Source organism: Anser anser (genome assembly GCF_964211835.1).
Source record: "Anser anser genome assembly, chromosome: 2".
Lineage (NCBI taxonomy): Eukaryota > Metazoa > Chordata > Aves > Anseriformes > Anatidae > Anser > Anser anser.
This window is the reverse complement of record NC_139721.1, coordinates 55,148,067-55,292,245: the sequence shown is the minus strand read 5'-3', so window position 1 is coordinate 55,292,245 and position 144,179 is coordinate 55,148,067. Positions and strand designations below refer to the sequence as shown.

The window sequence follows — 144,179 nt, the reverse complement described above, 5'->3', positions numbered from 1 at the left end:
GCTACAGTCCAATGTAAAATCCCTGAAATACGTAAAGAGTAGATGTTGGGTCCTCAGCACCAGCTGTTTCACCTTACAGATCTGCTTCTGTTATGTTGTGCTGCTTGCTTATATCTGAGATTTCCTCGGTGTTCAAAAGTTTGAAAGGAGCTGCTACTAAGCTGGTCTATTGTATGAGTCACTTTCTGAGTTTTGGAGTAATTGGGAAGAGAACAGAGAGAAATTGAACAGATTGAATCAATCTGCACAGACTGCCTGCTTTCTCAACAAAAGGGACTGCTTCTAGGTACTTCCTATAGATATGCACCAACACCTCTCTTTAGAGTAGATAAAGATATTGTAGCCAACATGTTAATTAGTTAAGTGTTAAATATATTAGAAGATTAGTGACAATCATATAACTCTCGGTATTGTATCTCTTTCCTCTTTTTTTTTTTTCCTTTTTTTCTTTTTTTTTTCCCCCCCTTTATTATCTACTTTCTGAAATAAATTCAAAAGGTATTTTCCAATTTAGCTTGGAAGAACTGTGAGGTATGAGTTTAACAGCTTGCTCAGCCTTGTATTTCTTTTGCGATTTGATTCTTCATCTGTGAAATAAAAATGTTACCTTACAAAGGTATCATGAAGGTAAATTTAGTAAATGTATTGTGAAGCTCTCAGATGCGCCAATAAAACCCCTGGCTAAGTAGTTCCACTCCTCTCTCTCTCCACTATCAGATTTGCTTTTTTATCCATTTCCCCTCACTAATATTAAACAGCCACCTTTCCTGTTTGTAATACTGACAGCTTATAGTAATCCTAATAATTTAAAATACTGTTTATTTAGTGTTTGTCAGATGGCCTTGTCTATCTTGTACTATTTCATTCTATGTGGATATCGCTTTAGCAAGTCTCTGTTGTCTCTGCTGTCTGCCTGAATTTCTTTTGTGAAATGACGTATCTGACATATCTGACACTTCGTCCTTGACTGATCAATGAATTTGAGGACTAGAAATCATTTTAAAATGTATTAAGAACTGGATTTTCAAACTGAGGTTCTCACTTTGCATCCAAGTTTGTTTCTGAAGCCTTCGTGTAATTTAAACTACACAGGTACAGACTTTTCCTAGTCTCACTTTTAATTGGGCTCATTGATCTGATTAGAGCCTACCTCTGCAGACAGTTGAATCAGCAAAACTGGAAGTGCAGAAACTGCATAGATCTTGAGCTAGTTTTTCCACCAGAGAAATCATAAAGTACTATTGTATCTCTTGTCAGATTGACAGTTTAAAAACTGTATTCAGAGTATTCTAGGGCTGAGACCTGGTGTGTACACTAATTTGTTTGTCTCGCTTCAACAGTCTGAAAGAAACTTCAGATTGCCTTTGGGTTAAAAAAAAAAAAAAAAAAAGTCTGTCTGTGGAGGAAGATTCTGCGTGGCCAACAGAAAGTGACAGGATATGGGCAAGGTGAAAGTGTAAAGCAATTTCAAGTGGATAACTAACACCCTTAAGGAACCTTAGTAGGGGTTCCTACTCTGGTGTAAAATGGACATTGTGTCAGAAGTCTGTGAAGACCGAGAACTGGAATAAAAACCTCTCCTTTCCTCTCAAATGAGATGCAGAAACAAAACAATTCCTCTTGTATTTAATGTTAAGGCTTCACTGAATGTGTATTTGGTAACTTCATTTTATTTTTGACACCTATTTTTAACACCTATTAAGTCCCACTTAATCCCTTGGCATTAACAAGGTATGTTGCAAATAAGCAAGATATTTACTAATAGGATCCCAATTTAATCACTGTTTATTAAGTTAATTGAAAAAAAAAATCTTATGTAGAAAAATTAAAGATATTTATTTGGAAGATTAATTTGAAAATATTACATGTATTTAGAGCCATATATGTATGCTAGAGTTCTAACTCTATGCTTCTCTCATGGCATTTTGGGAATGTTCTGTGGTTGTGTATCTGCCTCTACAATGGAGGTTCTGGGACTTCAGTTGTCCCCTAGAGTTATGCAAGTGTCTGTGCAAGAGCTTCTCTTGATTTGCAATGAATAGTACAATGAATCACTCCACAGTGTATGCTTCAGCAATCTGAAGGCTTAAACCCCAAAATCAGATCCTAGAAGCTCTGAGGTTGGCCCATTTTTTTCATAAAGAAAGATTGTACTCTGCTCTGTTGTCTTTTCAGTAACTTAACTCTCTCATACGTCTGCAAGCACACAGCTGCCTTTGACTGCCAGGACTGCCCTGTTGCCTGCTGGGTTTGCCATGGTTTGTTCTGACATCCTGGAAGTGAAAATCCGTGTTTTTTTCAAGTATGCCATCTGTCTGCCTGAGACATCTTGCAGAGCGTTGGTGGATGCTGGAAAGGACTCAGTTCACCAAGGGTGGACCCCACTCTGGACTAATAAAACTGAGAAGATACATTAGAGCATAACAAGAGGGAGTCTTGCAGCGAATATCTCCCTCCCCGTTGTTTTTTTTCTTTTTTTTTTTTTTAATGTCTCTGTTAAGCTGTGCCCTCTGCGTGTGAGATAGGCTTGTCTCCTAGTTGTCTCAGTAAATGAAACTCTCCTACATTTAAATCTTCCATGTTAACCTTCCTGTTAACCAGCACTGACCCTTATGTGAGCTCTGAGACCACAACTTAATTCAGTTTCTTGCATTTTTGGAACATGCTCTGTAAGGTTTTCGAGGAATGAAGCAGCTCTGTGGGATCTTGCCTTATATTCTAGGCTGGGACAAACCTGTTCAGAAACTCCTGCTTTCGGCCTCCCTGTAGGCAGGCTGGATGCTAAAGGCAGAACTGAAGACCTACATAATTCCTTAAAGGAAAAGAGAGGCAAAGGAAGGAAAGAAGCTGCCCATAACTGCTGGTGTCTTTCACTGCCTCGTTTACTGAAGAAGTGTGGGGATGCTCAGATGTGAAGGTGGGGGAGCTCTGATGACTCCTTGCAGCAGCCCTGGCAGTTTGGTCTATCTTCAATGTAAGTGAGCATGACAGGCTGTTGATGAGCCGGGGCTCACCCAGCCTTGGGGAGGATAGATTTTGTAAGAGGTCGTCACAAAGCTGGCCCCAGATCCAACCAAACATGCATCATACTCTGGAAGAGATCTCAAGAGCTGGCAACACTCAACATATGCAAAGTCTTCGGCAGAGGCCTTCAGGGAAAAGGTTGCCTCTTCTGCTGCTGGGAAGCCAAACAGTAGCTTCTGATGAACAAATGTCACAAAAGATGAGCATCTGCAAGCAGGAGGTTTTGTCCTTCACCTACTAAAGGAAAATGAGGTCTTATGGAAGGTAAATCAACTATATATCAAAATATTTTCACAGCACACTCATTTTCATTTGTGTGACTGTATAGACACATCTTGCAGTTGTGTTCTTCTCTCCTCAGTGTTTTACCAGGTTCGGAGTAATGGTTGTTACTTGGACTGTGGGAAAATGGCAGTCTAAAGTAGAAACCTCTATATTGTCCTCTACATCAAGAAGTTGGACTCGATGATCATTGTTGGTCACTTCCAACTCAGGATATTCTATGATTCTATATGGGATGAAGTTGAAACTGTGGGATTATAACACTCCATTTATGTTGTCCAGGTAGACAGACTCAGAGCATGCAGCTTTGCTTACATAAATTAAATGGAAAATGACACCTATGTCATTTCATACCAAAGAGGGTTACGTTAGAAGTACGTTTAAGTTCTGTAGTCTACCACACAAACAGAAAAACTTTTTTTTTTTTCCTGATTTCTGGTGCTTTTACTACTTCAGTTCATTATGCTGTAGCAGTGGCAAGCTTTACTTCCAGAAGACCATAATAGGCAAGATCTCTGAAATAGAATATTGTGCCTAGTGAAACTGCAGTTTGTTATAACTTTCATTTAATACAAGTGACTGACAATATGGCCACAGTAAGAGAAAAAGGCTGTAATAATTCACTTTGTGTATTCTAGAGTGACTTGTACTTTTCCAGTATTAAATATAAACTCCTGATTTCAAATATTTTTTAATGATAAGAAGGCATAAAGATCTTGCTGGGCTGGCCAGGAAGAAACTTTATTCCCAGAGAATGCTTAGCTTTTTATACAAAAATCAAATAGAGAACAAATCTCTATTTATCTTATCCTCTAGAACGTAAAACATGACCAACATTCCCAAAGAAAGAGAAAGGTAGCAATAAAAGAAGAGAGCAAAGAATATTGTGCATTGATTATTTCATGTTTACTTCTGCTTTCAGCCATGTTCAAACTGTGTTGACTGTTAAAGTCATAAACTGATATGTGAAAATTCCCATTGTTATGCATGAAAAAAAAATAAAGAGCTCTTTCACTTACAGTATTTTAAATAAGTTTTAAAAGCAATAGGTCTTTTCAGTATTGACATTAAGAATTTTGTTTTTAAAGAGGTTTCCCCAAAGAACTGTGAAACTCTCACTGTAACTTACCTTCCATAAAGCTTTAAATATTCTTTTCTCAGGCATACACTTTCTACTGGCGAGTTCTTGTGGTTTAGCAGAGGCATAGTCAGGCATCTGGGATGTTTTTTGGCTTTTCTTAGCTAAGATTTTAAAGATATAGGGAATTAACTATTCCGCCATTCATACTTCTGCTTTATGAAAGAGCTGTATCTCTGAAACACAGTAACATCTACTGTCCTCTTCTTAATATTTTTTCATAAGTCAGATGCCGTTCATCATGAATACTTTTTAGCCTTAATAATTGAAACTTCAAACCCACAGATTCTGTACTAGAAAAATTGTTTTACCTGAAGCAGTAAAATGAATATAATTCCTACAGAGAAGATAAATCAACATCCACATAAAAGTGTTAGGACAGTTTAAAGGCTTTTGTTTGTTAATAAAATACCCAATGGTCAATGTTGTCTTCTTAGTACATGGGTTACCAGGGAAAATTATTCATAGTATATCTCCTGTTTCTTCTCAGCTCTGTGCCTTCCTAGTTTCTCCAGTGAGAGACTGGTATTTCAGCAGGACTGAAGAAATTATGTTTATTCCTGTGCTGGCAAAATTTAGTGTTGTACATACACAAACAGTACGATGTACTACTCTATTTATAAAAGGTTATTTTATGTAACCTTTGTCAAATTTCTTTGTTTCCAGCTTTTAAAGCCCTCCCCCCCCCCCCCTTTTTTTTTCAGATAAGACCAAATCACATGGTTCCCTTATCCATTTAAAGTTCCTTTAAACCTGCTAGTATTTTGGACAACGAGGATAATGTTTGCCACAATTTCAGCTGGTATTAACTGTGTTCTACCTGCCTCATTTTTCCATGCACAGTATGTGTAAGAATTATTCTTGGTTGGCATCTTATAAACTTCGTGTGATTGCTGATACACAATTCTCTTCTATATACTCATACATTACTTCCTGTTGGATCAAGCCGTACAAATAAAAGTGTATGGTTGCATTATAGATACTTGCTGTAAGCAAAATCTCTTTTTAGAATTGGAGTTTGAAAGAATCAGCTTCTCTTTCTTCCCCAGTCCCTCAGCTTCACCTGTACACTTTTTAGGCATAAAACATTGAAAAATGAAATTTTAATTAATTAAGGAATTTTTTATGTGCTGGAGGAAACACAAGACAAAATATACTCCATTCTAGAGACAGCTGATTTTCTAGAATGAGGAAGTTAATGTTGTACAGCAAGGTATCCTGAAAGATATGACATGCTATATGAATAAGACTTTTAATGCAAATAAGCAATGCAGGAAGAATGGAGCATGTTTACTTGCTCCTGATTGTGGAAGGCACAACAAATTCCATTAAAATAAATAGAGAAGAGATTATTAGATTATTTGGAATGCTAATGGTTGCTGTAGAGAGATAATATTTAAATTATATTCTCCTAGCTAATTATCCTTTGTATACATTTCCTTTACAAGATACTTAAGCTCCTACTGATATAAGAAATTATAGCATCATTAATTGTTGTGGAGAGGGCTGCTAAATCAAGACGTAGAATATAAAATTCATAGGAAATCACAGCAGGTTTATGTGGTTCACAGATCCAACATCTGTGATAAAACTCTGATGGCTTTTACTACTATTTAGTAAGTTTTAAATTCTGCAACCTCACATTTGTATTGCTATACTCTCAACAACTTCCTTGAAGGCAAATCAGCCATAGGGCTGTGTCAAAATTGCTGCCTTGGAGTCACAAGTCTCTTATCCTATAGCTGGCAGGTTAGATAAATCTTCGTTCCTCTCTAGTCCCCCTTAACAACACATCTTCCATTAAAATTAATTTTTGGTAATACCTTATCTTTTGGAGAGAATAAGGTTTTATTTCAAATCTCCTTGGGAAAAAATAAAAAATAAAAAAATTGCTTCAGTTTTAAGATTTGACCTGACATGAAAATCTTGCTTAGGAATGGCGAACACGCTCAAAGGAAATTCTGGCAGTTCCTCAAGTGAACAGTGCAAATACAATAGTTTAAAAGAGTTTCATGAAAGAACTTGGAAGCATTTAGATGTTTCTGTAAGTACCTTGTCACCCCAATTTTCTTCGTTAAATAGCAAGCTTGCACTTTTAAGTGAATGAATAGTCAAGACACAAAAATTCCTGGTCCCTCTTTTACCTCTATACCTCCATTATACCAATCACTGCTGACTTTTAACTTTCAAGAGCCATCCTTTAACTTTCAGGAGTAACTGCAGTGTTGTGAGAGGCTGTCTGGTCAAAGTGTTCTTTAATTTTAATGGGAACAGAGTGGCTTTTAGGAAGAGGATTAAGAGGATTTTTTAAAAAAACTGTTAAATGTTTAACAGATTTCGGCAAGACTGCAGTCCTTCCACTGTATGGGAGCCATGTGTGTTGTCAGTGGATGTCAGACTCATTCCCGCTAAGCATTTATTTGACATCTGTCATTACCGCTGACAGAATGTGTCATCTTAACTGAATGCAGTCTCTTATTCAGTTTTTCCCAATGTCGGTTAAAAACTGAAATGATACATGCTCCTAGGCTGAAAGCTTCCTAGGTAGTGTGGGTTCATTGTTCATAGTTGGGGCATTTTCATTCAAACGTCATTCAAATGTTTCTTCAGCCTTGTCTTTTCTAAAACCGTTCTCTTGCAACTTATCCTACGGGCATAACTAATCTGAGAAGCAAATATTCAGACTACTAAATACATTAGACTTAAGAAGGTAAAACAAGCTTAAACCTACTCTCTAAACGCTGGGCTGAGTTACAGCCCCCCCCAGACAGCAGCAGGTTTGCAGAGGATGTTCATTTCTGTAGCATTTGGCAGTGTTGCTATGAAAAACACACTTTACATATCACTCTCTATTTCAGATTTTTCAACACTGAACAGTGAAGGAGTTTATACTGTTTCTGCAGCATATCCAAGGTTAAACCAAATACATTAAAGAATCGTCCATGGCATGCTGCTGGGTTGATGAGCCTAGCTTAAGCTTTGGAATTTATGATTTGATTGGCATGATTCATGGGCATGCTTGATATTATATTGATAAAACAAACATTTGGTTCTTCCACATTACCATTATGCACTTAAATATTGAGGCATTATTGAATGCTTTCAGGTTTCCCCTCAGTGGCCCAGCAAATCGAAAGGCTGACAGCATAATGATTCAAAACATTTATAGATGCCTCTTAATGCAGTTTAAAATGTCAATGGTGAAATACAGTGAAGGGGATTACAGTTTTAAACCATTTCTGGTGCTGCACACATGGTGGGGCAGCTCAGGCACTCAAGCAGCTGCAGGGATGTGGCTGGGCTCCCTGTGGTGTCCTTTCACAGCATCCTTCCCTCCAGCCCTGTTACTGCTTCACATCGATAGGTAGCTCAGCTCCACCACACCGCTCTCTCACTCCCCCTCCTCAAAAGAGAAGGGGGGGGGGGGGAGGCATACGATGAAAAAAGGCTCAAGGGTTGAGATGAGGACAGGGAGATCACTCACCAATTATCGTCACAGGCAAAACAGACTCAGCATAGAGAGATTAATGTAATGTATTACCTATTGCTGACAGACTAGAGTAGTGAGAACTAAAAGCAAACTAAAATCACCTTCACCTCCCCCCCAACCCTCTTCTACTTCCTTCCCCCACGCAGCACAAGGGAACTTCATCTCTGCTGCTTCTTCACGGTCACTCTCTGCCCCAGGATGCCGTCCTTCCCAAACTGATCCTGCAGGGGCTGCCCACAGGCAGCAGCTCTTCAAGAACTGCTCCCACACGGCTCCGTACCACGGGGTCCATCCCCCAGCAGCAAACTGCTCCAGCACGGGTCCCCCACGGGCGGCAGCTCCCCCCAGACCCCCTGCTCCTGCGTGGGCTCCTCTCCACGGGCTGCAGCTCCGGCCCGGGGCCTGCTCCTGCGGGGGCTCTCCATGGGCCGCAGCCTCCTCCAGGCCACATCCACCTGCTCCACCGGGGGCTCCTCCACGGGCTGCAACATGAAACCCTGCTCCACTGTGGTACACCATGGGCTGCGGGGGGACAGCCTGCTCCACCAGGGGCCTCTCCACAGGCTGCAAGGGAACTGCTGCTGCGTGCCTGGAGCACCTCCTGCCCTCCTCCTGCACCAACCTTGGGATTTGCAGGGCTGCTTCTCTCACAGTTTCTCACTCCTCTCTCCCAGCTGCTGTTGTGCAGCCATTTTTAAAAATTTATTTATTTGTTTTGTTTTGTTTCCTTTCCTAAATCCGCTCTCCCAGAGGCCCACCCAGCATCGCTCCCTGGCTCAGCTCTGGCCAGCAGCAGGTCCCTTTTGGAGACACCTGGAGCTGGCTCTGATCTGACATGGGGCAGCTGCTGGGCTCTGCTCACAGAGGCCACTCCTGCAGCTCCTCTGCTACTAAACCCCTGCCATGTGAACCGAATACAAGCCTGCAGCCTCTGTGCACATCTTATGCTCAAGGCTTTCTCAGCTCATTTCCTGCTTCTTTATTTTCTAATTATGCAATTAGATGTGCACATACAAGATGTGGTGTGTAAAACATCTGCTAAACACTATAAACGACTAGGGGTATAGACCACTAAATGAATGGGTGAGGTCGCCTTGGCTCCTCCAAGGCTGCAGGGGAAATTGTGCCTGCAGGACCTCCTTCTCCTGTCCATTTGGTGTTTACTAGGCTGTTTCTCGAACATTTTTCCCTCAGTCCTCACAGCTGTGCAGTGTTTTGTCCTCTCTTCCCCAGGCAGTCCCTGATGTGCCACCATCTCGGCTGCAGGGTCCAGCTGTGCCCTGCAGTGGGGCCACTGGAGCCATCTGGAAGCAGCTGGGGCTGGCATGGGGCAGCCCTGGCATCACCTCATGGAGGAGCCCTGCAGCCACCTGACAGTGCTTGGGTGCCTGCACCCGGTACAGAAGGGGAAAACAGCAAAAGAACCCCACACAAAACGGTGACTGAAGACATCATCCCCATGACCGTGCTGTTGAACCATCCTGACAACCTTAGCAGTTGTTGAGTACTTGCCCAGTAATTTTGTGTGGTCTCACCGACTGTGAGTTCACTCTGACATGGGTGATGGAAAAAGGAAATAAAGGATGGAGTTTTAGCAGCAATACCACTGCAGCAAATATGCTTTACCATAAGAAAGGACCTTTAAAATACTGCATGATTTCACCTTTCCGTTAAGGAATAAATACTGACTTTTTATATTGTTGTACCTGGTACACACAAAACCAGGGTTTTGCATGTAGAAAGCTACTGGTTTGCTCTTGTCTGGTATGAGCTGAATTGCACTGGCACATGGCACAGTGCTGTGTTCTGCTGGGTACGGGTCTTTTTTCTCATCAGTGGCACTGACTATCCAGCAGGTTTCTTCAGCAGACAGACAGTAAATACAGCATGTCCACATAGTCCTACAGTGAGAAGCCTAAAACGAACTAGGAAAAGGCTAATTGTTACAACTCTGACTATATCCACAGGGTGTGCTTATTGGTGCAGAAGCAATTGCTCAGCAGTGGCTGGCATTGTTATATCATTCCTTTAGTTTTAAATCATCATTGCTGATGCTGTAATATTTAGGGATGGGTGAGCTGGCTAACACCAGATAAGCATCTAACCTAAACATTCGGGGTTTGAAGTTTTTTGGTTAGCTTCCCAGCTCCACTCCCAGTTTTCATGCGCTTCAACACTTCCCTGTTGGGACAAATCCAGGTGGGGAAATATCAAAATACCATAAAAGAGGCTGTTCTCTGAGAGTTGGTGGCTCCATGCCAGTGACCTGTTATCCTAGCAGCCAGATGATCTGTGGTCATAGGTAATGCATCAGTATAATTCACAATGCACTCCTTGTTTTATGGCTTTGTCTGTTTTTTCTTTGGTGTTTGACAGCTGGGACTCAGGGGTGAGGCTTGACTTAACTTGGAAAATACTCCTGAAATCTCAAATAGCAAAATGTGTAATTAAAAGTAATAGGTGTAATATTGATTATTATTGGAAAGTCCAGAGTTGAAAACTAGAGGGAATGAAAGTTATCACTCACAACGCAAATATGTCTGTCTGAGTCAAACACCTGATGTGACAAGTAAATCTCATTCTTCACAATGAGTCACCTTTTAATAAAGAAACACGAGATTCAGGCATTGTCTTGTATGCTTTGGACCACTGATGAACACAGATGCGATAGAGACTGTTGTCCAGTAATTACTGATAAAACAAATTCACAAATTAGCATTGGAACAAAGAGCATTCTCAGAAGAATAGTTTATTTTATACATTAAAAAGTAGAATGACACTTTGCTTAATCCTGGATTTAGAAAAAGTAAGGTAACTTTCATAACTGTGTACTTTGTACTTGTGTTAAGAAGTTATCTATATTCGTGTATGTCTATCTATCTCTGTATACATATTTACCTAGAAATTTGGAGAACATCAGCTGCTCAAGAAAATGTTATAAGACTGTAAAGAACAAGTGGTGAACATCACAGTTTTGATGCCCTTGAGACACCAGGTAGTGCTTTGTTACTATTTTTTTTAATGAATGTCATTTCCCACTGTGGTAGTAAACAGGTTACTCCACTGAAATCTTGCTTAAGGACAGATCAGATAGTAAACCCAATAAATTCCTTTGCTGTAGTCTTCAGGACTGCATGAAAGATTATTTATTTTTTTCTCGATAAAAAGTCTCTGGATTTTCTAGTAAAGCTTGTCCTCGTCCGCTTGCCTGATTTTGTGCGTGGTATAGCTGTTTATCAGCTAGACCGGGTATAACAAAAGGGGTGAGTAACTCTTCTAACAGCCACATGTCAGAGCAACAGCTGCAGTTTCCTAACACAGAGGTGAGAAACTGTAGGATTTTTATACTACCCTCATTAACGAAGAGTTGGAGAAGTTCCTGCAGCATCCTAAGAGATACAGCTCAGACTTCTCTCTTGTGGCAGTTATATCTCTCATTCTTGACTCTAGCCTTGTTTGTTTTGTGAGCACCTCTCTTTTGATTGTTCTAAAATGTATGTATTGTTTTGCTAGAGAGGGCATGTGTATAAAATGCATGCCTTTCATGTGGATGGAAGGTTTGTGATGAGCCTCAGTTCTGTAGATAAAATACTAGTGGCTATTGCTGCTTGCTGGCAGTACAGGGTCATGAATGACCACACCTCAGGTCCCCAGAGAAGAGGGTGGGAGCTGGGAGCAGCGTGACTCTGCAGACGGAGTGAGGAATAGGAGAGGAAAAATGAAGATGAGGAATGCGCCGCATACATGCACCTTTGTCTTCAGTATACCTCAGGGCAGAAAAGAGTGCTTCTAGAAGTCAGACACTTAAAAACTGAAAACCGTGCTTGTGTTTTCATTGCATATGCTAAGCAGAACTCAGAAACCCTGATGCTATTTATTGCACGGTCTAAGGCTGATATTTTCTAACCACACGTGTCTAAAATAGAGCATTTAAATGTATGAGTAAGTAACAGATTTAAGTTATAGTTGCAAGTACTCATCAATTGCACAGATTCTTTTGGAAAGAACATAAATAGAAGAAGTAGACATTCAGCTTGTGGAAAAAGAATAATTTTGAACAGGTCTAACATAGGTCCAAATTCCATCCTTGCTCTTTTACCCTGTCCTCACAAGAAGGTCTCTTACCTGAGAGGTGGGAATGGTTGTGATTACTTTCTACTTTTTTATTTTTTTCCTGAATTCTCTTTCATAACTAAGAAATCATTGTGCCTTGTCACTTCTGTTTATGCTTTCCAGTCCACCTGAAATTAAATATCCAACTGCAGGTGAAAGCCAAAATACAAACTGTCTTAACACTCTTATTTTTTCTTTTCCTTTCATCTGCTCTTTGTGTCTCCATGTGCTATAATGAATTTTACAAATACTTATATGAGGTCATCTGTCAATTATTATCCTTGCTCCTGTACTGCAGGCCTCACATTTGATTTAAAGTCATTGCTTGGTTCATGACAAAGCTTGTTGTTTGCTGTGAAAAAAATAAATACTGAGGCTGTGGTTATAGGATTTTCATTACTTTATGGGGGTGCATATTAGGAACAGATGTGAATGGGCAGTCAGCCAGGTCTTGTCATCTGAGACATGGCACATGGACATTTTTAATATAACCCCTTCTAAATGTAAAACAATCCTGGCAACAAAACAGATTGACCCATGTTGCAAAACGACTTTTAAAAAAGACTCCTGTCCATTACAAAGCTATACCATTGCTGTGGGTTATAAGAAACAAAGCAAAGCACCACACAGCCACTCGCCCAATTTTCCACTGCCTCAGTGGGACAGGGGAAGAGGAGAGGAAGACTAAAAGCAAGAAAACTTGTGGATTGAGATAAAGATTGGTTATTAAGCAGAGGAGAAATGGAAAATGAAAGAAATAAAAGAAAATAAGTGATGCACAGGCAGTGACTCACCATCTCCCCTTGGACAGAATGATGCCCAACTGCTTCCTAAGCAAAAGACAGCTGACCTCTGTAAAGCTGCTCATCTCTGTTTTATTGCTCAGCACAATGTCATAAGGTGTGGGACACCCCTTTGGCCAGTCTGGGTCATCTGTCCTGGCTCTGCCCCCTCCCAGCTTCTGGTGCACCCCCAGCCTGCCCACAGGCAGGGCAGTGTGAGAAATAGAGAGGGCTGTAACGCCATTGAGCAGCAGCTAAAATGCTGATCGACACTGTTTCCATCACAAATCCAAATCACAATATTTAAGATATTTCATGCTGTAGTCCTGCTTCTTTGTTCACTATATGTCAAAATACATGCTGGAATTACTGCTTATTTTCAATATTGGCATCTTTAACATTCAGTCTAGGTTGGTAGCCATTTTAGTGTATATGCATTTTACCTTCCATTCATTTTTGGGAGCACTTTCATGATCTTGTTTTCCAGTGCCTATGTGTAATTTAGAAGCTTTTCTGAGTTACCCACTTTTTCTATTTATTTCACTGTAACATAAAATGAACAAGGAGTCTGATTTAGAAAAAACCAATTTTGTGTGTCTGCACAGGTACATTTCGCAGGGGTACAGACAGATTTGAAAGAATTTTATCAATTCCATGCTAGGTCTACATTTAGATTTTACATTTAAAACCACACCATATAATCCAACAACAACAAAAAAAGGTAAAATTTTGAGAGTGACAGAAGTATTTGCATTCTCCATTATGAGAATTGTAACAGAAAGATTTTTGCTGAGCAAACATTTCAGTGCTGAGAGCTCTGATGGACAGCATGGACAACCAGAAAGCAGAACTGAGTGCATACTGAAGGAAGGGAGTTATTTCATCATGCAAGTTCTTAGAAATGTCAGAAGTAAGCAAACAATATAAGAAATAAAAAGTATACTGAAAGTTTAAGAGTGGGCTTTTAAGTTCCCTGAACTGATCTCTTTCACTAGCTGAATATGAAGTACGTTAGTTGTTTTGATGATTGTAAGTAGTGAGCCCCCATATTCTGATTTGATTTTACTCACCATTTATAAAGAAACTCAGCTCTCAGACCTTCAGGTTTTTGCAGTTTTGACTATTCTTGAGTAAGACTTTCAAGAATGCAATTTCCAATTAATCTTGAAGCTAATTTGCTGGGAACATTCTCAACATTTTCATGTCAATTCTTCTGTCAGCTCCTACAAGCCTCCTACAGGACATCTGCTGGAGTTTTATCTAACCTACTTTTCTTATCCAAAGGGAGGAGGCTGAATCACCAATAAATTCATTCCTATTCAACCCCGCTTTCCTTTTTGTTCATACCTTCTCATAGTTGCTCTGTGTTTGCTTAATAATTATGCTGTTCTGTTTCCTTGGTATCGCGCTGCTTCTTCAGTTAAAGTCATGAAAATGGAGATATATTCAGTATTTTCTTCTTAGTTTTGGTACTCTTACCTGTTGTACCCATAAAAATCCCTATGCATGGTTCATGATGTAGTTGTCTTTGCTGTTTATCACCAGGTCTTTTTTTTTACATTTTCACAGAACAAAGGTATTTTTCTTTCTAGTCCCTTTCTTTAAGGTACATGTTCTTGAACATTTAAATGGAGTTATGTCTTCCTCTCTTTTTCCTCACATTTGTATGGGACTTACCCATCTGCCGTTAATTGCAATGGGGATTGCATGACTGAAGGTGCTGTAGAATTGCTGGGGTTAATGACAATCAGGCTGTGAGAAGATGCCTTTAGCCAAGCATGACATTATAAAAATCCAGGTTCCCCTACTGTAGCATTATGAATAAGCATTAACACAAAACAAACTTGTTTAAATCAGTTCAGCAACTGGAAAAACTTAGCACTTGGCACACCAGCCGTGTTTGTCTCAGTGCTCTGGTGCCAGGGTGCTCGTGTACCAGCACCTCTCCTTGCTCGGGCTGCGTGCAGCTCCCGTCCGACCCTGGGGGCCTTGGCTGCCTCAGATGGCACCAAGTGCCTGCAGATGTTAACGGGAGCAGGTCTGTCCAGCTACAAGAGACTAGAACGCTCTGGCGTTGCCCCTTCCTGGTTGTGCCTTTTTTTTTTTTTCCTTTGCCTTTTTTACATGGTAGGCTGCAGCCTGGATGCCAGCCAACTTGTACTTCAAATAAAAAGTTGACTCAGAAGTGCTGCCTGCCATAAATGCTGTAGAGGTTTGCTTAAAATGAAAGATAAATGCAAAAGAAAAATAAATGCAAAGGCCCTACTGCATTACCTAATTCACAGTAAATTCCAATTTGCATGCAAGTTTATATTGAAGAAGACATGACTTACAGTGTGAGCTTATAAAACATTTTGCCTTAAAATTAGAGAAGAGGAATGATCTTGCTAACTGCTTGACCAGAGATATTTTCCTAAAAAGTGCAATTCATTGACTGTTAGTAATTAAATGCCATTGTGATGTAGGGTTGTACAGGCTTGTATGCCAAATAAAACCTTAATGATCAGCTCAGCTAAATCTTAGATGTCATGTGGTGAAGTGACAGTTTGCTCTGTGTGAGACTGACGGTCTGATAATGTGGCCAGGATTTAGGGTTCATATGAATATATTAGAATAACTTTTTTGTTGTTGTTGTTATACAAATTAAATTGGAGATAAAATGAGTGCTAAATTTTGGCAATAAGAACAAAGTCTTCATAGCATATCAAAGCATTCATTTGATAGGACAAGAGGCAGCGGGCACAGCTCTGAGCACCGGGCCGCACTTGTGTGCTGTGCGGGTGGCCGAGCACTGGCACAGGCTGCCCAGAGAGGCCGTGGGGTCTCCTCATGGAGACCTTCAGAAGCCGCCTGGACGTGGTGCTGGGCACCCTGCTCTGGGTGGCCCTGCTGGGGCAGGGGGCTGGGGCAGGGGGCCTCCAGAGGGACCTGACAGCCTCAGCCGTGCTGGGATCCTGTGGTAAGGAATACAGAGCTAAAAACAGTAGCACAGTCTACTGTACATATAGCCTACACGTAGTCCTGGCATGTATGTTGATGCATCCCAGCCTCAAAGCATAGTCTCTTCTAATGTGGAGTAATAAATAATTATTTAATCACATTGAGCACATGCTAGTTTATTTGTCTTTTTAGAGAATATATCCACCCTTGTTTTATGTACGTGTTTCTGAATACATTTTTTCATTTGGAAGCCTCTTCAGCTTTTCATGTAGTTTAGAGGAGAGTGACTATGTGATGGTTCAAGAGAAGAAATGCTTGAGAGACTGAAATTTAACACAGAAGGATGATAAAATATTCAGTTCGTTACTGTGTAGATTAGATGTAGTACTAGGATTTGGATCCCTCTTGTACTAGCTTTGGCATGGTAATGTACGTTTAGCATTACTGCCAACGTGGCAGTGCCATTGCCTCACAGGACCCTCCATCTGTCCTGTGTTTGCTGTGGATTATTATGACCCTCAGGGTTGAAGGTTTTTTTGGCTTCTCCCCTGGATGTGAAAGCACAAGATCTGCTGCATTAGGTGACAGACATTTTCAGTCCGAATTTGTGTTTTTTTTTTTTTTTTCTGATGTTGCAGTTTTTGCCTACACTTAAACAGAAGTTGCAGACACCGTGGCTATGCTAGTTATTTAAAAGTACTTCAGAAGTTAGCATACCATTACAAAGTCATTGCTATTCCCTGGCTTCTGTGCTTCCATTAGTTGCTTTGCAGACAGATGGCTGACTGAGTTCAAAGGATCAGTGATCCTTTGCGGGAGAGGACCATAGAGATGGCAAGCAGCAAACTTTCTTTGTAATTCTTGGAGAATTAACATTCACTGTTGTATTCAAGAAAATGATAATTTTCAGTTCACTCTTAACAGTTCATTAAAACGTACTCACTGGATTTGGGGGCAAAAATTAGACAGCTTCTGAAGTAGCCTGTAAGTAGTGGTCAGGTGAAAAAAAAATACATCCTAGTGGCAATAACAAATACTGTTTATAAGTAGGAAGCAGAGAAATTTCACAGAAATTTCCTAGTCTCACAAGAGTCACCCCACTCTAGAGTCACCTCCAGAGGCTGGTACAGCAGAACCAGCTTTAATTCAGTCTTTGGAACAGCTTTTCTTTGCTGATGGATTACAGAAGAAATCCAGAGAAAGCAGCACCCCGTGCCATTACATTGTTAATTGTAGCATAACACCTGACACCGACGTAGTTTACAATTAGTGTTTATAAGATATTTCCCCATAGGACATGTAATCATTTTATTTTACTTTTTCCTAAAGGATTAATCTAAGTGCAGAGAATAATGCTGCCATTTTCCTCCCACTCAGGCAACAAAGACCCTGTGCTGGGACCAAAATCTAATATTGTGTCATGTCCCAAATGGACATTAGGAAAAGCATTCTGGCTTTTATCACACTTGCTAATTCCCTTGTCTTATTCCATGTGCTGCTATAGAAGATGTTTAACTAATAGAATTCCTGGTTTGAGCACTTATTTACTTTTTATTCATGCAGTAGAAATGCTAAACCAGGGTTTGAGCACACCTTAGTTTTGCGACATGAAATCTGACAGCCCTGCCAGGGTAAATATGATGAGGTCAGTATTATTTTGACTCGATGTGTGAGAGAAATGGGCTTAAATGGGTGAGTGTAAATCTAAACAATCTCAAATACCCTCATTGCTGAACTGCCAGTAATCTTTTTGTTTGCTTGCATTGTGCTGTAGTGCTTTCAAAAACAATGTAATTACCAAATTCCCTCTCACTTTCCTTTAGTGGCTCCACCAGGGCGTGCAAGTTGCTTTTTCCTCCATGACTGACTTTATTATCACTGACTCTTTGAACTGTCAGCAAACCGATCATCTGCTAATTAAGGATCTAGAGTTTCCCTTGCAACAAACGTAAGACATTTTAATTTATTAGGTACTCACAAATCACAGCCCAACCCAAAGTGTACAGTAGATTCCCTTCAATCTGTCTCTGGGTGCAAAAATACTTGAGCTCGTGAGACCACCTAGAGTAGAAAATGGTTGTGTCAGCCAGTCGTCACATATGCAATGTAAACACACCTAGCGAGGCAGATTCTTTCATAAACCATAAGAGTTATCAGGCTCTGCCCAGACACCAGCCAGACTATGACCGAAATTTCAAGCAATACTTCTTTTATCGTTCTTTTGGGTGAAGTATTTCAGCAGGTTTGTGCCCTGAGCCAAAAAAGATTTTGTAGGGTAGTCCCACCTGCTATTCACTGGGAAAACTTATTTTTAAACTGTTTCCATGAAGTATGCCTGGTATGGGATCAGGCTTTACAAGCTGAATGAGGGTTCTGCTGGATACATATGCAGTACAGTGCCTCAGTGTATGCACCGGAAAAGGCTCAATGCTGGACTCACTCCCTCCACACCTCATTTTTAAACTGTTAACTATAAGCTCTCATGGTAGCAATGCTACATCTGTACTTCTGGGGCCACTTTCAGGTGCCAGTAACCTCCTTAAAAGTGCCCTTTGTGTACATTCCTTATGTAGAAGTTCACAGGCCAGAAGTGAGTCGTGTGGAAGGTTCCTGATGCTACTCTTCTAGACCACCTGCACTATGAAAGTGTTAAAATACTATGGAAACATTTTATAGAAAGTGAAATCCATCTTTTTGTGGTCAGGTCGCTTAACAATAATGTTTTAAGGATTTCCAATTTGTCTCTGACTTGTCAATAAAAATATGTCTTTTGACTTGCCAAACTGATGTGGTTTAAAAATCAACTATATTACAGCATGCAATCCTTTACAGAGAACATTTCTAACTTATGACCTGAATCAGAAAAGAACTGTGAAAACAAATATTTTTATTCACAGGGAAAATACTTGCAGGGTGCCACAATGACTTGTACAAAGGCTTCACCAATGGTTTCAGAAAAGTAAACACATCTTTGTTATCTTTCTACTTGTGTGACATCTTCACAATAAGGTGATGGACTAAGAAACCAGATGTCTAAATGGATCTTAAATTTCTATCTTTGTTAACTTTATTTCTGCTAATTTTTTTCTGCTGCAGTTTTGTACTGTTTGGTAGGAAATAATAGTTTTCTGATACAAATAATCCATTTTTTACAGAATAGTAGGAAATTTTCCCTGTATTCTGTTTATTTTACATTCCTTTTTTGGCTTTGATTTTCAGGGTGTGCTCCGTGACAGTACTTACAAAGTATATTGCCTTTACATGTTTCATATTGGGAAAATAATCCGCTAAGCAAGTAAATATGTGAAGTAATCTCTAGAACAGTAATCTAAATTGTGTAGGCTTCGTGTCTGCACTTTATGGAAAACAGCAACCGCGTTTTTTTAGACGATTTTATTAAGCAGTTTTGTATTTGCAGTTTTTGTTGTTGCTATTAATGCTATAGCCCAGCTTTCAAGGAGTACAGTAATGCTGGTGATGTCTGAAAGGCATGCAATGGAGTGAACTGTGTGTTTTATGTTTTCAAGTTTATTGCTTTACACTTTTAATGGCTTTTGTATTTTTATTAGTGAGAGATGCTAGTTAATGTTGGGGGGCTGTGAAATCTGTTCTGCTGTGATGGGACTTACAGAAGGAATATTTTTTGTTTGTTTAAAAACGAACAGAGAGATCCAGTCCAACTCCCTTCTGTATGTATCATTGGCATTTTTTTTTGGCGTGCCTTCACTATTATGCCTGCAAGCTGACATTGCCTGTTTGCAAAAGTATGAATTTCTCCTGGAGCTGTCATTTTTTTAGTATAGTTTGATGTTACTGTAAGGTCTGAGAGTTCACACTGATATCACACAGCTCAAAGAATGGTATTATTCAAGTGCTGAACCTGTTGCTTAAATTCTTGAAGTCTGAAAGCCTCCTCTCGTTCCAGGTGAAACGTGAAGGTGGTATCACAGCAGTTCAAACTTGGGTGGCCCTTAGGCTTTCAGATTGTATTGTTTGGGCCAATACTGAATGTACTGGGGCATATTCCAGAAGGCTCTGTGACATAAAATTTTAAGTGTCAGAAAAATGTAATGGAAAATTGTAATGTAATAAAGTGCTCATATGTATATCTGGAGTTTTGCATGTATACATCTGGAACTCTGCTCTCTGGAATAAACACAGCTGCATTTATTTGAATGTGTGAAACAGACATTTATATACCCAGGGGAATAAATTTTGCACTGCATGCTCGAATCCACTAGAGAACAAGATTTTACTTGGCTGTGTATCACTGTAGTGAATATACTTTCTCTTTTTTATTTTTATTTTTTATTTTTTTTTTAAGATTACATGAGAATTACTTAAAAATTGGTCCTCTGATTTTAAGTTCAGAATTTAAACAATCACAATCCAGGTAATTTAGCTATATATACTTCTCCAAACAATAGTTCTAGGCCACAGTGAATGGCACTGTCTTTATAAGATCCTAGAGATGAACAGCAGATATTCATAGATATAGCTGCTGTATATGTAAGGGAAAACACTGCAATGGGAAGGATCGACCTGGGATCTGAGTTTAAATACACTAAATATGACGATTCAGAGTGGCATGAATTTTAATCTTATATGATTAGAACTGAGCTGCAGGTATTGCACCTGCCTCTGTGCCCACCCACCCCATTACTAGTCTTGCAACCGTATTTCCAGGTGTAAACTTTTATCAGTTTATCATTACTTTGAAAGTGCAGCAGTGGGATTAGTTCTGTGTTACCAGGTCTTTCTCCTGAAAGACCACGTTGTGAAACTTGGGCACATTTTCTGCTGACTTCATATTTGCTGTGGGGCTGGATGGGTTTTAGGCTGCTGTGCTCTGTCCTTTCTTATATTTATTAGTTGTGTCCTTTCATGTTTCTAGAATTTTATTTGTAATGATAATTTTGTCCCTTTTACTACCTCATACCTAAGTTGACATCTTGCCACTTCCACTGCCGCTTTCAAAATATATTTTCATACTCCCAGACAAACAGGGAATGCTCAAAAATGGGATCCTGTTTCTCTTTTTGCTGTGTACCACGTGCAGCCCACTTGCCATTTCAAAAATAGTCACCTCCAAGCTGTCGTCAATATTTCTCCACAACATGCTTGAAGTGTGGCTGCCTCACCTCTGTACACATCTCTTCTGTGACTGCCAGAAAGTTTGCATCTCTACAGCTCCTTGTTCACATGTGGTGCCCAAATGGTAGCCACTCTTGCTCACTCCTGAAAACAAGCTGCTGGCAGGAGGATCTTCTTTCCTGACAGCTCTTCCTTCAGGGGTCATGACATTTTTCAGCCCTTCCACAAGGTGCTCTCTTATAGCTATTTAAGTTATCGGCAAATGAAACCATCTAGAGGATGACAGCCCTATATACTTCTGCTACAGTTACCCTCCAGGATTCACTGCCGGAGCTACTTTCCATCTGCTTAACAACTCTCCTTGATGCTTTCTTAACCAAGCCTCAGTACACCGCCAGCCTGCTGAAGCATGTCTAATGTCACCCAGCTCCAGCAGTTGTGTTTCCAGGTGCCTCTTTGTCCCACAGGCTGCTCTCCCATAACTGCCTTTCTCAGAGACTCTGCTATTCCACGTCATTTTGAAGCAACTCTGGCTTCACAGTGCCCCAAATGCTCTCCCAGAGCTTTACCAGTTGCCTTCAGTATCCCCCATCCAGAGCAGCCTCAGACACCTTGTCACAGGTCCAGGCCCACAGTGCCACTTCGTGCAGGATTGCAGGGGATTGCCTCTCACGGGGCCAGGTAGTCAGAGCTGGACTGATGCCAGGTATTTACTGTAGTTACAAAGCGCTGAAGCCCAGCCGTGCCTAGACTGACTGGCTCTATTTGAGATGAGTCTGCTAGATATAGGGGTCAGACAGCAGCCTGAAGAGCTCCTAGTTCTCGCACTTGTTCACATGGTTTCAGCTTCACTGGAAAACTACAGATGTAGCTGTGGTGTTAGCAGAAGGAATCCATCTCTCTGGCTGCAGTGGCGAAAATGTTATGGGAAAATGGAAATGCAGGATGCTGCCTGACACCAGCAGGGCTACTCTGCTGAGGCCTAGCAGATGAAAGGCCCAAGCAACACAGCTGCAGTAACTGCAGGCCACAGTGGGCAGACAAACGATTGCTTGGATCAAGAGTTTGTTTATAACTGAACTGCAAGGATCCGAAAAGCTCCAACCAAGAACTGATGTCCCTAGGCAGTGACATAAGTGGCTTGCTCAAAGGGAGCCTGTTTAATCTGAGGAAAGGGAGAGAGCTGGGAGAAAAATATTCTGGTATCAAGTCTGTATTAATTTTAATTAAAAAAATGCATTTGGGCTTCGTAGATCGACTCTTTTGCTCAGGAGTTTTCCTTTCCCACATATAAAAAAGAAGGGAGATAAAATGCTCCAAAGAACCGAAACTTCTGAAGTAGGGAGAGACACCATTCACAGAAAGAAGTAAGGTGGAGTTTTTGGCTTTCAAGAGCATAATGCTTTCTCTTGGACAGGCTGTCCTCCATAAAGCTAGTATTAGCTCTCTGGGACTTATTGGAAGCACTCAGGTACCGTATGTGCCATCAGGTCTGAGTTAATAGGGAGGAGATTCTGCAGAACAGCCTACAGAACCAGTGAGCAACGTCTTTAGTGGATCATGACTAATTGAAAAAAAAAAGAAAAAAAAAAAGTCAGATGTTCCAAATCCATACTTGCTGCAATTACTGGATGACTAAACTGGTATTCCACAGTCCATAGAGAAGGAAATTCCTCCATCTGTTAGGGAGTGTCTGTGACTTATCCAGCCTCATTTTCTCTGGTCCAAACTTCTTTATGTGACTGGAATATGAGCACTTCCTTGCTGTACTTGTCAGAGCAAAGCACTTCAGCTTCTCAGACTTGTCTTTTAGAGAAGTAGTTTGCAAGATGCCTTGATGATGATCCCTACTATTTCAGACTGGCTAGACTCTTCCAGACCAGTTTATAAACCACTACAGCACAAATGTAAAAGTCCTTTCTAATACTCATTTACTCATTGCTGTCATGCTGTGGTAGCGACTTTCTTCAGAAGTCCCTGTGTGTTTCTGCTGCCTGTGAGTAACAGCCTGTGCTAGCAGAGTCCTGAAGCTACTCAGTAATTAAAATCACATCTGCCACTCTATTCTTTTTGGACTTGTGGTACCGTATTACCATGGTATTTGAGGATCTCTAATAATAGATTTTGAGCACAATGTCTAATATGAACCAAATGAAGATATGATCATACTAAAACCCCTAGAAATCATTGTGTTGACTAGGTTTGGAATTAATTATTAGAGAACAATCTTTTTTTTTTTTTTCCCTGAAGTTTTTTTCCTCTTTCCTCCCCAGCAGGGATACCTATAGTAGCAAACTGTTTTGTATGTGGCAATTTAGAAACAAACTTTTTTTTTTTTTGGTAGTACTTGTATCTCTTTTATGCTTGCTACCTCAGGAAATTCTTGGCAAATGGGTAGTTGGCAGGAGAGCTGCCAAATCAGATTACTTTGTGGTACACTGTTTCTGTTAATTTCAGCTGAATACTTAAAATGTATTCTATTGGTTTCAATAGCATGGAAGAAATCCGTTAACTATCTTTGTACTGGTCACATTCATGTTCCAGTTATAAATGATGGCAACTGAGCCAAAATACTTGGGGTTACAGCAGCATTTTGCCTCATACGTGCACCAAAATGAACAAATAGTCTCTCTCCTTCTCATTAGCAATTGGCATTTCCTGGCTTTACAGACAATATATTTTCACTTCTTTTGTTATGTTTTTCTATGCCTCACAGTTTGGAAAAGAACAGATTAGCCACAGCTGCTTTCATGCTCAGCAGGCAAGTTCTATGGATGCTTTAGAAAAGTGATATATCCATCTTCATTGCTGAATGTCTGGCTTATTGTGTGATGCTCAGGAAACACAAATCTTCTAGGAGGCATTAGGGCAGGTTTCTTAGCTGGAAATACAGGGGATTATAGGGGATGCTACAGAAAGATCAGTCTGATCAGCTCGTACGCTAGTTGTAAAACCTCTCCAAATAAAGACATCTTTTATCCTCTCTGGTTTGAATTGCAGAATGCACAAAATCTGTGTGTGTCTATCACTCGCAGCTCCTCAAGGTGTCAGTGAAAATGGAGTTTCAAAATGGTGGACAGAGAAATGTAGTACAATTGGTGAAATGCTATTCTTTACAGAGCTTAGTAAGAGCAAGAGTAGGTCTGATGTACTCAGTTCTTCTGCAGGCGGGAAAGGTTGAAAGGTCCAGCCACTTTTCTCCTGTGCTTTTTCAGCCTTTCCACCTGAGGAAACAGAGGAATGTGCAATGCAGAGAGTCCCCAGGGGTGCAAAATGGATCGGCACTGGATGGAGGCCGTATAGGTTGGCTAGGTGAATGGAAACAAGCACTTAGCAACTACTCAGGGGATGGTGGAAAGCATCCCAACTCATCAGACAGCTTGACACAAGTGTGTACAGCCTCTTCCCAAGCTATTTTTGCAGGGGTATAACTCTATGCTGCTTCTTATACACCTATTATACAGCCATTCAGATCTAAAAACATTATATAGCAAGGAACGCCACAGGCTTTAGAGTACCTGAAAGTCATCAGGCCATTTTAACTAGGTCCTCTTTTAGTAATAGACTAAATGGTGTGCTGATAATTTTTAACTGCTTTGTCTGTAGGAAGCACAATCCACCAATGTATGTCTAGTGTGTTATTTCCTGGATACCAGAAGTAGCTTGATGTAGGATTCCCAGATATTTTAAAGCTAACACTGACACTTGATGACACTTCACATTTAGTAATAAAATGTGAAAGAGAAAAGATACTGAAATCAGCCACTCAATTTTCTTATTTGTTTTTACTTTTTTTTTTTGGGGGGGGGGGGGGGTGGGAAGTTATTTATGACTGTTAGGACAGTGCCTTTTGCATATAAACAGTGAGTTGCTAGTCCTTATGGCCTTTAAATTGCCTCTTAGTTCTCCACATTTCATGCTATCTTACTCTTTAGAAGCCTTAAAAACAGGTATTAAATAATCTGAATTTGGCTTTTATTACTGGATTTATATTGACCAAAAGGGCAAATAATAGAATTTCCTTTGACTGATGAATTGGCTGATGTTTTGACTTGAATGATTTGTAATATACCAAGAATTTTTCCTTGTGATGAAAAATACTGTTCATTAGAATGTATTTTTAATGACTAAACTGACCTGATAAATGCATTTTTGTGTTAATAGTTGTTTGAACAACAAGAGTGACAGTTAGTCAAACATAGCCACCCATCATACAAAGCACTTTTGAAGAAAAAGCAGAGATTGCAAGGGATTACTGCCCTGTTAGTTAGGCCTTTCTAATCTAGCTTTTATTTAAATAAATTACTTAGTCTATTTTTTTGTCTTTTTTAATAAAGCAGTTTTAAAAAAGCAGTTTTTATTAGAGATAAGCAGTATTCCTCAAGTGCATTCCTTAGATGCATGAAGAAAGAGGGAGTATCTCACTTGCTTTGCATTGTTTCTATAAATAGTTTTATCAGATTATTCACCTGAAGCAATAGGAACATATCTTTGCATGTACTAGGAAAGCAGATTTGATCTGAGTGTTGAAAATTTCAGAATATATGACAATTGTATAAAAGTCCTATTATAAAAATACTTCAAACTTGTTTTGACCCAAAAATATCAAAAATTTGATTTTCTCAAAGTATTTTAAAACCACACTACAGGTGGATAAAAATGATTCCTTTCATCAACAAGCTGTGTTTTCTAAAAATAGCTAGTGCTTTATCACTAATAAATATTATATGGAGCTTTCAAAGTTTCTACCAAAAGATGAGACAAAATGTCCTCTTCAATCTGAAACAAGCTGGTGTTGCCCCCAAGCCCACCTGATTTCCATGTAGAACTGTTTCAGAGGAAAATAAATGTGCTGTATACCATGGCATTGTTTCATGGCTTTTTAAGTGTCTGGAATTAATGTGACTGGAAGACTAAGGTTAACCTTTGTACAGGAGAAGAGGGGAACAGGGGAACAGAGACAACCATGCATATGTTAGGCTGGAAAGTTAATGTACCCCATGGTTAACATTGTGTATGTGTGTTTACATGGTATGTGAAATGGAGAAGGAAACTCACTGTCACTTTGATAATCTGACATAAAACAGTGAATGTAAATGCCTGAGCTAAAGATGCAAGAATTGCCTATGGGACTCAAAACCACACTGCATGCAGGGCTGGAGTGAAGCTGGTGGCAGCGGTGGTGAAGTGCCTGTAGATACAGCAATTTACCTACTCATAAAACATATTCTAGATTATGAGTGTGTCCCTCTGTCTTCTTTCCATTGGGTGGAGAGTGAAGTCTATTCACAGGGGCTGGTTGGAGGAAGAGTATAGATGAAGGAGATTTTCCTGTGCTTTTATACAAAGAAACTAAGACTGGACAGTGTGCATCACAGCAGAGCAGCATCATACAGCTTTATCACTCCTGAGCTTTAAAGAATTTGAATACCAAAAATCACTTTCTAAAGACTATTTCCCAAGACTGCATTTACAGTGTTAACCAGCGTGCATCTCCTTGCAAAGCAGCTTTTCAGAAACTTATTCCCACTGTTCGTTCTGCCCTACTGGGCACATAGTGGCATGCCAGGGCACATTGAAAGGGTGCAACTCAACAGTTGGTTCAGATTGGCCTTAAGGAAATGAGGTGTAATTCGGACTGTTACTTTTTAATCAAAATGGGGTATTGAGTTTCTAGATCCCTGGAGTTTTGAGCATGCCAGGCAGTGGAAGATCCAGAGTGGCACAACCATGAACAGCTCTGGTTCAGTGGGAGGTGGGATAGAGACAAGGAGGAGAGGAGTTGCTATTTCAGCTAAGAAACTGATGTTTAAATAACTTATCCAAAGACATGCTAGAAAACTGCATAACTGAATGCAGTTATCTTGCTTTCCAATCTGAATACTGTCCTTCCTCCAGTCACAATAAATCTTTCACTTGAAAATATGCTAATGGTTGTTTTCATAAAATGGAGTTGTTTTGCTTTTGCAATATTATTCCTGGTTGATTTGGTATTTTGAACATAAGCTATTTGGATAGTATTTTATCCAAATCTTTATTGCTCATGGTGTGGCGTGATGCTGAACAGGATTAGAATAAATTATATTTCATCAATGCACATATATTTGTAGCATAGATTGTGAGATAAACAGACAATAATTACTCAGCTTTGTTTTTCTCTCTGTTTAAAATTATGAAATAAAAAAGTCATTTTCGAACCCCTTTTCCTCTCCCTTTTTCTATCCCATTTTTTCTATCCCACTGAACCTGCTCCATTTATTAATATTTTCAATACGCAGACATTTTATGCACATAACTGGAAACTGGTAGCTCTTATACACGGGCTTACACTGTTACAAAATGGTGTTGAGAGCAACAGCTTAGCAGGAATCTGTGAATCCACCCCAGAAAATGAATGATTAGTGACAGCTGGTGAACTCAGTTAGCCAGCATAGTTGCTCTGTATTTGGAGCGAGGCACTTGATTTAACAGACCCACCTGATGGAAGAGCTCAGCTGGGCTGTAAGTGTGGCTAGGAAAGGCATGGGTAGGCCAGCAACCTAGGTCTTGTAGGACTCAAGCCAGGGCTGCTTTTTATTCTGTTACAAGTGGAAAAAAAGAAGTATGAAAGGAAAAGGAAGTCAAGTCTCCAAAAAGCTTAAGCTGAATTTTCATCTTCTTCTGACTCCATGGAGAAGGCTCCTGTGGAGAAATCCTTGGTCATGGGACACTGAAAGAAGAAATATTTTGGAAGAGGGGTTCAGATGTCGCACTGAGAAACAATGCTTAGCGTGGTAGTGTTTTAGACTCTGTGTGGTTTGGCCTCTGACGAACAATTTTCACTGTAAAAAGGGAAGTGCTAAATGAGTTGTGCTCAGGGTGCTGGCTTGCAGAAGAGCTGGGCTAAAGCCGGCAGCAGTGCTCATGGATGTCAGTCCTCTGTTGTCCTGACCTTAACCTGAGGACCTGTACCACTGAGTATGGTAGTGCTGGTATGGAAGGGCTTTGTTTTGCATCCCCAGCTGCTGTAGACTAATGTTATATGTAACAAAAATAATGGGTTGAGAGCGTAAGTCAGGCTGTAAATAATGGTATAGAGGTAGGACAAAACTTCTTTTGGGGTGGTGGTCTTCAAATATCATGGCCTGTGGAGTTTACTGCTTCCTCCAGAGTGTGGCACTGGTCATAGCTGGAGGGCAGTACTGGCATTGACTATTGATCTGATCCAGTTTAGCAGTTCACAGAATCATCTAGGTTGGAAGAGACCTCCAAGATCATCGAGTCCAACCTCTGACCTAACACTACCAAGTCCTCCACTAAACCATATCACTAAGCTCTACATCTAAATGTCTTTTGAAGACCTCCAGGGATGGTGACTCAACCACTTCCCTGGGTAGTCCATTCCAATGCCTAACAACCCTTTCGGTAAAGAAAATCTTCCTAATATCCAACCTAAATGGTTCTGTAGTCTTACTGAGAATAATCTGATGCACTATGAGCACTGCAGTGCAGTGTAGTTTTATAAGATTGAGGTGAGGGAGAGAGACAGTGCAGAGTTCCTTTAGGATTTCAGTAAGAAAGGCCCGACAACAAATGGCTTAGTAAGACAACTGCTTTAATAAGACAGAATAAGAAGAGGAATATAGATAGCAAGTAAATCTTATGTCCCTTTCAATGCTGGGCACCTTCCTTTCATTTCATTTTCATTTTGTTTAGGTCATTTGGAAGAGACCTACAAACATCATCGAGTCCAACTCTCTGACCACTTCAGGGTTAACCAAGAGTATTATAAAGGGCATTTTCCAAGTGTCCTCAGCCTCTCCTCACAGGACATGCCTTCCAGCCTTTTAACCAGCTTTGTTGCCCTCCTCTGAACATGTGCAAGCATCTTCCATTCATGCAGCATCAGATGGAGCCCGGATGGATTTTCGCAGAGCAGATCTGACCACGTCCCCTTGGTCCTTCTAGCTCACATGTACTTTTCACACAAGAAGACAACTCTATTCCTAAAGAATGTTCTCACCAGAGCTTCCTGCTTCTATTTTAGTTGAAGGCAAGGCCCTGCAGGTGGGGTAATTGCTGGTACTGAGTGGGAGCTGCCTGCAGGCCCTTCTGTTACACTCAGTGTGCTGAGCTGATCTTGTGGCTGAGGAATTTGTGCAACGCAGCACAGGCCTGAAAGGCGTTCTGTACATGCAGCATAGCACAGGCTTGTGCCTACTCAGGTTCACTGTTACAGGGATCACCAGCTCCTGAAAGCACAACAGTTTCTTTGTCAGGACCAATACAAAGATCTAGAGTGAGAATCCAGAAAGAGGTGTTTTATCTATTTTTTATTTTGTCGTTGTCAACTTCTCCGTGACTCAGCTCCTACATTAGTAAATTAGCAAAGCCAGCTTGTGCACTGGAACTGGCAGGTGAGAGCACTGGTGCCCAGTCATTCAGGGGCCTAGACCCCTTCAGCTGACTTTTCTGTCTCTAGGATGCAATATCATCTTCCCAATTTCTGTCCTTCTGATAACTGTGCAGGGGGGATTTGTCTCTGTTGTCCCCCTTTTGGTTTTCCCTATATTTCCATTTCTGGTTCTTCAGGAGGCTCTGAGTAGATCCTTAACTTTATCTTAGTCTTTAATTTCTGTAGCAAAACACTGCAGTGCAAGCCTCCACATTTTGCTTCATGCTTCAAGGAACCAAGACTTTTCTCAACAGATCAGCAGGATTATTCCTTGGAACATCATGGAAAAAGACTTGTCACATGGGGAATTTGGTGGTGCCTGTACCTACCTCAGCTCTAAGGGAGGCACTTCTGCCAAATGGTCACCACTTAACTCATCTGCTACAAACACATGGAGAAATATGGGTCAAACTGGGAGTTCTCACTGTGTACCTGGAAAGGTGACCGTACAGGAGTAACTGTGAGTGAACGCAGAACGTGAGGTTATCAACTGAGGGTGATCTGCAAGACTGCTCTTTTCCAGACAATTATTTCTAGTTCATGAAAGCACAGGGTGGCAGAAAGGGCTCTGCTTTATTTGCAGATAAGGGGATCTAGGAGCACTGTGGATAAGGTGAGATCACTTCTTTTCAGTAATGCAGAAAAGTTGAGGACTATCAAAGTATCATTGCCTGGCCAAGGTTACACATTCTTATGTTATTGAGGAGACAGTTATGTGATTCTGCCTACTTAGTCTTGACTGAAAATACCTTTAAATAGCAAATATGTCTGTGTTTCATGTGGTTTTGCATTTTTAGACTTGACATACAAACAATGAAATGAGAGGAGTATTCAGTATAACTGTTTGGAATGATCTGCTTATGCAAGAAACCACACCAAACTGTGAGGGAAGCAAGGAGAAAAAAAAAATCGTAAGTATTAGTGGGAAACAAATGTGCTTTGGGGTTGCCAGCCAAAGCATACAGGGGTAATAAAACAAAAGGGATTTTGGAAAGGGAAAAAAGGCAGATTTGAAACTGGGAGCCTACTCTCTTGTTTCCCTCACCTCTTATGGTAGGTGCAGAACAATATAACATTCATGTCTGAAATGCCTCACAGATGTTGTCCTGCTGGTGCGATCTGGGCCTGTGTCAAAAGCAAAGTCCACATCTTGTTTATGCTCTGACTGCTGTCCATCTGAACGGCTTTCTGAGGGCCTTAGGACAGCAACAAGACTTATCTCCAAGTTGGGTTCCTTCTAAAGTGTTTGTCAGCACACTGATGCCTAATTAGGAATGGAAGTGCCCTAAATCTGCTGGTTTCACTACAGCACACACAATCCATCACAAATATTTAGATAGCTATTGAGATCTCTTTCTCCCTCTTCCCTCTGCTGTGTACTTAGAAGTTGTAACATACCCTCTTTATAGCAAAATGTGGAGATACTGTAGGTTTTTTTCATCCTAAGTGCTCAGCTCTGTACTTAAGGGCCCTTCAACTAGGGGCAGCCTATGCCTAGGGATTGTGGGATCAGTCCTATGAGAGGTTTAAAACCCTTAACGAAATGTTACTGAGACTCTTTTCCCTATTGTGCTATGCAAAACTGAGCACCACAACACACAGGCAATGCAGGAAAAGGCAGCATGCTGTACCTGTGCAGTAGCCTCCAGTGGGTATTTTCCCAGCTGTCACCAAAGCTGCAGAGCCAAACAAGATTAACTGTGAAAAGTGGGAGAAGGTTACATGGTCCCAGCTGTCCTGTGATTATCTTCATGAGATAAGTGGTGATTATTTATTGTATAGGCCTGTGTGCCTTCCTTTTTACAATGATGTTGAAAAAGGGTCTTGCATTACAGAGTCATCATGCATTTGTTTATCTGCACTGAAAACTTCGGCGGGGCTTTCATGTGCTATGAGCAAACTTGCATGCAGGAACTCAGGTGTGAAAAGGTGCACGCAGGAGAGAGAAAACAGGTAATGGCTATTTCTCCTATTTTCTATATAAACAGCTAATATTCTTGCATTGTTAGTATTATCTGAATAATGAATAACCTACATCACTCTGGCTTTTAAGATATGATCTTCAAATTTCTGTTGTGTTGTGTGTGTGCAAACAGGCACACAAATCTACTGTGAATTTTTTTGAGATCTCCACCAGCCGAAAAGCATTATAGCTGCCACTGCTTTTAAGTATTCATTTAGCAGCATTTAATTGGTAGAAAACAATTTCTTTGATTACACTTTATAATAATGAAACCCTTATTGGAGTCCCTTTAATAACATTTTAAACAGGAAAACGCCACCACCCACACATCTTCTAATAAGGAGCATATTCTGAGTTAAATTAAATCACATAAATGAGAGTCTTATTGTTCCTAACCTACACAGCCTCCCCCTTCTTAAGTACCAGGAGAAAGGCTCCGTTTTAAAGAATCTCTTACAAGTTAATAGATCCAGCCTTTGATGACTGGAGTTGAGAATAGAGTCAGAGACTTTGAGACAAATTGTTCTGGCAGTAAATTATTTTCCTTCAGGTAGCTGTATAATGTGAGGCATGGTGAACTCATTTGGTTGCAGTCAATGAACCGTACCAGGAGCCCTACAGATAGCATTGAGGGTAAAGGTTATTTCATCTTTTTATTTTACTCCCTTTATTTTATGCTATGCTATTACTTCTGAGGGTGGATGTCTGCTGTCCCGTGCCACAGATGAGTGAAATGAGGTGTATGCAGAGATTCATGAAGGAAACAGGTAGATTGCCGTTGCACGTCAGTATTGAGTATCTGATTTATTTTTATCCCATGCTTCTGTAATGTTGGGAGAGGAATAATGAGGAATTTGTTTCCTTTGAGTGGTATGTATTGGAAAGAAGGTGAAAGAAAGTGATAAGAAAGTGAAAGAAGGTGATATGTGAGGTTTTTATGGTTTCTGAAAGCAGCTGGCATGTGAAGAATGAAATGGTTAGAGACACCCTTAGGATATATATCGCTACTCCAGGGCTTCATTCACTATTTTGCCTTTGCAGACCTGGACTAGATTGTTTTCCAGAAAAAGGGGCATAGGTTGGATCCCCGTTTTTCAGCCTTCTCAAGATCGGGTTTTTTGGTTGAGGCCTATCCTTTCTGGTACAATTCAGAGACATCTTTCTCTTTGTGGCCTTTTATCTGAGCTGTGTGGAAACCATGGTCATGCATTGATGCATGTATGCTATCTGGGAGAGAAATGTGGTTATTGGTCTTCATATTTTTCTTTTTCTGTGAGGATTTTTGTTTTCTGCTGATGATTTGAACTTTCTGAGCCAAACAATGATCTGTGCAGCTCGGTGTTACTGAAGAAATGTCCAAAGCGGACCTTATCATGTAAATTGCATAAAGGATTCAGAGTTGACAGATAACGAACATGGCTTTAGTCATGCTCTGCTATGACAAGAAACTGTAAGTAGCTGCTGAATTTCATGAGATTCCCATTGGCCTATTTCTCTTGTCTGTCAAGGTCCCTCTGAATGGCAGCAAAACCCTATGGTGTATCTATCAGCTACTTCTCCCAGCTTTGTATCATCTGCAAACTTATTGACGCATTTACTGGTGCATTCCATCCCATTGCCTAGGACATTAACAAAGAGGTTAAATAGTACTAGCCCCAGTGCTAATCCCTGGGGTACACCTCCGATGACTGGCCTCCTGTTGGACTTCATGTTGCTGATCACATCTCTTTGAATTTGGCAGTTCAGTTAGTTTTCTGTCCTTGTCACTGTCAAAAGTCTTTCTGAAGTCAGGGTGCAAAAAGTTGTTTGCTCTCCCCTCATCCACCAGAGTACTTGTCACATTGCAGAAAGCTATCAGGTGACTCAAGTGCAATTTACTGTTCATAAATCCATGCTGACTAGTTTCAATTGCCTTCTTTTCCTTAGCATATTTTGAAAATTTTCCAGGATTGTTTGTTCCATCACTTTTCTGGGTGCTGAGGTGATGCTGGCCAGCCTCTTGTTCCCCACATCCTGCAGCTTGGCTTTCCTGAAGACAGGAGAGGTGCTTGCTTTCTGCCAGTCCTCAGGAACCTCTCCCAGTTGCTGTGATCTCTCGAAGATAATTGAGAGCAGCCTCAATGTGGGGGAAGTACAAAAATGAGCCTAGCTTCTCTGCTTACGTGTTGTATATTTTCTTGCTTGCCTTGAACTTAAGTCAGTTATATCAAATGAACTTAGATTCTAAAGAGACACGGCTTTTGTGTGTAGTTCTCAATATATGTTATTCACTTGTGGTAAAACCGTAAGTGGTAGGGTTTGACTCTGCCTCTAAGATCAGATTCTTGCTGTTGCAGATCAGTGTTGTCTTTAATAGCATTGCAGAATTGAGAAAATGACACATGTGACTGCTATTTATTTAATTACTAACTATTCACTGTAGATGTTTTCAATTCTGTGGCAACATGCAAAACCAATAATCTGTTTCTTTCTGTGCAATTACATAAACACTGAGCATCTTGATCCTTCTTTGTGAGAATATCAATGTCATGAAAATAACCATCTGCAGTATTAATGCTCAGCAGCTGTGATCTCTTTACGCATAAATAAAAATCCATGGACCTACCTGTGATATCTCTGATATTTCTGATATTTGGTTCTTTCAACAAGATTGTATCATGGAAATTTTTTAAGAATCTCTGTTGCTCCCCAAGCACAACCACACATTATGTTTTTAATTTTAAATGACTGTTATTTTCCCTTAACAACTCCCCAATCCCCCCCCTTCCCTGGGCAGTAAAAACAGAAGCTAAATAATCGCAGAATGGCCTGGGTTGGAAGGGACCTCAAAGATCACCTAGCTCCAACCCCCCTGCCATGGGCAGGGATGCCACCCACTAGATCAGGTTGCTCAGGGCCTCATCTAACTTGGTCTTGAGCTTTGACCAAGTTGGGCCAGCTGTCCTGGCTGTGTCCCCTCCCAGCTTCTGGTGCACCCCCAACCTCCTCTCTGATGGGGCACTGTGAGGAGCTGAAAAGTCCTTGGCTCTGTGTAAGCACTGCTCTGCAACAACTGAAACATTGCTGTGGTATTAATGTTGTTCTCATCCTATAACCAAAGCACAGTGCCATACCAGCTGCTCGGAAGAAAATTCACTGGAACCCAGATGAAATCTGGACAGTCCTTTAGTAATGTTGTTCTTAATGTTAACACCTGTAGTTTTCAGGATCTAGAGGTTTTCACATGTAGTCCTCAAAAAAAAAAAAAATGCTGTGAGAAGTATTTATATTGGATGTCACAACATTTGAAGTAAACCTCAACAGCAACAAAATCTCCCAGTCTCCAACCTCATGCTTTAGGTGTCTGTGATTTGGAAAACTTTTTTTTTTTTTTTATTTCTCTCAATTGTCATCAAAATCTGGATATACTGCTTACTTTCCACTTTCTTTGGCCAAATACATATATATATATATATATATATATTTACTCATTGTTTCATGTGAAGGACACCTATGGGGTGTACTTCTGTGTCTTGGATTGAACATAATATTTGGATAACTTTCCTTGATTTCAGTTGTCTCATATCCCTTAGAGTTATCCTCTGGATTCTTATGTTTTTAAATGGTAATTTCTGTGAACAAATAAGCTAGGAAAAAAAAATCCTTCTACCTTCTGGCCTTCTTCACCACCAAACCCAATCCCCTCTGAATCAATTCCAAACCAATCTGACAGAAATATTAGTGTTTCAAATGTATTAAATGTTTGCATATTTTACTAAAAGTGGTTATCTAGATGCACTGCACAGATTCAATTACAGTAATTTACTAAATTACAGTAGGTGAGTTTTCTCGTACAGACATTTAGGCTTTGAATCTGCTCTAAGGTCTATTTTAAAGGAGATGTAGTTTCAAGTGTTGGAATCACCTTTGAACATAAGCCAATATCCACAAACATTTCTGTCAAACACTGATTGTGTGCACAACTGTCAGGCTGGTAAAGCTCTGCTAATAGTCAGCTCATTATCAAATAAAATAAACTTAGCTTCCTCCTGAGATTTCATGTGCAAATAAGGTACATTCAAAACATGAATTGCTGAAACAGTGATGAACTGTGGGGTATGCAAGACTGAAGTTCAAGCCAGAACTATAGTCTGCATTACCTGTTTTTGTCAATTTTTCTGGGCTTGTTATGGCAAAGAAGAATGGTATGGATGAATTCAAGGATAAAATGAAGTAACTATATGCACATTACTGGGATGAAGGCTATGAGGAGCAAGCTGAGAGGAAGCATAAGGCCCTGTTTGAGTAAAGTGAATATGAAGGAAGCTGGAGTCATAATCTAAGCAGTCGGATGTTTATTGATTTTTTGGATGGAATTGTGTAGGTAGGGAGACACTGAACTGCCACAGGTAGAAAGCAGTGAAGAAGGCCAGAATGTGTGTTGCCAGCTGCCTGTCTCTCCTTGTTGTCAGACAATGGGTTCAAAAGTCTGCAAGCTGTTGCAAAGGGTGGGATTTTCTTTTTTGTTATTCTTACACTTCCTGATGAATACAAGTGAGCCAACCCTGGATTTTGCAAGACTGGAAAAAAGATGTTGCAGTAGGAAATTTACGTGTGTCTACTGGGGAATTACAGTCTTGCCTGTGTTCAAAGTTGCATTTTAGATGCTGTGTGGGTAGAACTGCTTGCAATGTCTCAAAAAGGGTACCCGTGTGTCTCCAAGATGAGACCACCATTAATGACCACCAGTTGGTGGCAAGATGGTGGTGCTTCTCTTTCTCAGTCCAAAATGGATGGAGACAGGAACTGATGCTATTTAAGATAGCAACACTGCACAGAAAGTAATGAGACTAAGTGGTTAATGTGCTGTTGATAAACTATCTAGGATAATGCTCAGGACATCGGAATACATTATTAATGCTACACTGAAAGGGATATCAAGGGGCTTTTGTGGTTTATGAAGTAAACTGTTTTCGCTTGGTAGTAAATACAAGACAATGATGTAAGAAAACAGTAATCATAAAACCACAGCAAAGAAGCTTTAGAAATGCCAATGCATACACAGTGAGATTAGAGGGGAAATTACTCATTTTCAGAATCTTTTTTTCCTGTTTCTTACAAATTAAAGCTTTGATAAGAAGTGCATCTGGCTATGATATAATTAGACTATTTAATTACCCCAAACCATCAGTCACTTACGTCTTTCTGTATTGGGAGAACTGACCCTTTTAGAATGATGTCACTTGCAGAAATGAATAGGTGGATTTCAGCTGTAAGCCACTGCCCACGTGGGACAAAAGGCATACTTTTCCCCAGGAAATGAGAGCTAGCACTTACTTCTTATGATACCTAATCAAAACCCTTTTAAGCAAATAAAAGGAAGATAAAACACAGACACATGCTTTTTCTGCTCTGCTACTGTGGTCTAGGTGAGGACTTGGTAATAGACCAAATGCTTTCTCTGAAAAGGTTTTGATGGTAGAAGTTAACCTCCTCTGATTTTCTGTTTTCATGTAGGAATATTCATTTGTATGACTTTTTGCTAGAAATGAAGAGGAATTGCCTTTGTGATGAAGATGTCTATCCTTTTGTCCCTAAACCCTGGTGTTTATGTTTCTGTATATTGAAGCTAAAGCATTTCTTGGAATGCATTTGGACTTGCTCCTTCTAGTGCCTTTGGTTTCCTATGCACAGATTTTCCCCTCATGTTTGTATTATCTTTAAACAACTTTAAAGTTGTCTATATTTCAGATACCATGTCCATTCTGCTAATTAAAAAAAAAAAAGTTCTTAATTTAACAATGATAAATATAAAAAGAATGATAAACTCCTTGACTTCATTAGAACTTGAAATTCAAAACTACTCAAAGGACAAAGTATTATGAGTTTGTTTACCTTGGAGCCGTTCCTGTAAGATGCTTTTATTTGTTAGGGAAAATTCTGGTATTTGACTTCAGCCTTTGGAGCTCTGGAAGCTTCTACTTTTTTGCTACATAATATCTAAACTTTATTAGAAAGTTTCTAAAATATCTGAAAACTTCGAAATGCACATTAAGAATGACTCATGGGAAGCTTTTTAAACGTAGTTATTTAGGAGCTAGATTAAGTAACTAACTTGCAGAAATTGTTCTTTACTTAAGTGCTGTGCTTTTCCGTGTATTTTAAGTGAACCATATATGCTATATGCTTTCTCTCATCAGTCCAAGTGATCTCTTTGTTTCTTGTATTGTTGTCCCCTGTTGTGGTTTAGTCCCAGCAGGCAGCTGAGCCCCCACATGCCTGCTTGCTCATTCTCCCCAGGTGGAATGAGGGAGAGAATTGGAAAGGGCAGAAGTACAAGAGCTCATGGGTTGAGATACAGAGAGTTTACTAGGCAAAGCAAAAGCCACAGGCACAAACAAAGCACAGCCAGGAATTCATTGACTACTTCCCATCATCACGCAGGTGCTCAGCCACTCCCAGCAGAGCAGGGCTCACCACACATAATGGTTTCTTGGGAAGACAAACGCCATCACTCCCAGTGTCCCGCACTTCCTCCTCCTTTACCCCAGCTATTATTGCTGACCATGACCCCACATGGTGTGGGACATCCCCTTGGCCAGCCTGGGCCAGCCGTCCTGGCTGTGTCGCCCCCAGCCCCTGGTGCACTCCCAGCCTCCTCGCTGGCAGGGCAGCACGAGGAACAGAAAGGTCCTTGGCTCTGTGCGAGCGCTGCTCTGCAGCAACTGAAACATCCCTCTGTTACCACCACTATTTTTATCAGAAGTCCAAAACACAGCATTGTGTGAGCTTCTACAAAGACAATTAACTGTCCCAGCCAAAACAACGGCACCTGTTAACTGAAAATCTTCATCTTTCAGATGTAGATCTTCATCAACAGAAATGATAACTCATTCCTAGGCCTGTTTTACTTGAAACTATGCCAAAACAAGCTTTTAGAATGAGCTTCATGTGAATGCATGGAACTCTGCAGCCCACTGACCCAGAAAGATTTTGATAGTGTCCCTGCTACTCCACACAGTACAGCTCCTCATTGATACCAAGCTGCCTGTCTTCCTTGTGTCCCTACTGTCCTAGGACTGTCTTTCTAGATGCTTCATTATTCAGAATTTCTCAGCTACTCATAAACCATTTTGTATCTCTCTTTGTACGCCATGGTCACCAATTAGCTTTTTTCAGTGCTGTTTGTGAGCCAAGTCATACGGTATGTCTTGGATTTTCTTGCCCTTTGGAAAGGGTATCCTTCTTGCTCAGCTGTTAAGACCTACCAACAACTATCAGCAAATAGTAGCAGAATGTGAGTTTGGGCCAAAAAGCTCTTCAGTTAGGCTATAGTGGGGTAACTACACGTAGTACTCCTGCTAACTGTGTGTACTGAGGAAAAAGTGACTGTAGCTCGGCAAGAGATGTTGTCAACCAGCTCTGTCATGGAGGTCTGCACTGATGGGGGGGTAGGACCTTGAATCCAATTAAGTTGCCTTCGTCTGCCAGTGCCTGCCTCCTGAGGAAGGCACAGTTCTCCTGGACATCAGACTCCTGTCTGGCATGTTCCATCTTGAAGGAGATGCCCTGCTTTTCCAGATTCTAGAAAGTCAGGTATATATGAAAAACTGCAGTAAAATCCCCTGGGTGCATCCAGTAGTAGCCTCGTGGAAAGGCAACAGTGCCTCTACCATCCTTACCGAACACAGTGGGTGTGGGAGCAAAATATTCTTCCATTGCCCTCAAGCAGTCCTGTCATTACTCTTACTACCGACGAACCATTTGTTAGGCTTGCTATTTGGGAACTTTCCACAGCTGTCAAATGGGCCTTAAGACAACCAGAAGCACCCCTGTTGGATTTGTTGTTTGGTACAAGAGAAAGGCTAGGTGCTAGATACATCAGATGTCTTGTTTAAATGTAATTCAGGTAATTGAAGTTAAGAGTTCCCTATGTAGCTCATGGAGAGAGGTAAGTCTCCCTGAGAGAGAAGGGAAGCAATTCCGAGCTCCTTTACTGTATACCTGAAGTGAACAGGCTGAATAGCACTTCTAGTACAGCTTAATACCACTAAGCATTGCCTGCCTCCCGGAGAATGGCTTGAACATTGTTCTAGTGCACTGAACTGGATGTCTGTCAATTACTGGAGGCTGAGACAGTGCAATTCCAAATCATAACAGACGCTTTCTTCACCCTGCTGAGGAAATTATTGATGATTATCTTCAGCTTCTGCTGCTCGGAGTGAGTTTGCACTGGTTTCTAGAAGAATGAGTTTGTCAGCACGCCATTCCCTGCAGGTCATGCCAGGTCTGTACTACCATTGTGTCCAAGCTGAAACCAGATGTGGTGTTCCATTGAACAATAATGCTTTGAAAAAAAATGTTATGCAGATTTTGCTGTCATATCTTCCTCTGCAATCTGACTTTAAAATCTCCCAAGTCATCTGCAGTCAGCTGGACTCAGGTCTCCTAAGATGTGTAAAACTACTAATGGTAATTAATGACAAGATTATAACACCTAATAACACCTCCCACATGTTGCTTTACTACTACTTCCACTTGGACTGCACTGCTGAAGTGGATGATTTATGGAATACTGGAAGATTTCAGTGAGAGACCTCTGTCCATTATCCCTTTTTAAGTCCTAGAATCCAGTTAGACATCCAGCACTGGGCTGCAAAATAATTGCAGAGTGCATACAGTTCACTGGAACACTTAGCATCACGTGCTTTTCCCCCCCCAAATGCCATGCAGCTGTGCTAAAATAGCACAGAGTTGTGTGGGAACATGGAGATTAGTTTACGCCAAAGCACAGTCAGACATGTGTGGACACAGCTGTATTAGAGGAAGATGTGCGTAAAAGTAAGTCACTTACCAGAGCTAGGTTACCTTTTGTTTTGCTTTCATTACTGAGATATATATATCAACAGCTAAATAACTGGCAAGGATTTGGGTCAAAGTGAATTGGAAACTAATTCAGTAATTTCCAAATGTTTCTGTAAAAAAGTAATAATAATAAAATAAACGTGAAGAAATTATCCCCCCAAACTTGCAATTTAATATAGTCCCATGCACACATATATAGCAGGAGTTTCTAGAATGCGTGAGGAAGCCAAAGTAAAGTCAGTGCTGTAACTGTTGAAAAGATATCTGTATCTGCAACCACAGAAACTTGGTATATTTGTCCTTCTGGCTTCTGGGCTGGGCAGTTGCTGAATATCATGCCTCTGCAGTTAGAGCAGATGTGGCAAAAGAGTTGTAACCCAGCAAATCTTGCTTCTGTCTCTCTCTCTCTTTTTTTCTTTCTTTTTCTTTTTCATGCTTTCTAACACAGAAGCAGAGGGGAGCTGGAACTAGATGATCTTTAAGGCCCCTTCCAGCCCAAACCATTCAGTGATTCTATGATTTGGCCCTGGAAGAAGTATTGCAAACCTTGGCCTGCGAGAAGAAGCACTGAAGCTGTTGGGTGAACAATATGGGATTTGTCACTCTTATTGCCAACTGTACTGTAGTCCTTTTAAACCAATTGGATCACATGGAGGGTCGGAGGAATTATTTTTTCAGGGAAGAGAAAGTTCTCAAGACTCCTCAACAGTGGAGTCAGGCAGAGAGGTCCAGAGGACTCCTGAGAGGAGCAGGGACTAGACAGCCACATCTTGGAGGTCATAAAATTTCTTAGTGTCAAGAGGGAACCAAGTGGAAATTGCTGCAAGTAAGACAATCAGTGAACTGACTGATTCTGAGCCTGGGAGCTAGGACAGGACTACAGAGATATAATGGCAGGAGAGAAGTTGTTTCAGTATGTCTTACCTCTATTTTTTATTTTTTCTTTCCAATTCTCCACTTGCTTTTTACATCAAAATCTGTGTAGTTTTCTTTGGGGAAGTCACTGAAAGAGAAGATTAAGGCCAACTTGCCCCCCGTCCTGGCTGACTTGTATTATCATCACAGATGCCTGGCAGGAACAGAAGGCATTGTACCTGCTGAGGTTACTGTTTTTCATGCCAGGAGTCAACTTCAAAATGTTTCGCTTACATGGGGTGTTTTTGTCTTATAACCTTTTTTGTTTTGCACTGTTGTGAGTTGTTTACTTTTGGCATGCATAACAGCTGCTGGCAGCTCTGATTGTCTTGATCTTGCCCTGTGGTTGTACCTGACCTCCAATACAACAACTTCTGGTGTATCAGTGCATCTCAAGGCGTGGGGTCAGCTGGCATTTCATGCAGCGTGCTCGTAGAAGTGGTTGAATTTTTGATGCAGCTCTGCCTGCCCATGTAGTATAGATGAGAAGTTCCTTATGCAGAGAATCGTGGTGATTTAGAATCGGCTTCAACTAAATAAGCTGAAATGACTGAAATTGAGCAGTCCAGAAGAAACAGATATGTTCCATTTTTCCAAGTCTTATACTTAGATCTCTATGCAGTAATGCTATGTAGGTTGTTAAAGTTTGAGTGATTTTTCAAGTAATTATCTTATCTGGATTGTGATTAAAAACAATCTTAGTAGTCACCCCAGTTAAACAAGAAGTACGTGAAATAGCTGATACATGCATCTGAAAGCACTTGAGTTTCCCAGTGTGGTTTTCTTCATGTGGTTTTTCTGGTGCTTTCTGCTGTAGAGTATTCTCCTTGGGAAATAATTCCATATTCTCCAAAAAACATATTCCAGCTTCCGCTTTTAACCAGAAGTCTGTATATGTGAAACCTGATCCTTATTCTTTTTATTCAATTATCCTAATTATGCTAGAAAAGCTTTTTATAGCGCCTGCTGGGAAATATATGTTATACAAACAAGACATTTCCTGATATGGACTGAACATTACACTTTGTGTCAAACATTAAGAAGTTATTCTGTGGTGTCCCATTTCTCCTGAAAAATAACTATCACTCAGAAAATATTTCTAGTAGATGAATCTGAACTGGCAAGGGCCTCAAATCCCAATAATTTGCTCGGGGCTCTCACTCTCTTCCTTTCCCTTCCCTCTCCCTGTGAAAAGCAGTCCTCAAGGACTTGTCTGAGGAAGGACTAATTTGTGGCGTTATTCAGACAGCTGCTTAAACTGACAGAAATCTTAGCGTTGTGCTTTGAGGAAGTCCTCTTAGTATGTTCCTCACTCATTTCTCATTTGTGCTCCTATGCTGATAATTGAGTCATTATGTTCATTGTATCCAGTGGGGAGGAATAATCACCTAAGATACAGGTCACTCAGTTGCCCTCTGTGAGATTTAGGAAGCCTCTGTTTAAAGGGCTTGCTCAGCAAACTGCTTTTCTATAGAAAAGTGGTGTTATTCTTAGATTATTGTTTTTTCTCCAAATGCCTTTAAGCATCAAGAATAGAGAACAGCAACTCAGAAATGTGTGTTTTCCTTCCTTTCCACTGCAACTTCCTATAGTCAATGTTCTTATGTGCTTGTGAGCTGTGTAAGAACAATATTCCTGCAGCCACAGGATTCAGAGCACTCATAAATCTATCATTACAATTCATAGATTAAATAATCTGTCAGGTTATTCTAAAGGAAAATGAGTTGTCAAATGGACTGTTTATTTGATAATGTCAGTTCATTCTTTTCTTTGCAGATCTGTATCTATAGCAAATATATTATCTTCAAAATGAAGAGTATATACACACTGACAAGAAGCCAGCTTCCAGTGTTTTAGCTTTTGAAATGTCTGCAGCTCAACAGATTCTTGATTTGTCATCTTTCATGTTTGTTTATTTGTATGTTTGGAGTGAGTTGCTTTATCTCCAGAACTCCTCTCAAATAATGAGCACTGGGGTGTTGATGCTGAAAGGGAACTGCCACTTTGCTTGTCATTCATAAAATTCAAAAACTTCATCCTGCAGTTTAGTTAACATCAAATCACAAAATTCTTTTCTTCCAGAAAACTTGGATCCAAGGATACTTGGATAAAAGATGCTATAGGAATTCTTTCTTACTGGAAAGATGAAAACAGGTACCACATAAGACCAGTTATTTAATCTATATGTATAAAAGTGCAAACTTAGCCTTTCTTCATTTTTTGTCCCTTTGGTTATTTTTCTCTGGTCTATGTTCTGGACTGGAACTTATTGCTTCCCTTGAAAGAGGGATGAATGTAGAGATGTGCCCATCTTAAGCACATTTTTCATCTGCGTACAGAAGGTAGCTGTTAAAATTCAGGGAGCTGTGCCTTCAAATTTAAATTTCCAACCCCCTGTATGACTACAAAGCTTTATTAATCCTTAGAGATCGTGATCTAGACTTAAAAAACTGAAAACGTATGCTGTTTCCAAACCACTGCATTAAGGTAGCAGCACCAAGCAGATTGAGAGCCCTGCATCCAAAAGAAGGCATCAATCTCTCCTCCTGCCTTCTTACCACTGCACAAAGAACACGTGAGAAGCTATAAACCATTCATAACAACATTGACTTTTATTCTAGTGTTATTGTACTTTTTGTGACAGGGAAATCAGTGTTTCTCAGAAAAATGATTTCTGAGAAATCTCCTTCTTTATCCGAAATAACGTGTTCTGTTGCCATCCATATCATCGTTAGTATAGTGGTATGGCTACAACCTGATGGTTCCTACTGGGGGCTACCATCCTCCTCTGATTTCTGAAGGTGATATTAATATATCTGTCCTCCCTCCTCCTCCCCCCCCCCCCCTTTTTTTTTCCCCATTTTGTAAGCCTCCTTAGATGAGTCTTCCATTCACCATTTCTACATTGGAGTATTCTATTTTTTGGTATTTATGAAACTAGAGATCACACTTTTTTGCCCCTTAATCCTAATGTGTTCACAGAAAGAGAAAAATAAAAACACGGGGAAGAATATTGCATTTTCCCTTTCAGGCAAAAGACATTAGATGAGAACTTAAGCAGAAATCTCTGTATTATGCTGCTTGCTTTGGTGTCATTCTCCACCCCTTCTTTATTCCCACACCTTCCCAACTACATCTTTTTCTGTGCTGTGTCCTTGAAGACTCTGACACAGTGCATAATGACATTATCTCCAGCAAATTATTTCATCCAACCTACATGAAAATTAGAGCACTGTTTTTTGAACCTCACAGTGCCTAGAGCAAAAGGGTGTTTGCAAATCTCTTCATGGATTATTGAAAAGGAAAAGCTTTATAGGAATGATTGATACAGTCATGTTCCCAATGGATAATCTATGATATTTTGGGTCTGTTTGCATCGTTTCTACAGGACTGACCACCAAATCTGGAAATTAAATTTTTAGAGAGGTTTTCAGGGGACATTTTCAAGCCATAAAGCATCCAGATAAAAGACACTGAAATGCAAGTAGAGAGTTCAAACTCTCTATCAGAGATCAAACTTCAAATTCTTTCATTTGAAATTGCTGTAATTATAGCTGGAGGAATTTTGTGTGTGTGCGTATTTGTAAATTTCTTTCAAAAAGAAAAGCTGTAATGATAAAATTACAAAGTGGATCAGAAGCAGAATTACATAGGTCCAAAATTCATTACCAAAAGTTTGACTGAAACCAGCTGTTGTAATATTGATACGAGACAGAACAGAATGGCTGGTTCATAGCAGGCAAAGTTTCACTGCTTAATAACGACTACTTTGGATTCAGTCCAGCGAATAGTTTAACTCTATAAATAATGCAATCTTGCTACAATTTCCTCTCTCAAGATTTGGTCTCCTTAATGATTTCAAACCTGCCCTGTCCCATGGTATTATTATACTGCTTTAAATGGCTGTGAATTGCTGACTCTTGGTAGCTGTGTGGACTCTTTCTTTTTCTGCTCTCCCTTTCAAACAGAGCCTTCAGTTAAAAGTAAATTATCATAAAAGAAAAGAAAAACAGGCCATACTGTCCCTGTGTGGCTTATTCTACTGGAGACAACCACAAAATGAGACTTCTTTTCAGTTGCGGTGTTATTGTACTCATTTCACTTGGGAATTGCTTATTTAACTTTGGTAACATATTTAACTTCAATGTCTTTCAAAATCAGGAGAATGTTTGTTTCTTTTTCATGCAACTAAGAGTGTGGAGAAAGTGGAGAGATTACTGGCTGCACATCCGCTGGCTGGAGGAGTGCAGCTTTTGGATGTGCACCTCCATGTCAGGCATTGCCCATAAAAATATCTCCTTACTTTGTGAAGTTACAGCATTCAGCCTTTTTCTGTGGTTGTACTTGATCTCCACTGTACAAAGCACCCACCAGAGCATCCTCAGAGCATATGGTTACAGATCAGGAATTATAATCTTCCGTCTCCTTAGGGTTTAAACAAATGATGAGTCTATGTTTTGGGTTTGAATCTTTTTTTTTTTTTTTTTTCTGGCCTTGTTTCAAATTTTCCTATGCGAATGTGGAGACAACTTCCATTAGCAAAGTTCAACATCAGTACAAGTGTGTCTATGAACTAGAGTAGAGACACTGCACCTGCCAATGCCCTGGATCATCTGACTGCTGTCTCTTTCCAGTAAAATATGTGATTAAGTATGGGCTGTGGGAAGGGTGAAGGGGAAAGTAAGTGCAGGGAACTGAAGTTTTAGATCCAGGGATGAGTCATCCCAGAGTTCCCATTTGTGCGTTTGTGTAAGTTTGCTTTTTGGTTTTGTTGCTTACATTAGCTTATAGATGGCTAAGTAGGAATGAAATTTCAGCTTCCTCTGACTCCTATTAAAGTCACACAAAAATGTGACTTGAGTCTCATTTTGAATTTGGTATGTATCCTTTCTGTTCACTTGCATAAGTAGGGCAGCTAACAAGTATTATTATTTCTTTAAGTATTGAAAGAGGTGAATGGAGACTTAATGACCACACCATCTGTTGTTCATTGAACCTGAAGACAAGATCCTGAAAACTAGAGGCAGTTGAGCTGAATTTCAGAAGTGCTGGTGAGTTACTTGGTGCACCAATCTCCATCTCAAGCTAGCAGTTAGGGTAGGTATCTAAGCTGCTCAGTAGGGCCAGCAGTAGGCAGTGGGTATCTTCTGTGTCCTTACTAACTGTGTGGACATTTGAGTAGAAAATACAGTGGAAATAGTGGCTGTATCAGGCCTGCCAGCTCTCCTAATTTTGTTACAAGACTTGCTGGTGTTTTCCTTACTTTTTTCCAACTGTTGTAGTCATATGATTGCACAACAATTTTGGCTTTGATTGAGAAAGAATTTCTAAACCACAGGTTAGGGAGTGAAAGCATGAAAAAGTGAGACTACAAATGTTCATGAGATACTCAGAGCGAAATAAAAATGAATTTTAAATCAAATATTTTCATAACTTCCTTGTTTCTTTGCTGCTATCCATTAATATTTGGATACTTCCTCAAGATTTTTTTCTGTATTTGGGATTGGCAGGAATGGTGTATTTTCAAGGCATATAGTGTGCAATGCAAACAGTTGGAAGAGGCTTCTACAAGAAGCAAGCGGTACCCAAAGTGGGACGATTTGGAAAAACCTAGCTGAGCGTCTCTCTGTCTTTTCAGATTTTCTGCAGTATTAAAGTAAATCTACAGTTCAGCAAAAGTCTTGCAAGTGATGTTTGCTGTCTGACTACTACTGTAGTAACCATATTAAGTAAAAGTAAGCACGAACGAGGACGAATTCTGTGCATTAGTTTAAGTGTAATAGACACAATGGCATTTCATCTGGAGGAAATTTCTTGCAAGAGTGTCTTCTGAGATGTTTCTCATAGGAGGACAAAAGTGTCTTTCTAGAACAGATAAATAAATCTGTAATGGTTTAAGTGCATTATCTGTACCTGAAAAACTGTAACATCCAGGGCCATCTTTCTTTCTTACATTCAGGCTATTCACTTAAATGGCCAGTAAATGCTGGTATTGCAAGATGTCCCCTAGTCCTCTTGCAAGCAAGGAATTTTGTGAGTTTATGCTTTATGAAAATACTGTGTAATTACATATAACTTTATGTATTATGACAAGAAAGTGTGGAAATGAAAGAACACAGTATAGAAGATAGAGGTGATGTTAAATATGCTATACACATACCCATAGTAAACAGAAAAAAAAATCTATAGTTAAATAAAGATTTATCTTCATTTTTTTCCCTTGGTTGCAAAACTCGAAGTACAAGGCCACTTTTGTTTTCCCATAGCTCCTATCTATAGTCATAACTAATTTTAACACAGATTCTATCATCTATCTAACATATTTAATTTAAAAGTCTCTATTTTGCTTCACATTTCACTAGATAGAATGTAAGAAAATTAAGATTAATTGATTTTATTTTTTTCCAACTATCCTAATTAAACTTACTCACCATTTACACTGCCTGTCTTCTATTGTGCTCTGCCTTGCTGCTGAGATTGAATCAAGTTTAATTATAAATGAACTCTTTGTATTTTATCCTCTCAGTGGAATTCACAGTGGAGCTGACAGGGAATAAGGATCTAACTGAGATGACAGTGTTAAAACCAGAAGTTTTAGTCATTGCTGTAGATCCAAGATTACAAAGTGTGAGGGGGGGGGGAAATACCTGAACCATCACAGAAGAACTCTGCTCCTTTTTGTAACTTCATTGTTTTTCTATGATTTACATCCTCCAGATACTGAATCCAGAATTATAAATTGTTAAGCACAGATTTTTGTCTTGAATATCAATAGAAAAAAAATCCTTGGCTTTTTAGATTAAACATTTACTTCTAAAGATGCATAGATATATTGCAAAGCAGAAATTTCACATCTATATTTGACTTATAAAGTTTTTATATGCCTGTGATCTATGTACTGAAAATTGCAATGTTATTTTACAGCCAGTGCTTCTTTTTCTGGCCCATCCTTTCCCATCCCAACCCATCTGAGCCTACCTCATCCCATCCCTAAATGAAATTTGACTTCTTTTCAAAGGAAGAAAACATTTTAAAGCTGAAATTCAGCAGATTAATTTTGCCAGTTCTAATAAGTGATATATAAATGCTGTTAGAAAAATGTTGCTAACTTAAAATCGTGTTTTTTAGTCCATTCCATGAACAACATGTTTACAACTTCTAACTTTTGTTTTTTTTTCCCATGTTAACATTTATCTGGTATATTATTTCTCAAATGGGAACACATGGTTCTTGTAATAGTTTATTCATTTGCAGAAAACTACCAAAGTATATAATCATGTCTGTTTGGACCAGACATTCCTAAAGCAATTGTCTTAGGCATATCCTGAACACCCAGTGTATAAAAACACATTCAATCTGTAAGTGATTAATTGAGATCATTGCAAGCAATAAAAAGATTATATTTACATCTCTTCATATTCTCTTTTATGTCTCTCTGACACAATCATTATTATGCTTGCAGTTCTCTGAGGAAGAGGAGTGCAGTTGGCTGATGGCACTTTTGGGATGTGTTGTTGCAGTTTGCTCTTTCAGACAACCAGCAGCTATTGCCACTGCAGAGAAATACAGTCCGTAGAATAAGCTCTCACTGTATCTTCTCAGAGTTAGTGATCTTAGAAAGAAGAAAGCCACAGAGGTGGATGAAAGTCTAATAGCACCCATCAGTCCTTCCCTGCTTGGGTGAGATTGCCTGTTTTACTGCTCTAAGGAAGGGACTGACAGGCTTATTTGCTTTGAGACAACAGGTAAATGGGCACTCATAAGTATTAGCTTTCTTTTCCTGATAGTTTCATTGACATCAAACAGAGTGCATAAATGCATTGCACTGGGTAATGGTTTCACATCTCATAGTGTTTCAAACATGCAATGATTAAATGCTTCTCTCTTTTGATATTCTTTTGTGTCCTACAGATACTGCTACTTGCATTGTGGCAGTTGTTTTAGAAAGAAAGAACTTCATATGTGCTTCTAACCATTAGTCATACTTTCTACTTTTTCTAGTACTTCTGTATCTTACTGTAGAATCTTCGATATTACTCGGAAGAAAATGGCAGATTGTCCATGGACAGATGCAGATGTGTGTATAGCTCTTGAAGTAAGGAAATTTTATAGTTCAGCCTATACGTGTGTTGAAGAAACTCTAGATTAGTCATGGTAAGATGATTCTTAGCCAGATACTAGTGTAGGTTGGGGCTGTAAATGTGACTGGTATTTAAGGAAAACCCAAGAAGTGCCAAAGAAGTTAGCAGACCAACCTTAGCTGCCTGTTTGCACATCTGCAGCCATCTCTTCCTCCTGATTCATCTGCTTTTCGTAAAGAACACTTGGATAGAAAAGTGGGATGTTAACCATAGTTACAAATTTTGTGTGGAGTTCTTTAAATACAGTTGTAGGAGAAGGAAATATCAGATTTGTATGTAATTTAAAGAAATACCTCCCTAGGACTTTTGAATTCTGGAAATTCTTAAGACAAGAAGTCTGGATTTGTGTCTTAGATGAAACAAGCAATGAAAGGAAATCCGTTTTTATTGGGAGGAAAACAAGATAATTGGGTCCTACTTTTGTAAGCAGAGGGTTAGCAGAAGTACTGACAGGGAAAGCAGTGACATCTATATGTTTACGTTCATCTTTCCAGATGCTATCTTATTATGTTTAAAAGCTACTTTTTGCAGCTTTTCAATACTTAAAGGGGATGTATAAAAAAGATGGAGAGCAAATGTTTGTTTGGGCAGACAATGACAGGACAAGGGGGAATGGTTTTAAACTAAAAGAGGGGAGATTTAGGTTAGATGTTAGCTCCTCACTCAGAGGGTGGTGAGGCCCTGGAACAGGTTGCCCAGAGAAGCTGTGGATGCCCCATCCCTGGAGGTGTTCAAGGCCAGGCTGGATGAGGCCCTGGGCAATCTGATCTAGTGAGTGGCATTCCTGCCCATGGCAGGGGAGTTGGAACTAGGTGATCTTTAAGGTCCCTTCCAACCCAAGCCTTTCTGTGATTGTGATTCTATGCCTGCGCTATACCGTGTGTGTAACTAAAGTGGGGAGGAACATGTCCATGCCTAGCCATTGACATTATGTGTGCAGTTATATTTGGTTTTACCTTTCTTAAGCAAAGCAAACACATTTTGGAGCACAGTTTGAAAGAGCTGGAAATTCACTGCAGCTTAACCACTTGGCTCACTGGGTTGGACACCAGGTATAATTTTAGCTGTTGCTGGAACCCACCCCTTTGATAATGCAGCCGTAGGAGAAAATGCCATATGAATGCTGAGAGCTTTCTACACACTCAAAAACAAAAACAAAACAAACAAAAAAAACAAACACAAAACCTAAGTAGCACCAACAATCTTTTACAAATTACGTAATTGTCTGTGAAATAGTCTTAAGGAGTATTTAAAAAAATAATTCTGTCTGTGTCCAGACACGCATGGACAAGCGCAGAAAAAAGACAGGAAAGTAATGTCCTTGGAACTGCTCTGCCAGACTGTGCTAATCTATTTGTAAAGATCTCAATATCATTTGCCCTGGTTATCAGTTTGAATGTAGGCATAACCAGAGGGACAGTATTTAGGGACATTGCAATAGCCACAGACTTAATCCCTATTCTATTGAAATGAACTGTGGTATCACAGCAGGAGTTACAGCAGATAAACCTGATATAATTTTGTTTTCCTCATCTTCTTGCAAATTATAGTAACACAGGTCTAGCAAAAATGGTTATTAAAGTAGACTTGAACTCCTGCCCTTAAAGCTATTCCAAAGAAACACTGCTTTATAACTCCTCCCTTTGTATTTTTCTTAGAGCACCATAGAAGACAGGTGATCAGCTGTGTCAAAGCTAAAACAGAACAAAAAAAATTAAACAATAATGACTATTCAAGCAAATAGAATAACCCTGCTGTAATTTAGAGAGTGCACAACAGTTTTTTAGATTAATAGTTTGAATTATATTTAGTTTACCAATGTCTGGAGGAAGTGCTCAGCGGATCTCCGTTTGTATTTGAGTGGCTGAGGCCAGCGACAGTCACTTACCAGCACTGGGTTTTGTGATTAAAAATGTGGCTTTACAATGTTAGGAAGGCAGGAAGCAAGACTGGGTTCTGTGCTGATGTCGGAAAAGATATTTATTCAGGGGTTGTTCAAGGATGAACTAGCCTTTAAAGTTGCTCCTATCTGAAGACCGGGCATCATACTCTGGGTGCTATTAGACTCTAATGCATCAAATACTTCATCTGCTACTGCAGTGCTTTCAGAACCACTTAGGGTTGCACTTAGAAACCAAACTACAAAGACCCCAGAAAATTTAGTTATTCCCACCAGTGAATGTCCTCTTCAAATGTTTCCCAACAGATGGTAAGTGTTTGCTTCCTTTCAGCAGATTTTTTTCAAGGAATAACTGTCATCCTAATTGGCTGTAATTTAGACCTTGTCATTAGGAAATCCAGGGCATGAATGCTGAGAGACCACCGTGATATCTGCTGAATCTGTGTCCCCCACAAAATGGTGGATAAACACTTGCAGATATCTGCAGAGCTATGCTTGCTGTAGATGTTAAGGATCTGGCTTTAAAAGAACAAAGTCTGGGACCAGTAGGAACAACGCACCCATGTTCAGAATGTCTGCTCCGTGGTATTACAATAATACTAGTGATGACAAAAATGCCCTTCAGATATATATGCTGTCTCCCTCAAATGAACAGAAAGCAGCATAAGAATTGTTCAAATGCAACTTTTTCAAGAAACTTTCCTGAAAAGTTAAGCAATTTGAAGATGAGCTTGTCCCTGGAGAAGCGACAACTTCTTTCCACTGCTCCTCCAAGAGAAATCTAAATTATTCTGAAAGAAACTTGTAAGACAGTGTGAGGAAGGTGTTTCTAAAATGTCAGGTAAAATGAGGAAAGGAATGTGAAGATGGTATGTGGACAAAGAAAACAACCAGGGAGATCTGAGAGAAGACCAATTCAGAAGAATGACATCTAGAACACTTCTTAATAATTTATCTGGAAAATCCACAATTACTATAGGTAATCTGCAGGCTGACAGTGAGTGTTTATATACAGAAAAATAATAAAGTTTAGTCAAAACATGACACTTCAGCCTTTTGATTTTGTAGCCAAAAGAATTCTGGATTTCAAGGACCAGATGATCTCAGGTAGGTGTAAACCAGAGTAGCCTGACTGGCTTCCCAGGAAATCCATGGCTTTGTAGCACTGACCACTGTTCCACATATCACAAGGTCAAAAAGGACCATCTTCTTTTCTTTCTTTTTTTTTTTTTTTTAGCTTCTTGTTTGTATCCTGTTTACGTTGTTAAGAAGCAATGATCTTTTGACTAGCTCTTAGGCACTTCCACTTCATGATCTGCTCTCCTTTCCTATACTTACCCAATATGTAAGCTATTAATTAATCTATTGTTTTTAAACCATGATTATAAGCATTTGACTTCCCATGATGAAGATGTATGTATGAGAACACATTATCTCAGCAGACGTAAGAATTGTCAGGCACTGCACAAATTTCCCATCAGCTAGTAGGTTACGTTAAGAATGCCTGAACTTCTTGCCCTGTTGTTTGATCAGCAGGCAGCTAGCTCCCAGTCCGCTCACTGTCAGCTTGCTGCTATTTCCTGAGAAGTTTGACATCAGCAAAATAGTCTGTGGAACCAGTTGCAATTCACAATAATGTCCTTAATAACATAAGATGCTCAGATGCTTCTAGATGAGGAAAAAAAAAAAGTACAGAAATTTAAAACACTGGTGCAGTTGTAAGCCAGCTATATAGTTCTGTTGTTTTTGTCTGCGTTTCAGGCTGTTGTTGGCCACCATGATTTTACAAGATGTGGGTGTAGGTTTTTGCCCCTGAGCCAAGAGTAGGAGCCTGCATACTTGTATCCCTGATCCTGACTGTAACTATGGAGACTGGGAAAGGAAAGAGCTATCTTCAAGGGCTTCTGAGCAGGACAAGGGTCATAGCTGGAGAAAAAGGCCAAGCAACTCTGCACTCAATAAACTGAAGCAGGAAACCGCAGCATGACTCATTTCTTATGCGTAATGTATCATCAGAGTTCTCCCGTTACAGTTCACTGGTGGAAATGAAGTTCATCTTTCTCTGGCTTTCAGGAAACTGCTGAGAGAAAATTCCTTTAGGGAAGCCACAGCTCCAGGGTTGGGCATTTGGCAAGCAGAAAGGCAGCATTGATACCTGACTGCTGTTAAACATGAGCTGATGCTTCACGTGGTCTCACCCCTGGCTGACGTATCAGGTTCTCTTCAAAATACCTTTGCTTGGTGAGAACTTCAGTAGCCTTGGATCAAAGTCTCAATGAGGGAGCACTAGCGATGTAGACTGGATGTATCAACTCTTTCTTGTTCTCTTGCTGGTAAATTTTATGTTTCATTAATGATGTGAACAGCAGGCAAATTACCTCTAATAATGAAAATCAGCTAAAACAACAGTCTGCTTTTGTTTTTTGTTTTTGGATAAAGACTAGCAGTTAAAACAAGTCTTGAATGGAAACCAAATCAGATTTCATTCTTATTCTGATTGAATAACTACTTTTAGGGACTGTGATATGGGACTCTTGCTGAACTTTTAACAACAAAACCAAGTGATTTGGTTTCCAAGTTTTCCACAGGAATTTAGGTCAGGCAGAAAACAATGCCAACGATATACTGACAATGCCCAGTAATTTGGAGAGATAAGGATGGATGTAGGGACAAAGATATAGGCAATGCTGACCTAGAGCCATCTTGCTTTTTTGTTCTGAATCAAAATGTCCGTAACAGAAGATTCCCATCCTGAAATATTAAACCATGGTCCCATGAGCTACAGGCTGTATTTTAAAACTGTTTTTGTTTTTCACAAAAGCCACATTAATAATATCTTGGCATGGTGCTGAGCACCATCAATTGTGTAAAATTCTGTTGCCTGCTGTGCTCTTCTATCATTAATAATACATCCTGAGATGGGAGTGAGAACAGAGTCTTGCAATACTAACTGATAAGATAGCTGAAAGTGCTGCTTTCATTCCAAATAAGATGATAAAAATAAGAAGGAATCTTTCATGCCGTAGGTGACAGATTCGGAGTTGAACTGAGAGAGTCTAACCCCACTGAAAGTCATGGCACTTCACTGCTTTAGAGGAAGTCAAGAACAATCTGGGAATTAAAACAGGAATAAAATTCCGGAGCCAATTACATTCCCCAACCACTTAGTTTAGCCTTGAAAATATCAGCATAGTTTTCTTTATGCTCTGATGATCCACCAGCGTCCCATAAATTAAGGCTGTGCAATTCAAAAGACTTATTTTTTTCCCAAGTCCTTTTCTTTTCTTCTCCAGTTTTTGAAGGCCTTTTTTTCTTCCTGTCTCCCTAAAATATTGTCTGTAACCTCCCTTGTCTGAAAATTTTATAAAATTGTTCCTAGAAATGCTATTGTTCTTCCAGACATTCATTTTGAGAGTAATGTCTATTAAAACAATAGCGATGAGATGTTCTTTGGAGGTTGGTCAAGAACTCTAAGCTGCCCACAGACAAGACCCCAGACTTCATGGTTCTAAAGCAATCCTCTTGCCAACCTGTTTTTCATCCAAATAAATCTTGCACAGATGTAGCATTAGACTTTTGTTCCATCCTTCTGGCGTGAAAACAACGGTGGGTTTTGCTAATGGCAAAATTTATTGGTTGCTTGTTCTTGTTCTGCTTTTCTTGTGCTGAGGGGAGTTCAGGTAGATTCAGGAGGACTGGTGTGCTACTTTTCATGTTGTGGTGACAGAAAAGGGAGTTGCCTTAATTTCAACTGTAGTCCTGTGTCTATCCCTTGCATGTCCCTTTATAGCTGGGGAGGCCAGCAAGCTACTTTGAAAGTAAATAAAGATATGTTGTTTCAACTCTTTAACCTGGAGAATATTTTGGCACAAGAAAAACAGCTGGACTGGTCATGAACAAAAGAATGCAAGAAATTTGGAAAGGGCTCCCAGCCACAGAACCACTGAGGTTCTGGAACAGCCTTCCTATGCAAACAGTTGAACTGTGGAGGAGTTTCTTTTGCATTAGTGTGTTTTCAGATAATTGTTTGATAATTCTGAATGGGATTATACAATATGGTTGCTTCTTTTTGCAGATAAGCAGTACTTACATGTCTAACCCTAACATATCTGGTAGACTGTATTTCAAAAGAGGGGAAAACCATATTCTTTCTCTGATGCTGGTTTGTGTTAGTCAGGAAACTTTCTTCCTGAAGCATTAACTGACAAATGATTTTTTTTCTTAGTAACCAAATGTTTTTAATGAACTCTTTGATACCAAATGACTACTACTGTGGAACCAAACGTAATTTGTGAAATATGTATTTGAAAGGCGTGTTTTTTTGCACAGTATCTTGCTGCTATGCCTAGAAAACATTTTGGTTTATGTTTTTACTGTCAAATAGAGCTGTTTATATGGTACAGGTCAAAAAGTCACAGAAACTTCTTTTCTTGTCAGAGCATACAGTAAGATAAAGAACTCCTTTTTCTGGGAAAGAAAAATGGTTAGTAAGAGCGAAGGTGTGGTTTCACAAGCGATGTGAGCCAATCTAAATATAGCGTACCACCCAAAGGGGCCTTTCTGTTCTCCCTGGGACGTTTTTTCCCACCTTCTCCCTAATGTTTGACATCCAATATTAGTATTTTTTTAAGTGAAGTTGAATTGGGACTTTACTGTAAAACTTGGTATTGTAGGACAAGAAGAATCTTTAAATGGAGACCCCGAGACAGAGGTTATTTTCTTATTTTCTGATAGTTAGATTATTCAGTATCAGTGTTAGCTCTAAACTGAACATAGTGGCAGCTGCTCCTGCAGGGGCTGTATCCAGCTCTGGTAGTGCGCAGGCAGAGAATGTGGTGGGAAGCTTTCCTCCCTGTTGGGCAACTTGCTGTAGTGACACTCTTAGTGCCATTTGATTTACCAGCAGTACTTCATCTTCCTTGGCAGAATAAGCCCTACTGACATGTGGCATACTGCATAACAGTTTACCTCTTCTACGCTGTTTTGACTGTCACTGTGTTCAGATAAAACCTTGGCAGAATGCCCTCTTTCCTTCATCTGCTAATGCATAATCCCAGGGGTTTGATTTTTCTGTGTATGGGAAGGGGATGACAGGAGGAAAGAGATCAGAATAATGCCCTGTGTTATTTTGCAAGGTGACTCTTAGACCAGTGTAAGATGCAGTGAAATGCAGCACTGTGCAGCTGTAATCACAGCTTCTTTCCTGATCTCTTCCAACAGTCATGTTTTGGAGACTTGTCTGGATTCAGATGGAGTCCCAACATTGTATACAGCAAAGGTTCCTCTCTGTGTTGCTGTTGGTGCATTTCCCAGCATTTATCTGCCTCCTCAGACAGAGCCACTTCCCTCAGCCTCTCTACTTTCATCAGCTCCCACTTTTCAGGCATCTCTTCATCCTCTCTGAAAGTTTAACTGTAAACCAAGCAGACCCAGTCTTCATAGTGGCAGAAGATTTATTGGATAAATCTTCCTTTTAAATATAAAAGTATCCAATGACTTAACTCTGTTTCTTCAGTGCCTTTGACCATTCTTTGGGAATTCATCATTGTCTCTACAGAATCTTACAACATTTAGAAGATCAGGTCTCCAATTAGGTTTCACTCTCACTGAATTCTGTATCTTAGTTCTGGCTGATACTACGGTACATTATATTGCCCATTACTGGTATCCTTAAATCTTTGTCTCCTTCCCACTCTTACCTGCAACCAACTGCTTTTTTGAAATGCATCTTCCTGTCCTTCAGACTCTTAGTGCCATGGTGGGACGTGTCTTACATGGGAGAAATTTTCTGTGATGAGTTGTCAGAGCCCCAGTCTTATGTGCAGTGTCTTGGCTAGTGGGTACATTTGCTGAGACGTTGCATATTTATTCCTCTGCTCTTGTAAGGAGATGTGATAACTGACAAACACATGCCTTTGTGCAGTTTATTATACACTGAGGACTTGCTTGATGATCATACATTTGGAATGGGATAGTGGAGCAAGCTCAGTAGAGGGACATCAAGGCAATCAAGGGCTGAAGCACATGGCATGTAAAGAGACGTTGAGAGAATGGGTTTAGCCTGGAAAAGACTGAGGGAGGATCTTACCACTCTCTTCAACAAGTAAGTGGTTATAGAGAAAATGGAGCCACATGTTTCTAGTAGGTGCACACTGATAAGAGGCAACAGATACATGTTGTGACTTGGGAAATTCCTGTTAGATGTTAGGAAAGATTCTTTTCTCTGCGGGGGTAGTCAAGCACTGGAACAGTCTGCCTGGAGAATCTGCAACTCTCCGTGCTTCTATGCTATCTCATGATTCTATGATTCTATGCTTCAAGATACTAAATATTAGACTGGACAAAGCCCTGAGCAATCTGATATAGATTCAAAGGTGGATCCAGTTCTGAAAATGGCCCTGTTTTCAGTGGAAGATTGCACTATATAAGCTCTAGAGGTCCTTCCAGCCTGAACAGTTCGGTGTTCCTACTATTACACAAATTGTTTGAAATAGAAAACTATACACCAATACATGATGTCATCTATATCAATGTTTTAACATGGAGCTTCTTATTTTGAAGTTCTGGCAATGTCTGATGCAACAAGATTCAATGTGCAGGTATTTACATCTCCTGTTAAATACGGCCCTAAACACTAGTTTAGGCCATAAAGCTAGTTAACATTCTACTTTATTCTTTATGTGTTTGAGTACTCACTAGGGAAGCCTGAAAATAGTATTTGCATAGAAAGTGAAAGAGGAAAATAAACTTGAAGTAAACAGTAGAGTCTGGCAGTATTAGAAGACGAGAAGTCTTAGCAACTGTTATGAGCTTTCTCAGTCTATAGCTATGGTGCCACCTTCAACTTGCTAAGATCCTTCTGGAAACTTGGATGGATACCAGCTGGTTGTCTTTACATCATTCTTTGTCAGTGCATTCCATGTTGATGACTTAGTAGGTCCATTAGCTGGTGTTTCTCCAGATTTTGTATAACTTCATATCTTTCAGGTTGTTTCACTCAAAATCTTGCTTATGGGCAAAGGGACATCACACTTCATATATAGGTAAAGCCAAGAATTTATTGTTGGTATAATTGAAATCCTAAAAATCTAATCATTATGGGTGCAGATCTAATAGTAACAGAAGAAGAAGGAAAAATAATGCAGTTAGAATTGGTATACACATAATTCATGGTTTCTGTGCATTTTCCCAGGTGCATCTGCACACTTCGTTGCTCCTTTGGATCCTAAAATCAACATTTTCACTCTAATATTGGTGATGTGGTAAGGGTCTGTTAGAGCCAGTCATCAGCATCTGAAGTCTTTTGTAAGGAAGAATGTGATCTTCATGTTGATACTTTCTTCTTCTTCTTGCTGTTATACACCAGTGTTATTTTTATGTTTAATAAAATGCATTTACACCTTTCTCTTTATTCGTTGGTCTGCAGGTATTTGTTACACCCGAATTTATGGTATACAGTGCCCTGTACATGTTAGATATTATTTTTTGTTAACTGTAAAAACAGTTTTGTCCTGCTCCAGGTCTGCATTTTTTTTTTCCATTTCACCATTAATGAGAAGTTTACTGCCATGAGCTCTCTGATTTCAGGCTTGTTCCCCATCTCTCATCTTGCTTGTACTCCCCTACATCACATCCTTATCTGTCCTTTTCAAAGCCTCTATTATTGTACCAGACCTGTATTTCTCTAAACTGCATCTTTGCGTTAGTAATAAATATCTCATTCTGCATAGAATAATTGTTTGCTACTGCTATTTATATAAAACTGTGGTTGTGGTATATGAAGTTAAGCAAAAGTAAAATTAATCATATACACCTGGTCAATCAGATAAATGGCTGTCACATCTAAACCAAGTAAAACAAAAGCAACAGAAGTCAAAAAAGTTCAGACAGCATAAGCATGAGAAGCCTCAATCTGGAGGCCTTACAAAATCAGACGTATAGCCTGTTACTGGCAATGGTGACACACATTACAGGGCTATGTGCTAGATCCCGAAAACACATCTCCTTGCTAACTCCCATCCACAGTTGTACTCTATTGAATTCCATATTAGCTATTTTCTGCTACTTTGTCAATAATCAGTGCCTTGCTTAAAAGCTTATTGCTATTGGATTTACATCTTCTTCACCCTTATAAAACACTCCAGCTTCCTCTCAGTTCTTTGAAACTCCCCCAGTTTTATAAAGCTTATTAAATAATCAACGTTCTCTGTTCAGAGAGCTCTTTGGGTGAATCATTTAAAGATCAATTCAAATAATCCAGATCTACTCATTTTAACACATTTAATTTTAGTAGAGGAGAAAGGATTGTCATCTACCAGACAGTAAATGCTCATTTTGTTAATATCATAAAAAGAAAAAAAAAAAAAGTTTCCAACTCGTACTACAAAACTCTATGGTGACAAATCTGGAGACTGTTACCCATGAAAAGGCCAAAACTTTATAATTGATGACTTTATTAACTCATGGGCTGAGCTACCTTTTTGAGTCCAAAACGAAAGATAAATAGCTCTCTGAAGTGGTTTATCAGAGACTGTATAGGTAGAGATTTCTCATGAAGTGGAGAAGGCGGAGTGTAGAAACTGGAGTTAAAAGATAATCAGATGTGACCTATTTGTGATGTTATGCCTGATAAGAAGCCATGCAGGTGCCCCTCACCCCCCACTTTCAGAGCTTGATTTTTTTTTTTTCCTCAGGGGTATAAAGTGAATCTATATTTTGTTTTCTGTTTTGTAAAAAGCCCTTAGGAAATCCACTTCAATGCCAAATATTTAATAGACTGTGAGGCTGAAATTTAAGTTTATTCTGGTTAAGGCTACAGTAATGAATGACTGCATACAGCTCTGGGGTCCCCAACACAAGAAGGACATGGACATGTTGGCACGTCTCCTTAGGAGGGCCATGAGGATGATCAGAGGGCTGGAGCACCTCTCTTATGAAGACAGGTTGAGGAAGCTGGGGCTGTTCAGCCCAGACAAGAGAAGGCTCTGGGGAGACCTTATAGCAGCCTTCCAGTACCTAAACGGAGCCTACAGAAAAGCTGGGGAGGGACTTTTTGTCAGGGAGTGGAGTGACAGTACAAGGAGTAATTTAGGCTTTGAACTAAAAGAGGATAGGCTTAGATTGGGTATAAAGAAGAAATTCTTTACTATGAGGCACTGGAACACGTTGCCCAGAGAAGCTGTGTATGTCCCATCCCTGGAGGTGTTCAAGGCCAGGCTGGCTGCGGCTTTGAGCAACCTGGTCTGGTGGAAGGTGTCCCTGCCCATGGCAGGGGGGATGGAATTAGATGATCTTTAAGGTGCCTTCCAACCCAAATTCTATGATTCTTTGATAAAAGTCAGTGCAGTTAAACAGAAGAAGCATTCTAGTAGGCAAGCAGTTTTAGAAAGGGGTAAACATTATTAAAGGCAAACCATCAAAACCTAGAATCACAGACATAAAAAGCAGGACTGAACATTTTGATCGAATCAAACAAACTTCTCTTCGCTTCATGCTAATGCTTCTTTATACAGCAATTATAAACACTTGTTCTGCTTCCTAAATGAGAGAATGGTTCTTGGTTCTTAATACCATATTTTATCTTGTACGAATATGCATAATTAACATTTTAAAACTGGAATTTGAGAATACATTATTCTTTTCTGTGATATGCATTAAACCACTGTGGATTATTTATGGCTTTGAAGTATTAGTTGCAAGCTTTCAATTGGTAGTTTCATGTTTTCTGAGATGGAATCAGTCCATTTGTTTGATTTAGCCTCATCAATTGTTTCTTTATTTTTGCCTCTGGATAGACTTTTACCAACTCATGTTATTTGACTGTTTCATGTAATTAAGCTTGTTAAATACCTCTTTGATATATTTTCCAGAGATTGTGTAATGTTTTAGTTCTGCATATTTCAATGAATTAGCATGAGAGCTGAGATCACTGAAGTCTATTCAGAGCCTTTCATCTAGGACCAGCTAGTTGTTGATTTGGATTTGTATGTCCAAGTTTTTGCTCTCATTTATATTTGTGCAACTTTGCTAAAGTTGATTTCGTTGTGCCAGTCTAATTAAGGAAAACATTTGCCAAAGAACATTTCTAAAATCAGTGATCTGAGCTGTTAAAGCAGCTTTCTGGTCTTAATGTGAGAAAATGATCAGTGGAGGTAGCTTCTATGTCAAAACCAGCTGAAGATAAACTGATAATCCAGAAGACTCCTGTACTGAAGTGGTTGTCAAGCCTATGAGGACGGCAACTTTCAGCCTTGCATAGAAATGAGAAATTCCAGGCTCTTGATACACTTACTAATCTACACTGGAATGCTGCAGGGACCTACAGCCTGGTTTAAGATGATGAAATTTCTGACTTGATGGCATATCACAGAAGAAACGTAGGCCTAAAACTGTTTCCTGTTGCAGAGTGGGAATCTGGATAGCATGGGCCAGGATGATGATGTACTTCATTGTGTTGGGGACCTAGCTCCAGATTGCATCATGCTTCACCTTCAGGTTTATTGACTATTTTATTATGAGTGCTCCAAGTTTCTGTCATGTGATCTTAAAATTACACATTTCCTGGAGAAGTGGCTTTCTTACACTTCAAAGCAGACACTGTGCCAATGAATGGCATTCATTTGGCATTGACACGCATAAATCAAATTGGTTTATAATTTGGCTCTGATTTCAGCTTTTAGCAGTCAACAAAGTTGCCTTTTACAGAAGCTGAGGTTATCGCTTTGTACTTGTCCCTGCCATACTTTAGAACTGGAATAAGCACTCTTTCTGTTGTTAATGTGGGTTTATAATGCTACATTCAGATCTATGACAAATAGAAATTTAATTGATTATACTGTTACAGTTAATGGATTTACTACTGCTTAGAATAGATCTCAACTTTGCTTCTATGTCAGGAAAGATATTTCAAGCCTTTTGGTGCAGTTGGCTTTTATGTTTATTGTGCCAAGTGTCAATAACGTGTTTTTCTGTTTCACTGCAAGACCTGAAACCAACGTTTAACATGTTGAAGAGCAGCCTTTGTTGCTGCTTCAACTGATGGTCTTTCCCCTGAATGAAAAAAAGTATTAAAAGAGGATTCTCTTTATTTTTCTGTTTATTTACATTGATTGATTCATTCAAAGTACTTACCTGGGTAAGTACCCAGATCTCTGATTGAACTCAGCTCCTAATTTCTAACACGCAAGGAACACCCCTAAGGCACATTATCCTCTTTCCAAAAATTATACTGAGTTGACGTTCAGAGATCAGAGGAGATTTAAAACAGTATTTGTAAAATTTGCTTATTTTCTTTAGAGTTGTGTTCAGTAAATATTATTTTGTTGTAATTGCTCTATCCTTTCCCTGTATCAATCCCCCCAGAAAGCTAATAATACATTCCAATGTAAAAGCACCACTGAAAGTGTTGAAATTTCTCAAGGAGAAGCTACAGTTCTAATAAAGAGGTGAAAAGAAGAGACATTAGGTGAGAGGAGGAAACTAGAAGCTTTAAAAAGTGTGTGTCTTCAATGAGATTGCTCTAGCAATCTAGAAGCAAAGCTAGAAGGAAAAATAATCATTCACCAGCATGATGTTTGAAAAAACTATGGCATACATCTCTGTATTATCACTATCATTTATAGGGGTTACACAGGTGGAGGAGTACCTGACAGTACTGTCAATCATTAATACCTCTGTCATTGCCATATAACTTACTTTAATCAGTTTATGCTTATTGATCAGAAGATGGGTTTGCTCTCACAGAAGCAGTAAATGCTATTGCCAAATACACCTGTCCTAGAAGTCCTTGGTTCCCATTAACTACTGAAGGAATAAGAATTCTGTCTAGCAAGTTATTGCTAGACAAAGCCTAAAATCTTGCCAAAAGTATGTTGGAACAATTTCTGAAAGCTGTATGTAATGTTTTGTCTTCTGTTAGTACTTGTATTCAACCTAGAAAGTGGATGGATATGTGGGATTTCCCATGATCCTATCAGCAATATGCTTTTTTAAAGAAAAAAAAAAAAGACTTCTTGGGCAGTGAAAGGATACATGTAACTAATTCATAAATTGCCTGAGTTATAGTCATTACAGCTGAAAGTTTTGCTTCTGTTAAACAGCCCTATTGTTTGTGAAAACCAGAAGCTAGTGCAATTAACCTTTTTACAAGATGTCTCATCCTCTTACACATTCTTTATATTTTTATGACTTATTCCCTTTTCATTTAAACTGAAATGAGTCTGTTTATGAGTTGAGAGTAAGTTTTAATGGCAGCATAACGACAGCCCCCGGCGTGTTAGCTGGAGTGGGCACTCCCTTCCTTCCCATAAATAGGAACCATTTTATAAATGGAAACTGTTTTGCCTGCTGCTTGAACAGTGCCTTTGAAAGCATTTACTTTTAAGACATTTATATGGACTTAATGTTCCTGAAGTCACTGAAAATTTGTTCCTTTAAAGCTTCTGATGATTTTTTTTTTTCTTCAGATGGCAGTTTCTTTTGTACAGCTGGGAATAACATGGTATTTCAGTTCAAGAGGATAACATGGTTTCTGTGTTGTGCCATTAAGTGGTTGTGAAAGACATTCAAGAAATTCTTTCAGTTCCTGATGTCAGGCCTGTTGATGAGCGAGTTTACAGGCAATTTACATACTGAGCAAATGAAAGGAAAAACAACTTTCTGAGGTGTGAGACATCCTAATACCATAGGCTGAGGAAAATATCCATTCATAAAAACCTTTCATTTTGATAGGAGTTGTTAGATACGAAGACTTCATAGTGAAGTGAATAGAATGCTGTTAAAATTCCTGGTTGATTTCACAGTTCTCAGAGGTCTAAAAAGTGAACACGTTTTGTGTTAAATATTCACAGAAGTGTGCACTCCAATAAAACGAAACTTTAAGCCAGCTAGTGCAAAAATGAAGGTCTGAATGAGGAAATTAGGAAAACAAGAGGAAAGAGTTTAGATGCGTGATATCAGCTATTCTGAGCCACAATAATTTTAATCACTGTAAAATGACAGAGTTCTTAGTTGAAAGCATAGAACAGAGGACTGACTTAATTATGTTTACCTGATGTGGGTCTGCAACTAAAATTGTTGTGTACAACAACAGGAAACTGGGATTTTTAAATGAATGGTGTTTTGGCCAATGGCTGAATTCTTCTCCCATTTAAACTGATGGCAGTTTTCTTTTGGCTCAAAACAGAAACAGGAATTGGCCTTTACTCTCCAGATATCTGCTTGTTTTTTGCTGCTTGTTTGACGTTGTTGATGAATCAGTTAATTGCTTGTTTAGTTATGGTCCTTATACCTCAACCATTAAAATGCACCAGTATTTGAATGTGAAAAAAATTTGACGTTTGACTGGCTTCTCCTTAACTTGTCTGTTTTTGACTGTTGTATTCACTGGTGTTTGGTGGATCTAGACTTCCAGTGGCTATGAGAAAAGAAGTATTGATCCAAACAACTGTAAGTTATGTTATGTTATTGACCTTTAATTGGGAACTTATTTCTAGAGGAGTTTAACAACTGTCCTTTCTTCTTGTAAAAATCACTTGCTTTTTCTAATGAATTCTTTAATCCATAGAAATTAATAATAGATGTTTAATGCTTGGTCTCACCTTTAATTTTTACAGTGTGTATTCTTCATGGTGTATCTTCCTGAGGGCTAATATGTGTGGGAGGAAATGCTTTGTGTCAGGATTCAAGTTGTGGCTAATGGGCCACGTGTGGCCCATTAAACCCATTTATTCAGCTTATTCCCAGAAGCATTTTGCAAGCCAAATGAGTTATCCTGATGGGGACAGGAGAAGGAACCTGCTTCCAGCCACTGTCTTTCTTGGCTGTTGGGTGATTGTTCATGCCTAATGCTGTTGTTGCTCTGCTGCTCTGCTTTGGCTTGCTGTGCAATGTGAGTGTGCCTACTCAGCAGCAAGTACTATTAGGCAGCAGCTCTTCATCCTCCTCTAGTTCCCTATTTTTCAGTTTTTGACCCTCTGAGTCTTATATCTGCCTTTTATTTTTTATTTTTTTATTTGTTGTCTCCTGAAATCATGTGGCTTACCTCACGTTTCTTTCTCTATCTCCTACTCCTCTATTTTAGAGTTTAGTTTGGTAAGGGATAGGCTGATGCCTATACCTAATGGGGAAAACCAACTGCCACTATGAATAGCATTAGAGACAATAAGCACAGACACTTCAAGCCAAGAGCAAGAGACAGCCCATCTGTAAAGAGAATGATGTGCTGGAGTCAGCCCTGTCAACATCTCAGTCACACAGGGAGAGCTTATGAGCATGAGAAATACTATGCTAGCTAATGGAGTACTAGTAACTCTTTCTTGGTGATCTGAATATCTCGCTTGTAATGACATGATCGCTAATGTAGTCTCCAGTGTCTCCAGTAGTGACTTAATGCAGACAGAGTCCCTGGAGCAGAACTGCAAAATTCTTGTTGCCAGCAGAATCATACAGGGGAATGGTACACCAGCATCCACCCTCTTGGATGCGGTCAGAGTGCTAATTTGATTCCCAAAGAGAAGGAAATTCTGAAAAAGAGACATTCAAAGAAGATAGAGAAAGAGGAGCAAAAGAAGAAGTCTGAAGTTAGAAAAATCGGTTATAACAGTGAAAGCAGCTTGTAATATTGTTGCCAGATCCAGGCAATGTGGCTGAGCAGATGACTGTGTTCTGGAAAGGAAGAAGTTTTAACAAGCATCTTATGAGGATAAAAGACCAGGAAAAGCAAATAAATAGTTGCTAAATGACTGAATGCAATTTAAGATTGTTGTCTGATAAAAACAATCTCATCTCTTCCAGTGATATGTAGGGGTGACTTAAAAGATAATTCCAAACTCAAGCAAATACAGATTCAGGGACTTCTAGAGTCTAAGGAGTTGTTTTCCTCCTTCCTTACCCTCCCCCTTCCGCCTTACTTACCCTCCTTCCTTACCCATCCAGCCTGTATTTGTGCTTGGGATTGCCCCGGCCCAAATGTAGGACCTTGCACTTGTCCCTGCTGGACTTCATGATTTTCACACAGACCCACCTCTCAAGGCTGCCCAAGTCCCTCTGGATGGCCCCCCGAGTGTCAACCACACCACACAGCTTGGTGTCATTGGCAAACTTGCCGAGGGTGCACTCAATCCCACTGTCCATGTCACTGACAAAAACGTTAAACAGCACTGGTCCTAACAGTGACCCCTGAGGAACACCACTCATTACTCATCTCCACTTGGACACTGAGCCATTGACTGCAACTCTTTGAGTGTGACCATCCAGCCAATTCCTTACCCACTGAGTGGTCCATCCATCAAATCCATGTCTCTCCAATTTAGAGACAAGGATATTATGGGGGACAGTGTCAAATGCATTGTACAAGTCCAGATAGGTGATGTCAGTTGCTCCTCCCCTACCCACCAGTGCTTTAACCCTTTGTAGGAGGCCACCAGATTTGTCAGGCACGATCTGCCCTCAGTGAAGCCATATTGGCTGTCACCAATCACCTCCTTATTTTCCATGTGCCTTAGCATCGTTTCCAGGAGGATCTGCTCCATGATCTTGCCAGGCACAGAGGTGAGACTGACTGGCCTGTAGTTCCCCGGGTCTTCCTTGTTTCCCTTTTTAATTTGAAAAATGGGGATTGTTTCCCCTTTTCCAGTCACTGGGATTTTCACCAGAATGCCACAACTTCTTAAATATGATGAACAGTGGCTTAGCAACTACATCTGCCTCAGGACCTGTGGATGTATCTCATCAGGTCCTATGGCCTTGTGCACTTTTAGGTTCCGTAGCTGGTCTTGAACCTGAACTTCTTCTACAATGGGCAGTTCATCATTCTTCCAGTCCCTGCCTTCTGGGGTCTGGGCTATGTGGCTAGAAAACTCGCTGGTGAAGACCGAGGCAAAAAAGTCATTGAGTACCTCAGCCTTCTCCATTTCCCAGGTAACCAGGTCTCCTGTTTCCTTCCAGAGAGGGCCCACAGTTTCCCTAGTCTTCCTTTTATCACTGATGTACCTACAGAAGCTTTCTTGTTGTCCCTTGATGTCTCTGGCCAAATTTAGTTCTAACAGGGCTTTGGCTTTCCTGACTTGATCCCTGGCTGCTTAGACAATGTCTCTGTTTCCATCCCAGGCTATCTGTCCTTGCTTCCACTCTCTGTTGACCTCCTTTTCCTGTCTGAGTTTGGCCGGGATCTCCTTGTTCGTCCATGCTGGTGTTTCTACCCGACTTTCTCTTTGTTGGGATTCATTGCTCCTGAGTTTGGAGGAGGTGAGGTTGCATGTACAGTTTGCACAATATTATTTTATCTGTGTTCTACTGATATATGTGAAAAATGAGGCAGATGATATTAATCTTTCACATGCAAAGCTTGCATTAAGCAAAAACTTCAAGGTATTATTCCACATGGAAATGCTAGCTACAATTCTTGTCCTTCCTGTGGTCTTGGCTAGCTACAACTAGCAAACATTTCCTTACTTCTGTACAAAATATTATATAAAGTGTTGTCATAAAAGGGCAAACATTTTAATTTTGAGATTCTGGATTTTCATAACAATGTGATGTATTCATTTATTTATTTATTAGTCTTCAAGGAGATAAATTATTAGTGAAAGTCTCAGGACGACATAGAAACCACTCAGCACCTTCAGAGAATTAAAACACTTGTCATTTACTGGGGAAAATATTTATTTGCATGGGTCTGTGATGGATTTGATTTAGTAATGGAAAAGCATAGCCTCCTCTGAACTCTTATTATCAAACTGAGGGATAAAAAAAAAAAAATGTAATGCCCATTTAAAACCTTATTCTTAGCTGGATTATATGACTTTCAGTTTTTCTTCAAATCTTTTATTTGAAAATGAATTCTACATAGATGGAAAATCAGTTTTCAGTTCTCATTGACTCTTTATTTTGCGTACTGCAATTTGAGCGTTGCTGCTGATGGAAGAAATTAGATCATAACTAACAGTCTAAAATCTGAACATTTCTGGTGAAACCCTTATTTTATCATTCTAGTTCACTTTCCCATGGCCATTCCAACTCAAATTCCATTCTTACATTTTTCTGAAACATTTTTTTTAGCTATTTGAAAACAAATGTGCATTCGCTAAGCAATATCACATAAAATCTCTGTGGTATTTTGAACATTTCCTATTCTTCTGCCACAACGTTTTTACAAGTTGAATTTCATGTGTTGTGCACACAATAAGCAGGGGTCTCAGCTTATAAAAATGCAGTAATCAGAAAAGTCCAAACAGTTGATATCAGAAGTAAGATTTATTTAACGAAATACCTACAAACTACAGTTTAACATTTTTAACTATCATTGATGAAACAGTTGACAGTTTAACATTAATAACTTAAATAGCTCAATACACAGTCACAACCTTATTTGCTTCTTTCTTGATCTATGACTTCTACATAAAAATTTCTATAGTAGAAGATGACAGGATAGAGTCTTTTGAATATAATACACTGATTTGGTTTTAAAAGCATGGTCAGAATAGCCATGTTCCAGCCATTTTTGGACAGCACCAAATTTTGGAAATGTGAATGTCTTAGACTTGTAGACTTAAGTCTGGTTTGTACTCTTTTGTAGTTATGTCACCTGGTCATTTTTTCATCAGAGTGATGAATACATTAACCTCTTAGAATGGTGTTACCAAAAGGCCAGTAGATAAAACAGAGGTGAAAAGGAAGATAAAGAATATGTATTTTCTGGAGGCCAGTGGAGAGACCTGTGATTCACCTGTAGATTTAGAGAAAGTAGACAGAGAAATCCAAGATTCAGCAGTCTGCTGGATACATCAGATTTAAGGAAACAACACCATAGTTTTCCCTCATAACTCTAACATAAAGCTATTCCTGTCTGTAAGATGTGGTGATGCTGGTGCTGTTTGGCTTACAAAGAAAAAGGCAGAGGCATCCTTTTGTGATTCTCTCCTCTTTCTGTGCTTGTCCTAACTGTGTTGCTTGTTGTTCACTTAGACCTTAGATAAAACAAGTTTCTTCAGACTTGTACTCATAGGTGTTTTGCAGCCACATGCAAACTTCCTCCAAGGGTATCACTGTGCTTATTTTTAATTAGGAGTTATCAATACTGAAATTAAAAATCTAAAAAAATGTGTTACTTCTAAATCCCACAATGGAACAGTAAGAATTTGCTCACTCCGACTGCAAGTTGTCCTTCTAACCACATTCAGCATGGGATAAATTTACTGTTGATATCAGAGGGCTAATTGGTCCTGTATTGTTTGTTTCTGCAGTATTTCTGACTATTCAGTAATGTCACAATTCCCAACTACATCTCTAGTTTCTTCTCTATTATTTTCAGCAGGGGTGGAAAGCCAAAAGGATTTATTTCTGCCAGCAGAATACAATCTCTCCCCAAAACAGGTAACTTTTCAAAAAGGAACATCTTGCACAGAAAACCACTGTCAGATGTCACTGATACTAGTGGAGGCTCAGGATGTTCATATTAAGTTTTGGGAGTCTTTTTCTACTTGTGCTATGGACTTCTTACACACTTGGGAGAAGAATACATTGAGACCTGACTGCTACTGATATACTCAAATATCAAAGAGCAACAAAATGTGAGGAATAATAAGAATGCAGAACGTTCACAGATCAATGTAATAGCGCTTGCAATTTGAAATGGCTCTCTTATTGAAAGTATGAAAATGTGGTACTCCAGCAAAAGGAACACCAGCTTTCTTACTTTTTCCAGAAATGTTTTCAAATATGACTGTATTGGGTTCACATGGCAAGGTTTTGGTAGCAGGGGGCTACAGGGGTGGCCTCTGTGAGCAGAGCCCAGCAGCTGCCCCATGTCAGATCAGAGCCAGCTCCAGCTGGCTCCAGAAGGGACCTGCTGCTGGCCAGAGCTGAGCCAGTGAGTGATGCTGGGTGGGCTTCCTATGAGAGCAGATTGAAGAAAGGGGGAAAAAAAACCTGGGCAACAGCAGCTGGGAGAGTGAGGAGTGAGAAGCAGCCCTGCAAACCCCAAGGTCAGTGCAGCAGGAGGGCAGGAGGTGCTCCAGGCACGCAGCAGCAGTTCCCCTGCGGCCTGTGGAGAGGCCCCTGGTGGAGCAGGCTGTCCCCCTGCAGCCCATGGGTCCCACACGGAGCAGATCTCCACGCTGCAGCCCGTGGAGGAGCCCCCGGTGGAGCAGGTGGATGTGGCCTGGAGGAGGCTGCGGCCCATGGAGAGCCCCCGCAGGAGCAGGCCCCGGGCCGGAGCTGCAGCCCGTGGAGAGGAGCCCACGCAGGAGCAGGGGGTCTGGGGGGAGCTGCCGCCCGTGGGGGACCCGTGCTGGAGCAGTTTGCTCCTGGGGGATGGACCCCGTGGTACGGAGCCGTGTGGGAGCAGTTCTTGAAGAGCTGCTGCCTGTGGGCAGCCCCCGCAGGCTCAGTTCGGGCAGGACGGCATCCCGTGGGAGGGACCCCACGTGGAGCAGGGGCAGGGAGTGACTGTGAAGGAGTGGTGGAGAAGAAGTGTTAGGGACTGACTGAAGCCCCCATTCTCCTGTGCTGCTCGGGGGGAGGAGGTAGAAGAGGGTGGATGGGCGAAAGGTGTTTTTAGTTTTTTGTTGTTGTTGCTTGGTAGGTTTTTTTTTTTTTTTTTTTTTTAAAGTTTCTCACTGTTCTAGTCCACTAGTGATAGAATCACAGTATCATAGAATGGCTTGAATTGGAAGGGACCATAAAGATCACCTAGTTCCAACCACCTGCCATGGGCAGGGGTGCCACCCACTAGATCAGGTGTCCAAGGGCCCCATCCTACCTGGCCTTGAACACCTCCAGGGATGGGGCATCCAGAACTTCTCTGGGCAACCTGTTCCAGGGCCTCACCACCCTCTGAGTGAAGAATTTCCTCCTAACATCTAACCTAAATCTCCCCTCTTTCAGTTTAAAACCTTTCCCCCTTGTTCTGTTGTTATCTGCCCAAGCAAAAGTTTTCTCTCCATCTTTTTTATAAGGCAAGTTTTCTCTTTTACCCTTCTGATTCTCTTACCCATTTCAATGGGTGGGAAGAGCAAACTGCTGTGTAGGGCTTAGCTGCTACCAGGGTTAAACCACAACAAAAATAGACGTATTAAGACTATAGGAATACAGAACATGTGCTTTAAAGTGTGTCACCGTGCATGGACTTAAAGGATGGAGGCCCGCTTAAGAATCATTTGGAATACCAGCATGTGATTAATCTTAAAGTGCATTATGCAAACCTTTATAATCTAGAAAATAGTTTAATTTGATGTTATAGAATAAACACACATTTACTGTACCACATTCAACATTTATTAAAGTTTTAGCAAAATTGCGTCATCAGTTACTGTGTAGTAGTCATCATCCACGGTGAAATGCAACTTTGATTTCAAGAATGTAACAATTTAAACAAATAATCCCTGGACTTTCCACTGGATACCATCTTTTTAGATCTGTCTGTTTTGATTCCAGCCTCCTCAATGCAAGGACAATATTTTGTTTCATATATTACGTACTAGCCAAGCACACCATTGCCAATAAACAACTGGTCCCCACAGGTGAAACTGAGAGCATTTAACTCAACAGATGTGGAGTGAAAGGATCCAATTTGTCAGTCACAAACTGCAAACTGTTAACTGCAAGCTTTGCTGGTTAGATGGCAAATACTGACTCAGAAGCTCTATATGAAAGCAGCAACAGAATTTTCTTATTATGGGTTTCAATATATAATCTAATTGGCTTCAGTGGACAGATGACCCATATACATCTGACACTGCTTGTTATAGCAATCTGTATTATTCTCATTCCAGCTACTTGAATAGTAAGACTGAGGATAGGAACCATCTATTTGCTCTGTGTTGGAGCAGTGTCTGACACAGTTGCGCCTTCCTTGATGTCTGACATGGGTAGGCAATCCTGCAAGATAAATAATGAAATTGGCAGGTCTTATAGAGCGCAGTAACAGACTTTAAAAAAGATATAATGAGTGCTGTGAATGCCATTTAAAATTGGACCCTCTAAGACCTGTCATAGTTAGATTTCCTATGCTAGGTTTGGAATTTCTCCTTCTAAATATAGAGAATAACAGGAATACCATGGTAAAGGTAAATACAACTTTTCAGAGTAGTTGGTTTTATAAGGATTTTTATATATGAGTTTTCCTCCAAATCTATGAGTACCAAACTGTATATAGTGTCACACATACTTAAACTAAGGAAAAACTATAATTTGTCCATAGAATGCTAGGTGGATTGCCAGATGTGTTTAGATATCACACAGCAAAAATGTATTAAATCACTTTTTCAATTCACACTTTAAAATTGTAAACAAATACAAGAAATACGTGTTTTTTTTTTTTTTAACCTATATTTAATTTAATTCCCATTTCTGTGAAGAACAAGAGAAATTAGAGTTTGCAGGAAACTATCCAGGTAGTGCTTGAATCTTTGTTCTGTGAGCTCTACCCCAGCCTGGAATGCACCATCACAGCCTGCAGGGGAAATAAGGTTGATGGAGAAGTTTTCCTATTACTATAGTGGTGCATAAGTTTGTTTGAACTCCTCCTTCTTACTTTCTTTTGTTGTGTTTTGTAGATAGGATTGAGATTACGTTGCCACTTGAGAAGCTGAAGAATGTGTTACAGGTGGCAACTCAAAGGCCAAATTTTGTATCTGATATTGGGGAGACATCTGTGAGGGCAATTTGGTCCCCAGACCAACTCATCTCTGCTGTATCTCCAAGTATGCAAATGAACACTTAAAACAGCCTCCTCAACTTCTTGTTTACTCCATGTTTTTTTGCTGGACTGTTAAGATAATCAGCTCTCTGAGCTCAGTTCATGAAATACTGGTAAAATCTCCTTTTGTGACTTCAACTAAAGTTCAAATTTTACCTAGACTGTTGGAAAGCAAAATACAAAGCCAACTCTTAGCTACACACACACACAAAAAACAACCAATCAAACAAAAACAACCAACCAACCGAAAACCTGACAGCTGAAAGTAGTAACTAGACTGAGCCATGAACAGCAGTTACCCATTTTACCCTTGCCTTTGAATGGGGATAGATAGTTTGTCCACTCTTGTGTGGCAAAATTCAGCTCTGCCAATGCTACTTGGATTTTTTGGAAGAAGCTGTGATAGGTATGCTTGCTTCTTGCACATACAACCCTGGGGCACTACTTACCTCTGTTCACCCGATTTATGTTAGAATTGATTGTATTTGCTTGCTCCTTTAGGGGGGATAGCAATGTACAACATATTAGTAAGTAAAGCATATAAATAACAAAGCAATTAACTGCACTCCCAATATTTGGCAAGAGTTAAGGCTTGACAACAACGCTTTTGTCTGATTGTCTGATTTGCCAATGCACTCAATGGTCTCTGTAACATTGTTGCTGGCTTTGGTAAAATTGCCTTTTTTTTTTTTAATGAAGAATAAACAAGTCACAAATTGTACTTTGGCTCTACCTAAACTGCTCTGATGGAAGAGCAGGATGATAGTCAAGAACATATAAAATAGGGAACAGGACAAAAAAATACATGTAATCAATTAAAAAATTAATAAAAGTTGACTAATAAAAGTAGCTCAGATAATACAATATGATTAAGAAGCTTTTACAAGAATTACCAGAATAACACCTATAAACTCTTGACCAAGTAATGAAGCTAAGAGAGTTTTTCCAGCACAAGCTATTATTCCTTAAATCTCTTTTTCTGATATTTTTTCTACTTGGCAAACACATTTAAATAAGTTGAAACTTCCGTTTTCTTACTGCACCTTGATTTTCAGATTAAAACTGGCATGGTAATTCTAAGCCACTTTGGGGTCTGTGTGCAGGGATTTTACTGTATTACTGAACTTTACTTACCACATTATTGCATGTTTCCTTTTAGACCCAAAATGATTTACAGCAATACTTCCTCTTAAACCTGGGTTTGACATACTTCATGAAGTGTGACATCATTGGCTCCTGTTGTTACCTAAAGTTAAAAAGTAGGGAAGTGAGGGTCAAGTAGTTACCAGCGTGCTGAATCTGTGGATTCTTGGGAGGTATCACGTTTACCATGGCTGTTCTTGGAGACTTTCAACTTTTGAGAACCTGCACAAACCCTATAATTTGCTACTGGAAGGAGAGCACCTTGTCTCCATGTGCTCACACTTCAAGATGGTCTCATATGTTCTGCTTTCTTCAGTTGTGAGGAGACAATGCACGATGTCTGGATTGGACACGCGCTCTTTAGACAGTTTATTAATTAGGCTGTCATTTGCAGCATGCTGTGAACCATGTTTTAGCCCACTGAGCTAGTGACCTTTTTGCAAAAGCAACTTGTTACTTACTCCATACCAGCTAATGTTCTCAGCTGCACTTGCCTAACTCACACTGAATGGGAGATCTCAAATGCTGAAATGCTGGAGTTCCTTCAGATCTTGTGTGCTTGCATGGTTGCTAGGACAATTTTGAGCTAACATCCGTATCAGTTGACAATGAATGGGTCAGCCAACTGTGAAACCTATAAAACTGGGTCAAGAATAGTTCTGCCCAGCCCAGCAAGAGGGAGGCCTGAGCCAAAGGAAATAACCTTTTCCCTTGGCTATTCATTTTCATATAAATGTACAGCTTATTGTACCAGATTCATGAAAGGTAAAATCAAAGCATGTATGAGCAAATATAATGATTATTAAAACAGGAAAATATTATTGATATTGGAACAGCTTTTGCTGCTTTTATGGCAAGAGCTGAACTGATCTCGAAGTTATCTGGCAGTGTGTGAAAGCTGATCTACTTATTTGTATTCAAGCCCTAGGTACAATCATAAGAACATTTTTTTGACAAATACAATGGAAAATATTACAGCTATTTTGAAACTACATCAGCTCACATATGTTCTGAGATATTAACTTGGCATGTTCCCTCCCGGTTGCTTTGTAAAATATGTCCCTCTTCTTATGACTGTATCTATGTTGGTGCATAAGGGCATTTGTGTAATGGACATATGTATCTAATTTCTTATTTTTTGCATAAGCTGAGTAGTGTAAGGGCAATACTTTATGTTAGCATATGTCTGTGTGGTATGCACCACAATGAGTCTATGTTCTTGGTTTGTTTACGGACACTGAAAAAAATAATAATTAAAATATAATGGGAACAAAGGAGTAAAGATGACTGAGGACATATTCTTAGAGCAAGATGGATCTTTTTATTCAAAAGAAGTGGCCAACAAACAAAGATCAATAGTTCGGATTGAGACAAGTGAATGTGTGTATTAATACAGTTCATTAATCATCTCTAGATTTCCGTGACATTTAAAGTACTTTGTGTCTTTTAAAAAAAGGTTTAAACTTTTTCCATGCTCTTCTAATCCTGACTAGAAGGAGTACTCTCGACCTTGTGTTCACCTGTCTGTGGGAGCTTGTTATCAGCCCTGCCAATGTACATCAATCAGGGTACTACTTTTTCTTAGTCTCGTATAGATGCTCGTTTCTGGTTGGCTTCATACAGTTCACGCTAATTAACTGCCACCACAGCAGAAGTGCTTTTAATCTTTACCTTGCAAATATTAATAAGCTATAATATTACTTGTATGAATATTGCCATAAAAACATATGAGACTGTTCCCACGATTAAAAGCTTACTAGACCAGAGTTTCTCTGCTTCTCCCACGAGTTTCAGACATTCTATGGGTACAAAGCCTACTTTTGGAGGTATTCAGTTGCTTAGGGTGTGGCCAAAAAATATTACTATTGAGCTGAATACTCTTCAGTGATTAACACATAGTCACTGTGATGTCATAACTGCTTTCACAGTAATACCTCCATTTGTTATAGCTAATATTATATTTGTGTTTTGATGCTTGGATTTATCACTGATAAAGTCACTTTTAATATGTACAGCGTATTGGCTGTTAAGTGCATAAGGGATTTTTATGGCATGTCTGCTACAATTTATTGGCACTGCTGATCCTTCTGGCTGTTTCACTGAAGAACGGTAACTGAATTTGTGAGCAGTAAGATTGCTTTGCTTTAGAAAAGTATATTGTTTCTGAAGCTTGCCATCAACTTGTTTCTGACGGGTGGGTTTCAAGTGATTTTGTGTGCTCAGAACGAGAAAAGAGTGAAGATATGAAAATAAGGGTGAGGGCACCAATTGGAGATTTACATCTGAGAATTTCCCTCCTTCCCTGTCTCCTCCAAAATGTAATAAAATAAATATCTACATTGTATTAATTTAAATATTTTTTTGTTAGAGAATGCTCTACCTCCTCTATGGCAAAAGATTCCATTAAGATAATACTGAAAGACATCAGAAGTTCTTTGGTGTCCTTGTTGCTGCATGTGAGTGCACACAGCAGCTGCTAACCCCACCTCTGCAGAGTGAATGGGACACTGGCACAGCAGAAAACAGGTCTTCAGTGTCTGTTATATCATCTCACACATATAATATGAACCTGCTTGTGAATCTAATACCCTTGTTGTTGGCGTTGGGATGCCTTTTACATCAGAAGGCAGTTTATTTCCTCTCTTAAGGAAATATGTTTTCTGTATCCTTGGACTTCAGTAAAATATGAATTTGCACTCTGCCATCACCTATCATGAGTATCCCAAAGTTCCTTGCTTCATTTCATTTAGTGCACAAATCTCATTTCATTTCATTTTCACTATAAATCAGAGAGTAACCCATTCTACAGAAAAGTCTGATTTTTTTTTTTTTTAATAAACTGATAGAAAGAATACCTTAGAGTGTCTATAATGACATCTACCTAGAATGAGCAGTCACAAGCAGGCATCTCAGGGAGCAATGCAGAAGAGGGCTATATAGTGCTCTACTTGCAAAATTAAGAATGAAGCATTGTGCAGCCCTTCAGAGCTTGCAGCCAAATACCACAAGCAGTTATGTGGATCTGGCTGTGTCCCCAAACCAGTTGGCTGCATTTCTCCAAGGGCAGGGTACACTGCTTGGCCTCTTAACCAGCCCCTGTGCAGGAGAGCTCCATTCACTGGGTAGGGCAGGATGCAGTTTTTTATTTGCAGTTGTTCTTGGTGCACTGTTTGCTCACCCCTGCAGCCAAAATGTCATTTTGATTTTTGGCACTAATTAATGTGAAATAGTCTATTTATTTATTTATTTATTATTGTTGCAGAAATAAGATTTTTTTGGTTTTATTACCAGAAGAGAGGAATATGTTTTATTATCATTAATATTTCAGCATGCTCCTTAAAGCTCCTGTTATTCCCTACTGTGAATGACATATCTGATGCTGCCTAGTGAATGCTGGTCCCCAAGTCAATACATGTGGTTTTGGAGGTATTTCCTCTCCGAAATGAGTGTATGCCTGTCTTGAAAAGAATGAATTATTCAAACCATCAAGTAAGCAACAGTAAATCTTCATCTGAACACCTTCAAAAATTGATATATTTAAACAAACTGCCCTTATAAATAACCTTTTACCCAAAGGTGGAATTGTTTTACATCTCAAGGGCTGTAGGAGCCTAGAAGTCATAAATAATATGAATGATCTTTCCTCTTGTGTGCTCCTGGATATCCTTTCTTCTTCTTCAAATAATACAAAAAGATTATAAAATACTGATAGCAATAAACTATTTTGGCTATATTATCTAATCTATTTCTTGTATCAAATCTTGGCCAAACTTTCTCAGAGAACTTTTATGTATCAACACACAATGGTCCAGTATTACTCCTTTGAGAAATAGTTAGGCATTTTTTCTAGCTCTAAGTTTGGTGAATATGCTGTGATCGAAAACTTGGTTATTCAGGGAAACTACATTTTTCCATGGTGCCTTGAACCATATGTATTCTGGAGACATGAAGGACACTACATATATTTTTAACATAACTTTATAAATCTCTGGGTCAAATATTTCTGGAGACAGAGTATACCTGGTGAGTATAATTACAGGGTTTAGGTCAAAGCCTTTCTCTCCCGACAAAAGGAAGAAATAAAACTAAAGTGAAACACACACCATGAATTTAAGACTACCACATGTCTGAATATCTGTAGTTTGTTCTCCTCCCCACGCCCCTCAGAAGTCTTGTCTGAGGGGAAAAAGAGGACTTTGGGCACCTACTAAGGGTTTGTGGATGTCCTGCAGCCTGAGCAGAAGCAGAAAGCAGAAGCGGTAGCAATATCTGTGAAATGACTGGAAGTCTGCCACATCCACTGTGCTTAAGCTGGTAAATATTACAAGCATGTTTGTCACAAGCACGATGTGGTCAGACTGTACATGCACTGGTATGCAGGTCATTTGTACAGTGGTAATATTTCTGTCTGGGAAATCCTCTACAGAATCTGGGGAACCCTTCTGGGGAGGCCAGAAGGCTGAACGAGCAGAGCATTTGACTGTGACTCAGATCAGGTGGCTTTGCTGCCAGCTCTGTGACGCTGGAAAAGTCCCTTTATTTCCAGATGTATTAGCTTCCTGACTTCAGTAATTGGGATAACAATAGTGACTTTTTTTCTTTTTTCAAACTCTTTCTGGTCTATGGACAAAAATCTATTAGAGCTAAATATGTCTGCTAAACTTAACATGCATTTCTCCCTGAAATAACAATACTCCCATTAGAACCAGAAAGCAGTGTTAACTGGGCTACTGTTGTGGCATTAAATAGGAAATAATAGGATAGTGAACACAGTTTAAAAGAGTTCTTTGGATTCACGCATATTGCAAAACTGGAGTATATCTGTTGATACCTATAGAGTTAGTCAAGGAAAAGGCATGCACTGTTGAGAACATTGGCAAGCATGGAAGTTTTTGTTTTAATTGCAGAAATTGAGTGGACAACTGGTCCGTTTAAAGAAAAAGAAATCACATTGGTATTTAATGGAAGGGGAGGAAGTTTCAGCCAGAGGCACAATAGAGATACGTGTTTTTTGTTAGCCTCATATATTGTCAACTGCTGTGGGATATTAATAAAGCAGAGCTAAACCCGAAATTAACATGCTCTGTTACCGTAATTCCACCAGTGCTTGTGTTCAGCACGTGCAAACCCACTTCTTGCCAGGCTGAAATGTCAAGACAGAGAAAAGTTTGTGACTGGCCAGCTCTCCAGTGTCTCCTGCTTCATGACAATGCCAGGATCAGTTTTAGGTGGCTGATAGAAACCATACTGTATGGTGTATCTTCAGAGTTTAGGAAGACGTAAAATAGTTCAAGTAAGGGGAAGTTTGATTGCTGTCTGTGATACAAGATGAACCAGGAGACTGGCAGAGATAATAAAACAAAGTAAAATCATGGCTAATGTGCCCTCACACATTAATCGAGTCTTTTTTTTTTTTTTTTTTTTTTTTTTACTTACCTTGCAGACATCTGCATTCAGAGGCTTAGATGTTGTATTTTGAGGGATAATTTTCTTTTTAAATGGTTTTGTGGGGTACTGTAAAGTTATATGTGAGAAAAGATGGCAAATGAGGGAAACAGTGAGACTGTTCTTGGTCTCATATCTCCTCTTAAGGAAGGATCTGCAGCCAAGGAGCATGAAGAGCTTGGCTTTCTGGATAGAAAGCAACAGCAGTATCTGTCCACTACCAAGAAAATCTCTCTTTACCGGAAAGCAAATTACAATTTATGTTAAGGCAATGAAAGCAGGAAATGAAAACATACTTGCAATGTCTGGGAAGGAGTAGGCAACTCTAGGTTTTGATGGTAGAAGACTTCCAGCCTCCTAAGTGTGGCATTTTTGTGTTTATAACATGTGCTTCCTGAGTATTACATTCATTATGACTGGCTATATTCTGGGTTCAAAGGCGTGGGTTGAAGTATGCCTGGACCTCGTGCAGAACAAATGGTATCATTTGTAACATGTCATGGCCACAGGGCAAATGGCAGTGAGGCAAGTTGGCACTGAAATCGTGGTATTTATTTCTGCATCTCATCAGAGGTCCTCAACACTCCTTTTTAAGCACATCATGCTTTTAATCTTGCTGTAGTGAGGATTTCTGCCGTAGGTACCAGTGTACATCATTTTTGGATAGGTGAGGTAAAATTTGGCACAGGTGATCAGACAAGGGAGAAGTATCAAGACACAACACAAACGTCCCTGTGCTATGGCCCTGAGGTAGTTTCTTGCAGCTCCACTGTACTTTAGTATTGTCAGTGTAAAACCACGTTCAATATTTAATAATTTCAGAGAAGATGGGACACTGTAACACTCCAAATATGCAGCAAAAAGTCTCTACCCTGAAGGAAAGTTCCTACACTGATGTTAAGACCAGTGGCTGTACGCTGTGCATGTACATATTTTACATATTCTTAATAGTTTGACTAAGGTTTCATAGAGGAAATATATAGAAAGCAAAGATCAAATCTGATGAAAAGTAAGTATTTGTGAGGAGAGTGTCCAGGCACTGTGTGGGCTGGGGTCTCCCTGGCAGCTGGGAGTGTTGGGATCTCCCCCAGTCCCCCCATAGCAGGCCCTGGCAGCCAGGCCCTGTCCTGCCGTCCCACTGGGATCAGGGCAGAGGGGCAGACCCAGCCCTTCCCTGGGCATGGGGACAAGCTGAGGCTGAGGCCTGGCTGGGCAGAGCGAAGCTGTGGCGAGCTGGAGCCCAGCCCTGCTGTGGCATTTTTGGGGCAGGTGCTGATGGCCCTGGGTGCTGGCATGGAGGCCTGGGCCTGGGCAGGGCTGGGGGCCGCCAGAGGATGGGCAAGGGACAAGCCTTCCTTTTGTTCTCTTTCATTTTTTTTTTTTTTTTGAAAATACAGCAAATGGGAACCAAACAATGGTTCTGCATGTACTTACCAAGGACTGTACTTCTAGTAAAGTTTTACAGAAATCTTAGGAGAGTATAAGGTTGGAATGTTAAACAGTTGAATTATTGCTTATGAGTCTTGAACTTTTTTTTGCAAAGCCCATGTTTGGTTTTATGTGATCAAAGACAGTAAAAATCCATATCACATTATTATTCCTTTACCAAGATTTGAGATGAGACAGCAAAATATTTTTACATGCACTGAATCCACAGATGACTTTCTTACTGTTTACTATTATTTGCAAATGTTTTTGCAGCTAAAGTGGAATACAAATAGATTCATTGTATGTTTTACAAGCAGGCTGTCCTGCATGATCTGACTTTACAAGCTCAGTAATATTAAGTGCTACCAGAATTTTAAGTTACAGCATCTCCAAGAACTTGCTGCAATATATGGAGATGACTTGGAAAGTGTCATTTTCTACCTCAGGACACAGCTAATACATGATTTGGAAGATCATCACGTAGCTAGAAGTTTAGACAAGCATAAAAAGAAAAACAAGCAGTAACTATAGCAATGTTTCTCTTCTGTTGTAAATTCTTGTTGTAAAGTCAAATTCTGATCCAGATGACTTAATTTTATTTAAAGTTTGTTTCACAGGTTCAGCAAGGTATCATGCATTTACTCTTAGCAGAATTGCTAAGAATGTACATTGCCATTGTATTCCTACCTTGTATAATATTCCACTTGCCAGTGTCTTCCCTTCACCAGCCAGCCAGTTTATTTTTTTGAATCAGACAATAAGAGATTTGTAGAAACCTGTCATAGACTGTGCCAGCACTTGAAAAAATGTAGTGTTAAGAATTGCTAGAGAGCTCATTTGTTTGCCCAGCTTGCTTCTAGACAAAGCTTTGGTAGGTATATCAGATCATAGTGAAGAGGTAAAGAAGCCTGTGTAGACAGCCAGTAGCTCCATAAACTTGGAGTTGTGTCAAATTATGAAGAACCACCTTTTAAAAGAGGAGTGGAAGTGACTTCTCCAGTCTGTATGATTCAACATTGGTAACATTTCAGCTTTCTTCTGCTTTAGCTAGAGCTTCCCTGTTTTTAAATCTCTTCAGACTAAAGTTTTCCAGATTTAACATTGACTGTTTTTGGTTTTATACCAGAAGCTGTATAAACATATTGTCAAATAGGAAATAATAATGGATAACTCAAATGAACTGCTGTTTGAATGTACCAGAGAACCATAATATAGAATGGCTTGGGTTGGAAGGGACCTTAAAGATCACCTAGTTCAAATCCCCGCCATGGACAGGGATGTCACCCACTAGATCAGGTGGCCCAGGGTCTCATCCAACATGGTCTTGAAGACCTCCGGGGATGGAGCATCCACAGCTTCTCTGGGCAACCTGTTCCAGGGCCTCACCATTCTCTGGTGAAGAATTTCCTCCTAACATCTAACCTAAATCTCCCCTCTTTTAGTTTAAAACCATTCTCCCTTGTCCTGTCATTGTCTGCCCAGGCAAAAAGTTGCTCTCCATCTTTTTTATAAGCCCCCTTTAAGTATTGAAAAGCTGTAATAAGCTGTAATAAGCTGTAATAAATAATCACCCCTGAGCCTTCTCTTCAGGCTGAACAACCTTAGTTTTCTCAACCTGTCTTTATAGGAGAGGTGCTCCAGCCCTCTGATCATCTTTGTGGCCCTCCTCTGGACCCACACTAACAGCCCCACGTCCTTCTTGTGCTGGGGGCCCCAGACCTGGACGCAGCACTCTAGGTGGGGCCTCACAAGGGCAGAGCAGAGGGGGTCAGTCACCTCCCTCCCCTGCTGGCCACTCCTCTGGTGATGCAGCCCAGGATGCAGTTGGCCTTCTGGGCTGCAAGCACACACTGCTGGCTCATGTCGAGCTTTTTGTCCACCAGAACCCCCAAGTCCTTCTGCAGGGCTGCTCTCAGTAATTCCTTCTCTGAGTCAGTACTCATGCTTCAGATACAGCACCAGGTGCAGCACCTTGCACTTGGACTTGTTGAACCTCATTAGGTTCACGTGGGCCCACTTCTCAGTCTTGTCCAGGTCCCTTTGGATGGCATCCCTTCCTTCTGTTGTATCAACTGCATGTACTTTTCTGCTAGCACATGTCTCTTGAATACATTTGGTATACAGATTGTGGTGTGTGTTTTCTTGATCCTCTCATGTTGTTTGAATCAAATACAGAGGTCGCTAAAAAGAAACAATAAAAATGAGCTTTCCATTGTTCAATAGTGCTGAACTTGACTGGTAGATTATTTCCATACAGACTTCCAGGAAATCTTAAGAACTGGTGAAGAAATGAAGAAGAGAAAGCGTTAGCTGCGTTGTTAAGTGGGCATCAGCTGAGACCCATGTGTTTTTCTCTGCTTAAAAAGGATATGAGCATGTGATACAGCCATGGGCTTTCTTTCCCATTTAATCGAGCAGAAAAGAACAAAAAGCGCTAAAAAAGCTCAGCAAAATCGGCAGTCATGTCTCGGGAGATGCACAGTCTGACTGCTCTGGAACATCTCCAGGTCCGAGGAATTCAGACAGCAGCTCCTCAGAGACAGGCCTTGAAGCAAACCAGCGGGGATACTTGGATTAGCTTCTTCCCCTCCCACTATGTTTCCACAACACAATAGTGGGTCAGTCCTCTGAACACACACAAGACTGTCTCAACCTCCAGTGCACTAAGTGGAGTCAAGGTCAAGAATAATGTTTCATCCCTGTAAAATGAGAGGCAAATGCACAATACAGCGTTCATATGTGCATGTGATAGCTGGGTTGATTTTCGTAAGAGTTGCCCTTTGTTACTGGCTTCCTATAGCTTTTGAAAGCAATGGCACTTAGGCTTGTCAAACATCCACAAGGATTTTCATTTTCCTAGTAAATGGCATCCCTGGAAGTTGCTTTATGACACCAAAAGCTCAAGTCTTTGTCTTAGTTCAAGTAGGGAATGGTGAAGCAGTCAGAGTCGTTAAAAGAAAATGTATGAGATGTCATAATGAAAATAGGCATTAGAAACAGCTTTAAGAGGGAAGAAATAAATCATACAGACTTTAGAGATAAACTCAGTGGCCAGTTAAAATGTGTTTCATTCAGATTATCTTTTTATGCTACGAAGTAGACCTTTCTTAAAATTGGAAGGTATTACTTTTGTTTGGTATTGAGTATTTATCACTCTCATTTTCTACCCGCCTCTGTTCTTATACTAAACTAGTTGGTATATAACATAAGCCCAGTTTCAATCCTGCATCCCAGCTTGCAGTTCACTATTTTTCAGTGATTTTTTTTTTTGTTTGTTTGTTTATGGATTTTTTTTTTTGCTTGCTTGCTATGCTCAGACTGTATGCAAGCTTTTGACTTGTTCTTTAACTTCGTTAAAATATGTCAGCAACAAATGAATGTGATGCTTATCAAGGTCATTTTAGTTGAACCCTACAGAGGTAAAGTGTTTTTTTTTTTGGTTGGCTGGTTGGTTGATTGGTTGATTGGTTGGTTGGTTTTCTCAGTAAAAGATCAGGTATACTGAAGGGAATGGCAAAGGTGATAGAAGACTTCAGTCTCTCTGCCTATTGAAGGTCTGATCTAAAGTCCACAGAAATCAGTAGAAATTGGCTTTTTTGGATTTCACCAGTTTCACCAGGCCTTTGATCCAGTAACGAATCAAAGGAAAGCAACAGAGAGGAAAGGAATGAGCAGGTTTCCCTGCTTGCTGCACGTATGTTAAGGAAAATGCATCTCGAATATTTATCAACAACATTTAGGCTAGACATATATGACAGTCATTACAGCCTAGCTGATTAATTTAATTCTGATTGCTCACAATCCACTTTGCTACTTCCTTTTTTGAGACATCCGATCTTCTGCTGACTAGCTTTTAGTAACCACTGTAGCCGATTCATCTCTGTATCTCCATTACTGTATACAGGTCTTTTCTAGCAGACAAGCTCTTCTATCCCATTAATATGCTTTGATTTGCTTTTCAAAGATAATTCTAAATAATCAATTCTTAAGTTGCTTAGCTACAGTGGATTTCTGTAACTCAGAAGTCTTGGGCTTCTTTGAATAATCCATAACATACAGAAATCATGTTTGCTTAATAATGCAGCTGTGCATGAATTACTACTGTTCATTGTTTTACAGTATAATAGAATATTTATACTGAAACAATGATGAGGACTGAAACGTCAAGCTTATAGAAAGGAAGCCACAGAAAAATGAACACTAAAATGCTGACTTGTGTTTAATTAAAAACTTGTGTAAATTAAAAACAGAAAAACTTTTTTTTTTTTTTCTTCATTTGAAAACTTGAAAAGAACACTGAAGTTGGGAATACACTATAACTGAATCCTGGATTAAAAAAGAAAATAATCCCCTTCTGAATTTCTGTACCAGATAATTGTATTCATGATGATCGTCCCCACCAAGTATACTTTTTTCATGTTATTTTCTTTTACTTTTTGCAAGCAGAGAATGTCATCTCCACGGATGACATGGTTATAGGGCTTAATATCTCCAGAGTTTTTCAGATTGAAGAACAAAGGGTTACCCTTTTACAACAAGGTTACCCATCTTGTTGACCAATGGAAGCTAGTCAATGTGATCTTTTTTAATTTTAGCAAAGTTTTTGATACTATCTCTCACAGTATCCTTCTGGACAAAATAACCAGCATACAGCTAGGCAAGTACACAATGTGATGGGTAAACAATTGGCTGATGGGTTGGGCTCAAAGATTTATAGTAAAAGGGGTTACATCAGTAACCGTATTTTTTCTCTTTTTAACTCTTTTTAAACTTTTTATTTACATAATCAAGTTGATTACTTGATTTGATTATAGAGAAATAGATCAGGTTGATTAGTCTGATAGAACAGAAAAGCATGCAAAAGAAGAACAGCCTTTGAACAGAGTTTCGTCCTTGCCTCGGAAGCCTCAAAGGGAGCTAGTTATAAAATATAGAATATGTTTTCTGCTTTACCATAGTTGTTCTTCTGAATAAGGAAAGCTAGACTTGCTAGGGCGAGTCCTGGCAAATAAAAGATATAGGGAAAATAGGTGATAAAAGAACTAATTTTCCATGTATCAATATATCCTGTAAAATCAGTCAAGAGAAGTGTTCTGACTTGACTGAATCCTGAAAAATATCTGCAGAAACTATGTAATAAGTATAATAAGTAATGTAATGTATAATAAATATATATATATAAGTATAATAAGTAACGTATAAGTAATGTAATAAGTATTTCTATTATGCTTTGACTTTTCTGTCCTTCCTTTTTTTTAAATGAAATATTTTAATGAGTTACAGTGAATTTCCTGTACACAAGTAATTAAAATTTAATATATTTACACCATTACATACATGGATGTAATTTCCCAAAATATTGATCACGGTCTGTTATGTGAGTGCCTACCCTTATGAGGCTTGAATATTTGCATACAAAATTTGTTTTTGTTATTCTTACTTCCTAAAGGATCGTGGATGAACAATTCACAATATAAACTATTCAGCTTGATAATACTTTGCTGCTGAAAATGTGCTATGATGCAAACTGCCTTTGAGAAGGGATTTTGCTTTCTGCAGATCTAGCTTTGATGTGAATGGGAAGTTAACAATGTCCAGAAATCAGATGGATGGCTTTCCTTATCTGAAGTTGTGGAAAGGCAGTTTTAGCCAGCTGTGTTAAATGTATGCATTGGTAAATAAATATTGAAATGTATGTTAAGAAAGAATAAGCTGAAGATGCAAAATTATCCTCTGAAATTACACTGAATTCAGCAGGAATTTAGATCCATTTGTCTCCTTCAAGCTCATCTCCACTTCGAAACAGCACATACTCTGCTTGCTGTCAGAATGCATACCCAAAATAAGGTTACTGCTTCATCTATAGGTTCTGCAGGTTAAGAAAATTCACACCTTTCCTTAAAGATTGTGATGGCTGGCATTCAGCATCTATATGCATGTTTCCTATCTGGCTTCACCTCAACAATCTCTAACTGCTGTAGTTACTACTCAACTACTTATCTCTTTAAAAAACAAAACAAAATGATGACAAAAAAGCAAACAGCAAAAAAACAACAACAACAAAATGGAAGTTTAGTTTTCATCCCATTCATGTCAATGGCCAAATTCTGCAAGTATAATTCTTTCTACAGAGGAAGACAACAGTGCAAACTCAGATGTATTCATGGTTTATTTCCAGCTCCTTTCACTTATATGGGCTGGAGCTAAAGACCCCATTTCTAGCCTCAAAGCTAACTCTCCTCTGTTGAGTTACTCAGCTAGTAGCTCTGGCAGTTTCCCAGCCAGGTTGAATTCACACAGTGGAGAAAGGCAATGTGTGAAGGGTGATTTTCGCACAGAGACTTTTGTTTTGCACAGCAAGCTGTCTCAGGCACAGAGGCTGGATCTAGATGTAGTCTGTATTACTGACCAAAGAAAGTCCTTCTTCTGCCAGCTCCACGTACTAATGGAGCACCACTTTCAGAATACAGGCAGTGCAAGAAAGGAGCAAATCCCATTGCTTCCATTGTCCCTTTGTTAGAGCAGAAAGGAAAAAAGTCTACCCGGTCAGTAATTTTTTTGTTTAGGCCTCTTGATGGAGACAGGTTTTCAAAGCTGTAGAAATGCCCACTAATATCAAAGAGTAGCCTATGGCTTTTTGACCAGGAACTGCTATAGAAATCTGGACATAGAAAGCCATTGGATGAGGAATTTTAAAGTACTTGAAGAATGCTCACGTTTCAGAAAACAGGCTTCACATCTCCATCGTGGGATGTTCACAGTAGAAAATACTTTACTCATTCCATATGTTTTCTGTAAAAATCTGTACTGCTCTACAGATTAATTGGATGGACATATTGAAGCAGACCCGTATACAAGGAACATATGAATTCGCATATGAACTGATACAATACCATATTTCCCAAAGCAGTCAATTTGTATTTTTTAATGGAAGATGTGGAGATAATGTAAATGTATTTTTGCATTCAACATGCCCATGAATTGTTTGTTAACTGGAAATAAGTTCTTTTCTTATTCAGTTTAACCATTGCTGAATATGGACTTGAGCCCAAAGAAGTCAACAGAAGTCTTTCCATGGACTAAAATAGGCTTTGAATCAGGCCTTGTGTTTTTATAATTAGATTTCTTCATAGAAAGCTCTTTAATTGGTACAGTATGTTCCTTTTATACAACAGGGAAAAGTGAAATTTCTTTTGGTAGCATATATTCATAGAGTAGAAGAATGGAAGGTTTTCCTTATTTAAATACGACAAGAGATTAACTGTGTAATTTAAAAAGGAAGTAAGAAATATGATGTGAGAAACAATACAAACATAAAAAACAGTGAATGGTAAAATAAAATAGTAACTTATTTTCTTTTTGTTGTAAAAGAGCAAGAAGTTCCCTTCAGTCAGGAATAAGAATTATTGTAACTATCTTGATGTTCATACATTTCTAGGAGCTAAAGAATAAGACATATCTTTTCTTTTTATTTATTATTTATTTATTCATTTATTCTTAGGCAGATCAAAGAAATAATTGAGGTAATAAAGGTAGTTCACAATTTTACCCTTAGCTTATGTTACATGAAACCATGTTGAAGGCTGTACGAAGTAATGAGATTTTAAGAAATAATTTGCTTTCTTTTCTTTAATAAATCTTATAGTTTTAGCTGTTATGGTACGTACTTCTAAGCCTTTTGCTGTAGTTGTGCATGATAGAGTCTTCTTACCAAAATAAATAGATGAAGTCAGATATTCCCACATAACTATACCATAGGGGCTGGGACTGAAAGAAAGAAAGAAGGAAGGAAGGAAGGAAGGAAAAAAGACTATTGTGTGAATTGCAATAAAAATCATTTACATAAAACGAAAATTTGCTGATGTTCCCTAAAGATAGCTAAAATCTGAAGTTGCCTTGTATTCTCTGAAAGTTTATTACATAGCTAGCAATAAATCATTTCAGTTCAGATGCTTCAAATCTCTGTTGCTTTGTTTGGGTTTTGTGGTATTACATGGAGGAATAGAGCTGGGTTTGTAGTGGTGGTGTGCAGGCTATAGTCTATGAAATGACCTGTGAAATACTTTGGAGAACAAAGCTCAGAACCCAGGATGTATTTGGGTAGTGTGTCTGCAGCATCTAAAAACTTCTTGCCTAAGTTAGGAATTTAGAACAAATGTTCTGGGTTATCAGTGATGATCACTATTCCATTTAACATATTGGAAACAGATATCAGCTCTCATAACATAAAATAAATCAGCTGCTGGATGGGAGAAACCTTCCTGATGGCATGTTATTCCAAGGTTCTTCACTATTGCACTGTTTTTGAAGTTCCTAACACAGAAATCCATCCTAAAGAGGATGCTGCACTCCATGGACCATTAGAATAATTCAGCATGGCAGTTCCTACGTTTCTCAGAGAATAGCCTGTTGTGAGCTGAGAAGTCAAAAATATGCATGAGGTCCTTTCTGTTAACTCAAGAAATTTCACAAGATTGTGCTACTAACTTCCTTATGAGTCTATACACCATGGGTAAAAAGTAAATTAATCTGAATTTGATGATAGGTGTGAATAGGCTTCTCTTTGGTCTTTGGTTGCTACAGTTAGGTGATTACCCATCTGTTCACTGCTTTAAAGGGGACTGAGGATTTGTCATTCTTTCCTGTAGGACAGAGAGAACTCAACATCTGAAACTGCCTAGGGATGTTTACTAAAATTTGGTATGTGACTGGTAAATCCAATCATCCTGCACTAGAGCCTAGTCACAGCCCAGTCTGCTGGGACTTCTGGTATAAACACACAGCAGGTTCATAAAGCATGGTGCCTCTTAAAGAGTGGTTCAGAGCACACTGTGTGAAAAAGTGCTAAATAAGAGCAGCATCTGCTGAGCTGCTTTATAAAGGAAACACACTGGGAAATAGTTTTCTGTGAATCTGCTTCCTGTGAGCTCTAGCTGCTGTGTGAGAAAGCCCTCTGGCCAGGAACATGAAGACCCTTTTGGGTGGAAGAGGCGAGGGGAGACAAAAGTGGAGAAGAACGTCTGAAACTTGTGGATAAGAGAGAACCTGTCTAAAGAAGTAATGTAAAGAAAGGTTGGCAGCAATGTAAGGCCATTTTTCATTAGATAACACTGAAGCTACCAAAACAAATAGTTTCTTGTAAGTAAACATTGCACAGTGGTGGGTTTAAAAGAGTAAAAATAATTGGTCAGGAAGTATATTACATTTTGATGTTGCCAAATTTCTCAGCTTACACACTCTTCACAGTTTTTTTTTTTTTTTTTTAATTCATGGCTAATCTTCATACATTTCATTTAGTTTAAAATGCAGAACAAACGTGCAAATGTAAACTCCCTCCATCTGTCTTAAGTAGAGCCAACAGCAGTTGCAGTGGCATAACAACAAGGGCTGGCTGAAGGCCTGGTATTGCTCAGACATTGCTTGGTAGGTGAACTGGTTGGCATCTCTAAACATCTGTAGCTTGTCCCAAGTTGTCTGATGTCAACTCAGGCATGGGCAAGACTTTAAATTTAACAGCAGAAAATTGTCTTTGAAACCCATAAATTAAAAGAAAAAGACATGACCAGCCAAACTGGCAAAAGAAAAAATAGCAAGCACTGTATACTCTTGACGTTACAAAATAAATTAGAAAGTATGTTATAGTTATTGGCACAGTCACTGAGCTCTTCCATCCGTAGTGTGGGAAAACCTACTTTAATCCATGCAGCTTGAACATCGGTCTCCCACATCCCAGTTGAATGCTCTGACTCTGGGCCATAAAATTCAGTTACTCTCCCTTGCTGCCTCTACCCACTCTGAATTAATAACTAAATACATTTAACAAACAGAAGAGGTCCAACAACTAAAGGGAAAATGCTGAATTCTGGCTGCAGTGTTTGTCAGGGAGATGGGAGACCACTGGTGATACCCATGCTCAGAATGGGGCAGAAGAGGCTTGCATGTCAGCGGTCAGCACTTCGGTACGTGCGCTGTCAGCTGCTCTGCTGTGGTGCTGGGACAGCTGCTGGGGAAAGAGTTCCCGTGCCTGTGAAACCATTTCAAGAGAAGTGTAACTGGAATGGACCCAACTCTGAAAAAACTTTTCTAGTTTTATAAAAATAAAAGAAAAAAAGACTCTCCAGCAACCCCTGTACAGTACTTAAAGACTCACTATAAGATGCCTGGAAAATGAAAACTGTGAAATGCTTACATTAATGAAATTCAGGAGTCCATTATTGATAATGAATCCAGGCAGGAGAATGGAAGATCTGTAATGTGAACATATCCCAATTTCTAACATTTCAGTCCACTCAGCAGAGTCCGGTGTGATAAGATTCATATTAAGCAGAGAAGGCAAAATGTGGGAGTGTTGGATATGAGAACTGGTGTTAGAAATCATCAGCAACTCGGCTGGCAACTTTCCAACATTTCTCCACACCCCAGGCACACCCTCTCAAGCAGTACAAGATTTGAGACTAAAACTTCACTAAAATTAAAAGGAGTTGCTTGTACTAACTCTGGTCCTGGCAAATAATTTGGTTTCTGGAGGAGTTCTAGGAAGATGGGATTTAGAGCTACTGAAAGACTAACAAAATAAGCCCTGATGCTTTTCAAACAAACAAATCTGTGCAAAGAACATGAACATCTGTGCAAGGCAAGTTTTTTTTTTCTTTTTTTTCCTTTTTAGCATTTTTTCTATGCATTTTGTTGCACATCTGTAGTTTGAGTTGAAGAAAAGTCTCTAAGAATCTTGGTTCTTGGACCTTTTATAAAGAAAGATGTATTAAAAAGTAATCAGCTTAGAAAATGTAATGCTACAATTGAGCAGGAAACATAAACGGTATCCAGATATAGCAACCACACCCATTCATAGACACTGTTCTTAAAAACAGTCCTTTACATTAGGCTATAATAGGGAGATTAATGGGGAAAATATTTTTGATCCCTAACAGTGGATTTACAGGCAGTAATATCTGCTTCTGTATTAATTCAACATATCACTACTCTTGGCTGTTAAGCATACAGCATGTCTTTCTCACCATTCACATCACAGTGAATGCTCACATAATTAACCTTGCTGACTTGGATCTAAGATATTTTAATTAAATGCAAACCACTCTGCTGCTATAACTGTAGTACATGCAGAAATTGCTAGTTAATTGCTAGTTATTGCTAGTTAGGCACTTATCATCTTTAGCTGCAGGCCCCAGTACAAAGGAGTTATAAACCAAGAATTTTATTCTTTGTAAATTTTCAAAACTTCTCTTACTGTATTTTCTCTATTTACATATTTGTATCCTTATTTATAAATAGTAAAAAGAGAGCAACAAGAAGAAAAGAGCAGATAAGATAGAAGCAGAGAGAAAAGAGCTCTAGCTTGCTCCTCACTCCAGTGTTCAAAGTAAAACTGTCCTTACACAGATAGGTCACTTAGAGGACGGATGCAGAAAAGAATTTGTGTTGATGTGGAAATAAAAAGAAAGTGTGTGCTGGGGTTATGAGAAGTTGGTGAATACTACTTGAGAAAAAGTGGAGGAGCAAAAGACAGCATAGGAGGCATAAAAATTGGAAGCCAGTCAAAGAAAAACGAGAGGCAAATATATGACACAAGAAGAACAATTGTGAGAAAACCAGATTAGAGTGAAGATTAAATAAGTTTTTCTGAGACCATTCTTTTTGAATATTGCTGCTTTTAGCATGGATCTAGCCCTTTGGATGTAGTGGATGTGGTTTGGATGTGGTTTTGTTAAGAGAGCGGAATCAGTATTTTGCTCTTGACATTTATTTAAGCTATAGACAGTAAAGTCTTAGACTGAGTTATATAAGTGTTTGGGGTGAAATTATTTTTTTCTAACAGTTTTGCAACTCCACACTTCCCAGATATTTGGAGCATAAGCAGTAAGCTTCCTTGGAAACCATGAACTATTTGTGTCAGAGGTCCCTGTTCTGAAACTGGAACAGCCGTCACTGTGTCTGCTGAAGAACAAGTCTTGCACTTACTTGGAAACATAGCCCATCAATATGATCAAAAATATAAAATACAAAAGAGCTATGTCTACCCAGTGTGGAGATGCTGAACTAATTACTAGACACTAATGTTAGATTGTCTGCTGTAGTCCTGGCATCCAAAGCAGCTTGGGATAGAGTTGTGAAAGTTATTGAAAGCCTTGTATGTTTCTGAATCGTGTAAAAGACTTCTTCCTATCAAAAGAACCTTCTTTTGGAAAAGTCTTGAGAGAACTCTTGTAACAAAGTCCTGCAATCACTTTTAAAGTGAATTTAGTGTTACACATTCATTTCTCCACTCTGAGTAATTCTGCTCCAGTATAACTACACTACAGGGCTCACCAGTCCCATGAGTGTGAGATTTCTGTAAATTAGAAACCTGGAAATTTTGAAAATGCTGACTTGAAATCTCAGCTTTCAAAAAGAACAAATATATTTCTTTTCATTCCCTTCCTGAAAATACAGCATGTTTAATGGATATGAAAGTTAATTACTGTTTTTGTAGATATTAATCTTTCATCCCATAACCTGTACAATTGTAAACAGTCTTGTGGTTCTTGGCTCTTGGTTCTTACAAACTAAGCCAGTTTCTACAGACTAAGCCAGTGTCATCTCTGCCTCTTATTCATATCCAAGTGCCTGACTGTAGCCAGAACTACCAAAATATGATGTTTACCATCTGCCTCAGGGAGGTGGAAGGCTTTTGAGCTTTTATGGTGATACATTTTGATTCTGCTTCTAAAATGGATTCCCTGCCTGAGTATAGGCACTTAATCTTCCTGTCATCATTTGTCTGTTAATAAATTTGGCAGTGAAACTTCAGGTGATGTTTGTACACCACAGTAATTTCATTGGAGCATCCTCCAAAACACCTCAAAGGCAGGATTTAGCCATCACACAGCTATTCTTATAGAGGCAATTGTCCTATATAAACTCATATACATGCAGTCAGTTTGGAATTGAGTTCTCCCTAGGAAACAGCTTCTATTGGTGGCAGGAAGGTAGTGGTCACCTAGAAGATCTCTTCTGCTTATTCTACAGGTACACAAAGTGTAACTTTTCTCTATTTAGACCTATTTCTGTTCTGACACATTAAAACAGATGATGCTTGAGGGGACTCCCACAAAGGACTGTTCTTCATTCTTCTTAAAACACTTGGACTGTCCATGATTTGGGTATGAAAATGTGAACAGCATCACTTTAAGCTTTTCCATGTGACTCAAGCATCGACTCACTAGTGTGCCCACACATTATACACACAAAAAAAATGCCCTCCCTTTAGCAAGTGGGTTAGGTTGTAAGACAGCAGGTAGGCTGCTTTATCCATGCTTTAATGACATTCAAATTAGTGTAGCAACCATTAGACATAATTTACCCAGGGGCAATAAGAGATAGTTCGCAAGTTACGGAGTTGTGTGCATCACATTCGCCCAGGTAAAGCTGAGGGTTTCTATTATACCACCAGAAAAGTTAAGTTTTACCTTTATTATATACCTATGAATTTGGGACATTCCTGAAATAACAGAGACTAAAATTACAGAGCTTGAATGAACAATTTGTGCTTGTTTGAAAAATCTACAATGTAATCCATAATTTTTAATATACATTTAAATACTGCCTCTGAGCTGCATTTTCATGTCTTATTTTCCAAATAAGCATTTCTTATTTCATTGATCACGTGTTTTATATTGTAGACTAGTGTGTTAGTCTAATCTCAGTACCTGGAAAAGTTATGGAGAACATTATCCTGAGTGCTATTGAAAGGCATTTAAAGAAAAAAGCTTTTATCAGGAAAAGTTTTGCCTTATTAATTTGATACCCTTCTACAATAAGGTCACCTGATTATTGGGATGAAGGGAAGGCAGTAGATGTAATCGTTCTGGATTTTACTGAGATCTTTGATGCTGCCCCTCACAGTATCTTTCTGGACAAATTGTCCAGTTGTGAGATGAACAGGTACATGCTTTACTGGGTGAGAAACTGACTGAACAGTAGGGCTCAAAGAGTTGTAGCAAGTAGAGCTACATCTGGCTGGTGGCTGTTCACTAGCTATGCTCCCCAGGGCTGGTTCTGTTCAACATTTTTATCACTGATCTGGATGCAGAATCTGAACCCATCCTAAGCAAGTTTGCTGATGATGCTAAACTGGGAGGTGCTGTTGACTTTCTGGAAACAAGAGGTCTTGCTGAGGGATCTAGTTGGTTGGAACATTGGGCAATCACAAATAGCATGACGTTTCACAAAGATCAATGCCAGGTTCTGTACCTGGGATGGAGTAATGCTAGACATGAGTGCAGACTGAAAGACAAGAGAGCAAATCAGCAGAAAGTGCTGACTGTAGGCTCAACATGAGCCAGTAATGTGCCCTGGTAGCCAAGAGGGCAAAGAGTGTCTTGAGGTGCATTAAACACAGCATAGCCAGCTGGCCAAAAGAGGTGATTCTCCTGCCTTGTATATGATTCTTGTATTGGTTTGGCCTCACCATGAATATCACATGCAGTTGTGGTCTCCATAGTATAAAAAGGATGCTAAGATACTTGAATTTGTTTAGAGGAGGGCAAAAAAGCTGGTTAAATGGCTGGAAGGCATGTCCTGTCAGGAGTGGCTGAGGACACTTGGATAATGCTCTTTATAATATGTTTGGTTAGCCCTGAAGAGGTCAGGTAGTTGGACTTGATGGTCTTTGTAGGTCTCTTCCAAATGAACTAAACAAAAGGAAACAAAATGAAAGTATTCTACTCTATTCTACTCTACTCTATTCTGTTCTGTTCTGTTCTATTCTATTCTATTCTATTCTATTCTATTCTATTCTATTCTATTCTATTCTATTCTATTCTATTCTATTCCATTCCATTCCATTCCATTCCATTCCATTCCATTCCATTCCATTCCATTAATTTCTACTACTCTTCTACCTTAATTTCATGCCAGCTAGTATATAGGTTGTTGTTGTCATAACACATAATGTTAGATACAGGGTTCATTTATTCATGTAGTGCTGTCATTGTTAGCTTAGTTATAAAGTGAGCGTTATTAATGCATTAAAGGGGATGTATCATGTACCTGTGTGGAGCACTGCACTAGTATAGTATAAAGAAAACACATGATAGTAATAGTGGTGCTAGATATTGGATATACGTCAAGGAATATCTCTTTAGTCTGAATTTTGAAAACTCCAAAATTCATAATTCTTTCAGAATATAATTAAGAATATTTGACTATGTACTGACCTGACTTGATGCTTTTCTATGCTATATGCTTATGATAAAAACATCAAACAGTGTTATCTTCTGATCTCAACCCAAAGCTGTGCAGCCATCCAGTACGTCATTTGATAACCTGCTTGCCAAAAAAGCTTCAATTTTCCACTTGGATTGATTTTAACTGGGTGGTAGGACTTCTACCAGCAGCTTATTCCATAAACTTAAATGGGTTTCTTTGAGCCACTAATCTGATCTTCAGTTAAACCTGCCACGATTCTGAAGGACTGAGTAGTGTTTCTATATACTTGAATTTATAGATCCTTTACACCCTTTTCTTTTTTTGAAATGATGCATTCCAAGCCACACTGAGCCAAGCTCCTTACTATTTATTTTTTCATTAACCTGTGATCATCCAGGCTGCATTCTGGTGTGTGTTTCTACATCACAGTAATGTAAAGCCCACCATATGTAAGCAGACCTCTAGCTCTTCAAGGCCTGTGTCCTGCCTTTGACAAGGGTCACTAGATCAATGTTTAAAGAAAGATTGTGAGAAGCAGTACAAGAATAAAATGACCCTTTCCCTGGTATACCCTCCCAGCTTCTGGCTGTCAGAAGTGTTGGGACTTCCTGAACTGGAGGTTGCATCTGGTGTGTTAATAGCCCCTGATGGACCTATCTGCCATGTATTTATAGTTTTGGCATCTACAGTGTCCTGTGGCAATGAATTCCACAGCATAATTACACATCACATTGAGAAGTACTTCCTTCCGTTCGCTTCAAATCTGGCATTCAGTGATTTTACTGACTGCTCTTTAGTTCTTGTCTTACACAAAATAGTCAGCCCCTATTTGCTCTTCTCATATTGTTTATGATTTGCATGCCACTTTTTGTCCCAATTAAACAGTAAGAACTCCGTGTTTTAAATGCTTTCTCACTATGAATAGGCTTGGTGTCAGAGTTAAGAATATACTTTCTCAAACCAATAGGATACCACCAGTTAATTGTTCTAAAACATTTATATGATAATATATATTAAAAAAGAAAGAAAGAAAAAAAAAACATTAAAAAAATTAGTATAATGGGCTGAAATTTCACTGAGTTTGCTGGTGTTGTGTTCTCCACAAATTATATGGATCTACCTATTTAAATAGCAGTTATAGCTAAATATGTTTACATATTTTTCAAAAGGGGACAGTTTTGACCCCAAATGTGTTTTTATTATCCATGTTTTTCATGATACATTTCCCTTGTTCATTCTCTCAAGACGCAGGTTTTAATACTTCATCTTCCCTTCTGTTCCAGTGGATTCACTGGCTATTGTAAAAGAGCATGTAAGACACACATTTCTTGGTAGGTCCAAGACTTTTAGACACTGTTTTAGAGTAGCTAGCACAGAGGTTCTTTACATCAGTTTGGACAAACGTCCAATTCTGGCATATAAATAATTTTATATTATTTATAAAATAAGTGCAGAAATAGTCTTGGCTAGTAGTCTCCCTTCAAGAAGGAGACTTGTTCTGGCCGTAGAAACTGAGAAAAAAGGAGGGAAATTGTGTTATAAAATTTGGATTATGCTGCTCTCTGGGTTTGATCGCGTGTGGTCGTCTCACCTAGAACCGACTGAGATGTGGGGTATGTGTGGGGATAGATTTTATGCAGAATTCCTTTGATTATGGCCAGAACAGTGTTAGGCTGGCATTTCTGGTTTCCACACCTCCAGGGAGCGGGGGGCTGTTCAGGGCTTGGCAAAGTCCTGCTCAGAGAATTAGAGCAGCAGGTTCAGAACTTTTCACAGTTGCTTCAAATCTTCCTTCTGTCCATCTGTGCTTTGCTCTTTTTTTTTTTTTTTTCCCCCTCTGGTCCTCCTCCTTCCCCTTTATGCTCTACACAGTCCGATACTAGAGACAAAGTAGGTATCTGAGATTTACATGTGCTCAATTTCTTCTGATTAGGCTGAAAAGAGTGTTCAGATCTTTTGATTTCTAGTCCACTGATTCTGACAAGTTTCTGAAACTCACAAGTTTCTGTTTCAAGAAAGAGGCCAACACCACAATTTCATGCACTGAAATACTCAACTGCTCTTCCCAAAAATCTTGTCTTTTCAGAGCTCAATAGCTGTCTCTTTTTCCTAACAGCCTTTACTTTTACCTTGATCTGATAAGCTACTTTAGATTGATATTATTGCTTTCTGCAATATTTCTTTAGTTATAACCTCCACAGTTATTACTAAGTCTGGCATGCTTTTGTTCGTCTTTGGTGGTTGCACATATTGAATTATAAAGCTATCACTACCAGATACAAATGCATACCATCAGCTTTATTTCTTTTGTCTACTACAATATAATCTATGTACAGCTAAGTGAAGCTTCCATTTACCACCACTTTGGCCTCTGTACAATTTTCTCATTTTAACCATACCGTTATTCATTCTGGTCGGCTGGCCAAAGACCCACTTTATAGCTTGAACCTCTGAAAAAAGCTTTAGCAATAATCTAGTGAGTTCACACAGGTATTGTTTTTCTCATAGCCTTTAGAAAAGGAAAACACGTTTAGAGTGTTTGTGATTTGATACTTTTTCTATAAAATCAGCACTTATTGGTATTAAAATAGTTTTCTCCTTCCTTAAATCAAAACCTTTCCAAATTAAAATAATATTAAATGGGTAGTTGTCACTTGATGATTCTTTTTTAACGATTTGGTAAGCAAGAAATTTTAGCAGGTTCTATAGTACACTGAATTTTTGTCACCTGAGTTTTTACTCTCAAAAATATAGAGGGCAGTGGTCTTGGTAGCACTAGTACAGCTTAGTTGACAATGCAATTCCTGATGGCTTTGAGATAGAAGTTTTGAAAGCAAATAATATGGGAGGAAGTCATGATTTGTTGGAAAGAAACATCAAGAATAACACTAAACCCAGCATCACCACATAGTTTTAAACTACCTAAAAGATTTGAGGTTTTTATTTCCACGTTTATTTGCTTTATAATTTCCTCATATTGAGCATAACATCTACTGACTATGTCTGGAATATTTTTTCCTGTGAAACTGAGTACTTCTTACATTCAGACACTGTCAGGGGACAGAATTATTAATATTCCTATTTCCATATTTCTTCTTGCTTTTTAAATGATTCTAATGCACTGATAATATTTCTAGTGGAAGTAATAGCTTACACATACTTTGATGCTGAAAATTGCCAACCATGTGAAAGACAAGTGGCTAACACAAGACATAGAGAGAATGTGGACAAAATTCCAGGTTTCAAGGTGTGTGATTGTGAAACGCCTGTTTCCCGATCAAGCAAAATATTATTAAAAAATGTGTATTTACAGTAGCTTTAAGTTCTGTACATAAACACAAGAAATACAAACGGTTTGATAAATCTATGATTTATAAAAATAAACAAGCCAGAGTTTGGCTCATCAAACTGTTTTTTCCTCCTTTCTCTGTCATGTATGTATTTAGGATGTAGTTATGGTCTATTTAGCAAGTGTTTAAACAGAATCACATACATGGTTTGTTTTCCCCCTTTCTGTTCTCCTTTTTTTTTCTTTTTAATTTTTTTATCTGATGTTTGTTTTCTGTATCTTCATTTAAATGATATCTGAACACTAATATAACCTCATTTTGGCTAAAGTGTGTCCTCTGTTTCATTTATCAGATGCTTTGCCCATGCTCTGAATGTAGATGCTAAGGTAAATAGCAGAAATCTCCTGTACATATACCTGTTTACTTTGCAGAAAAAGAAAAAAAAAATACTGTTTATGATGGCAGCTTTGAACGTTCCTTTCAGGAATTCAAACAACAGCTAATTTCTTGATCACCTGAAATAAACTCATGCATACCCATGTCCTGTATATAATTTATTCACCGTGAAAATATTTTCTCTACTGTCTAGCCACTCACTGGCTCTGCAGCACAATCATTTTCCTGTTATTGCAATTGATATTCAAGACAAATACAAAGAATTCATAGATCACAGTAAGCAAAGAGGTGAAAAAATCACTGCTCTGCAGTAGGTGAATTGGGGGTTTCAGGCCAGTTGGTGATGCCAACAACTTTCAGAATCACAGAATTGTAGGGGTTGAAAGGGACCTCAAGAGAACTTTAAAGCACTAATTGATGGGTTTTGGTAGGTTTAGGAGAAAGGTAAAAAATTCAGTATGAAGAGAACTTAAACTAACTTCCAAGCTTTATAGATGGTCCCTTCATAGTTGTTTTGAGTCATGTTGGCAAGGTGGTTTCAGAAAGCTCTTGCTCCCTCTCTCACTCAATAGCTATTTCGTCCTGTGGCACGAACCCAGGCTTTGAAGTGCTAGAAGCTAGTCAAAGAGTAGATTTTGTGCTTACAGGAACAATTTCCACAGAGACCTGAATAAAAATACTCTGCCTCTGAGCAGCTCTGAACATAAGGAGGGTTCTGGTCCATAGCTGTGCTTTCTGGCTTTGGCTAGAGCTCTCTGATGGTATTATATTAACTATGCCCCTTATCCCAACAATACATACTCTGAAGTATTACTTCTGTTCGAAAAAAAAAAAAAAGTAATTTATTTTTACTAACTGAATTTAAGTCATGGCAATGTACATGTGAGTTGAATTGCTGCAATTGGAGGATACTCGTTCTGTTGATACAAATCTTGAAATACACATATATTGAATCGATTACTTTCAAAAACCATTTTTTTTGACACTTGCCTATATATTTGGTTTTATAACATTGTATCAGCGTACTGGTTTGTTTTGCTGAGATAGATTACTTGATACAGTTAGTTATCAGATAGTTTTGTATTTATTGAATCTGATAAGAAAAGAGATGATTCCAATCATAGAGCAATAGTTGGGCCTGTCAGCATACAGATTCTGTTCCATTCCAAGCTGAAAAAGATGAATTTCTAAAATGCCTGTAAGTCCAGGACTGGGCATATGCTGTATGTTGTTCACCATCAATTTCAAAGATCTGGGGTCCTTACTAGAGAAAAAAAGGTTATAACTGAAAGTCCAGAGAGTAAAAGAGCAAAATGGAGCAAAAATGATTACTTTCTGTTGATACGTAAAGCAGGTTAGTGAATAAAACATGGCCTTTACTAATCTGAGTACACTTACTCAGTTTAGGTCTGAGGGAGCTCACTCCAGTTACTGGAGCTTTAGGGGAGATGAAGCACCAGCTGGGTAAGCCCAGGTGCTCTCCTACACCTCTGCTGCAGGAGCTGGGAGCACTTGCCAGCTCTTCTGCCCTTGTGCCACGTTAGCCCCATCTACAGCAAAATGGTGCCCTCAGCCTCACCCTCTACCTCTGTCGTCTTAACTTTAGTGGGATTAAAGACCCATGGCAGTCTTCTGACAAATCTGGATGCCTGCAAATGGTGCAGTGTGCCGTGAGGACATTTCTGCCTGCTGCCCACGCCTGGTCTGTGCCATCTGCTGAGAAAAAGGAATGAATGGCAACCAATAAAACCAAGAACTCATCATATGCTGTCAGCTCAAGATTTGGCACAGAAAATGGGAACTCCTGATACATTATGTCACAGGGCCTATAGGTGGTTCTACAAGAGTAAAACTATTGTGGTTACTGACACTCATGACTAGAGATTTTTTTTTTGGTCATATCTGCATATTAAAAGCACTTTTTTTTATTATTATTAGTTTTGCAGAGATAACCAGGAATCACCCTGATTGTAATCTCTCTACCAAATGACAGGGGTGTGAACAAATTCTTTTTTGTGAACAAATGTAAGAGGATTTTATTTGTTCTGGAACCTGAGCAGATGAGGAGTGGTGAGGAGCAAGCCAGATTTAGGTGTAATGTGAGACGTCTGGGGCATGACTTTGAGCTGCTCCATGTACTAAAACAATCCTAGAAACTGGAAAAAAAAATCCATTGCTGATTTATTTTTCTCATTTTTTTCATGATGCTAGCATATGGGATATAAATACTCCTGCAAAGGATTTCCTTTTCTTCTGATTTCAGTGAGCCTTAATCAGAAAGCCAAAGAGCTATCTGTACAAGAGGTTGGTGTGCCCATGCCCACTGCTGCTCTGTTTCTCCTTGCTAATTGTACACTGTGATTTTCTTTGCTGCCTTTGAGTGGCAGGCAAATGAAGCTGGCTGTTTCACAGCAGAATTACCCCAAAGGCATGAGGCAGGAATTAAAAGCTAGTGAGCCAGTAATGTCAGCTCTTGGTATAGAGCACCACCGCTAACCGTTGCAATGATCAACAGTGCTAAGCTGCCAAATGCTTGCCATCACACATGAAGAATTCACTGAACTTGGCTCCTGGTTCAATGGGCCACCTATACCTTTGTGCAACACGGAAATCGTATGTAATTACCAATGTCACTTTGCTGGCATTAGGCGCACACACATATAAATTAGTCCTGCTTAGATATTAGACAGATAGGCTTTGAACTGTTGGGATGTGGGGTATTGAACCATTCTCTGGTTTTGTTTCTTCAGGATGTAAGCCCTGTTACTGGCTTTGCTTTCTGCCTTCTTCCGCTTTTCAAGGTCACAGCTTTAAAGAGACATGATGGATACTAAAACCGGAGGGGCAGAAGCAGGACAGTTTTATTAATATTCTAAAAATACAGAGTATTATTTATGAAGTGTGTGAAGTATTTCAGAAGACAGTCTCAACACTTAAATTTTTATTGCCACTTGTCTCCAGTCTCTGCCAAAAATTTTCAACACTATACAAAGGTGTCTTTGTGGCCTAATGCTGTCCAAATCTAAACTTCAGATTCTAGCTGTTAAATCCAGTTATACAAGACCTGTGTAAATTTTCATTATGTCCATTATAGCTGATTTTACACAAATGAGCACATTGTCCATCTTTGAGATGAAATAAAAAATGAAGGTCCAGAGCAAGTCTAACTATTAAAAGAAAATCCTACGGCACATTGCACAAGAGTAAGCGTATTACTTGGCTTTACTGGCTCTATTCCATTTTGAGTAATAAGATTTTGCCTACCTGAAATTCCCCCTGTAGTTCTAACAGGATATGTTTATTTTTTACTTTGTGCATGAAAGCATGTGCTAATTTAGATTAGCTGACTCCAGTTCCAGAAGGGGCAGAATTTCATGTCAGATGACACTGTTCTATTCTTAAAAAAAAAAAAAAAAGAAAGAAAAAAAAGAGCATGTAAAATGTTTATGCAGGCTTTTGGGATTCCCTGAATGAAGGATATTCTGTCTGCCCTGCTTTGAATTTCTAGCAATGCCACTATTGCCATCAGCACACTGAGACAGGGGCCCTGCATGACTGCTGTGTGAAATGTTAAAAAAGTCAAAAGCTATCTCACCCTCACCAGTGTAATCCATTGCCTCACTGGATCGGAACAGCAGCCCATCCCGTCTGGTATGCTATTGCTGCCAACAGCTGGAGGGCTGCAGGCATCTTCGGTACTTGCTCAAAGGGAAAGTTTGATCCAAAGCTCATCTGCTAACAGCTGATGATGCCCTTAAGTCTTGAGGGTTTGTATCACTAATTGATTTTTCTTTTTCTTCTAACTACGGTGGTTTTGTGGCTGTTTTAAGTATGTATCAGCTCTGTGATGTTCATCTCTAATTCACTTCGAATTAATTGAGGTCAACATTAAATAACTGTTAAACAAAAAGATTTTGCATGGTGCCTGACAGTGCCACACTGGTAAAATCTTCAGAGTTGCAGGCAAAGACAGTACTATGGGCTTTTCAAATACATTTTAAACAGTAAAGAATTTGAGAGCGAGTGTATCTTTCATGACTCCATCACTCGTAATTGCATACCTGCCCGACGGCAGGCTCTGTTCTATTATAGATTTCATATAGGCACAATCACCTCGTAGCGTTTAGTTTTGGTTTTGTCTCTTTTTAAGATATATTATGGACATGTGTATTCCCATTTTCTGTTCTTCCAGAGCCAGGTAATACATATCTTTTAGGATAATGTGTAGTGCACAGAGGCATGTCATGCCACAGCAGCTGGAGAAATTTCAATCCCTGCTGCTATCTTTCAACGTGGTTTCCTCATCAGTCTCAACTAAGAGCGTGCTGCACTGCCCTGAGCAAATCCAGGAAGAGATTTCACCCCATACTTCTGGTAAAACCAAAAAACACCAAAAAGCCCCAGCAACCTTCCTCGCCTGTCTTGCAAAGCAACGCTTTCTGAAGAATGATCTCCTGTCCTTAGCATTTTGCATTTTTTCCTAATAAACGTATTTCTTTATTTTTAAAGTGTCTCTTCTGGAGTTAGAGCAGAGATCTACTGTAGTTTTATCCTCTGCATTTTGCTTAGAGCACCCTGAGTACATTCTCTGCGTAGCAGTCTGCCTCACAGCTGGTTGAAATCAGAGGGAGTGTTAGATTTGGTAACGAATAAGTGGGAATTTATTCAGAGCTGAACATGAATAAAGGATGTGTGCACATGTCCAACAAACAAAGCATGTATTTATTCAAAAGAGTAATTGTGTCTAAGGAATATGTATCTTCCACAATCAGCCCACATATTTTTAGAAAAAAATATTGATGAGGGCTAAGCATTATGACTTCCATTGTGATAAATAGTGGTGAGGAAAATAGGGGATTGGAACTCTTGGGGGAATCTTTATATTTTTATTTATTTTTTTGGTATTTTCAAATTCATTAACAAAGTGTATGAACTTTCACATAGATGCTAATAATTTTTATCTTTCATCCACCTGGTTTTGGTCAACTACTTGTTAGACATGCACTACCTTTATCTGCGCTTGAATAACAGTAATCTTACATTTTAAAATCTGCTTAAACCCAATGTAAGGTTGTTTGTCTTTTCTTCCACTTAAGTTTTGTCCTACATACCTTTGTCTTTCAGGATGCTAATAATGAGGAAATGTCTTTTCCCGAGGATTTGATATCAGGATGTCTGTACTTCTAGCAATGCTGTCAGTGGGATCTTCTACTCAGTGGCATCCCCCATGGTTTAGCTTAATAGAACCCCCATAGACTCAGCAGGAATGTGATTTCTTTTGAGCATTTCTCCAGAATACAATTATTTTTGTACTGTTCTCTCTATTCACATATGAAAAGTTCCCACTTTTTATAAAAGAGGGAAAAGCTAAATGGCAACTCAGATTGCTACAATTTACATTATTAATGAGCATGGCATAATTCATCCCTGGAAATGAAATTCCACCACAGAATTTTAAGGGACTCTGAACAATTTATTTAACTTTTATTTGCTTCAGTTTCTAAATTTCAAAGGTAGACATCTACAAACAATGTATTACTTATTTAAAACATGTTTTAAAAAATGGACTGGGGAAAATTTCAGGAAACAAAATTATTGTAATGTCTCTCCAAGCAGTCGTTACTCGTACGAAGCAAGCACTGTAATACTAGACATTTCATGCCTGAATTCTAAAGAGATTTAACTGGTCCCAGGTTTTAGCTTTCAGTATGACTTGCATAGAGGCTGGCTTTTAAAGTCCCTTGGTTTCAGTACCTTTTGAGAATTTCCTACAAGTAGCTCTTTCCATATTTTTGTATAGAGTTTTTTTTTTTTATTTCCATTTTATATGTAGTGATGGGGGAAGCATGCTGATTTTTAAAAATGCTAAATCACAAAGTGTTACCTCTTCTGGCAGTAGGAAAGCTTGAGGTCATTCATTCTGTATCCTGTTCACAAAGACTAGAAATAATCAAGGCAAATTGGACACAAAGGTAAAAAGGATAAAATGTATTGGGTGCATCTTTATTAGTATCAGTTTTCACATCAGGGATGTACTTCTGAAGCAAAATTTCCCAATCTTCTCTGCTTATGTTGCAAGCAAGTCCCAGAGTGCTTGGGTCAGACTCTAGTTTAGACCAAAGTAAACCAGCAAATGAGTGCTCTACCTGCTTGTAGGGGTTCAGCCCATGGGACTGGGGTCTAGCCTGCAGTAAAACTCCTGAAATGAAGTGCGCAATCCTGCCAGTTGCTTGGAAATTCTTTGGCCTGTCTACAGTCACAGTTTAAAGCTTCCATGTTTTAACCACGCTATTTCAGGGCCTGTGTCACCAGTACATGCTTAGATGGGTAAGATTTTGCCCATGACAATAATTGTTGAGTAATCTCCCTGTCTTTATCTCAGCCCTTGAGCCCCTTTCATCTGATTTTCTCCCACTTTCCCTTTGAAGAGGGGGAGTGGGAGAGCAGTTGTGGTGGAGCTCAGCTGCACACCTGAGTAAAACCACCACAAACTGTACCTCAGTTGTTGCTGTTACGCTCTTTTTAGTTCAGTCTCAGGAGCTCTAGTACTGTGGGGCTCACATGAGGTGGGATCCATCTGTTCTCCAAACTCTGCTGTCTGTATTGTAGAGGTGGAAGCTGTGATGACCATTACTGAGTACATGAAGTGTGGATCCAAAAGTCAGGATTGTGCTAGTCCTGTCTGACAGGTTGGTGGAGGAAAAACTGTACGATATAAAAGTAGTGCATTGATGTATGGGGTGAAAGCAAAGTTGGTTCACATAGGAACTGACCACATGTAGACATGGCCACATACATTCTGGCAAGGAGCTGTTTTTGTAAGAGGGTTGCTTGTGCAGTGCTGGTTATGTTACTGCACCCTTTTACAAACCATTAGTTCACTATTGTCAAGTACTGGAGCCACTGTGACACAGCTGGGCAGCCTGCCCTGCTGGCACAGATGTGTCGTTACCTGGATAAGCCATGAAATGGGTGTAGGAGCAACATCCTGAAGAATGAGCACCTGAAAAGTCTGTCCTCTAGCTCTTTCCTTTCGGTTTTGTTTTCCATGTGTAGAAAATGAGGGAGTTGAGAAGCTGTCATGGCAAAATCTTGTGGTCTGCGTTCCTCTGAAGAGGAAAGCATGAACTCACCAGAGGTCAGCACTGGCAGCAGCTGCTGGAGCTGTTGCATCCCCAGATTTCTGGGGAGGGAGGATGGAAAAAAATAGGAGTGGTGAGACAGGGTGAGGGCAGTGTAGTGTTCCTTTAGCTGTGCAGCTGATTCCTACGTTTGATTTGCTGTCCTCAGAGTGCCACACGTCTTTCTCTGTCTCTCGATGAGCTCAGACTGCTCCTCACCCCTACTAAAATAAAAATAATTTTAAAATACCAGTTGTAGAGATGTACTTGAAAACTGGCATTTGGTGACATATTCCTCTCTACATATGAGTGCTGCTTTTTAACCTTCCTTCCCAATTCTCTGAACGTTGTCACAGCAAATTATAAATATTTTGGATAAGTGACGTAGACTGCTTTCTGCATATTATAATTGATTGCTTGTTTATAGAAAAAAAGACACAACACATACAATTGAAGATACGTAGCATAAGAAACTGTGAGAGGTAGGTTAAAACAGAAAATGGGCTGTAAGGTGTACATACTGCGGTGTCTTTGAAGCTGCATTACAATACAAGAAGGCTGTGTGTGTGACTGCCTGACTGAATCACAGGGAGAAGGGAAAACTCACATTTAACCTCAGCATGTGTTCAGCAGCATGTTCTTTTTTAACTGGTGAATGCTTTTCCCCTTTGTTGTTTCCATTAAATGATTTATTTTTAACCTGTCTGAATTTAGGATACCTTTTGCATATTGCTAAATTAAAATCTAAGTATTTGTTCTAAAAATCTTAGACTGTAGACACCTACAGAGTACTTACTTATTTGTTTTGTATGAAATATATCAATCTGATATAATACCTCAGCCAGCCTACTGCACTGTCACAATCGTGCTGGGTTTGCTGTTAGGAGTAGGCTGAGAGAAGAGCAAGCTTTGATTTGCCTGGCATTGAGTATGTGTGAAATAAAATAAGGACCCTTCTTTAAAGCTGGATTTCTTTTCCAGAAGACACAGGCTGTATGTCTTTTAAACTACAAGTACTGCTTCTGATTCCCTTTTAAATATTCTAGATATGCTTGCTTTTTTATTTCCATTGTTAGGTTTTGGTATGATATTTCACAAAAATGAAAGTCACCAAGTAAAACAGGGCTTCATCTAAAACTCTGACCTGCCATTGTATATTGTGGAACAGGGCTCGAGCTGTCGTCGATGTCAGTCAAGGACCTGCTGAAGTTCACTGTAGCTTTTCTCTGGGTCATTGGTCCACATAGTTCTCTGTGGAAGTCAGGGCACAAGAGTAAAAGTGATTAAGAGGAGTGCTGGCTTTCACCCATTTTATGCCTCTGTATGCAGGATTCAGCTAGGGTATGCATCCTTCCATAGTCAACATAAGTCAGACCAGGATTGCCCCAGTGCCTTACACATCAAAAAAAAAAAAAAGATTACCTGAAAGGCTGTCTATTTCCACTTAATATGTGGACAGCTATCTGTATTACCTACAGCTTCTAAAGGCCCTGTGCTGTTACAAAACAATAATAATAAAAAAGTGCTCAGTGAAATAGTTATGGGCAAAAGGATAAAAGAGATTGATCATGAAGAGCTAGGTGTGTACATAGGCAGTAAAATGCTAAACTTGCTTACTGTTGTGTGACTGTTTTGCTGCAGCAGCTCAACATCTGTACTCTTAATGTTTCAGCTGGAAGTCTGACATGAGAAAACCCCTGTACTAAAGCCAACGTTAGGAGTTCTCTACTACACTTCTGCAGCAAAACATGTGTCAGTGTCTCTTCAAAGTAATGAGTTGGGAACTGTGCAGAGCCCTTCCACATGCAGCAAAGGATGAAGCAACGCAATGATTTTTGACCCTTGCTCACAGCTGCTATCTATTGTATTTGAATTCTCATAGATTAACTTCTATGAAGAAGCTTTGACTAATAATCTTTGGCAGCAATATAAAAAGATTGGTGCACATCTGGCTATCTTGCATGTTGTTTGTACTACACACTCAAAAAGTCAGAACTATTTTCCACCTATGTATACAGAAATTAATACCTCTTCCAAGATGAGTGCTAAAAAAATGATAGATTTAGACTAGATACAAGGAAGAAATTATTTACTATAATGCTGGCGAGACACTGGAACAGGTTGCCCAGAGAAGCTGTGGATGCCCCATCCCTGGAAGTGTTCAAAGCCAGGCTGCATGGGGCTTTGGGCAACCTGTCCCCCTGCAGCCCATGGGTCCCACACGGAGCAGATCTCCACGCTGCAGCCCGTGGAGGAGCCCCCGGTGGAGCAGGTGGATGTGGCCTGGAGGAGGCTGCGGCCCATGGAGAGCCCCCGCAGGAGCAGGCCCCGGGCCGGAGCTGCAGCCCGTGGAGAGGAGCCCACGCAGGAGCAGGGGGCCTGGGGGGAGCTGCCGCCCGTGGGGGACCCGTGCTGGAGCAGTTTGCTCCTGGGGGATGGACCCCGTGGTACGGAGCCATGTGGGAGCAGTTCTTGAAGAGCTGCTGCCTGTGGGCAGCCCCCGCAGGCTCAGTTCGGGCAGGACGGCATCCCGTGGGAGGGACCCCACGGGGAGCAGGGGCAGAGAGTGATCATGAAGGAGCAGCAGAGGTGAAGCATTAGGGACAGCCCACAGCCCCCATTCCACTGGGCCGCTTGGAGGGAGGAAGTAGAAGAGGGCGGATGGGGGGAAAGGTGTTTTTTTGTTGTTGTTGTTTGTTTTTTTAAAGTTTCTCGCTGCCCTAGCTTGTTAGCAATAGGCAATAAATTACATTAATCTTCCTATGCTGTCTGTTTTGCTTATGATGATAACTATTGAGTGATCTCCTTGTCCTTATCTCAAACCTTGAGCTCTTTCATCATATTTTCTCCCCCTTTCCATTTGAGGAGGGGGAGTAAGAGGGTGGTCTGGCAGAGTTTAGCTGCACAGCAGGGTAAAACCATCACGGATACATACATCAGAACACATTCCAGAGATTTTCAGTACAACCTCAAGAAAAGTATGTAAAGAATATGATAAAAAAGAAAAATGAAGTAGAAGGAAGAGAGTAAATTTTGTTGGAAGGTGCAAGATTATAGAAAATCAGAAAGTTCAGTTACAGTTGAGATGCACTGTTTCTGTTTAAACAAGCAATATAGTACGACAAGACTATCCCTTTCCGTTTTACCAGAAGCAGATAGACCTAGTAAAGAAATGGATTGTTGTGGTTAAGAGGCCTGGGTAACAGGTCCCGTCCTTACTTTGTGTTGAAGGTGCAAACAAATTTTAAATAAGACAGATGTATGGAAGTGTATAATGTAGTCATCTTGCCTTGCACTGTAGAATTTTCTGCCAATACTTTCTAATGATTAATGACACGAACTTCACAATATACTTAAGAAGGAAATGAAATACTTATCTATGCACCTGACTGGAATATTTTTGGCAGATGTTTTGGACATGTCAGTGTTCTCTATAGAAGTGTATCTTTTTGGAAAAGTTTATCAGGCAAGATTAACATGGGGTGCTTCAGGGACAGAGAAATGCCTTGGTCCAGAAGAGATTCTTCCGGGGGTTGGAGAGACACGTATTTGTCTGGGCACTGCCTTGATTTCCTGGTCTGAACCAGGCACTTTAGGCTCTCATATCACAGGAAAGGATGACACACAAAGCTTTTAGGAGGCGGATGTCTCTCAGCCTTTCCTTTTTTTGAGCTATTCCTGTTCTTTAGAGCAGAGACTTGGCAGAATCACAGAATGGCTGAGGTTGAGAGGCACCTCTGGAGATCACCCAGACAAATCCCCTTGTTCAGAGTAGGGTCAGCTAGCTCTGGGACGTACCTGGCTGTGTTTTGAATATCTCCAAGATTGGAGACTCCACAACTTCTCTCTAGAACCTCTCTAGGCATGCAGTTTCAGTGTTAAATCACCCTTATGGTAAAAAAAGTTTTCTCTTAACTTGTGGAATGGAATTTCTTGTATTTTAAGCTGTGCCCATTACCTCTTGTCCTGTCACCGATTCGATCTTCTTTATTCTTTTCCATCAGGTAATTTGATCAGATTCCCCTGAACTTTCTCTTCTCTAGACAGAAGAGTCCCATCTCTCAGCCTCTCCTCATATGACAGATGCACTAAGTCTTTAGTCCTTTTTGTGGCCCTTTGCTGAACTCCCTCCAGTATCTCCATGGCTCTTGAACTTAGCAGCAAAGGCACATTGCTGGCTTACTGTCACCTTGCTGTCATTAGGGCCTCCAAGTCTTTTCTGTAAAGATGCTTTTTCAGACATCAGTCCTGGCCTGTGCTGGTGCATGGGATTATTACTCCTGAGGTGCAGGAGTTGGCACTTGCCTTTGCTGAACATCAAGAGGTTCTTATTTGCCTGGTTGTTTTTTTTTTTGTTTGTTTGTTTTTTTTCCAGCCTGTTGAGGTCCCTGTCAGTAGCAGCATGATGCTCTACTGTATTAGCTATTCCTCCTAGCTTCAGTCCGTTGTGCCATGCACCCAGTTCCCAGGGAGCAGGGAGACAGGCTCTCTTCCATGATACAAAGCTGAAGTGCCCCAGCCAGAGAAGCTGTCAGGCTTGCCCCAATGTGAGGCAGGTTCTAGGTGTCCTATAGTACCTGTAAAGAGAACCCAGAGTACTATGAAAGATGCTGTGGCTTTGCTTCTTGAAATAACATTTTTGTGTGTCTGAATGTGCAAGGAAATATTTTTGTTCATTTTCGTTTAAAAGAAATGATAATGGAAAAAAACTAAATAAAGTGATCGAAGTCTAGTCTTTAGCTAGACTGTTTTAACCTTGACCAGAACTATTTTATTTTTTTCAAGAAGTACTTTATGCTGTGTTTGGTTTGTTAAAAAGTCTGGAGAGTATCTCAGTTACTCCAAACAGCAGAAGATGATGTGAGAGAGAAAACCTTTTCTTGCTGGAGAAATAAATGAGGAAGCACATGATTCATCATGATAAAAGTCATAAAGCAAAAAGGTAATTTTGACAGCAGCATTTTGAATGGGTTTGGGGAAGCCAGCTTAATATTGGGAAACAAAGTTAACACCTGGAAGACAGAACAATTGGGATGGGAGATGACTAGCAACTGGGTAAATCTGGACAAGGAAAACAGACTATATTTGGAGATATTTCAAAGGGAAACTAGCAAGACTTGAAAACAGCCCAGATGTGAGAGACTTTGGAGAAAGTGAAGTCCAAAAATCATCTTAGAGAAAAAACAGGTGCTTTCTGATTTTGCTGCCTGCATTCTATCAGCAAAAGATTTACTTTCAAGCTCTTACAGTGGTATTTTATACCGCAGGTTTTGAAGTGAATTATATTGGGTCATAACATATGAAATGACATGACTGTGGTTGCTACCTCCAAAGAATGACTAAGCCATAACATAGTTCAACCAAAGGTGCACAAGTGAGATATATTTGGAAATCAAAATACACTATTAAGTAACAAAGATCTTTAACTACCCTAAATCATTGCCATTTTATGGAATTCAGTGTATTTACATAGATTTATTCTTGCAGTGGATTTTTCCTGAGTTTAAGTTGCTAAAATTTAATGTAGGGACAAAATCTTATTCTAGTCTCAGTGGGACTTACAGACATTCATCCTTCTCCTGCGTTGGTAGCTGTCCAGTCATGCCAAGTTATGCCAGAGCAGTAAGAAAATGCCTCCTGGGAAGTAGCTGGTATACAAAGACACAAGTGTGGTTTATGCCCTTTCACAGGTTGCAGTTGATTAATTGGATGGCTGCTGCTTAGGAAGACTTGGACAGGTTTCCTTCTTCCTCCTTCTCTTTCCCCTCACACCATCTCTTGGGTGTATATCCCCCTAAGACCAAAGTTAATGAACATTAGAAGGATGCTATAAAAGAGACACACGTGTATGTCTGAGCATAGTTAGAAAGTAATGCTCTGGTAAGTAACGTACTGGGGAACATTTCTAAGTTTTATAAAACAAATCATTCTGTATGAAAAAAAAATCTTTTGGTGTGCAGCTTTTTCCAAATTGCATGGATTATTGTTTGTAGCTTGTTCTGGCATAGGCTTTGCAAAAGGGAGCCATGAAAAAGGAGAGGAGGGAATTTCTTATCCTTTCCTCTGATGCACATTCATGTGATGACAAGAAAAATTTCACCTATACATTTCACAAAGTCCTCATTCATGTAAAATTCCTGTTGGATGTAATCTGCTGTCTCCATCAACATTTATGAGAAAATTTCCATGAGCCAAGAAGTTCTAGGATTAGACACCAGAGAGATTTGGTTTTGTTTTTGAAGACAAGAGAGAATTTGTCAGAGTATGACTAGCTCTCTAGATTTTTTACTAACAGATAATTTAGTTTATAAAATATGTTTATGGAAGAACATCATTACTGATGCAATCCATTGTGAACTAGTCTTTTCCAAATTAGAGTAAGCAAATAAACAGTGTAAGTGCAAAAAACAGCTAATATATTTTGTGCATTGATTTTGACAATTACAGAACTGTTTTAATTATTTATGATACTTCATGTATTAATAAATGATCTGTGGTGTATTTTATAAATAAAATGAAATCTCAGTATTATGTCAGCTCACCACAGACTCCTGCATTAAATCTTTGCTGAAAGGTGGGGAAAGACATTCAATGTTTATTCAGATTATACAGTATAGCCACTGTATTCCAAAGTATTAACTTCCCCACTCTCTTTCTGAATTGATTTCTTATGCAGTCTGGAATATCTGGAGGTGCCACAGCAGTTCTCTTACTTGGATATTAAATGTGCAGCTTCATTTCCTCTTGAATTGGCAATGCAACCATTTTTTTTCTTCTCTAGGGTTTGACCCTTCATAGAGGTATTTCATTTAAGAGTGCTTTTGGTGTAATGGTAATTGCCAAGGAGCAGTAAGGGCAGACTGCTCCACAAAAAAGAATGAGTGAAGGGCAGTCCCAATACAGGGGATGACACCGAGAACGTGTAGTCCCACAGCATGTGAGCAGCGATGTACTGGTGGCAGTGAGAGGTTCTGTGCATAGTTAGCAGTCAAGATAAGATGAGGTGATGAGCCCAGGATGGGGTTCATCCAGGGAGTCCAATTAAGAACAACACGAGACAGAGCTAGAGACAGGGCTGGAGACTGACAGTTGTATGGTGTAGCTCTGTCAGGGAGAGGCTGCTGAGCTGAAATGGGGATTCAGGATGAAAAGGCAGTGGGCATGTGGGTGGTGGGCCTTGATGAGGCTGGTGTGGTCCATTAAGGCCTACTGGTGCATGCAAGGCCCTGACACAAATAGTGGGACTGAATTATTTCATAGAGAAGAAAATTTGACCTATTTTTAGATAGTTGTATGAATACTCTCAATGAGTTTCATCAGGACATATATATGCCGTGTGATAACTGCTCTCTGGGCCTGATCCAAGACCATAGAGAAGCAACAGAGATCCTTCTATGGGGGTCTATTGTTTCTAGGGTCTTTTGATAAGACTTCTATTGACCATAGCAGCTGTTTCAGGACTTGGGAACTGGTGTCACAGGATGTCAGTTAGATGGCTGTCATTTGATAGTGCTGTGCTGTGTGAGTCAATTTTTTTACATACACTGGTAAGAAGGCCTTTTCCTGTATCAGACTGTACCTCCATCCCATGGTCTGAACATCACAGAATCCTACGTTGCTCGTTCCTTCTGGCACTGCCTTGCATGCTAATATGCAGCATCTTCATCCTTCTCCTGTGCTATTGCTGTTGTGTTATCAAGCTTCTTCCTGTCCAGTTTTCTTTCTGGCCTGCTGCCAGGCTTCTGGACGAAGCTTCTTGCAAGAGAAATATTAAAGTTGTGCTTCATCCTCTTGGCTGTGTCAACAGCATTATTTCTGCATACATTTTCCAGTTCTTTCTGATCTGAGACACTCAGAGATGTGTCAGCTGAGCACAGGCAACTGTTTGTAACCTGAAGGTCTTCACATTTCAGCCTTTTCCAGGCCTTTGTTTTCACTGTTTAGAAGTAGGACTGTGAATATACACATTTTGAGCAGGACCTCTGTCCAGAAGATGAAGAATAAGTTGATCTGTATGTCTATTCATCCTGAAAGTTTTGGCACTCAGATAATATCTGCTTATTTTGTTCAGGTAAAACAGAAAAATGCTGGGAGGTAGATGATTGACGTTTGTGCTGCTGAAACTGGATAACACAGCTTGTCTATGTCCAGTGTTGAAGATTTTACCTCTTCATCAGTGTATTTTAGCAGTGCTAGCAACAAAATTAATCTTTTGCATAATGGCCCACAGCCATGTTCAGCCAAGTGTTTTTTGGAAGTCAGTGCAAGGCCCAGGCTTTGCCGCTCTGCTCCTCAAGTACCTGCTGTTTGAATGCTGGGATGCTCACCGTCACCTCCCTCCAGCATTATCCCCAGCCTTGACTCCAAGCAGGCAAACATCCAGCTAACCTAACAGCCACTGGTATTGTTTTTTTTTATTAGCTTCCCTACCTGTGCTGCATATAACTCCAACACCTCCTGTCATTCAGCACAGTCCTTTCTTCCCTTTTCCTCTTTTAATACATTTTCTTCAGTTTTGGGCCAACATTGTCTCAGTTATTATAAGATGATGATTCTTAGAAATATATTCCACGCTCTCCATTGATTACTGAGCAGTATGTTTTAATTTTAGAAGCATAATGTACGCTCAAAGTTAATGGAGCATGACAATATTGTACACTTAGTTCTGTATTTGCCCTTCAGATGAACAACTCTGATATCTTAATAGTGCACACTGATTTTGCAGGCTGCATTTGTAGGTAGTCTAGGTATATGGTATCCATTGATGGCTAATCTGAGAAGTCAGTCTTATACTGCACCACCTGTCCAGCAATTCCAATATGAGTGGCTAAGGAATCTTGGGCAGCTCTATATATTCTTCTTACTTGTCAGGGTGATTTTGTTTTCTTGTTTTTAGTTACTGTGGTCCATTTCTCAATCCCTCTATGAAGTCTCAGTGCTTCTCTATTTTTAAAGCTTATTTATTTATTTTTAAAGATTTTTTTTTCCCAGTGGTGTAGATTACTCATATTTACCCAACTTAGTAAGGATTTTTAGTCTCCTTTATGTTCAAACTCTAATACTCCTTTATCGTTCTTTTAGCTAGCTCCCATTCCAAAGTGTTTCAAGCTGTAAGGTATTATCTTGTCTCTTTTGTATCGTGAGCAGCAGAGCACTCTGGTCACTGGAAATTGTGTACACTGAATGTAGTGACAAATTTTCAAGGTTTTGAATCAGGAAGTGAGCACAGGGATCTCCTCTTTTTATGTTATCTCATATACAGACGAGTGTTTAAAAGCTGAGCTCAGTAGGTTTGCCTTAATTAAAATGGGTTTAAGAGCTTAGTAAACTACCTACTTTTGTCTGTGTTTCCATTCTTATGGTCACTGGTATGCCACAGAGGAAAACCTATACTTTCCAGATGGATAAAATGCTGAAATGAGAACATGTTTTCATTTCTTTTCCTATATTAAAGAAAACTAGAGAGAATTAAAAGCGAAGACAATCTATTTTACAGACAAAAATTCACATGTCTCAAGGGAAGACTATATGAAAGTAGCACATGGAGAAAAAGAGCTTTAAGAATTATGAAATTCTCTTTCTCCTTTGTGGCTGTAAGCTCTCTCTTTTTTTTGTGTGTGTGTCCAGAGATGTAGGAGAGGCAGTTTGTTATGACTTCTGTGACAATATATTCAGTATAGTGTAGAGTAGGATGAAGATACACTTATTTGTTTTTGATATCTATTTGATCTGAATGTCTATAAAGAACATCACCTTAAACCTTTCTTAGAAGGGAGCACTTTGTACTCATCCCTCTCCTCTTCTTCTTTCCTTATGATTGCCTTTCCCAAAGCTGAACTAAGAAACAGAAGAAAAAAAAAAAAAAAAGCAAGTTTATTGTGATCCTAGGCATAGCACATTGTTCTTGTACAAGACCTTTTCCATAAGCTGCAACCAGTAGTAGATGGTACATTGCCAGATGAGAACAAGTTGATGGAAAGGTTATTTCACTATGATTGCAAATAATTTTTATATCTAATTTTTATATCTGTACTTGATCCTTTTCCAGTACGTAGAAGTAGATGATTTCTTGCCTTTTTTTTTTTTTTCCCCTAGCCCTACTGTTTTAGGATCTCATACATTTGCAATAGGGCTTGTTGGAAATGTATAGTTGAAAAACACTACCTACAAATATTTCACTTGAAATTTCATTTTCACATTTCATTTGAAAATTCTTCACATTTCATTTGAAAATGCAGTTTTCAAAAAAATAGAAATGTTTTGTATGGTACTTGGGTTATTTCCTCTATTCAGTGATGTTTAAAATGAAATTGGCCTAAACTGGTTGGTTTTGGTTCCTTGATCTGACTTAATTTTTTTTTTTTTTTGGTTTGAGTAATTTCAACATCATCGTCTGTCCAGAGACAAAAGAAAATAAAAATCTATTTGCTGGAAAAATTGCCTCTAATCTTGGTACTGAACTAGAGGGGATTTTCCCTTTCTTTCATCGTGTTCCAAACTGAATTTCAGACAAACTTCTACAGCCTTGTTTTGTCTGTCACAAACTCACAGAAATGCATGTGTAGCAGTAAGAAAATGGTAAGTGCATACATAGTTTCCTTGAGGAGGGAGCTAGGCAACATGAAGCAAATGTGATCCTTGCTAAGACCAGCGATAGGTGAATAACTAGCTCACACAAGGTAACTCAGGCTGTCTAAGGTAGGCAGGGAAGCACCTTAAGGAGTGAAGAGAGAATATTGTGTGCCTCTGAAGGATGATGCAGAGCAGCCTAGTGCTCAGCATAAAAGATGCTAGATACTTAAGTGTGTCTCTGGAGGTCAGACATCAGGCTCGGGACTGCTCATTAGCTTCTGCCACTTCCTTGGGATGCCAGAACCTGAAGAGTTGTGTCAACTCCTTACAAAGAGACCTCTTGACTGAGGAATTCAGCTGCTCTCTTCAGATAGACAGCATTCAAAGCCACAGCTAAAAATTGCCTTCCTGAGGTCTGATTAAAAGCCTGAGATAGATCTGTCACCACTATTGTGAAGTCAACAGTGTTTTATTATTATATTTATTATTGATTTTAGTACGTCTAGCTGGTGTCCACAGTTGTCTCTACAAAATCAGAGGCCATAATAAACTGTGCTGGGCAGGATGCAGTTTGGGATCAAGGCCTTCAAATTTAAATGCCTGGAGGTGCCCGTGTGTGTGCCATGGTGTCTAGGCTTCACTGAGTGGAAATGTAGTAATGCAGTGCAGAAGCCTGGAAAGAGAGACTGTGTATGCCCTGCACTTATGGCTGGCCAGGTCAGCTACCCTTGGACTCAGGGAATATTTTAAATTTCAATCTTATTTCTGAGGCTGACAGTTTCTAACTGAGGGGAAAAAAAAATAAAATAAAAACACAAAAACTGTAGCCTTATGCTATCAAATTCCTCAGATTAAAAGCGTCAGTATTTCCTGCCTACCTAAAAGATAAGTATAACATGTAATTAGCAATACTGTTGATGAGCATTAGAATTTAGCAAGATTGATTTGAAAGTGAAAAGAGCACCAGATGTGTGATTACTCTGCTACAAGAGATTTTTCTAAATGGGAAATTACTGTAGTTTCATGCAGAAAATGCCATTCCCTACAGAATGATATTGTACTGACAGAAAGTGGCATGTAATCATTCTGTTTTTCTTGCAGATTTAGTCCTTTGTGTCTACTAGACAATAACCTTGAACAGCATATTCTTGATTTTAATCTTTGTATGTGAAATTAATTAAAAATGTAAACAAGTAAAACAAACTACTTGAAAATCAAATGTTATCACGTAGCTGACCATTTTGTGTTGCTTGTCAACTTTTTTTTTGTCACTGTTTTATGTAGAGCTTGAATATTATCACGATAGCACACAGTGTTATAAAACTATGAAACACGTGTTAACCTTTCCTTATAATCAGCCATTTATGTTGTTACTAAGATGGGTTGATATTAATAAAATACAGCACTTACAACTTACTGAGGTATGTAGAGTTCTGTGTATGTGTGCATATGTAGTAAGTGGTAAAAAATTGTCACCTCGATTGGATCACCTACATTTAATTGTATGAGATTATGAGATATGAGATTATCAGCTACAAGGGAAATGGAAACATTTTCTGCAAAAGACTTAATCTAATTAAAATTGATTTGCATACTTTTAAAATTCAAATCTGTTGGGGTATATTAGTTGTATTAGTTGTCTGTCACAATGTGAGCTTTATTTCATAGCTGTTAGGGAGAAGCAATGCTCTATTGTAAGATTTACATTAGCTACTTAGAGAGAGAGAATGACTTGCTTTTCCCCTCCTCTCTTTTTGACTCTAGGCTGTGCATTTACACTGACATGGCCTTTGAGATGATAAAATGAATCAGAATATTTTTTCCTCAACAGAAAATCCTCTTCAAAATGTTTTTGTTGTTTCTGCTAAAATACCTACAATGTTGAAGAAGGAAAAAAAAATATTTTTTGATGATTGTAAATTAAAGGCACATTTTTTTTTAACACCTTTAAGGTTTCCTGCTGAAGAATGATTTTTGAAGAAAGAATATGCTATTTGGAAAACAAAACAGAACAAAAAACAACGGAGCCTCTTGCAACAGAATATTTTGTCCAGACAGGTTATGGAATTCAGCACTGCTGTAGAAGTATTTTGGTTCAACTTCATATCTGTTTCCAGACTTCAGCAGAAGCCTTAAATTATGTTAGCCTAGGGCAAAGCTAAAAGAAACCAGCAAGACTCTTGAAACTCCCATCATTTGATTTGAGACAAATTAGAGGTATTTCTTGTTTATTCTAAGCTAGTAATTGCTGTGCAGAAAATGGCAAAGTAAAATAGAAATAGCCTTCCATGTGAATTCTAAAGTGCTACTTTCATCTGCAAAACTTTCTAAGCTCTTGCAGTACACTTCAAAGGACATTCTGAAGTGATTTGAGAAAGTCCAAAAACATCACAGTGACATCACTTCGCTCAGTATAGGGAATTTTGTTATGTGTTTAGAATAAAACTTCAAAAGAAGTCTCCATAATAAAAACATGTCTTGGGTTCTTTTTAGTTTCTTCTTACTCTTGGAGAGACAAATAAACAAGAAGAAGAAACTTGTCATGTAAAAGTTTTCTCATATCTGCATAGCTATTTAACATACTGTGTATTATTGAGCTGATCAGTTTCACTGGCATGCACCCGTTGGAAGGATCTTTATTTCTCATCAGAAATGCACACGCATACATGTGGGATGCACACAAGAAGGCTCAGTTTTTGTCTCCCTTGACAGGTCTGGAATCTACTTCAGCTATAATGTGGTGTGTTTGCTAGCAGTCACTGAGGTCCAGTAATTCAATTTCATTTCTAGTCACTTTTTGGAGCTGACCAGTACTTTTGAGTTAAGGTCTCGTTTTAATCAAATTCACTTTTCACTTTGCAGAAACATTTCCAATATTACCTAGCTTGACTGCATTTTAATTCCATTATGTCACATTTCCAATTTTTATATTAGCATCTCTGTACGGATGTAGAAAATAAAGTACCAAAAGAACTGTACTCCAGAGTACAGTTTCATGTAATATCTTTTTATCTGCAGTAAAATATGCAATAATTAGGAAATTCAAATAATCACTTAAACTGTACTGACTTTTCACCCTTTCAAAGACCTTCTGGGAGATAGCTATGTATTTTCCTTGGAATAATAGGTTGAGCAAGAAGACTTTATATTTTTGTATGGGTGCGCAAAAGTATAAGGAGGTTATTTTGAAAAGAATTGGAAAATAGATAATGTGTTCTTCTGATAAGCCTGCAGGTGTACTTTGGAAGCTGGAAGATACTAAAATATACAGTAAAGAATATTAGATATACTCTGGGGAAGAGATATTAAATATGAGGAGGTACCACGTGGATAATTAAATTCAACGGCATTTCATTTCTCAAAGCCAGGATGACAACTGTGTTTGGACCCAAAGACAACTCTTCATTATGCTTTCATGGTCATACTGGCAGACCATTTATCTCTGAGAGTGAGAAACATTTAGCACGTGAAATGTCAGTACTTAAGTAAAGAGCAAGGTATAAATCACACGTTACTTCATGTGAATGAACCTGGATAATCTCTGGGTGCTTTTTTGTTTATTTGTTTGATGTCATACGGGAGGTCTTCTTGGATTTTCACTGGAGCTGCTCTGACATCATAACTGCATCTTTGTACAGACTAGGCTTGGACTGAGTCACAGTGTCACAGTGTTACCATATTGCAGTGGTATATTCTCACAGTGAGGTCATTGCTCTAGCATAAAAATGAATCTAAACTAAATAAAATATCACATTACTATTTAGGGAAGTTATGCGCTATAAATACTAAGTAAATATATTTTAAACACTATCAACTTGTGTATCTTAAAACCTAGTCAGAAACACTTATTGAAATATGACCAGTTACCAGAAATACTTTAATTTTAAAAATAATATGCATACCTGTGAATTTTGCCAAAACATTTTTGTGCTACATGAGATATTAGAAACAGGTTATAAATAAAGCATTTGCTCAGCATTGCTGCCACAGAAAACAGTCACCCAAATGCCCACAGATACTCCACTAGCTCCAGTCCCCTTTTAAAATGTTCACACCAGGAAGTGGGTCATGCCGAGGGCACCCACTGAAACAATGAGTATAGTGTAGAGGGGATAATTGATAATATTTCCAATTATGCTTTAAAATACTTTTGTTTTGGAATTCCAGAGTCCCCTTTTACTCAATATCTCATGGCTTTGCTCTGACATGTTGCAAAAGTGGGCCAGGACCCAAATCTAAGATCCAAACACATGGAAACTTTGGATCCAGAACTACTGCAGAGTTAGAAATAAGCCCTTCTGTCCCTTGTACACTGAAATGAAGCAGCTGTGAAGAAACCCTTAGCTTTGATCGAAAAGATAGACATGTGTGTGATTTAACTGAATTGGAATCTTTATCTAGTCTGCATTTAAATTCTAGTATTAATCTAACATCAACAGATATCCATATATAACCATTTTTTTGAACTCATCTTGAATCAGTGCCACTGTAAGATGTACAGTACATTTTCAACTTGCCATTGAAACTTACGATTTTAGCATGGAACAATATGTAATATTGTCATTGATACTTGATAGCAATGTCTAACCGAAGTTGTGAAACAAAATGAATTTTCGTTTGGAAAATTGAGGTCTTTCTTGTCCTTTCTTTGTTGATGTTATTTTGACATTACCATAAGAATTTATGATTATTACCATATAGAGACAGTGTTAGTCAAAGTCCTCCTAGTTTCATGTAGTTGCGTTAAAATTTAGTTGGCATAGGATTAACTGTTTAATTGTAACCTTATAGGGAGTATTTGTGATGTGATTGCAAACAACTCTGCTAGTTTTAGTAACAATTTTATGCACTGTACACATAACATAAGGTTCTCTTGCCTGAATAATTTAAGCTTACTTAGCTCTCTAGTTTTCTTATTTAAAGTTTTGACATTCAAGGCATCTAACATAACACTCCAGGCTTTGTAGTTTTTTTTAAGGTTTTAGGTAGGCAGATGATATCATATTTGCAAAATAATATTCAGTGTAAAATTGTGCAAACAGACTGTAAACACCATATTAGTGCTAGACCAGAGTAATGTGAAGAATTAACTCTTCAGAAGTCTAGAGCTATGAATATTTGTACTTTTGAGGGGAAATGGAAAAAAAAAATCCCTTTGTAATTGAAAAATAATGCAAAAAGTAGGAAAGTTGTCTCTGTATTTTTTTTCTTTGTGTTTAAATATTTTTTTCAGATATAACTAATGGTTTCAAATGGGTGAAGTTTACCTTTCTGCCTTGCTGTTCTGCTTCAGATACAGACATAACAACAAGGCATGACATTTATTTTCTTTCTGAGTCAGAGACCTGTGAAATTTGAATCAAATGCTTAAGAAGTGTCATCCTGAGTATATATTCAGAAAATACTCTATAAGAAACTATGATCCCTCTGTCAGGAGTTAAGCCACAAAGAGAAAATAGATATTTGAAACGTCTGTTCATAGTCTTCCATCTCTTCATATTCCTTGGAATTCAATTCTACTCTCCTCAGATTTTAATATATTGATTCTTTTTTCAAAACAAAGCAAATCAATGAGAAAGGTGTGTGTTTGTCTTTTTGCAGGAAATAGTTATTTTCGTTGAAATACCCACCAACCAATGAAAAGAAAGAGATAATGTCAGCTAATTATTTTTGATGAAGTATGCAGAAACATACACATCAGGTAAACGTATACAACAGGACTGGCTATTTGTTAATGAATAATAGTGAACATGTAATTGCTATGGTACTTTAATTTTTGCTCTCCTAAGAAATTTATAATGAATTATATTTGCAGTTTATGAAGTGAATACAACATTCTCTAAAAGTAATTTCCAGGCTGACATTGATAAAAAGCTTGAAGGAGCTGGGTTTTGTTTTTGTTTTTGTTTTTTTTCCCTTTCCTTTTTTTTTTTTTTCTTGATTAAATTGTATAAGTAATAGAGTAGTGTCAGGTCAGAGATACAAGAAAAGGTCTGTGTTCACAGCATCCATAAAATAATAAGTACATAGGAACTGTGGCTGACATTCTAACCACAAGCTCACAGCTTATACAGAAGCAACAGTAAAGAGACTGAAAATCTGTCTTTCTGGACTGTAGCAAGCAACACATCTGAAAAAAATTAGAAACATTAAATGAACTATCAGTATGAATTCAGTGCCTGAATTTAAGACAAATCTGTTTGCAAAGGAGAGAAGAAAACAGATCTTCAACATTTTTCTGTACTTTGGTGAAAGCATGGCTTTTTTTGGAGTCTGGGATTACTAATGCAGACAATGTGTGTTTCTAGCTGGACAGAAATGGACCCGGCATAGATGGCTTCAGTCTTTCATTAATGTAAAAATATTGCTAAACACACCCAAAAAGCAAATAAACAAAATTTAATGTAGTCCTCAGGGCAATATTTGATTCTTAGCAACGGGATTATAAAAAATGCCTTTGTTTTCACATGCTATCCCTTGGTTAACTGCACCATTTGGCTCCAATAGCTAGTCTCAAAATGCCTAATATACAGGAATTGCTTTCTGTTTAGTCAGTGCTATACCATAACTGGCAAAAGAGAACTGAACTGCAACAGAGTTGCAATCACCTCAACACTGATCCATTGTTCTAACTTTAATACTTCATTATTGCCAGACCGTGTTAGAAAAATATGTCTATGTTTTATTAGCACAATTGTATATGTTGTGATATCTATGGAAATATGAATCATCGAATTAGGTGTGGTGTGTTAATAGGCCATTCCACCACCACTGAAGAACTTTTTTTGCACAAAATTTTAAGTAAGTCTGTGGTCTTTAATTTGTTGTCAAATGTTACAAAATAGTCGTACCTGGCAGCAATGGGTAAGCATTAGAAGGAACAAAATGCATTTATGTTCCTCCTTGCAACACTGGCTCTAGCTTCCTCCTTGCTGTTTCTGAGAAGTTTAGGTTTAGGTTTTGGTTTTTCTGTATTTCCTATATGACTGTGATTGGGACATTGTATTTTTTTGTGATACATGATGTAGTGAGGGCCAAGTGCTTATTAAATCCATCATTTAATAATAGGATGATAATTTCACCTAGGCCTTGGCCTACAGTTTTGACTTCTTGCACACTTGCTCGCTTTACATAACTAATTTCCAAAGAACTTGATGTGTACCTAGTGCTCTCAAGATATATGCTGAACTGGACATGCCATGGTGTACCACATATATAGAAAAGAAGTGAACTGAGATTCTGGTTGCAAAATGTCTGTCTGCTGCTGGTGATCATTCACTTGTTCTCAGTACCAGATTCACCCACAGATGTAAACACAAAACCATTTTCATCATGTTAGATTACAATAAGTATTTATGAAATGTACCTAGATACAGTTGGCATAGACATTATCAGAAAGCCATTGAGCTCAGCAGAGGGCCACCACAAGGGCTGGGGGCCGGAGCCCTCGTGCTCCAGCACGTTTTCCTGATGTGCTACATTTTCCTGGTGTAAGAAATGCTGCCAAGAGACCTGTTTTTTCATTCCACAGAAGGGAAGGAGTAGGGAGGATCTTACTGCTGCCTTCTGTTACCTAAGGTCTGGTGAAAAAGATGAAGCCATCTTTTTTTTTTTTTTTTTTTTTTTCTGGAGGGACACAGTGAAAGAACAAGAGGCAATGGACAAAAGCTGCAAAACCTAGATATTTCAATCAGATGTTGGGATTCTCATACACTGGAGACCCTTCAAACAGTGGAGTAGTTGCATGGAGACTGCAATTTCCATCCCTGCAGACAGTAAAAACTTGACTGAAGACAGCCCTGGGCAAGCTGGCCTAGCTTTGAAGTTGGCCTTGCTTTTGTATGGGGCTGGGACCAGGCGTCCCTTCCCACCTAAATTATTCTGTGATTCTGTGAACATTGATGTATGGATTTAAAGCAAGAAAAATGGGAAGCGGATTTCGAGCAAAATTATTTTGTTGTTATTTTTACTGTTGTGCTTTCAGTAGAGTAGAGAAGATGGAGGTCATTGTTTATACTTGCTATATAAATTTTCAAGACTGTGGGCAAGTGTCCAAACTGAAAGGAAAAAATTATTCAGCAACAGGCCCAAAAGTTTTGGCAACTGCTCTATTAATCCATTTGTTGGCTGTTTGTTTTTCTATAGATGTAGATTAGTTTGCCTGAGCCAAAGATCTTAGAAATTAATGCATAAATATGTGTTTTAACCTGGTTGCCAGTAAAAGAAAAGTAAAATTAAATCAATGCATCAGGGAAGGATTCATTGATGTGAGTAGCCTCATCTTCAAAACAGCCAGGAAACAGCAGAAATAGCTCTAATGTGTTTTAATAGAGCAAAAGAGGTATAAATTGTGGTCTATTTCTCTCTATTAGATCTGATTTTTCTGTGTTAATTTTTCATGGCCATATTCCAGAAGGTTTCTTGTGAACATGGCTCATACCAGATGAGCCTGAAAGGAGACCCTCAGAACAGCTTCAGAAGTCTATCTTCCTGTATGCTCTTGCTAGTTTTCACTTACTTCCCTTTTCTGCTTCTCTGTGCAGAACGTAATGCTGTTTTCCCAGGAAAATACTTGATCAAGAAATAAAACATCAGCCTCACCAACTGAACACCTATTAACAGCGGTATCTCTGCATCTTGTAATGTTTTTTCTGTACTCTGGAGAATTAAACCTGTCAGACACAGATGTGCATGGAAGTGGCTTGGTGAGATGATCATGGTGGGATGCTAACAGCTGCTGAGGTCAGAAGTGCAAACAGCTTTGGAAGGGTGTAGCAGACACCTGGCTCTGTCTGAAGCCAGTGGGTCAAGATCTCCCTTTTACGAGCGCGTCACCACTTCTACATTGATATCTGTTGTCCAAATGCTTGGAAGGAAGGCAATGTGTATGTATTAATTCCTCCTCCATTTTTTAAAGGACAGACCCTCACCCTCCTTAGAAATTGAGCCCTTACTCAGCATTGTATTATTTTTCTCAGTGTAAAAGATGCTGGATGTATTTGTGTTTGTCAGTGTATTGACAATGTATTTGTCTTTATGGATATCTGAGGATTCACAAATTAAAGAAGATAGAAGAGGAAATTCACATCTCTATTTTAGACACAAATTAAGGTTAACACCAGACCAAGGAGCGAGGGAATTTGAGTCTGAAGCACAGGCACAACAGTGGAAACATCTCCTGAGAATGTGGCCATAGACGATCTATGTTCATGAATCAGCTGAGGAGATGACGGGAGCATCGCAGAGGGATCTGGGGCTCTTAAGGTGAGAACATCAGAAAAAAAAGTGCCCTGCCTGTTACTTCCACATGCACTTCAGTAGGATAGAAGATCCATCTCTTTGTCCTTTGGCTCTTGATGACTCACACAACAATGATGAAGGCTCCTTAGATCTCTGTGCCATCCTCCACCTCTCATCCTAGGGGCTAATCAGTGAAGAGACAGGGACACTTCCAGTCTTCCTTTGGCTTCTGTATGACAGAACAGTACTTCAAAAGATCTGGAGAAAGGTTATGTCAAAGGTGTTCAGGAAGGAGCAGCTTTTGCTTGGACACTGTTAAAACACAAACCTTTGGTGACTTTGATCATTTTTTTCAGCAGTAAACTGGGTCTATAGACCTCAAAAAAATCCCAGGAAATACTTCCAGCACTGGTTGGAAAAGCTCACGATTAAAGAACCTTTCACATCTGTTCCCTGTCACCAGCTTAAATTTAACCTATGACAGTAATGAGTGAAAGCCCACGTGCTGGTTGGCTTGTGTAAAGACTTTGTAGTCATTTGTGTGCATCACAAATGGAGTTAATTGGCAGCTGTGTCAACAGCCTCTTTGAAGGAATCGGGAGTTCATTAGGCACGTGGATAGAGCTGGTCTTTCCCTGGTGAAAAAAAAAAAAAATACCCCTTTTACATGCGGCAGTTGAGATGGAGTAGCATGGGGAAACTTGCCAAGACGCTGCCTGGTTTCTAGCCATGACAGTAGTCACATTGCTAAGGACCGCTCTCATTTGGCGGCGGTCCCGCGGTTTGCCTGCCTCCCAAGCACAGAGGAGTGACAAGAAGCTGAGGGGTTCCTCCCTCACCAGCGTCTGGCACTTGCAGGACTGAGCTCTGCTTTCTCCTATCTCTGGGCAAAGGCAGAACTGCCCACCTGAACTCAAGGAGAAAACACTTAAGTACCTAAAAAGGTCTCATTGTAAGGCATTTTTGCATGGGCTTATTGTTAAATGATTGCACATAAAAATGCATTGATGAAAGGCATCTCTATCTTTCTGTTTCCCCTTTGTGGAGTCTTTCCTTCGTAAACATAATTTCAGCTATTCAGTGGTTAAAGTATTTGCACCCTTTCCTTGCTCTGTAAAAGTTCCTTTCTGGAGCTGGTGCTTACTGAAAAGTGTGCTTATTGAAAGTTTTGGGTTACTGGAGCTGTGCATGTCAGCGCTGTTTCCCATCCTTCCTCACTGATGGCTATGTGGACTCATTCTGGGAAATTACTCAGTACCCTTACTTAAAGATTTAAATTTTATGTAGTCTTTTCAAGAAAGAGATTGGTGATTCCACCTGTATTTGTAAATCACCACATTCACACGTTGTTTGCAGAATACCATAATCAAACATTTTGATAAGGGAAAAGGAAGACAACGGCTGTACTGAAAGACACAATGGGCATCTGTTAATGTAACAATAGGAGGGTTTTGTATAAATTGAGGAATGCTTCCATCTCATTCCATTATGTTTCTGCGGGTTCTCAAGAAAACTACTTTCATTTCTGTGCCTACATCCTGTCCCATGTATTTCCTTTCTGTACCTTCTGCTGCTCCAGTGAGTGGAAATGGGCTATGGTGAGCCATGCAAGATGGATGGGATTGCTGCATGGTGTACCAAAGACACGGTCACGGACAACAAAAGAGTGCTTAAAATCAGCACAGTAGGTAACATTAGCACCTGCAGGTACAAGGCAGGATATAAAAGTCAAAGAAAGAGGACTCAGTTTTGTATTTAGCATGGATACATTATATGGCATAATTATGAAATCTATTTTTTTTTTGTTTTATGCTTTGCTATCTCCAAATGAATAATACTCAGTATTATGTTAACATTATACATCAGATTCTGTCTGAAAACATAACATTATTGCTTCGTATTTTTGAAGCACTTCCTACCTTCCTCGGCAGTTCTAGTATTAATGTCTGGCCTGATAATCCATATCAGATTTTGTCCTGGTCCTGAGGGCTGGGCTAGATGATCCCCAAAAGTCCATCTAACCTGAATGATTTTCTGACCTATGGACAGTAAGATTTGCCACTGTGAGAAATACGCCATAAATTATTTGTCCCACCTATGAAGCACCCTGTAGATTAATGAAAGTGTGTCTCCGTTTCCTCACAAAAAATGACTATATTGCAGACACATGAAAGTGGAAAAAGGTATGAAACAACAGTTCTAGTATGGGTTCACTTTAACAGTCAGATTTCTCTACGTTACGCCTACAGTTAGGGTGCAATGAAAGGATAGTTTGATTCTTTCTTTTTTTTTTTTTTTTAAACCACAAGAATAATTCTTTTAACCTCCTCTATTAACCACAAGTGATGTAAAAAGCAATATAGAACAAAGCTGTGACACTGTGTACTTCCCTGTCTGCTTGCATTTTCTCAAATTCCACTAAAAATCAGACAAATTTAGTATTAACATTTTCTTTAAGCTTATGTTGTTATTTCCTTTAAGCAAAAAAAAATAATCTTGAGACTAACAGGAGCTCAAAGGAACACAATTTGTACAGGATAATACTGGTTATTGCACTTCAGCCACTAATGCAACTGGTCCAAAATTTGAATTCTTGGAGGAAAACAAGGTACTATTTTATTTTATTTTATTTTTATTTATTTTTTATTTTTATTTTCACTTTTAATTTATTTTAAGAGTTGACTATGTGGTACTTTGCTAAGAACCAAATATCTTGATTTCCTGAAATCTTGTACATGGGAACAAGCAGGGTCTAAGGGCTATGGGGTGGCCACTGGAATTAGTTCATTTTTTTTTTCTTTTCCCAACTCAAACTGAAATCTTTCAGGCAAGAAGTTGAAAAGCGGTGCATGTTTCTTAATTTCTGAATATCCAGCTTCTATAATCTTGAAGAATCCTGGATTTTTAGAAAATGAAGAGGACATTATCCAACAATCAAAACCCTTATGCCTAAATGGTGATAAATGCCCCAGATTAGTTTATCTGGAGTCACTGGTCATTTCAGAAAGGCCTGAGAATAAAGTATTGTTTTCTAATAACATTTTTCCCATGACCTACTAAGGGGATTGTGCAGTTACTACCTCCTTATCTATATATTTTTTTAGTAATGTCAATGCCCAGAGGAGATAATGTATTAGATTAATTATCTGTGAAATATATATTGGGAATTTATTATTTTCTTTCATAAGGGAAAGGGCTCTATCATGCTTTCCTATGATTATTAATGCATAAATGGTCTAAAAAATAAATACATAAAAAAAACAACAGGGCTTGTGCTTTTTTTTTATGACTCATGGCAAAGTCTGTGGCATCAAAAAATGTGGGGATACCCACATGAGAGACTTATAGACTTTGTGGCCTGCATTTCTTTAATTTTCAGCAGAACTTAAACTTCTAAATTTACATTATGTTAATCAGTTGGGATTTATGAACACTTTTGGTTAGTTTCATGAAGTTCATTTGTTATCCAGTATGAAGTGCAGTACAATTAATTTTTGCTGTCTAAATAATAAAAAAATAATAATAAAAAAAATTATCTGACAATTTTTAATAAAAAAACTGTCAGACTATTCCCTATCCACAGCTCATTTATGCAAAGAAAACACCTAATATTTTAGAGCCATACTTAAAAGGGAAAAAATAATAATTTCTAAATCTGGAAAAAGACAAATGCAAATACAGTCCTTTGGGGCTTTGTTCCTATTTCCTGTATAGAAGCTGTAATTTTTTGTAGTATCCTTCCACCTCTTATTGCTTGTGTCTAGACATAAATTGACCATAAAACAATATTAATATTGTATATTGCCCTGGTTAAGCATTTTTGTTTGGCATCAGGGAGGAACTTTGAACATTTTAATGGTACTTTCTGTAGCACAGTAGTCGTGAATGAGTTTATTTTAATGTAGAAATAAATTGGTTACTGAAGGTATTTTTATTATGCATCTCCTTGTAATTTCTGCCAAATAAACAAAATATTCCTCAGATAATTGGCCTATTAGTCTGTCACTTTCTGGCTATTTTTTCTATGCTGAATTAAAGGGCCCATAAATCCTAAATTCTTTATTAGCTTGCTGACTTTGCAGAGTTTGATGGTAAATAAACTGGCACAGCATTAAAAGCTCCTTATTGAAGGAAGACAATATGGTTTTTTGTATCGACTACTGCATGATTCAATTTTCACTAAGTATCACCATGACCTTTATAACAGCACCCTGAACTTTAAAAGCCAGTTTGCATGTGGTGGTTAACTCTCCCTTGTATAATGTGGTTTTAAAAATGATGACCTAGCCTTTCCAGACCTGATAAGTGTGCAGCTGATAGCCTAATAATGAAAACAAAAGGTCTTAAAATTCTGAGAGCAATAATTAAACATTAAGTGGCAAATTTGTGGAATTAATTGCATGTAAATGAATTTTCAATTTCATCTGATTATTATTATTATTATTATTATTATTATTATTAAAACTGAATGATGTTTCTTCTGTTTACAAAAAAAAAGGGTTTGAGACTTTACGTATAACTTTGAAGTCTGGTAGCTAAATCAAGATATCTATCATGCTGCATGTTGCTTTTGACTCTTACATTAAAGTCATTTCTGTGGTATCTGAGTGCTTGTCCTCTGCTTCTTCCTCAGGCAAATTGTCATGAGACATCAAAATGCAGCCGTGCTAAAGACATCTACTTGAATCCTGCAGATGTTAAGTGTCAGGACCAATATTTGTACAAAAAGGCAAATCAATATTGAGTAGATCTAGATTTGGGATCTAGCTGTTTGAAAACACAAGGTGCAAATCTCTTTCCCTTAGTCTGCCCATTCCTCAGGAACTGCTGTGTTAGTATAGAGAAAGAAAGATATCACCATTAATGCACGAATTAGATGGTGGCTCACAATCATGTGCAGACCATTTCCTCTTCAATTGCCCCCTTTGAAATGTTGATATTTTTTTCTGGAGGTCAAAATTTGATAAAGAAATTTAATAGTTAGAGCAATAGTTCCAAGTACATTTTCAACTTTGCATGCATTTTTTTTTTCAACACAGGGTATTTTGGTTTTATTTTAGGTTCTGTATTTATTTTAAGTTAATTCTAAGACAAATGATTAACCTATGTTGGCACAGAAAATGTACAAATGAGAACCAGACTTTCATGAGAGAAAGCTTCTGTCTTACACACTTTGTAAATCCAAACATACGTGCAAAATGCTTGCAGGTATTATTTCTGGCTGTAATGGGCAGAGAGTACAGGATGGGTGTGTAAACAAGAAATTTCTATCTCTGCTACAAATTTGCTTTATATCTCATAGTTTGTCAAGGTTCACTTCATTAAACAAATGCAGTGTCTAACAGGTTTAGTGGTGATGTGGAAAGGTTTCTTTACTGGTGTGCTTGTGATAATTGTACTAATGTGCACAGCATTCACATCTGTCTTTCTCAAAAGTAAATTTTCAGAAGGTGATTTTCTTTTTGTCCTCCTTCCCTCTTATTCCTCATGAATATATGGGTTTTAAAACCAGCCCTGTCTGTGAAATAGCTAGGGTCTCTATGGTAGGACTGTGTGATTTACACCAGGCAATTAAAATCAATTCCTAACCTACACAAGGCACTAAAAACTGAATTGCTCAACACACTGGGCTGTTGAGCACTGTGTGGTAGATTTTATTGTACCGTAAGTGCTTTACTGTACTGTAAAAAGGAGAACGTAATTGCTGTGTACAACTAATATATTCAATTAGGTAAGGATAATGTTTAATAGAGCTTTTTGTTGGTTTCACTTACAACTTGTGAGTTCAAAAGAGACGCTGAAGTTAGGGAATTTCAGGATGTAGAGTGCTCTAAGTATGACATATGCTTCAACAGCCTAGCACCAAAGCTATCCTGCAGAGACAGGATTATTGTGCATTTCTGCATTGACTGAAATGGGATGGCAGTGCTTAATTTATATTGATTCAGCCTGATAATTGGCAGCTGGAGGCTGTTACAACTTGTTGAAAGAGTGCTTGTTTTCCTAGTGCAGCTCCTTAGGTGCAATGACATCAGATTCTGACTGTATCCTAAGAGCAGATATAGGAAAGTTTCTAATAGTTAAAATTAGATACCAGAAGAGCCAACTATGAACACAAATTGTTTACAGCAATTGCATCACTTCAACTGCAGGCTTCAGGTATTATTTTGTTATAACCCTGTGCCAGCTCAGTGAAGACAGGTTTCACTACCTAGGTATTCTTTGCGTACGATCACATAGTCCTATATTAGTAGGACTGCTATAGATGCCCTGGCTTTACCTTGGCTGTCTCCACCCATGTGAAGATGACAGATTCCCCAAGGTAAGCATCTGCCAAACCTTTGCCTAAAAGAACAACTGAGAACTGGCCACGGCATGTAATAAACCCGTTCTTCTCCTTAGGACTCGGTTTTCAGTGGGCACTGACAGCATGCTTATGCTTAGTCTCATATCAAATGTATAGGTACAATAAGACATGAAGGTAGCTTCTCTTTTTTCTTTTGTTTTTGTTGTTCTAAAAAACTACCTGTTGTCTGGGTTTTATTGCTTACTCAAGGATATCAAAAATGCAAAAAGGAGAGTAAAAGCCTCAAAACTGTTACTGTGTGCATGTGTTTTTACATAACAGTAAATTGTGACAGTTGAATCCCCAGTGTGGCTGATCTGTTTTAAAGCCTGTCTTCAGATGAGGATTCAACACAAAGGAATTGTTATATTAATTCTCAATATTCCTCAAATTAAGAACTTCCGCACACCACAGAAATTCATGCGTGTGTCACAACAGCAAGGTGTTAGTGCATGTTATCTCCTTGCCTGTTGACAATCCAGATACGTCCCACTGACGCTGACAGCGAGCAGAGCCCCTGTTCTAAAAATGGACCCAAGCAGCAGAAGGCCTCCTGCAGCCTTCTTAACCTGGTAAGGCCGGGTTATGAGCTGGCTGGCCCCCAGGCTGCCTGGCAGCAGTGGCATTTCATTCCTGACCACGCAGGAAGGGCTTTGCAGTCAAATTATTCAGCAGAGGGGGAGAATCGAGCACTGAGCATAAGCTACTCTCTGCCTTCTACAAGGCTCTTCTTATTGAGCCAGTTCCAAGTTCCAAGACATTTTTATTCACCACCATTCTCCTCCTCCTCCACCAAAAGACTGGGGCTAAAGCCAAAAATTCAGTCAATTCTCTATAGTCTGCTCCAATGGGCACAACAATAGCCTATTTAATCGTGTTTGGTGGCCGCAGCGCTGCCGGCCTATAGCGCTTATAGCGGATACCTGGGCCCTTGGAGAAGACAGGGAGGTCTCCGCTAAAGAGTAGGGCAGCTTTTCACCTTGAAGAGATTTATTCAGTGCAACTCTGCCACTGGATTCAGGCTCTGAACGAGGGTCACTGCTGTCACCCATGTGACATTTGGGGCAATGCCTGGGGGTTTGTCCTTATCAGTAGTTGAGGCCCTTCTCCTTGCTATCATGGCTAGGCTAATATCTTCCCTCCTGCTCTTGTCAGCCCCAGAAAGCCTTCTCAGGGGTGAGTCCGTAGCTGCTGGTAAAGGATGCTGTCAGTGCTCAGGCTCCCTCCACTTCTGCCTGGCCCCGGAGGGGTCTGCCACCCCACTGAGCATCTCTCACCACCTACAGTGGTGGGTAGGAAGCTGCCTTGTGTGAGCACAGACATCATGGCTAAGGCCAGCAACACCTGAAGTAGCACAATGAGCACTTCTGAAACAGGTGAGTGAAGCCACATGCACATCTCTTGCATGTGTTAAGACTGGCAATATATGTAATGAGTTCATTTTCACTTGAGCACAATGCCCCTGATCTTACTGATCCTTTTCCTTACCCAAGTGCAGGCTTATGAACACCAGAGTAAGCAGCCTGTGATCTTCTGCCTCTTAGCCCCTTCTGGCAAAAGCCTTGAAATGTGCAGCGGGCTGAGACTGAGGATGGAGGAAGGCAGGGAGCAGGGCATGCGGGGACCACTTGTTTGTGACCACAGGCAGAGCTGGGCCTCAGAGCCATGCTGGAGCAATTATCCCAGGCAGCTCTGGGCAGGGAGACCAAAGCAGACTCACAAGTAATTTTAAAAAAGCACTCGCAGCCCCCTGTCACTGCTTCTGCCCTCTGTGGTTTTAGGGAGCACTGTGCAGGAAAAGGCATGCCAAGGCCTTAGGGAGAGGTGTAGGCCGGTGCTTTCAGCCTCCATCGCCTCCTGCTTTTAGCCAAAAGCAATATTTTGTTGGGTACAGGCAGGAGTGCTGACAGTAAGGTAGGAGTGGGATCAGTCTGACAGCTGGGCTTTGTAAGTGTGTTTCTGGAGGGGGGAATTGCCCTTGGCTCCGTAGCCAAACGGCCTCTCCAGGAGGAGGGAGGGAGGCAGGAGGGAGGACCACAAAATCGTCTTTGAGACTGAATGCAGTCGTAAGATGGTTGGCCTACCCACTGCTAGCAGCAGCAAGCTCTCGTTTCATTAGGTGAATTTAAAAATGTATGGGGAGGTTATCATTTTTTCAGACTATTATAATACTATATATGTGCATACATACAGGAGAAGTATATATTTCAAGAATAGGTATATATACTCTCAGGATTTTACAAAAAGATTACATATTCTTCCCCAAAGGAAGAAAGCTGCTCTTTCACCCTGCTTGAAAATATGTTACATTTCTCATTCTCTAAGAATTTCATTCACACTAAACATTATTCCTCTCTCAGTGACCAGGTTGTTTGTGAGAACTGAACTGTAAATCACTGGATATCTCAATCTGATAGTGATTCTTCTCCACTCTTTGCTTTTTCCTTGTGAAAAAGCCTGATAGAGCTCAGAAAAGTGAATTAACAAGAGTAGTAGCCCAGGATTTTCTGTGTTCCCAAGTGTCTGTGGGTGAGAGTGAAACAGACAGGGATGAGTCTCTGGCAGCCCAGTAGGTCAAACAAGAAGAGGTGGTTTTAGGGAAGGGTAACCACAGAAGGAGTTAACCCAAACTGGATGTAACAAATGAAAATATGCATGCACATACATCTAGAAGGGACCTACTATTTGATCCTAAATTAGAGCTATTATGCTTACAAATAAGAAATCCACTTCTTGTTTAGCACAGAAACTGTCTTTGTGCTCATTACGTTGGTTGACTCCACAGCCTATGTTTAAAATGCCCCAAGGCTAGGATTGCTGTTTTTCTCCAGTCATACAGCAATACACATTTCAGCACCAATTCAACTTAGCTCAAAAAGCTGAAGTAATGCTAGTCTGGAAGCTAATACACCAAATTATATTTTCCCTCCGTATTCAGAATTTGGTCTGTGGAGTATCAACTGTTTAAACTTAGTGACATTTTAAGTCCACTTGGAAAGTAAGAAATAGATTTTCTACTTCTGTGAAAGTCATCCGACAAGTAACCCAAGCATTTTTTTCTCTGATGTGAAAACTACAATATTTTGCACAGCTGGAAGGTAAGGCTAAATATCTGCCTCTTCTGGACCACTTCTCAGGTCTGTAGAAATATTAGTTCTACTACACAAAGGAAAAAATAGACATTCTCGTAAAACGTGTCTTGCAAGAATTGTTTCTGGGTTTCTGCAGGGAACGGATTGTGTTCTTTTCTATTGGTACTTGCAGATACAAAGTGAAAAATGCTAAGTGCAAGGGAAGGGGGTTAAAAATAAATTTGAAGTACCAAAAAATCTAATAAATTGGGTGAGCGTGGAAAAATTCTGACAGACTATATAATTAAAAAGGTTTATTTACCTTCTTTTCTGTGACCAGAAGTATAGGAAGCCCAAAGGGAGGAGAAGTGGAATGAAAAACAATATACTGTTAATAACCCAGCTGGTACAGACAAAGGAAGTGTCTGTGAGAGAGAGCAGAGGGAATGTGGGAGAATGCTGCCTGCTGTCTCTGCGTTTCCTAGTGAAAACCTAGCTGAATATTATGCCTGTGTTCTCCCTGACTCCGCTTTCTGGAGAGATGTTGTCAGCACCTTTTGCAACCCAATGCACTCGGTATCTTGGCCCCAGTATGTCGCTGGTCACAATATGCTTTAGTGAATTTTTTATCTCCTGGGGCATGAGCAGAACCTGAGTCTTTCATTCCTTTCTTTCATCTCTTTGAGGCATAACCCGTTCCCTGAAGTCATTGTTGATATGGGATTTCCTTGTGGTGGCCGCAAAACTGTATTACCAAATTGTACACGTTTTGCCACCACAAGTGATTCTGACAATTTTCTGCAGCCATTGGAAAGTGCTTTCCTAATGAGGGGGGTGAACAGGTCAAATATTTTTCTTTTGCTGCTTTTGCAGCCCAGAAGATTCCCAAATGCTGAGACAGATTCCTTATTCTCAGAAACACGTTCATTTATTCTGTTGATTTCTGGTCAGGATTAACCCTGCACGCTGATACGATTTCCTTCAGGCAAATTTAAATCTAGATCTAAATTCTGATGTTGTGCTATTGCCTTATGTTTACAACAGAGCAGCAGCTTCATCCAGAGGATAGGAGGCAGAGGTGGAACTAAGCCACGTGGTGCTAGGAACCTATGATGTAACGTCAGCGTCCTCAGCATCAAGATGTATATATACTGTAATTGTGACTGGTGTGTGACTTGAACACTGCCCATCCGCATGACCCTAACAGTGATCAGGATGTGGGATGGCTATGGGAAGGTCTAAGAAAAAAGCAGCACACCTGAAAGGCAGCTAGCATCATTTCACAGAGGGTATGCTGGTGTCACAGCTGCTTGAATACTTGATGCTGCTCTTTTTTTTTTTTTGGGTGGTGGGGGATGGGGGTAAGTGCATGGAAAGAGACAAAGTCCGTTTCCTTTGATGTTCATACTACAATTTCTTTAAATGGACACCAGAGTTTGATGGCATTTTCAGCATCTATTTAAATAGATTGAAGTGACTCTGAGCCACTCTACTGTAAAATCTGTACAGTTCTGAAAAGCATGGGGCAGCCCTGCTGAAAGTCAGAAAAGAGAACAAAGAACAGCTACAATAAATAATAACCCTGTGAAAAAAAACACCAGAAAGACTGAGAGCCTGCCACCATAAACATTATTTTACAGGAAATGACAGTTCCTTAAAAATATTGAGAATAATTCTCTAAGGGAAGGAGAAAAACAACAAACCCTTTTCAATTTTAGAATTACCCAGTGATGTCAAGGCTAAACCATTCCTGTCTTGTGATCTTGACTAGATGGTCTCTGAGTAAAAGTGCTGCAGGAATATAAAAGTAGCTCTTACTGTAACCCTGGATTTTGCAGCCCTGGTACAAATATGGCTGGTACAGTATGACTTCTGGTCACGTCAGCATCTTCTGTGCCTTGTCACAGCAGCTCACCATGGATAGGCGCAGTTGCCCAGAGCTGTTTGTTTGGAGACTGAACTCTGTCTTGAAGACACTGCTCCTTCCAATGTGCTACCCACATGCCTTAATGGTTGGCACCTGCACTTGGGTGGGTGTTAGCTGCAAATCTGCATTTGGGTGCATGAGGGAGAAGAGGGGACACTCAGAGACATCCACCGGAAGCAAACCCTGTCCTCTCCATACAAATGAGCCAGACCATGGCAGAGGTGAGGGATGGTGTGTTCCCCTCCTAGATATGCAATTCCTCTCAGGTGGTATTTATTTCATACTGACATGCAAAAGGACTGCAACTGCGTGATCAGTTTGTTCATGAGGGAAGAATTGGCTTCTAATAATTGGTCTTAAGCCTTGAGTATGCTGATCCTGACTTTCTTACTCTCAGGTAAGAGTAAACCCTGGGATCTGCAAGCTCTGCACTAATTTAGAAACATGCATTTCACTAAATACTCCAAGCCTGTGTGCAGGGAAAGTACAAACCAAACATGGGACATAGGGAATTCGCCTCCTATTTTTAGAGTGCTTTGAAAGTGCATGCTTAAATGGGAGAGCTGAATTAAGCCCAAGATGTTTTCCCCACAACTGTAGTTTAATAACTATACCAGTCATGATTTTTATATCGATAATAGCTGTTTTATTATTGAAAGATGCTTTAGAGTCATTTCACAGCTTTTTGTGCTGTTTTAAGTTCTACAATGAGCCACTTGATTAATGTCTTTGTAAAAGCTTCTCTTGCAAAGGAGAAGCTTAAAAACAAAGCAGGAAAAAATAAGGGAAAACATTTCTTTAAATAGAAACTGAAATCCATTCTTCTTATCTAGCATGTTTTCATCTGCAAAAAGACATGCACCATATGTTTATTAAAAAATTTGATCCCAGCCAAAGAGTTCTTATCCTCCTCCATAGGCTTTAGTTCTGTACTCTGCAAATGAACAGAAGCCACTTTGATAAGGGTATGAAAAATAGCGAGAGGAGAATAGCCTGAAATGTAACCACTGCAAAGCAACTTGGGAGTATTTTGCAGATACGTAGAAGGGATTGGAGAAAGAGGAAAGACTTCCTTCTCAGGTATGCTTGCATGTGTAAGGGACATGAGGAGTTAAGGGCACCCTCATCCTAGGGGAAGGAGCAGATCTTTCTGCCTTGTCCTAAGAACAATAAAACTCAGTTCTGCCTCCAATCTGTGCGAGATTTGAAGGGACTCATTCACTTCAGAGTAAATATATCAGTCAGATATCTCACTGTAGTGCTAGAGGCATGAGCCCCAGGTCAAGGTACCAAAAGGTACAAACAGCCTGTTTGTCTTGATTATTTGTGCTTCGGAGTCCAAGGGGTCTAGTGACCTTGTTAAGGTCTGGGTTATTCCTTTGTGTCCTTTTGACTGCAAAAGCCGGCATCTTTTTGTCAGTTTAGATAAGGTGATAAGGCATAAGGTTTAGCTTTATACTCAGCTATGTCCCTCTATATGGAAATAAAAATGTTGGGTGCAAAATTTCATGTTTGATTTGTGTAGGCATTCATCCCTCTGCCTTTTCTGTTTTGTCTTTCTGGTCCCTGTATTAGAGCAAGAATAACTTTTGTTTTGTTTTAGTTGCTTTTGCCTCTCTTCTGAAGGAAACGCAGAAAAGGGATAGAATATTACAACGGATCTTTAGTTAAAATGTGACTGTGATCTTCATAATCAGTCGGGATTTTTCTGAATATGAAGAGGAATTGAATGTGAATTACATGATGAGATTCATCAGCGGGATGTTGACCATTTGCAGTCTTCCAAATGTCCATGCATAGTTTTGCAAAACATACAATAATCATCCTGTTTATCCAGACATAATACACACTTAGGTAATGCTATACCACAGAGTTGAGTTTTCCATAATAGGAAAATTGGCTCTAAATTCAGGAATTCCCTTAATGTCAAAACTAATTGTGTATTTTGCTGTGGGCTGATTAAAACCTGTTGTCCTCCACTGTTGCAGTTTTTGTGGCAGATGTGCTGATTTTCCATATGAGCTGAGTTGACCAAGGAAAGACAAGGATGCGAAGGAGGTATTGGCACAGCCCAATGTCAGGTATCTGGGCTCTGTAATAATGATGGAAAACCTTATGGCAACAGATGCTACTGTAAATCAGCTGGGGTTCCTGGCAGTCTGCTCTAGTTACCACCCCTGCTGCCTATAGGGGCCTGTGATGGGCTCACTGTCACCTCTCTAGTCTTGCTAAGGAGTTAGTAGAGGGGAGAGATGAGCATCGTCAGAGAAAAATCCAGCACTCCCCAAATAGGAGCCCAGCTGCCATGCAGTTATATGCTCTGGATTGCCCTCTGGAGGTGCCAGCTGCTCTCTGTTAACGTTACAGAAAGATTGGGCTCCCGAGTTGAATGGTGAAAATATCTGTAGGGCATTCCTACTTCAGACTGATTGCAGATCTGATCTGTACGGGTGCCCCCTTCAATAATCAAAGAAGTCAACATGTGGGCAGATGTTTGTGCAGCAGCACAAGCACCTCAGAAGGTGTGGTGGAGCAGATGCTCTGGCCTCACTGCTGATGCTGTGTGCCTGTTTTGGGGCTGGCAACCACCCATACAAGCCCCGCAGGAGCAGGATGGATGCAGTGATTTGTGCCAGGGTTGTGACACTCGCGGGCAGGTGCTCCATGGATCTGCCACGTGTGCCATGCCTGGATGCCAGCACCCGCCTCTGCAGAGGGAAAAACAAACAAACAACAAACATGAGCATTTGGTTTATAAACCCCATGAAAGCAGAGCACTGCACAGCAATGTTAGTGTCTGATACTGCAGAGCCCCTTGTGCTCCTCTGACTTGACCCCAAAGTGGGTGATAATGGACTGTACTCACAAATTGAATCCACTTGCTATATCAAAACATGCATTTCTATTTTTACTGGGCAGGCCCAGCAGTGTGCTCAGTTATTATTATTTTATTTTCAGAAAGATTTTTGTAATTTTGAGGGCAGGAATATAATTGGAAAAGAAAAATACAGAGCTAATGGGTTAGCATAACAAAAGGTACCAGAGTGGGTACAGATCCTCAATATTAGAGTAAAGGATCTATTGCCAGAATGGAATCCAAAACTTTTTGTTTAGGCTCTGTCTATAACACAAATGGAAAGTTTGACTTCTCTGGATAATGATCCAAAAGTCTCAGAAGCAGTGAAAGGAACCTCCACTAGCTACAACACACTAAAAATAGTGCTGCATCTGAAATTCCGCCTTTTTTTTTTTTTTTAACAAAACCGGTTTGGGGATGCTTGTGTGGGATACAAAATATTTTCCCTGGTCACACGCCTGCATCAACTGGGCATCTAAGTCTCAGTTCGAACCTCAGACCATGGGATTATATATTTTAGATTCTTTGCATTTTTATTGTTCAGTCTGTAGCACAATGCTGAATTAAACTGGTTTCTGAATGAAGGCTTAGAATTGAGCTTTTTTTAAAGCAAAGAAAACCTATAAATTAGGATTCCTTCAAAACAATTTGATCCCATGATCTAGGTCTTGCTGTGGTGCTGGTGCATCCCTTTTTCCCTGGTCATTATTAACTGGAAGACACCGCTGTTCTTTTCCAGCCCATGCACCTGGATTTCTTTTTGCCTGGACCATAGCACAGGCTGAGGGAGAGGGAGGGCTGAGGATTGGTGGGATGGTGCTGGGGTATTGCACCCAAACCAGGGAGCTCCAAACTCAGAGCCCTGCAATTTGGATGCAGATATATTTATTTTTATGGTGCCTCTGCCATCGGATCAGCTAAAAAACATCCTCTGCACTCCAGTCATGCATTGCGTAAGTTTTATGTTCCTTTTCCAGTGGCATTCTTTCTCTTATGAATGAATGCAATGTTTTTCTAAGACATGCTTACCCTCTTGCGCTATGAAAAAGATGTATTACAAGCTGTGACATTACAGGTTATCTCACATCAGCTGAGGGGCTTGCCCTTTGCCAGCTATGACTCCTTGGCTGGGAGCTTGTGGTCCATGCCAGTCATCCAGGCCACCAAGGCTGGGAGCAGTGGCTGTCTGTCCAGCTGGTGGTGCGATGGGGTTTTTGAGAGCTCAGCTCGAAGCTATCTCAGTGGTAACTCGTTGGAGTTGCTGAATTTTCACCACTACACTGTCTGACCTCAGAAACAGTCAATTAGCAGTGACTTTTTTTTTTTTTTCCTGTGGCTGTCAGGCAGCGTGCATGACTTTCACCTTTCACCTCAAAGTAGACTAAATTTCTAACGTTATTATCTAATTATAGCACTGGTCATTGGAATGGAAAATTATTGTTACTTGTTTTTCCGTTGTTGGTTGCTCTGGGGACAGATACCCCTATCCAAATACGTTAGCTTAAAAAATTATTTTTAAAAGCACGCTGCTCTACAGAGCAACCCTGCCAGGTACTTCTCTCTTTTGCCTGGAGCTATTCATCCGCTGGCTTCTTCTGCTACTTCTTGACTCCCTCTTTCCTACCCGAGACAAGGATAAAGCACACAAAACCATTCTCTTCTTTTCTCCTCGCTTTGCCCCCTTTGTCCCAGCCCAATTTCTCCTGTAGTTTCTAAGGTCAGCTCCTATGGAGGTTTCTTCTGCAAGGATGGAAAATGAGAAAGGGGGAGAAAGGAAGGAAGGACTGTGTGTCCACACTGTGCAAGGAATCGTGTTAATAGGAAATATTGCAAACAAAATTGGTGGATGAACGGTCTTTTCTAGGCCTTGCAGTCATAGGGTATCAAAGCATATACTCCCATGCTGGATGTTGCAATCTTTGAGCTGCTGTCTCCATTACCAGAATTGTCTCTGATGCTTTTGCTTCCCTCTAAAGTGCCTGCAGCAGCAATGACTGAGACTGAATACTGCCTGGTTCAAAAGGACTTTTTCAGTGTGTTTAAAGGGAAGAAAGAGGAGGTGCTGTCCTTCTCCAGTCCTTTCTGAGAGAGGGGTTTGCAGTAGCAGGTTCTGAAGAAAGGCAGGGGGGCACAAGGTGGAAGGGACGAAGGGATGCCAAAGCCAGACCCTCTGGCATTGTTGACCCTCGGCACCTTGTTGAAAGGGAATGGTCCTTGCCTACCAGCCCCAAGCAAGCGAGGAAGAGCGTTTGGGGGACATGGCTGCCCACTGTCTGGCTGTCAGGGATGATGCATTTCAATCACAGTCAGCCTAAACTGGCCTTGAACTGAGGACCTGGAGGAGTTAGTGGTTTCCTTGATTGCGTAGGCTCAGCTGGAGGAAGGAGTTCTGGCTGAAACGCAGGTGTGTGCAGCGATGTCTGCTCTTTCACTTGGGTCATAAATCTATTATTTTACTGTTATACTGCCCCGCAGAGAATTCTGGTTTTGGTTCAGTGTGCTTTGGGATCTGCTCAGCCTCATTTCTTGTTGCTCTGAGCTGATGCAGCCAGCAAAAGTGTAAACTGTGATGGTGCTCCTGTGATGTGAGGGGCTGGCTCTCCCTGGCTACCAAACCGAATATAACTCACATCACCACGACAGCAGAGCAAAGTTTACAGCCATTACTGAAGGAGTCCAGAGCGATGTTTTATGTTTTTATTCCAGCTAGCTCAGATCTACTGCATAGCTGTGTGTTTACAGCAATCTGCGTAGGACTGTCTTGGAACCACTTCATTGCATCCCACAGTTATCGCTTTACAATTAGCTAGAGTCAAGCCAATACTCTCACAGAATATAACCAAGAGTAACTGTATTTCATGTCATGGTTCCAGTCTTGTTTAAAAATTTTCTTAAAACTGCACTTGAAATAAAAATGCATTTAACAAATATCCTAAATGGTTAACTCCTATTCAGTGACGAATAGGATGTTTATTGCTTGTGGTTTCTTCAGATTGAAAATGAATCTCAACAAGTTATGATCTTATACTAGACAGTTTTAATTATGTGACATGTCTGGTTGTTATTTCAGAGTCTTGCTCGTGTTTGGATTCTTAACACGCAGGGAAAAAAAATCATAGTTTGTTGTTTATGAAACGATTCTTTCAGAATGTGGACAATCTTTTTCAAAATTCTTTCCATTTCAAATGTAATTACACTCAGGCAGGTAACCATGCACATTGAATTAGAATTCTTTTTTCTACGTTTCTTTTTACACCACCGAGGAATGGTGCTTAAAATTCCTTGGCATCATGTGCCTCTGAAAACTTAAAATACTAGTAATCTAATGAGAAATTATCAACACCGCTAGCAATCCTCCATTGCAGGGACTATTCTGTAC

General features: G+C 39.4%; 1 protein-coding gene and 1 long non-coding RNA gene across 7 annotated transcripts in view; both read left to right on the top strand.

Moving 5' to 3' along the window:
• Positions 1-27,379: 27,379 nt before the first annotated feature.
• On the top strand, positions 27,380-131,223 carry LOC310895385. Of its 6 annotated transcripts, XR_014580642.1 has the most exons (5): positions 27,380-27,834; positions 28,559-29,757; positions 30,095-30,208; positions 31,133-31,250; positions 33,208-33,813. It is a non-coding gene; the product is annotated as an uncharacterized lncRNA (long non-coding RNA). The 6 variants fall into 6 exon arrangements; XR_014580640.1 differs by lacking the exon at positions 33,208-33,813 and adding exons at positions 122,961-123,060; positions 125,903-131,223 and having other exon boundaries at positions 28,559-31,250; XR_014580641.1 differs by having other exon boundaries at positions 28,559-29,259; positions 30,095-31,250.
• A 10,721-nt stretch (positions 131,224-141,944) lies between these two features.
• PIEZO2 (piezo type mechanosensitive ion channel component 2) overlaps positions 141,945-144,179 on the top strand; it is a 320,203-nt gene continuing 317,968 nt past the window's right edge. Inside the window, exon 1 of the mRNA XM_083826665.1 lies at positions 141,945-144,179. This exon is cut by the window's right edge and continues 1,611 nt beyond it. The gene's annotated coding sequence lies outside the window, so the exon portion shown is untranslated.